Source organism: Rhinolophus ferrumequinum, chromosome 7, assembly GCF_004115265.2.
Source record: "Rhinolophus ferrumequinum isolate MPI-CBG mRhiFer1 chromosome 7, mRhiFer1_v1.p, whole genome shotgun sequence".
Taxonomy (NCBI): Eukaryota; Metazoa; Chordata; class Mammalia; order Chiroptera; family Rhinolophidae; genus Rhinolophus; species Rhinolophus ferrumequinum.
The window spans coordinates 63,680,473-63,824,651 of record NC_046290.1 but is presented as its reverse complement, the minus strand read 5'-3'; the positions used below and the strand labels follow the sequence as shown (position 1 = coordinate 63,824,651).

Here is a 144,179-nt window from a genome sequence, read left to right as displayed (position 1 = left end):
ACAGCAACAGACATACAGATCTTTTTCTGATGCTCCAAAACAAAGATTTATTGAGTCATGATAATGATACCAAATATTATATAAGTACCAACTGTTATTATTTTTAATATCGCCATGTCTTTGAGAACTATGAAAGAAATGTCACCATAGAATGTGAAAGTTAAATGTATTACAAACAAGCCTGCTAAGTCATAAGAAGGTCTGAGGAGGACCTCTTATTCTCTTAGCAAATGATTTATTTTGAGCCTAACTGACTTGAGATGAGAAAATGGTAAAGAGAGATCTTACTTAAGAAATAAAATACAAATGGTAAAGGAGAAAAACAAAAAAGTGTCTTTTGGGACCTATCACTTAATCCTTAGGATCTGCTCTTTGATAATAACATTTTGACCTTGGAATTAAGGTTTATATATAGCAAGGAACATGTTCCTCCCGTACTAACTGTACTCACTAGAGAATTGGAAGACTTTGAATTTTACTTGTCAGTATTTGTCAGAGGTCCAGCCCTGGATGAACTGTAACACAGATTAAAACAGCTAAACCAAATCACCACTCAACACTCTAAGAGAATAACACCTCTTTCTCCCATTAAGGTTTTACATTACCCAGGAAAATCCCTAATAATTAATAAGACAGAGTACAGCAACATTGCCTAAAGTTCTAAGCTCTTAAAAGCTTGTAAGTTAAGAATTAAAACAGAAAGATGAAAGAAAAGTTAGAAAAGGAAAAATAATTATGGCCCCCAAATTTAAGAGAGTATAAAAACAAGAAGGCAAATGACATACAGCTGTGTGCAGGTGTGGGAGAAATCATTTTGACCACATAGCTGTGGATCCTGTGTGCACGATGTACAGCATAGGAAAAAGCAGATAAGCAAAACCTGGTGTCTCTCTCCAAAATGCTTACCAAGTTGGAGGGTACAAAATATAAAAGCTAACAGTATAATATCTTTTGATAAGTGTAATGTGTGGTGCACATGCCCATGCAGGACAGAGATCTGGACATGGGTTCAAAGTCCTAATTTGCCATATATAGATGCTCCTCGACTTATGGTAGTGGTTATGCCTGATAAATCCATTATCAGTTGAAAATATTATAAGTGGAAAATGTGTTCAACACACCTAACCTACCAAACATCATAGCTTAGCCTCGACTACCTTAAATGTGCTCAGAATACTTACAGTAGCCTGTAGTTGGGCAAAATCATCTAACACAATGGATACACTATGAAGTATTGGTTGTTTACACACGTGGCCCTGTGGCTGACTGAGAGCTGCAGCTTGCTGCCTCTGTCCAGCCTCTCAAAGAATATCATACCACATACTGCTAGACCGAGATAACATCAAAATTCAAAGTATGGTTTCTACGGAATATGCTTTCACACCATCGTGAAGTTGAAAAATTGTAAGCCTAACTATTGTAAGTCAGGAACCATCTGTACCAAGAGAATGTAGCATCCTGGTTAGTGCTTGAGCTTTGGATTTGGACAAAGGTACAATCTGGGTACAACCAGAGAAACAGAACCAAGTAGGGGATTCATATTAAGAGATTTATTGCAGAGAATTGTCTTACATGATTATGGGGGCTGGCTAGGGCAGACCATCAGGAAGAGTAGGTTGGAGCTCTCAGGCAACTAAAGGTGCAGTCCGCAAGAATTTCTTCTTTAGGGAAGCTTCAGCTCTGTTCTTATGACCTTTCCACTGATTTAGGCCCATGCAGATTATCGAGGATAATCTCCCTTACTCAGAGTCATCTGATTATGGGCTTTAATCACATGTATAAAATACCTTCTCATCAACACCCAAACTAGTGTGTGACTGAATCTCACAGTGAGGCCGATAGCCTAGCCAAGTTGACACACTAGACTGACCATCATAACAAACCTGGATTAAGTACCCGACACTACCACTTCTTAGCTATGTGGCCTTGAAAACGTTGCTAAATATCTTTAAATCCTTATTTTATCATCTGTAAAATGAAGTTAGTAAGAGTAACTACTCATAGATGAGATAAGCCTCCCTTCAAAACCACATGGACTGAGGAGTGAGAATGGGAAAAAGTGATTTCCCACGGAAAACAAGGCATTGTAACCAGGTTGTAGGGGAATGGATGAGAGAGAAAGGAAAAAATGAGATATTTACACTACAGCACTCATCTGCGTTGCTGACAAAAAATGCTGGCATGGCCAAATGAAAGGATAAATAAGACTCTTAAGAACATAAAGGTACTGTCTCCAAAAATACTCCATTTTTCTATTTAGTTTTAGAGTATGGTAGCAGGAAAAATGAATGGGTGCTAGGTCTGAAGGAAGTAGAACATCACCTTCATATGCTCAATACTGCCCTGTTCTATTCATACTGAATCCAAAAAACTAGAGAGGATGGAGAAGGCCTGAGTCTTAGATAGCCAGGCTGCTATAGCAAAACACCATAGACCTATTTGTGGCTTAAACAACAGATGCTTATTTCTGCCAGTTCTGGAGGTAGGGAAGTCCACGATCAAGGTGACAGCAGATTGGGTTCTTGGTGAGGGCCTTCTCCGTGACTTGTAGACAGCTGCCTTCTCATTGTGTGCCCACATGGCTCTTCCTCAGTATGTTCTTGTGGGGAGGGAGAGCTCTCATGTCTTTTCTTCTTCTTATAAGGGCATGAATTCCATCATGGAGGCGCCACCCGTATGACCTCATCTAAACTAAATATCTCCCAAAGGCCGCACCTCCAAAAACTACCATACTGGGGGAAGGTCTTCACCATATGAATTTTGAAGGGATACAAACATTCAGTTTATAACAGCCTGCAAAAGAGCTGTAACCAAGTTAGTTCAAAAGTCAAGGGAATGCTTAAAAGAATGAAGTTTATTTAGCCATTATTCACACAATGAAAATCAACAGGCCCAAAGATGGTTAATTCAATCTCGCACCCAGAAACAACATTACTCTTAGGGAAGCTTAATCTGCATGAAAGGTGAGAAGAACATTCTCTGTACCACCTCCAAGATTCCTTGCTTGGACCCAGAACTAGTATTAACATGAACAAATCAGGAAAAAAAGCCTCAAAGGGTACTATCGAATTAGACTATGTCCCAGAGGCAGAAAGTCCAAGCATAAGAGATTACACTTAATAGAAGTACACTGGTCAATTAATTGAAAAACATGACATCAAAACCACTTTTAAAATCCAAATGAATATCTGATAATTATGTGACTGAAGGAAACTGGAAGTACAAGGTAAAAATGGGTGATGCCAAAAAAGAAAAGAAAATTATAGGTTATTATGCCAATTAGGGCTTTTAAAATATGTTTTTAAAGCTCAGATATTTAGCTCTTGCAGGGCTATCATTTTCTTTGCTGGATCTGCAGAGAGAAAACAAGGTATCAGAGGAGTTTCCTGCAATGTCTAGTGCTTAAAATAAGAAAATGGATTTTAAAATTATAGAAAGAAATAAGAAAATAAGTAAACGTGCCTTAAAATTTGATATAGAGCCCAATCCAAGCATTGCATACTCACCATAGTTTTGCTTCAGGGTCAATCTCACTGTCCTGGAGCTTATGCTTTCCAGTTTAGTGCTTATTATGAAGACAGCAACAGTAGACAACACATATCTTTGGTGATCTGGACAAAGTTACATTCCTACCCTTGGCATCAGAGGCCTTGATTTCTAAGCCCCATTCTACCACTAGATCAGCAGATAAGTTGCTTAGTTCCTATGAAACTGGAGTAGCATTTAGCCAAACTGAGTGAGAGAAACAAGGGAGCAATAATGCCCAACAATAGATCTCGCAACATTTTAAAGATGTGGCTTAACCAGACATGCTCATTGACAACCCCTAACTGTCCTGTACAACTTCTCATGTGGTCTGCTCTTAGTGATTTATGATGCTTAAATGGAGATCAAAAGGTGAACTTCAATAATCATAATCACAAACTACATTAATCCACTGATGGAAAAAATATGTCAACCACTTCATCTTAAACATGGGTAGTCATTCATTATTTTAAAAATCATATGTTTCCGTGAAGAAGAATAAATTGACTGGTAATATTGAATAATTCAAAATATAAGACATATGTATAGACAATATTTATTAACAATAGTGCAATAGTTTATTTGTTATAATTTATTTCGCTTTGAAAATCAATAATAAAATTGATTTTATTTTCTGTATATTTTGATATTCATTAATTTTATTCTACTATATTTAATATATGATACAGGATGCATTATACTGTACTCTAGTCTTCTCTTATTTCATCTTTCCTGTTGCTTCAATTCAATTTTTTAAGAGACTTTATTTTCCAGAACAGTTTTAGATTAATAGAAAAATTGTGCAGTGACCTAATGGATGGTTGGAAATAAGTACAGCGTTCACTCAGGTGTCTGCACATCCCTCAGTGAAAGCAGTCAGGTGCTGGGACAATGACAGTTTACATAGGCCTCACACAGGAATTTCTCATCATTATGACTTCAACCATCCCAAATTCAAACTCTTCAACCTTAGCAGTTTACTAGATGCACCTAAGAATAAGTGTAATCCTTTGAAGTTCAGCTTTAACTACGCAGACATTTCTCCTCCCAGAGCGGTCCTGTGCGGTCTACATGGCCTCATGGTCTCACTGTGTAACATTCTCCCTGCACAGTAAAGGTCAGGTCACGTCTGGCCAGTGTACCTGAGCTGAGCACCGCAGAGGTGGTAAATTAATAAGGTCACAACCATGTGGTCTTCAGTCCACTGTGCCCTGTGCTGTTTTTTCTTTATGTGTCAGTTCAGACTGGGAAAGAACATAAAGAGATCACTTCACTGTCTCCCAGCAAAAAACAACAACAACAAAAAAAAATTGTGAACAATAGTTCCTATACCCCCACACGCAGTTTCCCCTGTTATTAACATCTTTAAAAGACTTATTTTTGTTTGAATGGCTTTTATTGCCACTTGATTTTTATTTTAATCAATACGACTGGTATACCTAATAATATAATTAAAAAGTACTAAAAAGCTGATAAATTCATCAGTCCCTGTTGCATTCTTCCTCATGACTAATGACTTTCATTTGTATATCTATTTCTTCTAGTTATTTAATCTCTGTGCTTCTAAATAACATGTATGCATAAATCCTTAATTTATTGATATTAGAGATTTTGATCTTTTTTTTAAAATGTTCTATCAGATTTATCACAGACCTATCAATATGACGTTCTGAGCAGTCTAGTGTTATCAGACAATTCATCCATTTCATTTACTCCTCTTATTTCCATTATGGAACTCCCATTCTCCTGCTCCAGTCTGCAGCTGGTGGCTCTCTAGGCTTCATGCAAACCTGAGATTTCCTTCACCAATCTCCTGTGTTGGATAACTACTTTCTTGGGCCTCAGGATTTTGTCTTTCTTGGGTGGCACCCTCATTTTGTTAGAATCAAACAAATCTTCTAATCACTTCCTATGAAAAAACTCAAGGGAGATAATTTTTTAAACATCACCTATCTAAAACTGTCTATTCTACACTCACAATAGATTGTTTGGCTGAGTATAGAATTCTAGGTTGAAAACCATTTTTTCTCAGAATTCTAGTGGCATTACATCATTGTCTTCTATATTCCAAAATTTCTACTGAGGTACGCTATGCCGTTTTATTACCTACTATATATGAGCTGGTCTTGTAGAATTTTCTCTTTACTCCTAGGGTGCTGACATTTTATGAAGGATCTCTTCTCCTGCATTGTGCTAGGTACTCAGTGGGCCCTTTCAGATTGGACACTCATGTTTTAGCATCTTATTCTTTGCTTTCTAGCTTCTAAAATGGTGTTGAAATCTCTCATCTATTAATGACTTCATTCCTACATTTTACACAAGTCCTTTGGGGTCATATTTTAAGTGTATAGTCAACTCATTTATTAACTCTAATGGCATGTATATCGACTTTGGAACATGGTTTAAAACTTTGGAATGTATAGCATTTCAAGCCAAATAATAAAGCTACTTGAAGAAAACCCAATCACCTAAGTTAAAGTTGTCCAGTTTTCTCATCTGTCTCCACATACAATTACCCACATAGGACTGATTAAATAAATTATGAAATATTTATATAATAGAACACCATGTTATTCTCTAAACCATTTGAGAATAAGTTGGAGACATTATGCCCTTTACCACTAAATATTTCAGTGAGTATTTCCTGGGAACAAGTCATTCTCTCACATAATGCTTCTAACTTCATGATCATTAGATTGAAGGAACAAGATATGCTCTTGCTAAAATTAACTGTATACATAGTAATTCTTTATATATCTACACTGACATAGTCCAAAGAAATTTAATGATAACACTACAGCAAGGCCTTTTTGTAATAATTTCACCTTTTCTTTCATTCTATAATGGAGGCCCCATAAAGCTCTAGAGCACGGTAACATGGCATGACCAGCCACCATTTAGAATGTTTTCTAAAGCCAAAATCAACTTAAATTTTATTACTTGTCTTTGATATACAAAGAATTCTAGTGTGCTATATTTAAATGTTGGTTTATTCTGTATGCATGCCACCTCTTCTTCTTACTCTATTCTAAAAGCTGAAACTGCCCTAATTTATGAGTATGAAAAAAAAAGATTACTGAATTTGGACTTGCTACTTAAAGCACATGAATGTAATTCTCTTCTTCATATGTGTTTTGGAATTTTCCCCTATCAGAAAGCTTATTAGGGTCAAGATCTGAGAATTGAACATGTTTTATACAAGAGAAACGTGGTTTAACTGAAGCAAAAACTCTTTTATAGTCTATATTAAAGATTTGAGAAAAATCCCATTCAAAAAAATTTTAATTCTAGGTAATGAAACACCATCAACACATTTAAGTTATCAAAGAGGAACTACATTTTAAATGATTTCTCTAAACTAGTATACTTGTGATTTTTAGTGTGAGATAAACATAGTTCATGCAAGCAATCACAATGGGAATATTTACAAAAACTTGATAAAATTTGAAAATCAATATTAAGAATTGACACAATGTCAATTCAGTAAAAAAGTATTATATTACCATAAGTAAGATCAAGACACAACGAGTTAAATAGATCCCTAGAATATTTGACATGGCTTCAAAGATAAATGTTGCAATGTTATTAGCAGTTTTGCATTTTTGTGGCAAATGAGAGCCAGTGCTCCTTTCATTTAAAAGTGTTTAATAACACCTTATCAAATGTAGAGGACATCTGTTATGTGTGCTTGCCTGACCTCCACTAGGAACCTGCTTCTCTTCCACCCCACATGGATTTGGAGAATCTGTTAATCAGAGTGCCTTACTCTGCCCTGCTTCATGAGCTGGGACAGTTCCTTGGCTAGTCAATCTTTATGTCTTTTGCTGTTCACAAAGATTGGTGCAAGGGGTGAGCATATGACCTAAGCAGGACCAATCAGAGTACCCTGATGAGATCTAGTATATGAACTCCATAGAGTCTCTCTTCTTATAATCTTGACTGACAAAGACCAAATAAGTCTGCAGGTAGGTACAAGTTATCATCTTTGACTACCACATACACAGGGAATTTGCCTGAGAATGATGCCATTACCCACAGGAATGCTGAATTGAGTGACAGAAGGTGAGACAGCCAAGAATTCTGTTGAGTCCCTGGATTCAGTTGCGCTAAAGCCAGATCCACACTTGGACTTTTTAGTTAAAAAAGCCAAAAAATTTTCTTTTGGCTTCAGTTAATCTGAGTTGGATTTCTGTCACTGGCAACCATGTATCCTGACTAATACACCAAGGCAAGGCCTTTTCAAAACACAATGTATACTTAAGGCATATCTAAGTACACTTGAACACTGGTTGTTCCTAATGATACATCTGCCAACTAAAGATTATAAAGTTATATGACTGCAATGTAATGTTAGCTTAACTTTCTTATAACTTTGCAAACAGTTCCACTATTCACATATAAGCAGCCCCAGACTGTCTACTGTCCAGATGAGAAAATGTACATGTGTGTGGAGGTAAACAGAGGAGAATTGGAAAGGGAACTGAAGCCAAAGGAGCACAGACAACTCTGGTCTGCAAAGTTTTCAAAAGTGAGATGTTCAGTGTCTGTGCTTTACATGAAAGACTATTAGGTTCAAGTCTGAGATGCACTAGTTATAAAAGGAAGAAAATGTATTAGAGAGAATGTGACTCGAAATCTGAAAGACAAGCCTTGAAACAAAAAGAGAAGTCAGTTTATATCAGATTCATGTTCTTGCAATACATGAAAAACATACTTCTTAACAAAATGTCTTATACTGTAGGTTTGCTTTTTTGGGAAAACCAGACATAAAAGATAGATAGATAGATAGATAGATAGATAGATAGATAGATAGATGTTAACGTTCAATAAAATAAAGAGAACTGGATACCCAGTATCTGCCAAGGTTTTTATATAGTCCCAAGTGTTATATACCTTTCCCTGTTATGACTCTTAGGGAAATAAACATAATTTTTTGCCACAATGTGAGGAAATTTCATTGCCCAAAGGTTGGTTCCAGCTATACAGGCTGGAACTCCTCTGTCACATGTCTGACATGTGAATTCCCTCCTGCCTTTTCCTTCTTGATACATTCTCCCCAGTTAACTCCTCAGTCAGAAAAAAAAATATGCATTTCTAGACCAAGGGAATCCTAGAACTAGCATAAAACATGCAACATTATCTTTTAATAATTTGCTTTCACATCCCTTTCTATAAAATCATCTGGCATCTTCGTCTTACCTTGGCTTTATAGTGCCTCACAATGCATGGCACAAGATGAGTACTCAGTAAATGCTGACTGAATGAACACATAGAACATTCCGAGGAAAAGAGCTTGGAAATTAACTGCCACTTTATACTGGGAGAAAATTGAGGATCTCAGAAGTTGAGTGATAGTCCAAAAACACAACGCCATTCGTGCTAGTTCCACGACTAAGTCTCTTGATTCTTAATCTAATATTCATCCACTAAACCAGAGTTCTCATCCATTTTTTTAATAATGTTCACACTGTAGACATGTTCTCAGGACATAACCTGAGATGTGCTCAACTCTAAGATATCACTGTGGCCCCCACTCTAAGCATGTCAAGTGTTGTTTTTAATCATTAGCATACGTTTGTATTTAAACCCTTAATTATACATTTTTAAGATACTCCTTAAAACATATGGTGACAAACTAGTGTGTTAAGAAAGCAAAGAAGCTGAAAACATTATGCTAGACTAGACTAATATGTACAGGTCCCTGAGGACACCAAAGTCACCCCCTTGCTTTACCTTAGAGTCATTTCTCTTGAAGTCACCAGATCTTAGGTTGGTGTGTCCCTCTGTTGTACACTCATTGGTTCTCATTGGTTATGGACATATACCTCCCTTCCCTGTACTTAAAGTTGGAAATTATATAATTCATCTTTGTATCACCCGGGCCTACCTCAAAGCCAATCACTCAATAGATGCCAATTTATAAGACAAGTGAGGACAATTGGATATCCATATGCAAAATGAGGAACTTAGACCATCATTTCACACCATATACAAATATTAACTCAAATGGATCACAGACTTAAATGTAAAAGCTAAACAGAAAAAACATATAGGAGAAAATCTTTGAGACCTAAAGTAAGGCAAAGATTTTTTTAGATATGATATCAAAAACACATTCCATAAAAGGAAAAAATGGTAAATTGGACTTCATCGAACATTAAAGATTTTGCACTACATAAGACACCATTAAGAAAATAAAAAGACAAGCAATAGCCTGTGAGAAAATATTTGCAAAACACATATCTGATGAAGGATTTATATTCAGAATACACAAGGAACTCTACAACTCAATAACAAAAAGGCAAATGACCCAATAAAAGAATAGGCAAAATATATGAACTGATATTTCACTAAAGAAAATGTACAAATGGCTAAAGGCTAATAAAAACATGAAAAGATTTTCAACATTTTTAGTCATTAGGGAAATGTAAATAGAAACAAGAATGAGATACTATATCACACCAACTAGTAAATAAAGCAGACAATAACAAATATTGGTGAGCATGTGGAGAAATGGGACTTCCTCATAAGTTGCTAGTGGGACTACAGAGAAGGGCTGGCCACTTTGAAAAACAGTTTGGTATTTGTGAAAAAGCTAAACAGTAACTACCAAATGACCCAGCCATTACACTCCTAGACATCTACTACACACACACACACACACACACACACACACAAATCATGTGTACATCAAGACTAGCATAGAAATATTCATAGAAAAATTACTCATAATAGCCCCAAACTGGAAACAACCTGAATGTCAATCACCCAGTGAGTGGATATACTAAATGTGGTATATCCATGTAATGGAATACTATTTGCCAATAAAAAGGAAGGAACACTAACACACGCTACATTACAGATGAAACTCAAAAACATTATGCAAAGAAAAAGTAGCCAGACACAAGAGACCACATATTGTATGATGCTATTTATATGAAGTGTCCAGAAAAGGCAAATTTATAGACAGAAAGTAGATGAGTAGTTGCCGGGCCTGGGAGCCGGAACGGGGATAACTATCAGGTTGGTGTGAAAGTAATTTCAGTTTTTGCAATTGTTTTTAACCTTTTAAACTGCAATTACATTTGCACCAACCTAATATAAATGGGCATAAGGGATCTTGTTGAAAAGATGAAAATGTTCTAAAACTGATTTACGGTGATGGTTGCACCACTTGGTAAAGTTACTAATAACCACTGAATTGTACACTTAAAATGGATGAATTTTATGATATGTAAAATACTCCTCACTTAGTTGGTTTTTTTAAAAAGACAAGTGAATGAATCATTGTCCCATTTACACCACTTGGTAAAATCCTTCTCTTCGTTGTCTTTTAGTATTCCGTTATGTGGATATGCTGCCAATTTCCAGAAGCTCTCTACTCTCTTTAAGATGCTTACTCTCCCCGCTCCGGGCCCACACAAAAACTCTCTCAAAAGCCCTTCGTACATTTTAGCATATGTCCCAGTCCTTTCACTCACAGCAGGGAAACATGGGCTCTTTGACAGTAGGTCATTCACATTTTTATGGAATCGTTATCCAGTCCAGGTACTTTGCCCTCAAAATGCTCACCATTTGACAGAAGAGATAGAGGATTCACAGAAATAACTATGAAATAGAGGTTCTGAGGATGGCAAGATCCTACTGGGTTTGGATGGGGGAAAACCAAGAAAGTCATTCTGTAAGAGGGGCCATCGGAACAAGACACTACGTGAGAGTCAGAATTGCCACAGGTGGAAATGAGCCATACAAGAGCTCTTTGACTAGGGCCAGTGGGTGAATGCATCTATTCTGAGTGCTTTAAGCTACAATCCTTGTTCCTGACCTTCCTCTTCTCTTGCCAAACTACATTCACCTGCTGTTGGCTCTGTTTTCATGCCTAACTATTCAAGCTCAGGCAGATAAAGAGCAGAAATTGCAGGAATAATTGAGCTTTCATCTGAGCCCTGTGAATAAGTTATCTCCATCCACATCATCAATACATACTTGTACCTTAAAAGGTACCATTTCACAAATGCCATTTTTCTAAAATAAAAGCTCCGGACACCCAGAGATAGCGTCATAGAGGGGAGGGCTAGAAGAGAAGTAGGAAAGGAAGTCCCACCAGAAAACAAGCACTAAAGCTCTGGAAAAACACACCTCACTTAGTGATAAATGTCAGACATATGGGTATAATGTCCCCTGATAAAATGTGAGTCAAAAATGACTATGTAGTGTCTTATGTTTGACCATGCATAGAAAAAGAATGCTGGCTTCAGTGAGAAACCCACTGAACCAGAAGTTTGACCCTTAGAGAAACTGCTGAATCACTCTATGGAAAAATATTGCTCAATTTGGTTCTTTGGTTCCAAAGCATTCTTAGCTTTTGAGTGACATGTACAGTAAAGTGTCACTGCTTTCAATATTTTTGTCCTTTACTGTTTATCATGCAATGAACAAATTCAGCCATTATGTAAACACTTACAGAGTACCTATCACAGGCCACGCACTGGGCTAACACTGATGAATGAGGATAAATAAGTAAAGATGTATAAGAAGTTCAAATATAGTCCAATGTTTATAAAAGTATGGTTTCTGGACCACTTGCATCAGCATCACCTGAAAAGTTATTAAAATAACAGATCCTTGGGCTCCCCCTTAGCCCAATCGAATCAGAATCTCTGTGGGTAGCCCCTAGGCACATATATCGTAACAAGCTCTACAGCTGAAGTTTGAGAGTTCAGTGCTATGCTGAGTCCTAGAGAGACTCACACCACAAACAAGTGTCACACAGTAGAATGACAGACGTCTCCATGAGGTTCATTGGTAATCATGTGCCAGAGTGGCCTTGTATAATATTCTCGGTGCTGATACTTTTTACACAATAAGCTTCTAGAATAAAGAGTCTCCAAAGAAACTACTATAAAAGTATCAATATCATGAAAATAATTGTCATTGTTAAATAAGGGCACAAAAGAGGATGAGATTGACTCAGCATCAGAAAATATCATGGAGGAAATATTTGAGTTGGGTCTTACAGCTTGAGCTTTAAGCTGGGTCAGCCAGTTTTGAGGCTTTGTCTTCGTCAGGATGCTCTCAGTAATCACACTTAAGAATGGGATGAATCAAGTTGTTGCCACCTCTGATCCTAAGAAGGGCTGGCCTCTGCCATCCACTCCAGAAACGGATGAATGATGCCTGTGACCAGCCTGTTTCCTCCCGTACCTCACTTCCGAGTGAAGGTCTTCCTTGGTGCATCAAACTGCTGTCACCAGGTCACATATCTGGACACTAGCTACGGGGGAGACTAGGAAACGTAGCTTTTTCTTTTTGTTTTTATGCTACCTTGGAAAGGTGAAATTCACAATGCAGGGAACTATCAAAGCATGGAGTATATGGTCAAGAGCTTCTGAGCTGCTATGATGTTATATGTCTACCACACAGTCCATCTCCAGAACCTAGGCTGTCAGCCACTCCGCGTTAACGCTTCTTACTGAGCTCAGGGATAAGAAGTACCTCATTGCCCAGATCGGGGGCCTTTGTTGAATGTAGGAGGTTCTCTTAATCTGTTTGGGCTGCTATAACAAAACTACCACAGACTGGGTGGTTTATATAAAAACAGAAATTTTATTTCTGACAGTTGTGGAAGCTGAGAATTCCAAGGTCAAGATGCCAGCAGATTCAATGTCTGGGGGGACCTCTTTCCTGGTTCATAGACTCTTCTCACTGTGTCTTCACATAGCTAAAGGATCGCTCTGTGATCACTTCTATAATAGCACTCATCCCATTCAAGAGGGCTTGACCCTCATGACCTAGTCACCTCCCAAAGGCCCTACTTCCTCCCGCCTTAGGGAATGTGTCTCTCCAAAATTCAACATATGAATTTTGGGGACACATAAACATTTGGTTCATTTCAGAGATGTAAGAGAGAATGAGCACTTAACAGAACATATTCTCGCCCCCAAGCGGATTTAATATAGCTGTTTCCGAACTCCCTCTCCTTCAACCAGACTTAAACAGTCTGAGATGGATTCTGGCACAGTAGATGGGAATGCAAAAATCGTCCCCTCTGCTAATGGCCTGAGGCCACAGGAAATACCTGAGTCTGTTAATCAACTGCTTCAGAAATTAACAATCCAATATCAAATATGCCAATGCGCAAATATTCATTTTCCACATACAAATTTTAGCAGCACTAGGATAGAAAATAGTAAAAAATTCAATAGGTCAACTAACATAATTATCTGAGTTTATTTCTTGAAAATAACTTGGAAGGCTTATCAGGTTGTAAACCAACTCAAATCAAACCATTGTACGTGATTCATATTAAAGTTCTATAGAAGAAGCAGGTAACTATTAATTCCTATCAATGGAATTTGTCTTCTCTACTTGTAAGATGAAATTTAGGAATTCAACAGAATGCTTGTCTAAACATTAAGCAGATAAAACCCCATGGAGGTGGGGGTGGGCAATGAGTTTCACTAAGGTCAGGGTGTTTGCTTCTTATAAAAATGTCAACCCCGGGGGTTATCACTTTATGAGGGGTAAAATGTCTAAGTATTACATTGTTCTGCACACCTGAAACTAAGAACAAGAAGACAATAAAACAAAAAAAATAAAAATAAATTTTTTAAAAACAGCTATTACATAATAAAATTTTAAAAAATGTCAACACCTACAAACCTCATTTTTAGATCCACAGACTTCAACCATACCTCCTTTGTTCTTGAGCGCACATCAGTCATCTTGGTCAATTTACTGACATCCAAAATGCTGCCCAAGGGGTAGAACAATAGGAAGCTATGTACCTTACTTTTGCTCCTAGAAAAATAATTTATTCATGGTCAGTATAAGAGTCAACCATATGAAAAATATTTCCAACTTTTTAAAAATCCTTTAAATAATATTTCCCAGTGTGGTATTTAATGTTCTTATGTGAAGATGCTCTCAGAAAAGTATTCCCGTGTTTCCCCCGAAAATAAGACCTAACTAGACAATCAGCTCTAATGCATCTTTTGGAGAAAAAATTAATATAAGACCCGGTGTTATTTTACTATAAGACTCGCTCTTATTTTACTATAAATCCAGTCTTATTTTACTAGAATATAAGACCGGGTCTTCTTATATTACTTTTTGCTCCAAAATGTGCATTAGAGCTGATTGTCCAGCTAAGTCTTATTTTCAGAGAAACGTGGTTTTTCCTGACTGCAAAAAATGTGATCTTCTGACAGGCAAACCTTCTTCCATTTATGACATAATAAAAAGTATAAAGCACATGCAATTTTCATTTTTGTGTTATCTACCAGGAACCATGAAGCTAAATTTAGAATTCAATTGCAATAATTACCTTTAGCTGTTTTTTGGGGGGTGTAATTGACTTTTTTCCTTTATTATTTGTTTCATAGTCTTTTAATAGTGCATTATTAATTTTAAAGTCTCAAACTCTTTTTTTAATTTATATTTCTGTTGGTTATATTTAACATAAAATTCACTCATTTTAAATGTACAATTTGATAAGTTTTCACAATTGTATATAATCAATGTGAAGCATCACTACAATCAAGTTATAAATATTTTCATCACCCTAAAAATAATTTCCTTTTTGCATGATCCCTCCCTTGACAACCAGCCTCAGGCAACCACTGATCTACTTTCTGTCACCATAGTTTTATCTTTTCTAGAATTTTATATGAATGGAATCATACAGAATTTTCTAAAATTCATCCAGTTGTTGTGTATCAGTATTTCATTCCTTTTTTTATTACCTAATAGAGTATACCACAACTTGTTTACCCATTAACCAGTTAATGGATAATTGGATTGTTTCATTCGAGGCTATTATGAATAATGTGGCTATAAACATTCACATAGAAGAGTTTGTATGGACATATGTTTTCATGTCTCTTGGGTCAATGCCCAGGAAGTAGGAATGCTTGATTCTGTGATTAATATATGTTTACTATATAAGGCAGTGCCAAGTTGTTTTCCAGAGAAGCTGAACCATTTTGCAATCCCACCAGAAATGTATGAGAGTTCTAGTTGCTCCACATCTTTTGTCAACATCTGATATTGCCAGGCTTTTTAATTTCAGTTATTCTATTGAGTGTGTAGTGGTGTCTCATTATGATTTTAATTTACATTTCCCTGATGACTAGTGATGCTGAGCATTTTTTCATGTGCTTATTGGCTATACTTATATGTTCTTTTTTGAAGTGTCTGTTAAAATCCTTTGGCTACTTTTTATTAGGTTGCTTGTTTTCTTATTATTGGTTGTAAGAGGTTTTTTTATATATATATTCTGAATCCAAGCTTTTGTCAGATGTTTTGCAAATACTTTCTCCTCCTCTATGATCCCTTTCATCTTCTTAACTGTGTCTTTCACAGAGCAAACGTTTTAAATTTTCACGAAGTTCATTTTGTCAATTGCTTTCTTTTATGATTCATGATTTTTGTGATCTACTTAAGAAATCTTTGATTAACCCAGGCATTTTCAGCCTACTACTGAAGTTTTAGACCAGATAATTCTGTTTATCAGCATGTCTAGCCTCTATTCTTTAGATATGAATAGCATGCTCCCCACCCCAGTTGTGACAATCAAAACTGCCTCCAGACATTGCCAAATGTCCCTTGAAGGACAAAATTGCCCCTGGTTGAGAACCACTGGCCTAACCCAATGCCACCAAGATTTTCTCCTATTTTTAGAAGTTTTATAGCTTTAGCTCTTACATTTAGGTCTGTAATCCATGTCAAGTTAATTTCTGTATAAGGCTGAGTTAAGGATCAAAGTTCTTTTGGCGGGGCGGGGGAATATTGGGGAACAGTCACGAACACTGCGCTCTAACCAACTGAGCCAACCGGCCGCCCAAAATTTATTTTTTGTTGCATACAGATATCCAATTTTTCTAGCACCATTTGTTGAAAAGACTACCCTTTCACCCACTGGATTACCTTGGCACTTCACTCAAAAATCACTTGATCACATAAACAGGATTACTGAATTCTCTATTCTGTTCCATTGCTGTATGTCTATCTTTATGCCAATACCACACAGTCTTGATTATTATAGTTCTATAATAAGTTATGAAATCAGGTAATCTAAAGATCTCATTCTTTTTCAAAATTGGTTTGGTTATTCTAGGTTTTTTTGCCTTTCCATACATTTTAGAACAAGCTTGTGTCCATTTCTTTTCTTTAATAAACTTTTAATTTTGGAATAATTTTAGATTTGCAGAAAAGTGGCCGATAGTGTAAAGAGTTCCCATATACTCCTCACACAGTTTCTGTTTCTCCTCTTTACTACTATCTTACATTACTGTGATACATCTTTCAAAACTAAGAAACCAGCATTGTTATTAACTAAACTGAAGACTTCATTTGGGTTTCACCAGCTTTTCCATGAATGTCCTCTTTCTGTTCCAGGACCCACGCTAGAATACCACGCTGCATTTAGGTATCATGTCTTTGCCTCTCTCCTCTGGCCTTCGACAGTTCTCAGACTTTCCTTATTTTTCATGCGTGACCTTAAAGGTCTTAAGGAGTACTAGTCGGGTATTTTACAAATTGCCCCACAATTTGTTTTACCTGACGTTTTTCTCATGATTAGACTGGGGTCATGGGTTTTCAGAAAGAATTACGAAGAGGTTAGTGCACTTCTCATCCCATAATACCCAGATACCTGATATCCAACATGGTGTTATAGCCTAATGATGTTAACCTTAAAGTCAATTTCCTTTTTAAAAGCCTGCTAGAATTTTGATTGGGGTTACAGTGAATCTATATATCAATTTGAGGAGAACTGCCATCTTAATAACATGGAGTTTTCCAACCCATAAACATGGTTTATCTCTCTACTTTTTTCAGTCTTCTTTAATTTCCCTCACCTCCTAGAAGCATGGATTTCTCACCAGGATCTGTCTGCTTCTGTTCACTCTCCTGTACCTTCAAGTATGTGCTATTATTATTATTATTATTATTCACGTATTCCCGAGCCTATAGTTGTTATCTGGAGAAGGTAAGTTCAGTAAGATCTAAATGAACCATTGCTGGAAGAAGAACCCAACATTGCATCAAATACTTTTTAAAGGTAGATAGGGAAAAATAGAAGGACAAATTCATGTTATTATCTTTAAAATAGCTTTAGAGTCATAACCACAATCTATGCTAAGCCATCCTGCAATCTTAAAGTTCACCAACAATAAATAGACAGTATGTGATCATGAAACAGATCTTTTCTCTGTGTCAAATGAATTTGACTACAGGAAATTGGAGGCTTCATACTTGTTTAAAATTTCAATTTTCCTAAAATATCAAACATGGGAGAATCATATTAAAATATTGGTAAAATTATTCAGTGCTGTCCATGCTATGGTAAAATGGGCATAATTCTGTAGAGTAATAGTTTTTAAATGGTAATATAGTTTGGTTAACTCTTTTGGAAAACAAACGTACAAAAGCCTTAAAATTATTCTTATCTCTGACCTAGTAATTCCACTTCTGAGACTCTCACCAATGAAAATAATGCTAAGTAGAGTTAGGGGAAGAGTGACTCTTACACAAAAATATTTTCACTAAAGCATTATTTATAATATAAAAAAATTGATACTACTTAAATGTCCAATAGAAAAAGAAATGCTTATATTCACAAAGCCGTTTTTAAAAATGATGTTTATGAAAAGCTTTTAATGTGATAATTTAAGTATATGTATGTTCTGTATAAGTTCAACTCTAATATTCTTTTAATATAGAAAAGAGACTAGAAGTTAATATACCCAAATCTTAATCATGGCTAGTGAGACTGTAGATTTTTCTTTCTTCAAACTTCTTGCTATTTTTCAATAGTGAGCCAAGAAAACAGTAAGATTTTTTTAATCTTAAAAACTTTACCTTATTATTGAATTTCTGAGCTGGAAAACACTTTAGAAAGTTTACCCCCTGTACTTCATTGATAAGACAATTTTCTTATCAATAGGAGGCACAGAGAGTTTTAAATATTTGTATAAGTCCACAAAGTGCGTTGGCAGCACCCTAAAACTGGTACCTCCTGACTCTTTGGGCATCATACCACATTTTGGTTATGTTTGACGTGTTCCAGACTGTATCTCTATGGTTAAGGGATTGGACATATTCCACATGAACAATATTTAATTAAAACAATTTAAAACTTATTAAATAAAACACCCCAAAGAAACCTCACTTTAATATGGAAGCTCTAGAACCTGGAATATGGAAAGACTTTGAGAGCTATGTTCCCAATGAATATTTCAAATACTGAGGAAAAGTAGAATTTAATTCTAGAAAGCTTTCCAGTTTTGAGATTTAAGATGCCTAATAAAGAATCTAAATCAGCTCATCTTTCCTGTGTTAGAGTTACTACTGTTTGCAGTTGCCCAAACAAAAGTGACAGGGGACAATGCGATCTTCCACATAAATCAAGGCTGTCTGTTATGAACTGACCCACCTTCACTGCTCAGCTCGCATGAGCTAACAACATAGCAAAAGCATTGCTGATAATTAACTACTAAATCGCACAATGGGCATACTGACCTTTCACTTGGTTTCAAATAGCCCAAGCATAGTTTCCTGAAGTCTTTCAAAATAGAAAAAATTTTTTTAGTTTAACATTTCATACCACTGTCAAATAATCCAAAAGGAATGTTTATGGTTAGTAGAGTGTTTATCTTATCAAAAGTGGTTTGGTCTCTTTGGGTTACTGTTTAGATTCCGGTTAATCAGATCTATTTACTAGCTGAAGAACTTTCAGCAATTAACAGAGTTCCAGCAGCACCAATCTGCTATGTTATTTCAGCTGGGAAAGTGGCTATATGAACCAATACAGCTTCCTTACTGAAAATAAATAGTAGCACTTTCCACTCACTGGGGAGTTAGTTTTTAGGTTTGTCACACTGTCACACTGAATAACAAAACAAAAGAGTGTGAAACGTAGAAGGAATAAAAAACCCAAAAGACGTGCCATGTTTTGGGATTTAAAAAAATAATAAAGTAACTTTGCCAATAAAAACATCATTGCAGGGAGACTAAACACATATAAAGTGAATTTAAGAGGTAGATTTTGGTCCCTTTTCCATCAAGAACCTTCCTTGTTTTTAAGGCCACTTGGTTATATTGCAATTTTTAACACATGGTAAATAGCTCAAATCAACAATACATTTGCTCTTCAGACTTTGACACTTCCCCAGCTGCTAGGCTTGTGCTTAACTAAACAAGTACAGTAGTGCAAGTGGAACATTTATGTAACACGCAAACTATAAATCTTTTTTGAGAAACAAAGAGGCCTACACATTCTGGAAGATATGACAAAGGGATATAGGAGCATTACATTTTAAAACAGATTTAAAACTCCTGTGGCGAATATACGCATTTTGTAGTTAAAACTATCACATCATTTATTTACTGACAAAATATTCTTTCTTTTCTTTAAATAATTTTTTAAAGTTCATAAAGTCATCTACCGTGTGTTAGATGTTATACATCGGACTTTACATGTATTTTTTATTTAATCTTTGTAACAATCCAATGAGGGGTTGATACTAACATTTATCTTAATTCTGTAGATGGAGAAACTGAGATTTAGAAAAATTAAATAACCTGCTCAAAGTCACTCAGCTAGTAAATACTGAAATATGGTTTAAACTCAGGCAGTCTGAATTTCAGAGCCTGTGCTCTTACCAACATTAGGCCAATCAAAATGACACTAAAGAATATTTAGAATAGAAGGGCTATCCAAGTACCTGAAATAAATATTACTGATAATAAAATCATAAAACACATCTTATCTAGGACCTTGGTTTTCCCACTGACAGATATTTAGTGACTTCCCTTACCAATGCTAGCTCTTTCTTCCCCTTTCTGCCCCTTCCTCTTCCACTTTCCAGCACACACACACACACACACAAACACACACAGCAGTACCAGCAGCAGCTTCACTGATAGCGCCTGTGATACTAAAAAGTAAGGCAGGAAAAAGTTAATGTTCTACTTCAAAAAATGGACTAAATGACAAGTGTGGCCTCAGAACATGTAGGGTGGGAAGGGGAGGAGAGATCATTATTTGAACAATTGATTGGATGTTCCCACTTGTTTGTTTACTTCTAGGTAAAGTCATTTACAGGTATATAGAGACAAGAAGAGGGGGAAAAAAGAAAGAAAGAAAAACCCATAGAAGAGTTGGTTACTGGCTTTCCTTCACTTCTCTGCTCAAGCCAAAAGTCCTGCTGTTTACCTGACAGAAACAAATGTAGTAAGTTTTCCAGAACAGAGTTATGTTCCCTGAATAAACTTAGCTCTTAGTGAAGCAGATCCTATAGTCTAGCATTGTCCAGTCTATAGAACTTTCTGTGATGAAAGAAATGTGTAAACATCTCTGCTATTCAATATGGTAGCGACTAGCCACATGTGGCTACTAAGCATTTGAAATGTGGCTAATTGAACTTGGGAAGAAACTTTTTGACTTTATTTCATTTTAATTATATAGTCACATATGGCTAATGGCTATCATTTGAACAGAACAACTATAGACTCATTTGAATAACTACTATTCACTGAGTATCTACTATGTGCTACATAGCTACCTTTGAGGAAGCTACAATTTTGTTCCCATTTTACAGATAAGGAAACTGAGTGTCAGAGACATTAAGTGACTTGCTTGTGGATTTACAACTCATAAGCGGTAAATTCTGTTTTTATACCTACGCCTGTCTCTCTCAAGGCCTGATGTTTCCTTATCGTGTTTCCAGGGTACCAGTGGTTATCAACACTGGCTGCATTATTAGCTGGTGTGCTTTTTAAAACTACTTGTCCCCAGGTCCCAGTCCCCAGAAAGTTTTATTTAATTGGTCTGGGGCAGGGCCCGGCACATGCATATCTCTGAAACTTCCACTGTGCAACACCACGGGTGTGACGGGATCCCTAGCACTGGATAGCCATTTCCAGAAGGGAGCTGTGGTGAAGGTCTTCTACCTCTGCCTCTTCTCTTAAGCATAGTTCACAGTTGAATTCTAAAAAGAGTCCCACTTTTTCCTTTTGCAGATTAAATGACCAAAGAGCAGCTATTCTGAGCTAGAGTGAGATCACGTGGCTGGTGTCTAGACAGCGCTAAGACCAGGGCCCAGGTCTGGGTTATACGTAAACGCTCCGGTTTATGGAATTGTGGAGACAGCAAAAGAGCAAAGGTTAGGAAAGCTCAGGGACTTAAAGCCCATGCTTTAAAGCAACTCAGAAGCCCCAAGGTAGACAAAGGTTGGGAGTGTGTAGCATTTGACTATTTCTAGAGGTGGGAATGTGTGGCTCTCCTAGGCTAGTCAGCTTCATCCTCTCCATCCCTTCTTTCCGCCCCTCCAAAGGTCCTTAGGAGTCGTCCCAGGGCTTCTGTGCAGTATTTCTCACCCTGCCAAGGTTACTTCTTTTTTTTTAATTGAGCTAGAATTGACACACTATATTAGTTTCAGATGTACAACATAATGATTCCATATTTGTACATAATGCAAAATGATCACGACAATAAGTGTAGGTGACATCCATTACCACACATGGTTACAATTTTTTTTTTCTTGTGATGAGCTGCCAACGTTATTTCTAATGGATGTAAGCCTACCCTGGTAGATAGTAGTAGCTTCTTAATATTATGACTGTGAAATGAATGAAACAGATGTTGGAATTCAAGAGACTGAGATTATTCAGCTTCTAGATTGATTTCGATATCAGAATATGTATTTGGTAAATAACTTTTTTAAAAATCAAATTAAAAAGGCCCTTTAGAACCTTCACACTTGCTCACAAAAGTGGTTAGAGACGATGACAGCAGTGTCTAGGATAGGATTATTTTTTGTTTCAGGGGCTGAAAGCTTGAACATGAGGAAATAAGAAGAGAAAATGGGAATATTGACAAAAAGGAGAATTTATACCATCCCCATACGTCCTCCAAGTGTCCTGTTGAGCACAGGCAACCTGCATTTATCCTTGTCTTGGGTCAGGAGACCACTACATCAAGTTCTGGGGGCTGAGAAAGTCAACAATGCAAGGGCTTGAAGGAAACTGCCACAAAAATAGAAAATGCGGCTGTAAACATTACCCCTCAGACTAGCCAAGTATGTCTTTCCTACAATAAAGGAGTAAAAATAAAAAGAATTTGTGTTTTAGATTATCCTCATGAATGGTGTGGCTGTAAAATGCACTGTGGAAATCATCTCTCCATTCAAGAACTCAGCACAGCTGCTCCAATAAGGAGGTTGTGGTGTATTCTGAAGCCAAGCCAAATGTGTTCTAAGAATCTGCCTTTACAAGTAACAGCTCTGAAAGTCATGAGCAAAAAATCTCAAGGATGATTGGAGCACATAGCTTCGAATAGAAACATCTAGTCTGTTGGCAAGTGCCCTTTAGAAGGCAGGACTTGAATTCTCTTGAAACAAAATCACCAATCATTCTTATTGCCTGCTGCTCACAAAAGTGGGGAAAGCACACAGGTTTTCCCAGCCACAGCTGCAGAGTCAAAAATTAGTTTGTACCTGAAGATTTTGCTTTAGTAATATAAAAAGTGAAGCACCCCAAACAGAGCAGAAAGAATAAACTAAGGGTGTTTAGAGATGTGAAAGAAGATAATGATAGAAAAAGACATTTCAAGTATCTCTAGACTTGAAGTTCAAGCCATGGTTACTTCTGAATCTTATCTGTCTGCTTTGCATCCCACCCCACCCCAGACCTTTTTTGTCTTTCTTTCTTCATAGTAATACATGGCCAACGCTTAAAATTAATACAGAGGTGTGTAAAATAAAACATTAAAGTCTTCTAACCCCTAAAAACTCTCAATCCTATTCCAAATCCCTAGAATTATTATTATTGTTTTAATTGTTGACTAGCTCTTAAAAGGTGAAAGAAACACAGTGTCTGATGTGTAAGGTACTAAGGAAGTCTGTTTTTCATGGCCTCAAACTTTCCATTAGGGGCGAGTTGTGTAAGCCAGAAAACACCGTGTTTCCCAGAAAATAAGACCTAGCCAGACCATCAGCTCTAATGAGCCTTTTGGAGCAAAAATTAATATAAGACCCAGTATTATATTATATTACATTATATTATATTATATTATATTATATTATATTATATTATATTATATTATATTATATTATACCTGGTCTTACATTATATTAAAAGAAGACCAGGTCTTATACTAATTTTTGCTCCAAAAGACGCATTAGAGCTGATGGTCCGGCTAGGTCTTATTCTCGGGGAAACACGGTAGGAGATAAAGAAGCAAAAAATGTAAGCTGTATCCTCATTTCTTCCCACTGCGTTTGTGCAAATGTAACTTGTATTCATCTTTTCTTATCGGTATATATTGAGTATTACAATTTTAATACAGTTTTCCTTTCTTAAAATGTGTATACATTTTTTGGCAACTTCTGTACATAAAGTAAAAAGAGAAAGTTCTCTTCTCTCAGTGCATTGTCCCCAGGTGCACCCATCAGAGGTGACCACCGATATAGAATGAAAACTAATAAAGAGAAACCTCATTTAAAATGGAGTCAGGAGACTAGGAGAATTTTCACTGATGTGCCACTCAATGCAGACTACTGACCCCAGCAGGAAGAGAGGTACCTTGCATCTCAGAAAGGAAGTGATACCACTTTACTACCTCAGCAGGAGGAAGAAAAGAGTCCTCTTTGCCCAGTAACAGCTCAGCCAATAGGAGACTGCCATACCTCAGTCAATGAAAAGTCACTATACTTCGAACTTTCAGTTTCCTCCAAAGAACTCTTCGTTTACAACATCCCCTCCCAAGTCCATAAAAGAGCACACTACTCCTTTGTTTCTCTGAACTTGCAGGAGGTTCACCATTAGATTGCATTCCCTGCATTGAAATTTTGTTTCCGAATAAACCCATTTTGCTGGAGAAATACCTGGCTGTCTACTTGTCTAAAGTCAACAAAAGTTTTAGGCGTATCATCACTGAATTCTCCAAGCATATGAAAATATGTATCGACAATATACACATATGCATATACATATGTATTCATATGCAAATTTTGAGAAAGTATTTTTAAAATAGCACATGATTATGAGGAAAATTCAAATAAGAAAAAAGCATACAAAAATAGAATGATTATATTCACATGCAATATTTGAGGGAGTATCTGAAAATAAACTAACACATTATTATAGATAAAATACAAATTATGGTAAAATGCAAATTGTAAAATGAAAAATCAACCTTTCCCTACTCTACATTCCTACTACACAAAAGTAATAACAAATGCGCATAGGTCTTTCTTTATCTGTGTGTATCCTTTGTATAAAATTCTGTTAATACACAGGATTATATACATACATACACACATACATATATACGCTTAACGTAGTTATATAGTTTTTATTGTAAAATCTAATATACACATACATAAGTGTCCAAAACAACAAAGCGAACCCCCTTACAATCACCAGATTGAAAAATAAAACATTGCCAGCCCCTAGAAGCCCTTCTCATATTCCTCCTATTCACTAACCCCACCCACCTTCCCCCTCAAAGGTTTGCACTATCTGGATTTTTAATCAATTCCTTGTTTTTCTTTTTAATTTTACTGCCTAAGTACCCATCATTGAGCACCATAACTTTTTCTGTTTTTAGGTTTTAAATAAGTGGAGTCATACCACATGTATTCTTTTGTGTCTGGCTTCTTTGATTTGCAATATTTGTTTATTTTTAACTTAATACATATAGGGCATCTTAGTCTATATATACAAAATATACATATAGATTATATATATATTAATAGCTATATATAGATATAGATTATATAGATTATACGTGTTATATATAATCTATATATAGTATATTATATGTTATATATTATATATTACATATTATACATAGATACACACACATACATATATAAAATTACCTCATCTTTTTGAGTCCATGGTATAAAACTGAACGAAAGGCCTGATGAATAACCCAATTATTTTCACTTTTTTGGTCATTATGAATAATGTTGTAAAGAACTTCTTCAATATTCATCTTTAGAAATCAATATTTTTAACTTAGAAAGTAATCCTACTGCTAATGTAAAATGAGGTGGCATGTTAATTATTTTAGAATTCCAATACAATAAATTTCGGTTCCAATACAATAAAATTTTAACAAGGGATGTTCATATCTTCTAAATTCTAGACCCGTTTTCAAAACTTTTATTTTGCTTAGAGGCAAAGAGACAACTTCAGAGCTCATTGGTTGTGTTTCTAAAAATGTAGTTCCTAGATTGCTGGCATCACAGTTACTGGAGGATCTTATTAAAATGTACATTTCCTAGTATTCAATATCTTTGGAGATGGGCCTGATAAATTAGTTAGGATAGTCTAAATTGCTAAAACCAAGAGACTCCAAAATACCATGGCACCAAGATACAAGTTTACTTCCTTCTCATTTAACAGCCCAATACTACGCAGGCCGGCCAATCCGGAGAAGGCAGCTCTATTCCATAAAGTTGTCCAGGGAATCAAACTAATGCTGTCTATTTGCTCTGTCAATCCACAGATTGCGGCCTTGCTTGCATGGTACAAGTTGGTCCCCCACCAGTCTCAGCAGAGGGAAGGAGAAAGCAAGAAAGTAGAGCACAGGGGTGGGCGCTTAGCTCAGTTGGTTAGCACGTGGTGCTGATAACACCAAGGTTGTAGGTTCGATCCCTGCATGCACCCTCCTTAAAAAAATTTTTTAAAAAGTAGAGCACAAGCAATTTGTCAGAAAGCACAGAAGCTGTGCACATTCTATTGGCAAAAAACATGGCCCTTCCCAGTTACAAAGCAGGCAGGGAACGTGTGGTTTCTTGCTCTATGGGCCATGTGCTGTCCTAAAACTGGCAAGGCGCAGGGTTCAATTACTAAAAGGAAGAAGAGGACGGATATTGGGGATAATGAGAAGTCTGCAGCACCTGGGAATCTACATTGTTAGAAACTCCAACTCCTCTGTCCTCAAGGTGTGACCTCCACTGGGCTGGAAAGATACTCTTTCATAACCGGTTTAACGTCACTTCTCACACAAGCACCCCTGGAACTCTGTGGGCTATCTACACTTACTGGGGAAACCAGGAATCAATAAAAAATAACAGCGAATCTCAATAAAGTGCTAATTATGTGCCAAGCACGTTACGCGACTTATTTCATTTAATCCTTACAACAAGTTTATCAGGTAAGTACTGTTACTATCCCCCTGATTATGCATAAGGAAGCTACCACTTAGGGAAATTCTTTGCCCAAGTCCTATAATTAGCCTGTAATTAGTAAGGACTAGAACTAGAACCCAAAGCCTATGTACTTAACCTTAGTCTGTAAAAGACCCTTTATCCATAAAAATCTATACATGGTCAATATAAAAGTTGCTGTGATCAATAGTTTGAATATAAAGGGGTGGCCGGTTTGCTCAGTTGGTTAGAGCGTGGTGCTAATAAGACCAAGGTTGCCAGTTCGATACCCGCATGGGCCACTCTGAGTTCCGCCCTCCTTAAAAAAAAAATAGTTTGAATATAAAGAAGCAAAAGTTGGGGCAATTGTTAGTAGAAGGCACCCAAAGTCCACCCTGATATGAATGATACCATAGTAACTGACACTGAGCACTGCAAAGCACTGTTCTACAACCCTATGTGTTAGGTCCTATAACCATCCACAATTGACAGATAATAATAAAACTGGGGCATAGAGATGTTGTATCACTTAGCCAAAGTCACACAGATGATAAAAGTAATGTGCTTAATTACTAGGCGACAACCAAAATACAAGGAGAGGCAGCCATAGTCCCGAGAGGTTGATAACTATGAATCACTTACCAAAGTTCTGATATATATTGCCTTTTTACGGGGCACTTCTTAGGTAACAAGTCTTCCTCTATGTGTGAGAGTTAGTGGCTGTCTGACGCACAGCTAAAGCAATTAGAAAGCCCTCTGAACATTATGACGATAAAATCTTACTTCATCATTATCCATTAATATTCACCGATTTCCATAATGAGTCCTGGACATCTATTGAGTATACCTGATTCTTATTTTCATCATGGCTCTTTTAAGTAAAATGATTCCCAGAAATTTGCACTTGCCTTTGGTCTTGCAAGGCACACTCCAGAATGAATGGATAACACTAAAACAAAGAACGTTGTATTTCCTCCAATGACGCCTGTTGTTTTTGTTCCACAAGCTTCATCTCACCTCATTGCCTCAGTGCACTTAAAACTGCCAAACACATCATTTGTTAAATCTTAGAGACAGCAATTCTCACTATGCAAAAAGAATAGGTCTTATTATTGTATGAATTATTACAATTTATCAATGTATACATCCTGCGGGGAGGCATGAATTAAAGGGGTAGCATGGGGAAGTTCCTCTGTGGTGACAGAACAGTTCCGTATCTTACTTGTGCTGGTAGTTAACTCAGATCTATACCTGGGATGAAATAATATACAACTAAGCACACATACATACGTATGCAGGTAAAAATAATGCAAATGGTATCAGGTCTACAGTGTAGTTAACAGCATTGTACTGATGTCAGTATCCTGGTTGGGATAGTATATTACAGTCGCATTACATATTGTATTGTATTTCACGTCAGATGTCAGCATTGGGGGCTGAAGGGTACATGGGAGTCTATGTACTATTTTTGCGACTTCTTGTGAGTCTATAATTATTTCCAAATTAAATGGCTTTTTTCTTTTCGCTTGGTGGGGAACGGGGTGGAAGGGTCACTTCCAGACCAGCTTTGGCATCAGCTGGGAACATGACAGAAATGCAGAATCTCAGGGACCCCATCCTAGATCTACTAAATTAGAATCCGCATTTTAACAAGAAATTCAGAGATTCATATGGACATTAAAATTTAGAAGCATTGCTAGAAAAGGAGCAAAAGTGATATTCAAGTATTTCTCATTCTTTTAAACAACAGTTGCTTCATTTTCATGTCAGAAAGATTATTCCGGAGGCCCAGATCCTGATTCATTCGTATGCAACCAGTTCAGTCACACTGGGTACTGGCCCAAAAGACTCTCCTCCCTCCAGGAGGTTTAATACTATCTTGAAATTCTTAATAATTTTATATTTGCCTTTATGTTTTGTAAGTGAAGGTCTGTGAGATCACAGAGCATTCACTAGGAGCTTGGGGCCTCAGTTTACCCACCAACCCACGTCCCTGCCTCACTGGGATGGGTTGTCAGCTGTCCTGGCACTCTGGGACCCCTCAGCCTCCAATCTCCTGGTCCTCATCCAAATGACTGCTGACCTCCAGCCCCTCAGAAGTCAGAGCACAGGGTTGCTGATGCTCCAAGATGTCTCAAGGCAAGGCATCGCAGCAGCCATCCCCATCCAGGCCTGGCAGCACATGGAGTGTTCAGAGGTGACTGGTGCCTCTCGCCCACCTCCAGTCTGGGTACCTATCACTTTCCGGCAAGGAGGTTGCACTGCTTCAGAAGGACCCCATCCACTGTGTGTTCCCATGGGCAGTGGCCCAGGGAAAGGGGGAATGCCTGCCATGACTTCTCTGCCTCCTGCCAGGACACAGGTCTGTCTGGTGGCTGGTGGGTGGCGTGTATGCTTAGTCACAGGATGGGGCCCTGTGATAATCTGCATTTGCTGGGCAAGGTTCCCCATGACTGAGGACATTAAACAACAAATATAAACACCATTACTGACTGAATGACTGGGGAAGAAAGAAAAGAGCTTTATATTTTAATTTTCTTGCTCTTTTAACAAAGGGTTCCACATTTTCACTTTGCCCTTGGCCTGGCAATTCTGTAGCCAGTGCTACAGAGACTACTGGGATTCAAAAGATGAACTTCTAACACCTACATGGCAAGTACATGCGTTCAATGGTGAACTTTAATGAGTACCAAAAGCAGCCTTCATTACAAGAATGGCTTAGGAATCCTTCAGCAACATAAGAAATCCTTCTCTTTAAAGGCCAAGCAAAGACCTTCCACCATGGAAAATAAAAGCCTCCACCAATAATCTCCCAGTTCTTTGTGTTTATACCTACTAGTACCTAGTAGCACATCCATATTTTCTAAATTTTAAAAAAGAAGATATAATCAGCAGTAATTCTTTCTCCACTTTTAGAAATTAAAATTCCTGAGTGGCAGAATATAGAAGAAAAAAAAAAGTGTGACTTTGGAATAATAAGTCTGGGAAGAAAGACAAACAAAGGATTTAAGGTTTTAGAGAACATATTTATATTCCTATATTTAGTTCTTCCTTATTCAGTTCATGAAATAATTACTCGTTGAGCCACTCCCTAAAAGATCATTAGTGAACTTAACCAATTTTCTCTTAAGCATTTTTGAGATCCTGTACTTTTTCTGTAAATAACTTTAAATCCTTGCCTTTTTCAACTCTTCCCCATAAATAATTTATTGATGAATAAAAAAGTATTAAAAATAATACACATTATTTATTCTTCATTGTCTTGTTTCTCTACCCAGAGTAGTGCCAATCTCCCTTTTACTTGCATCCTTTATCTTGAACTTATTAATATTTAGCATATCTCATGTATAACTGAGGAGAAAGCAAAGGCTTAAAAGTTATTATGTCTTGCAAGGTGCTCTTGGTGAGTTTGTTTAATGGGATAAATGCAAAATTTAATCATATATATATATATATATATGATAAAATTTTGGCCAGGAGGAGCTCATTATATAAAGTTCTTAGTAATTTAGTAATGGTTGTTTCAGGGTATGGTATTATAGGTAATTTTAGTTCTATTTCTCTGTAGTTTCCCAGTTTGTCTGCAGTGAATATTATTGGACACATTAGAAACATTACACGATAGGGTCCTAATGCCTCTGATACTCATTATTCTTTAATATGAACTACTTGGATTTTTTTCAGAAATGTAATTTGATCTTTTGGATACTGCCACCAGTTCACTGACAGGAGTGATGAAGCTAAGTGTGAACTTTCCACATTTAAGGGGTGTTAATTCATTCACTAGGCCAATTAACTCACCACCTGATAACCCAATTCATTATAACCTATCAGACTCCAAATACCCAATTAATTTACTCTTCTGCTCTGCATGAGCACACATATCCTGTCTTTGTTAACTGAATCATGTAGATTGCTTTTTTTTAAACCAGTTATTTTCCATATTATATTGTAGGACAGTGAGTTGAATCAGCCTAAAAACTCCTTATTACACTTTTCAATTGAAAAATTGCTTGACTTAGAATCATGGAGAACCATAATAAAGTATATCCAGTATGTACACCCTAAATAACTGTTAATTTTCCATACTTTCAACAGCTTTCAATAACTTCTGTCTTCCCATAGTATTTTCTAGACAGAACTTAAATTGTAAAATGAAAGGACAGGAAGCATAAGCATGGAAGCCTGTACCACTGCTATTTAGGACTAGATTTTGAGAGTCATTTAGTCTAGTGGTTCTCAATCCTTACTGCGCAATAGTCTCCTAGAGAGTTTGTTAAAGATACAGAAGCCTGAGCCCCACCCCAGATCAATTTAATCAGAATCTCAGAGTGGGGCTTGGTATTTTTTTTCTGTACTAGTCACCATTCTGAGTGCTTTTACGTAAGTTAAATCACTTACTACTGACAGGTACTATTATTGTCTCCATTGTACACGTAAGGAATTGAGACTTACTGAGGTAAATTGAAGTAAGTGGCAGACCTAGGATCACACCAGGCTGCATCACAGCCTGTGTTATGCTATACCATCTCATAACCCTTCAAACCATCTTCCCGGAGCCTGGAGCACTGCCATACAATTCTTGGTACTGCAGAAGTCTACTGGGCAAGATACAGCCAAAAATGAATAAATGCAGGAAATGCAGGCTGATTTTAAAGAGAGCTAAAGCTGCCAGTGCAAACAGGAGAGATGACAAAAAATCTTGTAAAAGACACCCTGAAACGATTCAAGTTGAGATAGTATGGTCTGGCCGATGGTGGTCAGGATCATGCTATCATTTATTTGTTGAGTGCCATTCTAAAAGAAAGAAAACTAAGGCACGGAGAGGTTGTAACTTGCTCAACATCACACAAGTATTAAGTGACAGGGCAAGAATCTGAATTGAGGAAATGTGGCTGCCAAAACCATGCAACTGGAAAATAGGGAATGAGAAAGGATATCTGCCAATTTAACAATCAAATTCGCCAATCTTTATTTAGGTCATGTCAACTGTAGAGAATTTTTATAAGAGTTTATTTGAGCCCAACTGATGACACATGCTGGGGAGCAAGATTTCAAATGTTCTGGAGAATAACAGTTTTGCAGTTTTTCTATGCACTTGAAATTAAGGAGGGAACATAAGGAAGATTATATCAGGGTGGGAGAAAGCAAAGCAGGGATGGATTGCATGGTAAAGATTATGTGCTCTCTAGAAGGTTGTCAAGCTTTCGAAGGAGGGGTCCGAAAGGGAGTGTTCACCTAGATGCACACAAACAATGGACAGGGTTTGCTTGAAGTAAAAATAAGCCTTTTAACAAAGAAGTTATATGCCTGGGGTGTTAGGAATATGTGATTAGATAACTCTGGGAGATTACTATCCACAGACCCCCTTTTTTTATCCACAGTCAATAGTGCAAAACAAAGCCTTCTACTTCAAAAATGCTGAACTTGATTATTAAGATAATCTCATGGTGATTAAAAATGGAGATGAGCAAGAAACTTCTCCCTTAGGATGCTGACAATTAGGTGGGAGAAGTAAAAGAGAAGCAAGATGACATTAAAAAAAAAACAGGTAAGTGATGGGATTAGAGGTTCTTTAAAGTACCTTCTAACTCTGGAAGATTCTACAAATCTCTTTGCCTTGTCAAAGTTTGCTTTGAAAAGTTAGCAAAGTTTCTTAAGGTACATACATGAACCACAAGCACAGAGCTCTCAAGGAAGGAAGAATAACCTCTGTCCCGGGTGTTCTAATTCTGCAAGCTGCAGAACTTAGAATTTGAAAACTAGGTCAGTTAATCTTACTCTCTTTGTAACGTACAGGAAGAACCAATTTATATCCTAGCATATTCATTTGTGCTGTTGCTTTGAATCCAAAAACTAGAAATCCTCCATCTTACCTAAGTATCAACAAAAGGAAGGTTAAAAAACCTATTCAAAATATATGTAAACTATTGGTGTGGGCAGATGGAACTGATGTAATGCTAGGTCTACAGAATACCTGGTGGAGAATCTGGATTTGATTACTTGTACTTGATGGGATTTTCAAATTACTTTTAAAAGTAGCTCATAAATGCCTGCTTGAATTAGAGGAAGACTCTAGTAGGGACTCCTGTTGTGTTTTAAGAAAACTCCTTGGGAGCACAGGTAGGTGCCCTGTCCTCAGAAAGGAAAGTGCCCTTAAAGATTATAGGCAATAATTTCTACCTTGATTCCAACAGGACCAGAATGGGGTGGAGCCACAGGATTTGACACTCCCTTGGCTATTGTCAAGGGACCAATTACTATATTCACAGCTAATTTAATGGGATTCTGAGTAACATCATTAAGGGCACAGTAGGCTATAAATGATTACAGAGAACCTCGTGAAATTCCCCCAGGTATCTATGCCTGGTCTACCTACCTCCTTATCTAATACCATCTATGGATGCACAGATGACCTGGAAATGGAAATTGTGTAACTAATAACTTCTAATTGAAAGAAATCTAACCTAAGTCTCTGTGTACTGCTCATTGCATGTATATCTTACTTCACACATAGGGAATCTAAACTAGTTATTGCTAACCTCTTTGGAACGCTTCAGCATTCAATGATTAGATTTCATAACACCTACTTGCGCTACATGAAATAGTTATTTTAAAAATTCAGTTGAGAGACAATAGTGTTTGCTAGGAGAATTTTTCAACTTCTTAAGAGATGACTCAGGGTGCCAAATGGAGTGAGGCTGTTGTTAAAATGCAGATTCTTGGCCACTCACTAGACCTAATAAATACAGACTTTTGAAGGCTGAAGCCCAGGGACCTACAGTTTAACAAGATCCCCAGGGGGTTCTTATTAAAGTTTCAGAACTCCTGCCCTAGGGTATCACCAATCCAAAGCTAAAAATTACCTGTTACTACCAAATATTATAAAATGCTGAGCTTCTAACACAACTGTAATTGGCTATAGGAAACCAGCACTTCTTAGTGTTACAAGAATTCCAGCCACAGTTTGACTCTCTCACATTCAGGGGCATAACTCAACTGTGGCAAAGAGGCTATACAGGATCACTATAGAAATATGGCCCATCCTCTACAAGGCTGCTGGGAGCAGGCTCCCTTTCATCCCACCACGCACACAACAAGTACCATGATTGGTACGTTCCAAACTTAATCAAGGTCTTTCTCCTTCATCATCACAGTCTCTTGTCTTCTCTAAAGTAAAGATGATGTTAATTTGGGGTGACTCATAAAAACCAGTATACTTTCCCTTTACCAATATTTTAAAATTTTTCTTATATTGTTTTTTTTTTTCCAGTGTACTTATTGACTGATTGGCACAAAAACTAGTCATTTTGTTAGCTCAGATAGACCTATGAACAGTATTTCAAAACAGAATACTTGTCAGGAGGTCAAAGAAGTTCGCAAACATCGGGACAAATTATAGCCTATTTGAGTTTATAATCAATATATAGACTGAATGAAAATAGAAAACACTAAAATTGTTGAGAAATAATACATTTGTTTGGATAAGAAGATTGGAAAGGAAATTGATAAGAGTGCTATAGAGAACTTGTTTCTTTCTGCCAGAGATGTTTAAAGTTGATTCTACTATAAAGCTGCAATAATCATGATAATATGGTATGGTATTGGTGAAAGGATGGACACATGGATCAATAAAGAATAGAGAATCCAGAAATCGATCCACATAAATGCTGTGGTCAATTGATTTTTGACATAGGTGCAAAGGCAATTCAACGGCGAAAAGACCATCTTTTTAATAAATGGTGCAAATCCATACAAAAAAAAAGAAACTAAACACATCTCACACTTTACACAAAAATTAACTCAAAATGGTTCAGAGATCTAAATATAAATGTAAAACTACAAAACATTTAGACAAAGCACACAGGGACATTTTTTGTGACTTTGAGCTATTCAAAGAGTTCTTAAGATATAACACCAAAAGCACTATCCATTAAAAAAAATTGTTAAATTAGACTTCATCAAAATTAAGAACCTTTTTTGCTTTATAAAGCCAGGCACATTTTGCTCTGCAAAAGACACTTAAAAGAATTTTAAAAACAAGCCACAGACTGGAGGAAAATATTTGCAAATCACATTATCTGACAAATAACTTGTATCAGATTATATACAGAATTTTCAGATCTCAACAACACAAAAACAACCAAACTTTAAAAATGGACTAAAGATCTGAAGACACTGCAACAAAGAAGATGTAAGGAAGGCAAATAAACATATAAAAAGATACTCTACATCACTAGTAATTAGGGAAATTCAAATTAAAACCACAATGAGATACTAATATGCACCCTACAGAATGACTAAAATTAAAAACAGAAATTTGACAATATGAAGTGCTGGCAAAGAAACCCAAACTCTCCAATGCAAAAGGGTGCAGCCATTTTGGAAAACAGTGTGGCAGTTTATTATAATATTAAATATATACTTACTATATGCAGTTACTCCTGCACGTCGGTAATTGTCCAAGAGAAATAAGACTTATGTTCACCTACAAAATTATTTATGAATGTTTACAGCAGATTTACTCAGAATCACTGCAAAATGGATAAATGGCAATGTCCTTTAACTGGTGACTAAACAAAGTGTGGAACATCCATGTGATGAAATACTATTCAGCAATAGAAAACAAGCAAACTACAGAAACAGGCAACAACATGGATGAATCGCAGATGCATTACGCTTAGTGGAAGAAGCCAGACTGAGAAGGGTACCCACTGTATGATTCCATTTATGTGACATTCTGGAAAAGCAAAACTATAAGGATGGAAAACAGACCAGTGCTTGCCAGAGGTAAAGAATGGGGGGCGGGGGGGAAGGAGGGAAGGTCTGATAAAGGAACAGCATGAGGGAGTTTTTTAAGGGTAATAGAACTGTTTTGTTTGTCAAATATAAACAACAAAAAGTAAATTTTACTGTATGTAAATTAAAAATAAGTTTTAAAGAGTTTATTCTGAGCTCACACTGGAGTATTTTACAGTATACTTTCTGGGATAATTTTCATTGCAAACCAAAAAATGCCTTCAAATTTTCTATTTTTAAAGTAAATTTCCAATGCCATGTTTCTATTTTGGAAAATATTCCAAAACAACATTCAGTTGATCTATTCAAATCTATATGCTTAGAGTTAATGTGTAATAGGTTAATTTTAAAACTACAAGATAGAAACTTTTTAAAAGAAGATTCAGGAAACTGAAAAAAAGAAGCAAAAATACTAACCAAGTCAAAATCTACATAGGACAGACCTCGTTCTCCATGCAAAATACAAGGTTTGTCAACACTTGACAAAGCTAAATCATGCTGTTTGGCTTTCTATACTATTGAAGTTTAATCCAATCCTAACTCCAGTACCATTTTATGAGGGATCAGAGTCATAATAGATTATTAAGATTCCGGACTGCTGTTGTTTTTAAGAAATGTAAATGTCCCTGCTAGAGGCTAATACTGTGTTTTAAAACACGGAGCTATGATTGACATATAACATTGTATTATGTTTAAGGTGTACACCACATTGATTTGATACATTTATATTGCAATATGAGGTTAATACTCTTCTGCAGGTAAATCAAATCATGCGCTATACTTTTTATAATTTTTATGGTGGCGCAGTTGAGAAATACTGAAGAGAAACATCACAATTCAAATAACCAGAGTATTTAAATCACCTAAAATCATTGTACACTTTAGAGAAGTGATTTATCCACAGCAGGGGTTAGAGGGATGGAATCCTAAACAGCGAGCAGTTCTCCCCTTATGCTCAGTGAACGGCCCTGCTTCTGAGATCAGACTACAGATTATCAAACACCTTCTGTTGGTTGGTCATCGTTAAAATGAATTTCCTATAACAATTTGAAAGGGGCATTACCACTTGAAATACTACGCAATAATATCAGCCCTTGGAGATAAATGTATTCCTTTCCTTTTCCAGCTGTATAACATTCCCTAGGATTGAAATGAAATTTTAATCTATTTAGGATGGACGATAGTCAACATACACCCAGCAAACTTTACCCAGGAAGCGTGCGGCTACTATCAGTACCCATGATCCCTTACTCTTACATGCTTTTTTGCAAATACTCACTTAGGCTTCACACTGTTCGTTGTTTCCCCTGATAGTACCCTATTTCAACTCCCGAGTCTTCTCTGAACTTTGGTCTCCTGGCTAACTCTCTCCCCAATAAGCTCTTGTTACCACTACAATTCAAGTGCCTTCGGGCTCCCCCCCACCACTCCCGCAACTGCCTACAACATCTACTTTCTGTCATAAGATACCCAGGGAATGAGGTGAGCAAATCAACACATCTCCTAAGCAGCAGTTGTCAATTTACCCCCTTTTTCTCCCACTCCCAAACACATGGTTGAGGGCAAGTGAATGAGGATGATGTAACCATTGGGGAACATCTTGGAAATGTATACAGGAACACACACACACACCTCAGGCATAAGATACCCCTGTCAGTACCGTGGCCTCCCATAGCCACAATTCTACATGGGAAGGAGGTGTACAGTCTTCAGGATGGGCCTGGCTTGGAAATACTCTCCAGTTTTTTTCCCTTCTCCTCCTCTTTCCTTATAACCTCCCTCAGAAAACTGTCCAATTCCATGACTCCTAATAGTATCTCAATGGGACGTTAAGGCCTAAGAACCACATTTCCAAATGCCTGCCAAACATTTTCACTCAAAGGTTCTACCATGACGTCTAACCTGAACCAGCTCCGTCTCCTGATTTGCTTATTTCTTTTCATTTCAGTACTTATCTTCTAGTAAACCAAACTTGAAGCTAGTAATTTATGGTTCTTCATGCCCACTCACCTCTCATACCAAAGAAAGCTGCCAAATCAGTCACCTCTACCTTAGCAGAGCCTTTCAGATCCTCCTCCTCTTCGCCATTCCCATCATCAATAGCCCAGCACAGGCCTTACTACCTTTTGCCCGCTAACTCCACTTCCGCTTCTTTTCTCCCGCAGCTCCCCCACCCTCCAACCCATTCCCAGACTGCTATCACCTGGGCTGTCCTAACATATGGATTAGCTTATGCCACTTCATGGTCGGAAGCCTCCAAATGCTCCCCATGGCTCAAAGATAAAAGTCCATACCCCTCATCCCAATATTGAAAGCTCTCTTCACAATCTGTCCACACCCCATTTTTCTGTCTCCATCAGTCTCAACCACCTTCATATGCCCCCATATGCCAGTTAAACCAGATTACTGTCCTTCCGCCAAAACACCTTGTGATAGCAAACCACTGCTTATAAGATCCCTAAACTTAGAATGTTTCAGTAATTCCATTATCACAGCTACAAACCTTTGATGTTCCAATGCTACCTCTTCCATGAAACTTTTCCCAGTGCCCCGAGCTCAGTATGTTCTAGCAATTCAGAAATCCTACATCTCTGAATTAGGGCTCTATGGTACTTCCCATCTAATGTCCCTTAACCTCATGCCTTGTATCCACTATTAGACTATACTGTTTTGTTTCCAATTATGTAAATATTCTAAGCTGGAAGGGTCATGTTCGTTCTTCAATTTCCAAATCCAAAGCAACAGCATAAACTCCCAAATAGTAGGCTGTAACAGATGAAAAGATCAAAGATGTGATGATTGAATAATTGGATGATTGAAAACAAAACAGGACAGGGTGACTACAATTCTAATTCTCTAAGTAGAAACAGAGAAGTCTTCTGTGTCATATATTTATTCTCCATTTTTTGCCACAATGCGATGTTCTAGAAACCATGTTACAAAGTGAGTGGTATTTTCCCATGGGAATGATATGTTTGGGGACCAAAGATTCATAATCAAATAAATGATAGCTACGACATGAAATAAAAGCAAAGATATAACAACTGTAAACCCTTATAATTTAAAATTATAATATGAACATTTTAAAATGGAGACCTGTGACTGCGTACATTTGTTGTACCAAGGGTGCCAATATATCGTAAATTATGCCGCAGATAAAAATAGAATTAGCTTTCAAAAATCTAATTTGCTAATCTAATATGCTAACTATAACAAATCAATGTGGGATGGATCATTTTATTTGCCTTCTTACTATTTAATCAAATTGTTTGGTGTTTGTGAAGAGAAGGTAATTGAAAGAATGTAAGTGTTGCTTTCAAGACCAACAACAAAACTAACCCTCCACCTGTCTGAAAAAGTAGAACCAACCATTTTCTCTTTATTAATTTTACTGTAATATGTAACCTGACACATTCAGTATAATTCCTCAGAATTTAGAGCCGTGTTCAAAGATAGAATTGCTAAATTTGGGAAGGGAAATCTTAGGTTCTGACCAGGCTCTGTCACTTACCAACCAGGTGATACACATCCTCTCTGAGCTTCATTTACCTCAAAGGTAAAATGAGTATAAAACAATGGCTACCTCATAGAGTAGAAAGAAAATTCAGAAAGATAACATAACTTAATTGCTTTTAAACTGAAAAGCCCCATCAAGAATAAACTATTATTAATGATCAATATTGTTTGTGATGTTGACGGCATTTGGCCCACTATTAGCATGTTTAAAAGTGAAAAGCTAAACAGATATTTTGCCACCCGTCCCTGCCCCTGTATTCCTACCTCCTCAATTTATTCAGAAACACATGTGCTCCTTTTCAGTACAAAACAGCATGGAAACAGTAAGAGTGGTGAGGTCACTCTGTACTAACCTTCTCCTTCTCAGAGTTTATCTGCAACTTTTCAGGGCACTTTCCAGTATGCTGAGAAGCCATAAGAACAATTATCACGGAGAGAAAGAGACACTTTAGTCACTTTATTGTGCAATTCTGTGGATAGAACATTTTTCTCCATCAGTACAGAAGGAGGGAGTTTTTTTGGTGTGAAGGAGAACGGAGCCTGAGTCTTTTGCTTTCAAAGGTCATACAATTCCTAGAGACTGCTCCTCAAGTGGGGAAAGGCAGGAGACAAAGAGAGAAACAAGTCCAGAAAGGTACTAGTAAAGTCTGAGTTTAATCTCTCTCTTAGGAAGCCCGAGTTGTGTTTTCTGTTCATCTGAAAGAATGAGTCCTGCACACCTAGCCTCCTTACTCAGCCCCACCGAGAGTAAAGAGGGGATTTGATCTACGAATTTGTTTCTGTTTTGTTTGTTCATTTATTTTGTTGTTTAGGTTCCACATATAAGTGAGATCACATGGTATTTGTCTTTCTCTGTCTGACTTATTTCACTTAGCGTAATACCCTCTAGGTCCAACCATGTTGTTGCAACTGGTAAGATCTGTCTTTTCTTTATGGCAGAGTAGCATTCCATTGTGTATATGTACCACCTCTTCTTTATCCATTCATCTATCGATGGAACTTAGGTTGCTGCCTTATATTGGCTATCACAAATAATGCTGCAATATGGCTTTTTGAGATAGCGTTTTGGACTCATAGATAAAGAGAATAAATTGAGGGTCCCCAGACCGGAGGGGAGTTGGTGAAAAAGGTGAAAGGGATTGATAAGTTCAAGTTGCCAGTTATAAAAATAGTCACAGGGATGTAAAGTACAACATCAGGAATATAGTCAATGATATTGTAATAACTATGTATGGTGTCAGACGGGGACTAGACTTACTGAGGTGATCACTTCGTAAAGTATATAAAGGTCTGATCACTATGTTGGACACCTGAAACTAATATAATATTGTTTGTCAACTGTAATTGAAAAATAAACCGGAAAAAAAAAAGAAACCTAAAAAAAAAAAAAAAGAAGGGATTTGAACGGGAGGTAGGGGAATATCAGGGGGATAGGAGGTACTTTCCTTACTTCCAGATCACAATTTTGAAAAGAACCAGACTGTCCTAGGAGGAGGAAAGAAGTTTGGAGCTTAAGAGAGTGTAGAGGTGGAAGTCCAGGATGTCTTCCCCTAAGACTGGGAACGGGCAGAAGCTGCCAATCCCAGGGAGGGTCCAGCCTAAGCCCACTGTCCTTTCAGCTCCCCAGGAAAGTGCACATCTGGAGATGGAGGTTGGACCTGGTTCCCCAATGCTGTCAATCTCAGCAAAGTTCCCAGATGAGCTCTTCCTTTCAGGAAATCATGTAGACCATCATCATACATGTTTTGGTGCCCAGAAGTGGCTGGGGAGAGTTGCAGCCTTCCTTCTCATAATCCCCATCAGTGCCACCCTCAATCCCACCACCAAATAAATACACAGTCCGGGTAAAACCAGTATGTTTACTGTACAAACCCAGTTTCAATTCAGGTCGTTTGGTTCCTTCCTTCCCGATGGCACCCAATTCCAAACCCTTCCTAAAGGGAAATGCTTGCGCTTCTAATGGATATACCAGCAGTGATGGACACAAATCAGAGAGGCTTCCCCATCCATCCTAGGACTTTTGTAAGACCTGTGGATTTATTGTTCTACTATTCAACAAAATGGGGGGCTCAGCCAGCTTTATCGATGATGATGATGACGATGAATAATGCAATGCGACATTTCTTACACTTAGAGTGAAGTAAACCATCATACATGATACAATAATTGTTCAGCGTAAAATCTGTGTTTAGGCTGCAAATGTTTATGTCCCTCTGTAGGGACTTCACTTTTACTCCCTATAAACCTTTAGCGAAGTTCTTTTAAAACCTTCAAGCTCCTACTTCAGTTGTGTCCAAGGAAAGGAGGAGATTTTTGCACAGGACTGGGCCAAGTCTCAACAGGAGAACAGCGTGATGGTGGGGAGTCAAACACAATGGGGGCAGGAGGCATCAGACCTTCATCAGAACCTCAAGAGGAAAGAATTTCCACCTGAAAATTCTCCAGAGAGCCTCTCTGCTATAACTCTAAAGGGTTCTGTGTTCTCGTTTCATAACAGAAGCCATTGCCTTGTGTTAAGACATTAGTACAAACTTTTTTAATAAGTGGCTTTAAGAAATAACTGACAAAACTGTTAAGACAGGTATAAGAAAGAATGGCCTTTTGTACAGGAAATCACTAGAGGTTGAAAACTAGAAAGCTGTGGGCTAACTCAGGCCCAAAGACCTTCAATGTCCGCAAAAATGTTTATTGAAACTTTTAATTAGTCACCCAATAAAAATCAGAAAGCTCATGTGAAATTGTTATTTCCAGCTTTTCTCAAAAAATGAGAAGATTGCATCTTCACCTGGTAACAATCACCTGCACCAGAAAACCACCAAGCCCTTCAAACTCCCCCAGCTCACCTCAGTTCAGCACCTTTGGTCCCAATGGCACTGTGTCTGGCTTGCTTCACTGATTTGGGGTACCTAATGGTCCCTGAAGGCATCTGAATTCATGAGCTCAGCTGCAGAGAGAAGTAAGAAATGGTCACTAAGTATGACAACAGGACTGAGAGGTGGCTTAGCATTCGAACGCCCGCAAAGGCCTTGATGTCCACAGGTCCTCAACTGCACTGTGTGCTAAGACATCAGAGATGGAAGAGCCCCTGCATCGGGTGACTTCCTTTTTGCCTTCTCCTTGCACTGCATTACCATGTAAAACATATTTTTTCTCAGTTATTAAATCCAAATTATAGCTACTCAGTGTAAACAGTGATTAGAAGGACACTGAACCAGCTGATTCAGCCTCTGCCTCTCCTGGTTATAATAAGTTAGGCATTGTGAAAATGAATGAAGGAAACATTCAAATTGTTTGGAAGCTATGGAGGGAGAGCTCTCATGTACTACCTTGGCTATTTAATTTTTTAAGGTTGGTAGGCAATTGCTTTTCAATTAATGGTGTCTCAATTTTCTCATTCATAAAATGAATGGGTTCAGCTAGAATGATCATTAAGATAATTTTTAGCTGGCCTCTCCCCATGTATACCACCTGCACTTATCTAGAATCTACTCAGCCCTTGAGAGATGTTCAAGTTCTACCGCCTCCACAAAACCTTTCCAGAGTTCTTTCTTTAAATTTTTGAGCTTATCACCACTACCACCCAAATTAGCATTTATTAATTCTCTAATTGCTTTGCTTTCAGTATGTTAGTTCATATGCCATGTTTAAACAGAAAATTTCTTTAAATAAGAGACTATACTGTTTAATTTTTAAATCTCCACAGCATTTTATACTTAATTGTCATTCAATAATTATTTAAACTGAATAATGATACAGAAAACATCTATACAATGGCAAACTTCACAAAGAGCAACTTTCATCAGCCTCCTCAAAAGGAATTACTCTTACCAGTATCACAACTTGCCATCTGATTCAGGCAGGCATGTGTACTATGTAACACCACTATTAATAGATTACCATATTACTTTGTTTATGGTCATTGCTTCCTACTGTAGTCGCAAAGCTCAAAAGAGGAAAAAATACAGAAAAACCAGAACTCACTACAATAATTTATTCTCCACTGAAAGATTATATTACCTACTAAAATAAGGCATGAGAAAAATTTTTCTACAATTAAGAAAATCGATTACTAGAAAGTGGCTGCAGGTCACACATTTGAAAATTACAGTGAAAACCACTCTTGCTCCTCCCCCACCTCTGAGATGTCATCAGAGGTTCTGAGTAATAGGAGGTCAAGTTAAGATGCCATGTGGGCGGGGACTTACCCACCTTCACCAGAAAAGCTGTGGGATACAGGTTTTACTTGTTCTAGTCAGACTCCTCCCTCTCCCCATCCCCAACCTCTCCCCCTGCCCCCCCCCCGCAAAATAATTAAGGATTTAGTTACGTCAAAGTAAATACTTCCCTATCAAAATAAAGCAAACACACAAAAAATATAATTCAAGTATAAAATTAGATTTTTGGACTTTTTTGTGATTGCTTTAATTTCTCTATTCAATGAACTTAAGATAATTAATACTCTAGTAATTTAGTAAATTAAATTAACAAGTGTTAATCTTATCTTAACACTTAGCCACTTCTAGTGGATTGAAATTAAGTCAATTTAAATAATGCTCTTATGTGATGGAACTACACTTAATACAGGTGTTTCAACTTAATCCATTACTCTCTGGAAGGAGAATTAGTTCTGTAATTCATACTGTACACAGACGATGCTAGAGTCTGAGTCAAGAGGTAGTGTATCCATAGGCTGAGGTAGGAATTTATTTATCCAGTGCGCCTGGGGGCGAGGGGGATGGTAAATCATGAAAAACTCCCACTTGGACCTTTTTGGGAAATGTATCCAATTTAAAAAGATGGGAAATACTGATTAAATGCCTCTGGGTTTTTCTGGGGAATCCCTATAAAACGCAACAATGTTTTACAATCTGAGGGAAACAACAAGAGTCTCATTTTTTTAAAGTAACTTTTTAAAACTGCTTTGCAACAGTTGCAAGGCTTTCGATAGTTTGTTTCTATCTGGTGTTTCTGATCACCCAGTTAATTCAACCTCTGATGGGAATCCTGTCAGTCTATCCACACAGCCTCAAAAGGGCTCCAGATGAGGTTCCCTCCTTTAGCCACGCCCACACGCGGAGCACCGTGAGGAATGGAAACTATGCTGGGCCTCCCCACACCCTCACACCCCCGTCAATAGCTTAAACCCTAGCTAGGTTTTCCCACATCCCTATCGACTAAAATGGACAGAACTCAAACGGAACCAGAGAATGAGAGGTGTCGATGTTTCCCTTCATTTAGGCGGAGGCCAGTTTTACTCTCCCACGCTCCTTTAAAAGGAGATACCACTCCAACCAAGAGTGCCCCTCCAAGTCCCATAAAAAGGCACAACCCTGCCCCGTTGGCGAGCTGCAGAGAAATGGAATACGTTCCTATGGAATCACAAGCGGGCATGGCATGGGAAAGACTTTGAAGTTCAATTTCCCATAATTACTATACCCACTACACCGAAGGCATTTAAGCCTTAGGCATGGTGTTGTATTTAAAATGTTCCGCACAATCCAGCACAACTCCTAAAGCCTAGGGTCCTCACTAATTTCAAATTTAGTGTGAAAAGACGAAGAAGGGCATCTTCTCCAATTCCATCTGCTCAACAGCACTGAGTTTTGAGACACTCTCTAGTGACTCTACCAACCGCATCCTCCCTCACAGGCACACACCAATCTCCAGAAGTTTCCGCAGCCGTCGGGGGACCGAGTCCTTACTTGGCCACACATTTGGGGGGTCTCCCTCTCTCAGCTCAGGAAGAGGCTCTCCCCTGCTATCCCTCAAGGGGCAGGGCTGCGACTCCGGGTAACCAGACCAGGCAACTTGTACACCCAATTAGCAGGGGATCCCCCAAACCAGCCTGGCCAATCCCGGCTGGCGAGCCAAAACGACTAGACGTGACGTAAGATATGATTAACTTGGCGCGTCACCTAGACGTCAGCCTCTCACCTCTCGGACGTCCCGTCCGTCCTGAGAGCAAAACTCCGGCGACTTTGGGCTCCGCCCCCGTGAGAGTGGATGGCAGCCAATGAGGGAGGTTCTGAGGCGAATGGGGCCAATGAGACGAGCTCGGGGCGGGGCGCGGGGCAGGAGGGTGGGGCGGGTGGCGGCGGTGGCAGCCCGAGGTCTGCTGCGCGCAGTATATGACAGTACGTCAGCAGCGGGATGGCCGTAGCTGTGGCGGCGGCTGCAGAAGCCCGAGCAGCCGCGGCCGCAGAGGAGGCTAGTGCCCGAGCGGCGTCGGCGGCGGCACCCCGGGGAGTTTAAGATGGCGGCGGGGGGGGCGGCGGGCCTGCGGGAAGAGCAGCGCTACGGGCTGTCTTGCGGACGCCTGGGGCAGGACAACATCACCGTACTGCATGTTAAGCTCACCGAGACGGCGATCCGAGCGCTCGAGACCTACCAGAGCCACAAGGTGAGCGGCCCGGCCGGCCAACCCGCCGGGCTCGGGGAGGGAGAACGCGCCCCTTGCCGCCCGGCCGCACCTTCCCTGCCCCCGGCACCCAGCGCGGGGCTGGCGGCGTCGTGGCTCGCCGCCGCTGCCGTCAGCGCCCGGCGGCAGGGCCCGGAGGGTCGCGGACGCCGCCGTCCCGGGCCAGCTCGGCACTGAGGCGTGGGGAGGCGGGCGGGCGGGCGGCCCCTGGCGGCGGGGCCGAGGCAGCCGCAGCCCTATCTCGGCGGCGCCGCAGCTGCGGGACTTTCCGACGGCGCCCGCGGGTTTCCTGGCATTTTCTGTCCCAAAGAGGGAGAGGTACCACGGAGACGAGTGTGATGAGTTAACGACGCTGCTCCCCCCGCGGCGGGGGCGGGGGCGGGGGCTGTGCAGCTAACCGATAACGAACCCGAAGGACCCCTGGCACAAGTCGTCCGCGTTTTGGGAATCACACATAGGCACCGTGGACCCGCAGAGACGGAGACACAGGCGCTCCGCGTATGGAGGCGGAACACATCTTGTACTCGCAGGGACGTGGGGACATAGGCGCTCCGTGTATGGCGGGGCACACCGTGTACTAGCAAAGGCTGGGACACAGGCGCTCCGCGTACAAGGGGGGAGGAGCACACACCTTGCACTCCCAGGGACTCGGGGACACAGGCGCTTCGCGCTCCGAGACGCACCAACACCGCGTACCGGGGAGCCACACACCCAGAGCTCTCCCGGGGGGCAAGACATCGGTTACTGGGGAAAGAGATTCGTGGAGGAAAGACGCGCGGCGTCTCGGGTGGATCCACGGACGTAGAGACCTGGAGCGAGCGTGGGGGGAGGATACACTGCATCCCGGGCAGAGACTCCGGTCTCTCACCCGGCACCGCGTTCCGGAGAGAGACCCACGGACTCACAACTCGAGTACTGCGAAGGCTCCTGTGGGACGCACGTACGCCACAATTGGAGTACAAACTCGGGAACGCGTTCTCACGTTGAAAAAATGAGGGAAGGAGGGGGAGAGGAAAGGGGCGAGGGAGACCGAGAGAGGAGACACAGCAACCAGGGTGCATGGGGAAGCCGTTTATGGACATGTAGGACTGTGTGTGGATGAGGAAGACAGGAGTGGACACATTGTGGAAGGGGAGGGATATACCATATGAGGAGGGGTAACATTTACTCTAAGACAGTTGGAAAGAAACCCACAGGGCATCCTGACATAGCCCAGTCCATACCAAGGAAACACGCTCCAATTAACTGATCTCATAAAACAGGCACAGAGGGACACCCAGATGCAGACTCACTTATTCAGATAAAAATGGAGATTTAACATCTGTTGAGCTCCCACTAGCGCCAGGCGCTTTAAATGCATAGGAGGAAGACAGCGTTGGAGGCAGAGTCACTGGAGAGGTGTGAATCCTGGTTCTCCCGGAACGTGTGAACCTGGGCTAAGGGAGACTCGCCTGCAGAGAGGCCTCCTACACAAACATGCACACAGGGAGGCACACAATTGTGCACAGCATGGGCAGTACGTGAATTCACATGATAGTGTAACGTGTAAACATCAGGAGAGACTCCTAGAGGTGAGCCTGCTCTCAGGGGGGCACTCATAGAAGTGAGGAGACACCTGGATGTACATTTCAGGGCACAAGTATTACCCAGCAGAAAAGCCTATGATGAGAAACACTCAGACTTGGGGGGCAGGAGAGGGATAGGAGGGGTGTGCATGCACAGGGAGAAAGATTTTTCTATGTACCATGAAATCCCAAGGAAAAAGTCTCATGATGAAATGGCTCAGAGGTCTGCACACCCAGCAACAGGAATGCAGCGAGATACAAGAAATATAAAACTGCTCGTGTCAGTAGCTACTCCCAGACAGGTGCACCTGCAGGGAAGAGACGGGCACCGGCATGGAGTGGGTGTTCCAACTGGGGGAAGTCAGATAGGCAGGCAGAGGTACAGAGCCAGACGAGAGAGAAACTCAGCGCTGCATGATGTAGAGATTGGCTTGCCTTTTCCAAAAGGAGAAGGTGGGAAGGAATGGCAGTGGGAAGAAGGTAGGTCAGGACATGTAAAGAGAAAAACACAGGAGCTGGAGAGGAAGAAACCCAGCAGGAAGAAGCCAACCTCCAGTCAAAAACAGACCCAGGGAGCAGAGAGAGACCGACACAGGGTAGAGAGACATCTCTGGGGACAATAGGTCAACCAGCCACCTTGGGAGAACAACAGGCAAACTGTAAGGTTGATTACAGTGAGAGTGACAGACACTGTATACTTGGCAGGGTTTAGGTGTGTGAGGAGGCCCACGGGGAAGGGATGGTCCCCAGGGAGAGTGAGGTGACAGGCCCCCAGAGCTCCGCTGATGTGTAGGACCCACTGGGGCCAGGAAGGGAGTGCTGTTTGTTTTCTTACGTTCATTCCTACCTCCTACACATTAGTGTTTACACGATTGGCATTAAGATTGGAGTCTTTTGACTCCAAAAACCCCCACATTTATATACCACTGTCTTCTAGGAGCCAGGAGACCAAAAATTCTTTCCCGATCCACCACTTAGTTCTTGATTTTTATTTTTAATAGTCAAAGGTACTGAAGCCAGTGGCTTTGCTCCTGACTGCTACTATTTCCTGTTAATATCATTATCTCGTTCCATCTCTGCATGCAAATTAATGGCTGTAGTCAATCTGTACAGAGGCAAAGAAAGGAAAAGGAGACAACTTTTCCAGGCCCCTCCACCTTTTTGATTGTGGAGCCAGGTAGCTTGAGTTAGTCCTAGGATTCCTTTTCTCCTGAAAAGCTAGTGGTAGAAGCAGTGGTGTGCAGAGAGAGGGCGAAGAAACAAGCTGACTTGGTATTTGCAGTCGGACACTGCCTTGTTTCTGACTTAACCAGTTCCTGTCCCCAGGCCTGTCACTTCAGCCACTAAAACATTTTTTAAGGGACTTGGAAAAGCAGTAATTGGGTTGAGAATGTTAACCCCAAATGATTGAAAAGTTGGTACTTCAGAATCCTCTGGTGGGTTCAGGTAAGCCTCCTGCGAAAGTATCCTCAGTACCCCTCTTCTGGCTCTGGCCAGACCAGGGCTCCCCCGTCTGCACAGTAAGTTATCTGCGTTAGGCATTAGGCTGAGCTTTTATCCTTCACTAGAAGGGTACTTTGTTGGTCTTACCCCTTTCACCCTTATCAGAAGTAGAGCTTGGTAACTCCATTTTAGCCACTGTTTAGAACTATGTTGGCATGTGTTGGCTAATTGAGAAGAAGTTTCTGGTGGTCAAGCCTATTCTCTGGGGGACAAAAATGACTTTAAATTTCTCACATAAAACTGCCCCCACCATTCCTGTGCTCAGATAGGAAGGTGCTTAATGCTTGACAAGTGACCTCCAAATGGCTTTGACATGTGCAAGATTATGACTATTACTTGTCCTCTTCTAATGATTTTCTAAGAGCCAGAAATTTCAACAGGTTAATTTCTTAAATTAAACGTCAGTTATTTTTACCCAAATTATTTTGTCCATTGGATTTTTTCCTTCTAAATCCACTTGACCTAAGGCTTCAGGGAAGTAAATTTAGGAATTTTAGGAAACTGTGATTTTGGCAAAATACAGAAGTTCTTTAGATATAATTGAGCAAGTATATGAAATTATTAGGGTTCATGAAAACAGAATCTTTCATTGGAAACGACAAACAGAACTAATTGAATTTTATTCAAGTTTTCAATTTTTAGAGAAGAAATGAAGAATGCTAACTTGGGAACCTTTCTAAAAAGGGATGGGGGTACGGGAGAGACATTGTGAATTCAGGAATGGGAGTTGTAGTTGGAGTAAATATCTCCTAAAAGTTGTTTTTCCACTGAATTTGAATACAGACATAGTTCCAAATTGATTGTATATTAAAAAATGTTAAGTAGAACATTATTTTCATAGTTTGCAGAATAAATTTAGACATACTAATATAGACATCTAGGATATATTGCAAAGCTACTTTTTTTTTTTTACTGTAGGTTACTTTGAATGAGGGGACAAGTTAGTAAATAAAATCACAAATTACAACTTTATAGTCATTCTAAATTGATGTCTGTGATTGTGTGGTCCATATAAGCTCTACATATTTTAAGTGAGTATATTTTACTGTAATTACATATTTCTCCCAAATGTATCCTAAAACTATATTTAAAATTAAAACCCCAAATTCTAAAATATGTCTTCGCTAATTTTTTCAGTAATGTAGCTGGCTTTATTTTGACATTTGAGTAACTCATTTGTAGTAACAAAAACCTTGTTAAAGTACTGTTTTCAGATTCTGTCATTGCTGGTCCTATCAATTTATTTTTAAAAATGTTTATTCAGAGTTTCAAAGGTGGTGACTCAAATAATATCATATTTACCAAACTAGTACATAGAAAGTCTTGAATAGATGCACTTGGGGGCAGGAGCCTAGCCATTCATTCTCTATGTCTGAAGCTCAGAAAGCAGATGCATTTAAGAAGGATTCTGTTAACACATTCTCTTGATAACTGTAATTATTTGCTTAATTTTCCTGCCTTGATTTGTGTCTTCTAGAAAAATAATAGTGTTTCAAAAGTTTGTACAAATATACTTAAATTTAATTTTGCATGAGGAACTCAGTCTCTCTGTTTTACCAGATACTCTTCTTTCCCATCAAAACATAGTCTTATTTAAACTTCTAGTCACTGTTCTTCACAGTAGTTCCCTTTAATGTGTTACTTGATCCTCTAAAATCACTGATCCCACAGGTCATGGGGTAGGTGTGATTTCCTCTCCGGAGCCTGTCGTTCTGTTAGGAGAACTTTTAAGTTTAATTTCATTAATTGTGGTTTAAGGCACAGAAAAGACTGATACCTTACTTTTTCCTTATCTCTTCCTTTTTCTGCCTGCCCGCAAACAATTTTGAGTGTGTGTGTTTTCAGTAATCTACCTTATAAATGCTACAGAACACCCTGTTCTCCTGAAGGCACCACTGAAGCATCCAGACCTGCCAGGACAGAGCTGCCATTATCATGGGACATGTTTATGAAGTAAAACAGGGAGGTTTGCATTAGCACGTGCTTTTTGTTGAACTTTTTAAATGTAGCCAGGTTCAATTTAAATAAGTTAATCTTACTGACTTTTAATTTAGACCCATTGTCAGGCTGAACTGGACCTTAAAATGCCTTTTATCACGTAAAGTCAAGTTTGTTCTCCATATTGTAGTGTTTAAAAAGTTTATTCAAATGATCAGGTGCCCAGCACAAAGGAGCCTGCTCCTCCCAGTGAAAAGCTTAACCAGATTGCCTAAAATGATAGACAGGGAATCTTGGCACCAGAATCGGGAAGAGGAAAAAAGAACATATGTGAAGGATTGGAATATGTTCAAGAAAAGGATTTAAAAGGAAAGGGGCATAGAATTCTTGGAATGATTTACAGGAAAGCTTACCGGAGAACAATCACCAGATCCAAGCCTTTCCAAGCCTTTCCATTTGCTCCCTTTGCACTTGTAAGAAAACTATGGAAGCTGTGCTCATAGCACTTACTAGGAGATTTGTGATAAAGCCACCGAAGGGTAGAAACTGAGAATTTCATCTAAAGCAATGCTGGGACACGAACAATTCACGGTCACCACAGGTAGGCTCAGGAGCCTGGAACCAGCGTCCAGCACACTTATTTGACAGTTTGGGCCAAATGTATTTGGAGTATTTGAGAAGATGTCCTTAAAATGTGATATTATGGGCATTTCTGCATTTAAGATGAGCTAAACTAAATTTAGAATAAAGAAAACACCGATATAACCCCACATTTGACTTTCCTGTACACATCAGCTCCACACATTTCCCATGACTTAAGCAAAAATCTAGTAAAGAAGATCTGGAGCAGAACACAGTAGGTTAATGGCCATGGCTCCCCAGCCAAATTGAAGCTGAAAAACAGCATGACTCAGGTCTGATTTACCAGGAAGAATTGTTCTATCTTTCTTTTTTTCCTTCCCTCCCTCCCTCCCTTGCAATTTATTTATCTGTCTATAAATTCTGTTGTTAGCCATGTTAAATCTTTAGGAAGAACAGGTTTAAGGGTCGCCGTTAATATTTGCCAGCAAAGGCCAAACCTAGCATTTCTATGGCTAGCAGTATAATATAGGAGAGAAGAAGATAGGATCTGCTTAATTAGGGTATATGCTCCCTAAAGATTCATAAATCAAATTAGCACCTTGAATTGGACTCCACAGTTAGAGCATTTGGCTACTTGTTTCTTAGTAGCCAGATTGTTAGACAATGAATGCCAAAAGTTTCTTTTCTTATTGGGGATCCTATATGTTATTGGTCTAAAAAACATCCTGGGGTCTTAAAGGATTTTAGCAAGATTTTAGCAAGCAGAGACTGGATGGGGGACCACATTTCCAGCAGAGGGAATGGCACAGGCAAGGAAAGCACAGCAGCAGAACAGCTAGGGGCAGGCTTTGAGAATTGTAAGGAACTTAATCGAGTGCAGGAGAAAAATGTCGTTGCATCTAAGAGAGGAACGGCAGACTGGAGCAGGTTGGATTTTATTCCATCAACACTGGGGAGACTGAGTAGAAATTTAAGGTAATTTGAGCTATGTTTTCAGATTATTCTGACCATGGTGTACACGATGAATATAAGGTAAATCTGGAAGGAAGCAGACAAGTTACCAAAAAGTATGTGGTCCAGGCGGGAGATGATTTGGGTCTTAACTAGGATGCTTGTGGAGGGCATTAGAGTTCAATAGAATCTATAGAGTTTAACCAACATGTTTTAAAGGAATAGGGTTAAATTGAGATTTCTAGCCATCAGCACTAGGACGGGTATCCTTAGTAGAAAAAGGGAAATCAGAAGCAGTTGGGAGAGTTGCGGGTGCGGGGCGGTGATAAAGATGAGTTCCGTTTTAGTGAACATTCACTCTGTTTTGGTTGGTGACTAAGAGACTTAGGCTTGATTAGATGTTTTATATTTGAAAAGTATATTTGGGGGTCTGAGGCTAAACTAGAACAATGCTATATTGTTCACAGGTCTCAAATAAACTCTTTTACATTTGGATGGAAATTTGGGGGATTGGTGATACTTGTGGGGAAGCTGAAATTATTAGGTAGAAGAAATTTTGGTTTTAGCAGGGATTTTTAAATTTCTGTATTTTTATGGACTTCCTTTATTCAGTAATCTCTATATAAATTGCACTTAAGACCATCAGAGAAACACAGATGATATGAAAATTGAATTTGTTTTTAACTTGAAAATGAGACCTGTGGTTTCTGTCCCCAATGATTATTGAAACGGTAAGTAACTCTATAATGTGCCCGGATGCACCATTTAAGTATCATTTTGAAATGATTTCTAAAGGCCTTTAAGGCCCTTCCCAATGACCTCCATTTTGTTTCAGTGTGTTGATTCTCCTTTTTTTTGTTTGATGGCTTCATTGTGAAAAACAAAACAAAAAATCACGAGTACACAATGCTTTTGTCATCCATAGTCATGGACTAATTATGATGCTTGGTTCATGGTCCATGAGGTAATCTTGACTAGAAGACTTTCTCACTGAACAGTGAGCTTATTTGAGGGCGGAGTAAGTCTTGACCTTTCTAATAAGATTCACTGAGATACTTGAGAATCTAATATGCTTACCTAGAAACTTAAGTGATAGCATATTTTAAAATAACATGTACTTAGTATCATTGCTTTTGGTTTCCATTATTGGAAACCATGTTGCCTCCAAGAACCAGAACACATATCCATCTAATAAAAACTCAGTTGAGTAACTTAAGATGTATTTTTCTTTAATAAAAGATTAAGAGGAAGAAGTCAGAATTATAACTACCAAATATTCATTTAGCAAACATTTATTAATTTTCCAACATGTGCAAGGCATAGAACTAGCCACTGGAGATGTAAAGCCGAGTGAGTCATAGACGGGCCCTGCCATCAAGAAAGTACAGACATATGAAACAAAAACTGCAGGAAGGTCTTTATTCAGTGGGACACCTAAAAAAGAGAATGGTTATGTTTGAGGGTATGTCTGCTTCTTCACCTCCCATCCTCTGTTCAGGCCATCGAGTTGGGTCACCACCCTGTAAGATTGCACGTAACTAGGTCACTTTTTACCAGTCCAGTGGTCACCTTTTTGTCCCTGTCTTACCTGACTTCAGCAGCATTCCCTCCTGTTATAAACAACTTCCCTGGTCTTCCTCCTGCCCCCTTCCCCCCATTCTTTCTGTTTCTTCTGTTGACTGGCCTCTGAAGGCTAGAGATCCTAGTTCCCTTCTCTTTTTCCCTCCCCCTACATGTGTTCATCTAGTCCTATGGATTTAAATGCCATCTATAGGTTGCTGACTTCCAAATATTTATCTCCGGCTTTGACTGACCTTCGTCCAACTCCAGGCGTCTATTCCCAACACCTCATCTCATCAGTTTTATAGGTATCGCAAAAAAAAAAAAAAAAAAGCCACCATTATCTGTCTTGAGGACCACCGCCCGTGGACTTCTAGCTAGCCTCCAAGCTTTCCCTCTTCTCTGCATAATTCATTCTCCACACAGCAGCCAGAGTGAGCTTTTTAAAACATTAAGTATAATCATGTAGTTTTCTGGTTTCAAGCTTTCTAAAGGCTCCCTTAGTAAAAGTTTTTGATGTTTATTTTATCAATTTCTAGTATTTTAAAAATAATCTAGTATTTTTTAAAATAATTTCCATCTTTCATTCCAAGCTTATTTTACCTTACCATTTCTCCTTACATTTCTGCTCTAGAGATTATGATCCGAAGGAACCAGTCTTCATTTACATTTATAGTCAGATTTGACATGTAAGCTTACCCATTTATATAAAGCTCACATGAAGCTCTCTTGAAAAATATGATGGGATATTATGCTTCAAGTATTGTTGGTTTAACAGTATGTAACTTTTTAGCTTGTTCAGTTTAGATTTTTGCCTTCCATGTTCCTTTAAGAGCTATTTGAAATAGTAAGATTTAAAACAACAATAATATTTTTTAAAAGTTTGGCCTGCATCAGATAGCTACAGTTTGCCAGAAGCTATCTTTCAAAACAAGGACTGTGTTCAATAGATTAGGTTTTTGACCTCTTCCTACTGTTTTGGCCATCCCTTTTATATTTCACTCTTTTCTATGGTATAATGGCTGGAAAGAAATTATTCTTTATTCCATGTGCTCTTTCATCTGGTTTTTCCAAATCTGCAGAGAAGGAGTTTCTTCTACAGGTAAGGTTTGGACTCACAAAGCAAAATACTAGATTTTGTGAAGCTTAATGACTTTTTCCCCCATCTTATAAAAGATTGGAGGCAATGAAGGAGACACCCTTTATTAAGGCAGCTTTGGATTATCTCTAAACTTCATTCATGCTGTCATTCTAAACATATGACCAGTTTATGTATGATAAGAGCTGAGTATATTTGATATCTTCAGGGTTAACAGTCTGATTTCCTGTGCTGTTTCCTGCTTTAGCTCCAATTTTCTTTCTTCCTCTTATTTCCCTGCCTAGATTATTTTTATTACAGTGGTTAAAGTATAATTATTAGGTTGTCTTTGGTCTCTATCAGGAGATGTTTTAAAGAACAGAATAAAATGATTTTTTAAAAGTCATAACTAGAAGTTAATAAAATGGTATAATACCTCCTATAGTACCTTAGGAAAGAAAGATAATGTATCATATACAAATCATATACAAATTGTATACCAGGGGAAATCATAAACACTTTACTATTTACTTGCACAAGTGAAAACAAATTTAAGTGCCTGTTTTAAGCTGTTGTGCAAAACCAGAAAAAGTCATCCCCAAAAAAGCTCCCAATTCTTAATTCTCTAGCTTTCAAATGTTTCACATTTTATATAATTATTGTTAAGAAGGGGCAGATGAAGCTACCATGTTTCCCTGAAAATAAGACCTAACCGGACAATAAGCCCTAGCAGGATTTTTCAGGGGGACATCCCCTGAACATAAGTCCTAATGTGTCTTCTGGAACACAACTTAATATAAGACCAGGTCTTATATTAGCTGTATAAAATGTATACATTTACATTTAGCTGTATAAAATGGTGGGTAAGAACACAGTTCTTAAAGTGAGACAGGCCAGGGTTTGAGTCCGAGGTCACTTATTAGCTATGTAACATTAGGTAATTCATAGGATTTACCTTAGAATTAGAAATAATAGTATCTACTCCACAAGGGTGTTCTGAGAATTCCCAGAGGTGATAGTAAAAATCATTATAGTGCCTGACGCATTTTAAGCACTTAATAAATAGTAACCAGTTAGTTTTAATTATTTCTTAAAACAATTCCACTTAAAGCAGTCACCTGACCTACCACTATTTATAGAACGTTTTCTGGTTTTGACAAAGTTCCAAAATTATATTTGACTGGAATTTTTTTTTTGGGGGGGGGCGCTACTTTATCATAATTTATGACACAGCTTAGGTATTCAGATAAATATCAAGTATTTAATAAATGCCTTTTGGTTAATTTTAAGTAATTCAAGAATTCTTGAATTTAATTCAGTAATAATTCAAGAGTTAATTTTGAGTTAAATTTGAGTTAAGTCAAAGTTCCATGATGGGTTCAGAAGGGAAGCGTAAGGTATTTCAAGTATATCTGTAAGTTTAGGGAATAAAGTTAGAAGGATCTCTATAATATGTTTCTTAGAGAAATCACTCTTTTCTAGGCCCAGAATGCTATTTCTTATGTTTGTATATTCGCAAAAACCAATGGAGTAAAAGTAACCATACATTTGATTTATACACATGGATAAGCAATATGTAAATAATCAAGAGATGGTTATAACTTTTATAGGATAAGTAACTTTCTTTTATTCAACTTCAAATAAACCTGAGCTTTTCTTTCTCTCCAACTCTGAAAAAATCATGTCAGAAATTAATATTACTCAGTAAAATTAATATTACTTAGTAAATTATATGTTACTTTTATAGTAACATATATATTGTAACTGATATATTGTGAGGAATACACCCAGGAAATAATACGTGTTGATTTCTTCGGTCATAGAGCAATTTTGGCTTGTAACACCTGGCTTGTAACAGGTGTCTAATGACAGGTGTCAAGAATATAACCAAACTTTTGAGCATTTTGGTATTGCTTACACTTTATTCTGTGCTTAAGAATGCCTTCCATTTCCTATGAGATACAGAGGGTTAATTCTAGGGGCTCTGAAAACAGGGAAAGAACTAAGAGTTTAACAGAGACTTTTGACTGCAAAACATCACCTTTATCAGGTTGTTGAAACATTTGTCAAAGGGAGTTGCCCTCGTCAGTCCAATCTGTATTGTTTCCTGGCTGCATGAATATGCCAAACCAGACAATCTTCCTTAGATTATAGCTCAACTACTATTCAGTTAAACCCTAGAGTTACTTGATTTTTAAAAGAGCTACTTGGTGCAAATATTTAATTAAAGCTGAAAATCAAACGCCGAAGCCCTGTTGAAACTCATTTATAGTGGGAATATACTTAGTAAGTTAAACATTATTTTAAAACATGCCGGGTAGTAGTTGGCCACCTATAATTACATTATCTTTTAAAATTGAATTGCATTTTAAAAATATACAATGAGTTCAGGTCATGTTTGTGCAGTGAAACTTAGGCTTAAAAACATTTAGACAAAAAACTAACATGTGTGAGACGTTTGTTTAAAATAGTGTTGACTTTTAGAACCTATTATTCGTGGGAGCTATCCCATTAACACAGAGGAATAATAAGAGGTATAGAGTTCTAGCTGTCTCCTTTTGCATTTTTTAAAAAACATTCAAGAACTATAACCGAGTAAAATCTTATCTAAAATTGGGATTAAGTCAATAAAGCACTTAAGGTTCTCTTAGTATTGTTCTCGTTAAGATGTCAGGCTTCTTAAAGGAGTTTTGCAGTAACAGTGATCTTAGTTTGTCCCGTTTGGATAAGCACCCACAACTATTCCATAGATGGGGGTTTTACTATTTTTTAAAAGAAAAATGCTAACACCAATATTTACATACGTTCCTTTATTATGCATGGTTTTTATAGCAAAACCAAAATATTTTTAATCAGAAACTGAATTTTGGAAATTGTAATGATTGTATGAATTCACTTTCCTTGGAAACAAACTGCCGAAAGAATTGAATGAGCATTTAAGGATTTGAAATGTTCAGCCTTAGGAGGTAACCTGCTACAGAGGCAAGGGAAGGGAAGGGTTCTGTATTTGGGATTCAGAGGGCTGGATCTGAGGTCCAGTTCTGCCAATCAATAGCGTGGTAATCCTGACCAACACACTTTACCTGCTGAAGACTCGTTCCTGTCCCTCTGAAATGGGGGCAAATGACACCTTCCTACCACCCAGGACTGGTGTCAGGAGGCTCACTTGAGACAATGAGTATAAAAATGCTCTGTGCATTACAAAACTATGTAAACATTTTTGTTGAGAAATCAAGCAATACAGATAAAACTATAAGCATGTATGGTTAGGTTCTAAATTCAGGTGATGAGACAAAAACTGGATAAAGTAAAAATTACTCTTCAAAGTTCCTAAATTGATGTAAAACACAGTTGTACTGTTTTGTCTATACAACAGAGCAATCTGTAAATTATATAAGGTACATAGCGTGTACCAAATGTATAAAGAGAACATGGCCAAATCATTTTATAATACTTTTCTTTAGCTGAGCATAATGTAGATAAATACTTGTAAGTTAAATACGTGTTAGACTTTTCTGTATCGTAACAACTAAGAGTAAAACAACCTATGAAAAAATACACCCCAATGTGGTAGAATTATAGACACGGGCATCTGGAAAAACAGTAGCTAACAGGAGTTAACGCCAAGTGGGCATACTTCAGAATTAGCAAAATGGTGGCAGTTGTGTTTTGTTTGGACTGAAAAAGGTTTAACATTGTAAAATTTGAATCCTTTCTAGATTGGGCATTCCTTCTCCAGGCACTCGCCATCCTAGTTGCTTTACCCCGTCTCTCACGTTTACCTGCCTTGCGTCCTTAACCACACTGAGTCTTTGATTCCTGATTTATCCAAAGGAAGACCTAGCTGAGGAAATTAAACTTGAATGTCAAGTAAAAGATTCGCATGAGTAGGCAAAATGTGTTTGGGAAGGTATGCCAGGTTGAAGGAACAGGAAGGCAGTAGAAGAGCATGTTTCCAGAATAAACAAACAAACAAACAAAGGTTAACATGGCTGAGCCACAGTTGGGAGGAAGTGGAAGATAAATTGGTTGGTCCTGTAGATGGAGGGTCTGTTTTCTATGTGGAGGAGTTTGCTTTGCTTTGATGAAATCCCCTGCAGGCTGTGTAACTTGCCAAGAGTGGTGTCTGAGAGCTGCTGCTAGCTCTTTGAATGATGAGCAGCATTTGGAAGGAATTGAAAGAAGGAAGGAAGGCCTTTATCTAGGTGCTTATTGATAGGGGCTTTCAAAGTAGAGTCTAAGAGCTTAATTTGACGGACTCTGGGGCTGACTGGTCAAAAGTAACGATTGGGAGCCCCCGAGCCACCTTTGCTTCATTTTTCTTTGGTGCATGATAGTCAAGCTTTCAGCACATTTTATCACTCTTCCTTAGGAATGTCTGCTCACTAGCACCAACTCCTGTTGGCTGCAGATGAAGTCATACTAATTGAATTTAGGCCTTTATCACCAGAGTATTTCTAAATAAAACATCCCCTGGAGCTGATCTCTAAACCTTTTCCTAGCCCCAATCCATGCCTCTCCATCTTTCTTACACGTGACTGAAAGAGCTGCTTTCCCTGAAACACTTCTTTCAGCAACTCACTTTCTTATCCCCAAAAGTAAGCGAGCCTCCAATTGTTTATTATGTAAAAGTCAAAACTTAAAGGGCCTCCCTGAGCGGGGAATGGAGGGGATGAGGGTAGGGTTATTTCATGGGGTGATAAACCTTTTGAAATCCCCAAGGCCTGAGATTTAAATTACTGTCTTCTTTATTCTGTAGTGGATAGAAGCTAAAACTGAAGACAAATTTTGAGGTGAAGGAAAGACTAGGCAGGGATCTCCAGGTCTAATTCTGATCCTTTGTGTAGTATTTCAAGTGTGAAAGAACTCGACACACAAAAAGACCTGCCCTCTGCCCACATGGTACCCATTCCTGTCTCTCTTTTTTGTTTAGGGTACTCTCTCCCCCTGGAGTTTGTCTTTTCTAAATTGCTGCCCAAGATCCATCTTTTCCATAAAACCTTTTTGGCTTTTCTGGTATCTCTTCTAACCCATACTCTTCTTTCCTTTTTGAGAGTTCTTACTGCACCTCCCGGTAGTACGTAGCCTAGTATTTTATCATTCTCTAATGTTCCCCACTAAAATGTGAACTCTCTGGAATGAAGGATTAGGCTCCCACATTCTTGAATCTCTCATAGCAGCTGTGTGTGGAGCACACAGGTTGTAGAAGAAAAGCAGCATGACAAAATAGGATTGAGTTCTGGGTTCTGTTCTCTGCTTAGTTATTAATGGGACACATTGCCTATGGTGGGGGCGGGGGGGCATTAACTATATTATTGTTGGATTCAGAATAATGTGATTCTAGTGGCCTGTAATTGACTAACAGAATATGATAGGGATGGAAGGAGAAGAGACTGTAAATTAAATGTAAGGTTAGTAGCCCAGAGAACCAAAAAGAGAAGTACCCTTGCCAGAAAAGTAGGAAAGAAGTGCCAGTTTGGGGGGTGGGGTGGATTTAGTGTTTGTCCGTTTTGCTGTCATTCAGAAGTTCTAATGCACAGTGTTTTAGGCAGTGATAAGTGGCAAGTTGTGGAGAAGTGCAAGGTGAGAAAGGGAAGAGATGCAGCGTCATCACCACATAGGCAAGATGATCCTCTAGGAGGGAGTGGGTCTACAAAGGGGAAAGGGAACGGCACTAGCTTTGGAAATGGAAGGCACGGCAGGGCTGGTGTCTCTGTGTAAAGGGAAGTGGTGATATCCAGTGGACCAGTGAGCCATATGGAAATCGAGAAAAGTTAGCGTTTGTTTCACCAAGAAGAATTAATAAACTTGATAGAGAATTTCAAATGCCGTTGTGGAGCTGAAGACAGGTTTCCAGGAGTAAGAGAGGAAAGTGTAACTAGCCTCTGAGATGTACAGTGTTTGTGATTTGAAGGGAGAGCCAGGAGGTGTGAAATCCGGAGCCTGGACCTGTTACCCCAATGGTAGGGTCACCTTACTTACAGGAACAGGGGCTCCCCTGGGCTTCTGCAGGCACGTTGCCATTATTTCAGGAAGAAGTTTAGCTATGGCAGGTAGTTTGGGTGGGGTTTTCTTTCTCTAAGGAAATTCAAGTTAGGATTAATCTGTATTTTATATTTTCATAAAATACCACGAATTAGAATGAATCACTATTAAAAATTATTTTAAAATTTCCAGCATTACCTTTCTGTGTTCCCTTTCAGGATGTATTTCCTGTCTCCATGCATTTTAAATACAATTGCAGGTTCAATTTGTCTTTTTAATTTGTGTTTGTTCACATAATCACATTGTTTTTTACAGTTAATTAGATTCTTCAAATCCTATCGTAGGAGAGAAATCCAGGAATGTTACCGTGTACCCTTATCTAGATGCTAATGTCATGCGCTCTTTCTCAAAACTGATGTACGATTATGCATTTCTGTTTCTTATGCTGGATAACAATTAAAACCTTACTTAAGCTTTAGGGAAAAAAAAAACGTAACTGTTGTATTATATTGAAACTTAAAATTTTCCTGGTTTGCAAAGTTTTCTTAACATTATACTGTCTTCCGTTTTTTAAAAACCCACTTCAAGAAACGAGCTTGTTAGGAGTAGTACTTGGAGTCTGCCGATAAGTCTGAAGTTAAAAATGGTCATTTTAGGGTGTCGAAACAATGATAATAGTATCTGTTGTGTTTTCTCCAAAAGGATGTTTATCCATTTATATAAATAAATAATAGAATGATTTATGCTACCACTTGATTTTATATTCAGGTGATCTATCTTTTAGAGACATTCTCTTCCTTTCCTGATTTCTCTTTAGTTAATTGTAATCCTGATTAATACACCTTTAAGTCTGCAGAGAAGTTTTGGGAGGTAACTGGATGTAGTAGGTAATGTGCAGTGTCTGAAGGGACGGAGGGGGACAGGGGTGCCTACCTCTATTTTTATTGGAGGTAGAGATGAGACCAGAAACCACTGTTTCTGTTTTTGCGCCTTGGATTTGGATATAAAGGTGTGAAGGATAGTTTACAGGCTGATGCATTATTATTAATTGTTACCCAAATCTGATTTCTCCATGAATTTCTGTTAGCGATTTGGAAAAGCGTTTCCTTAGAAAACCATACCTAGTGACTTTGGATACAGGAAGCCATGCCCGAGACTATGGTAGATGTTTACAATTACAGCTTCTAAATATACAAATGTATGATAAAATATTAAAGCTATGAGAGCTCATAATAAAACAAAACACAGTTCTAAAAATTATATTCTCCTGGTGAGAATCTTGTGAGAAACTTTTTGACCCTCAACTGAAAATTAATCTCCAGTAAAATGTGAGAAAATGGAAAGCACAGCTTCACTCTCAAATACTTTAATTTTATATTTCTTTTAAGTTTTAAGTATTTCTTTAATTTTACATTTCTGGCATCTTGCTAAGTGTTTTGCAAGTTCTTCCAATTATCTCTTCCCTGTCCCTACCCCTTTTAAAAACATATGAAAAAACTAGACAAGAGTATGTTTTTTCAATGTAAAATTGAATTAGTACACTAATCATTTTTTGCCAAATCATGTCAGTCATTTTCAAAACCCTGATTAACTATGCTGCCAAAAGATACTTTTGATTGCGTGATGCAGAGAAATGCAACTCTGTTCCTCAAGGCCTCTTAATATAATAACATGTAAACCTAAGTGTGTAATGAAAAGATACTTTCACAAACTATAGCACTGACCACATGCACAGATTTAAAGTTTAAATATGTCATTCTGTCTCACAGTAACCAAGTTTGACCTGTTTGTTTCTTATGTGTCTTTTAACAGAATGTAATTCCTTTTCGACCTTCAATTCAGTTCCAAGGTCTCCAAGGGGTGAGTACTCTTACTGATTTAGCAAGAAAATTAATTTTTCTTACACACATATTTAACTCTTAAAATTTGTTTTCACTTGTGCCTCTTAATATACTGTCGCTCATTTTGGTGAAATTTGTGACTAAACATAAATTTCTGGAACTTTTAAGACGCTTGAATTCTCTTCTTGATTTATTTAAAAAATAATTCAGATATACTTGAGTCATTTTTTCCAAAACATAGGTAACTGCATTTTTTTAGTCTTTTTATTGAAGTATAACATAGTTCAACGTACTATGAGAATATGTTTTGTTTACCACAATTAAGTCACAAGGAATTACTAATTTCAGGAAAGTTGTGATTATGTGATTGTTGTTTCTATTAAACTTTTGCTACCTGTTGACTTAATTTCTTTGATTGTACATACTAGGCAATTAAACGTATAAATAGAAAATTGAGTTTCCAGTACACAGAATAAAGAAAATATTATGTCTATTTTATTGCTGCATTTAAAAACATAATAAATGATAATTTCTAATAAGACACACCTATGAATTTTGTGTTTATAATAGATGATAAGCTTTACAGTAATGTCAATATTACTTATTACTATTAATATTAATAAATAGACTCATTCCTTCACTGAAATTAGTATGCATTTCTAAATTTGTCTCTATGCTTGTTATAGTATGGAGAGTTGGAATATCTGTAAATGGATTTTAAAGCTATAAAGACAAGCTGAGGGTGAAGATTATACTTGTCCTTACTCTAAATCTACATACTTGTGACTTTGTATCATGTTACAAAATGCAAAAATTCAATGTAAATAAATACAGTGTTTCTAAACTTTATAACTTGAAAACATTTCAAGAGTCAAGAGATTAATTATTATTCAATATCAACTAGGAGTACTTTTAAATCTGTGTAATACTCACTTGAAGGAGATGTTTGTGTGTGGATGACAGAGCTTTTCTACATGATAGCTTTACAACGAAGGCCTTTTCTTCTATCCCAGTTACTGAGGGTTCCCGAGTGGGATCCTAATTGGAACAAGCATTCTCCTAAACTGTTTTTTAAACCTGTTTAGGTAGTCTGTAGCTCATGTTGATTCTGTTTGTATTAGTTTCAGTTGTTTACTTAAGGCTTCTTGAGTTTTCTGGAAAATTTTAATGGCATTAATAATATCTGAAGGGATGTTCCAGAGACAGGCCTAAGTCCCTGAGCCCTGAAGGGCTCCATGGATTCAGTAAAGGGTTGTCTGGGAGGAGAGGGCAAGACCTAGGAGAGGAGAGTCAGCTTGGAGCTACTTTTCCCTACCTGGCAGCTGTCACCTTGTTTGGACTCTGCTGCTTCCCTTAAATTCTCTTTTTCTCCCAGTTGGGACATGGAGAGCAGGGCAATGCAAGTTGAAGGACATTTTCTTAGGGGTTCTTAGGAAGCACCAGATTAGACTGAATAATGAGGAACCAACATGTGCAGCCTTTCAAACTCTTGATTCAGACACATGCAGCTTTTAGCAGTCTTAAAAGGAATATGATCAAATATATGGTGATGGAAACAGAACTGACTCTGGGTGGTGAACACACAATGTCATATATAGATGATGTATTACAGAATTGTACACCTGAAATCTTTATAACTTTACTAACAATTGTCACCCCAATAAACTTTAATTAAAAAAAAAAAAAGGAAATATGGTTTTCTCTGGCATACCAGTTTCCCCCAGGCCGTAGGCACCATTGCAAAGCAGGCAGTTTATATTTGAGACCTTGGACATCCTTTTCTGAATTTTCCTACCTACTTCCCCCAAGCTTTCCTGTCTCATGTGTCCAAGCTTCCCTAGTTTATCTTTGCAAGCTCTCTTCTCTTTTCCTACTCCATTCTTGCCTGAGTATAGTTCACTGTTAAAAGTAACTTAAATATAAATGACTGATAGCTTTAAAATCTTAATGCGTATTTGAATTTTAACAGATAAGCTTTTTAAGGCAAATGTATTGTCATTGGATTTAGTAGAGGAGAAAGTGGAGGGGTGGGTGGGAAGGAAGCCGCGGGCTGAGGGCTGTGGCATACTTGGCCCTACCTTGCTTGCTTTGGGTTCTGTGTCCTTGACCTCCACCCCCACCGCAGTCCCTTTTTTATTATTCTAACTGGGAACAAAATATATGGACTCAGCATTGTTTCAGAGCCTGCAGCTGCATTCCATTCACCCCTCCCCCTTTCTCTTTGCCGAGCTCTCTCTCACCAGCCCTTTGGGACTTAGTAAAAACAAAGAGTCATTACAAGGGAGACAGTGGGTTGGCACAGCCCACAGGGAATATGCAGAGCCCCACATGTGAGGGTCTCCTGTACAGTGCTCCTCTGTTTTCTCGAGAGCCATGAGAATTTAACAGTGCCTGTGCTGATAGCTTCAGAAACCCTGAAGAAGTGTGCTCACAGAGGTTTCCTATGTGGAAAATGTGTAGGACTTTAAAATGGAAGGTTTAAATTTAGATTTTCCACAAAAGATACTTTTTCTTACTGAGAACTTTAGTCGTCTTTTAATACAGTGTTTCAGAAACTTTGAAAGTTTTCCTAGAAAGGATTTGGTAAATCTAACAAAATTTACAGTTTTTACATCAAAAGTGATTGAAAATATATAATTACCATGCTAAGGTCATATGTAGACATATTTGAAGTATAACAGAAGTATTGTTAAATATCATTTTGAAAGTAAACATTTAGTATTAAAATTATATCCCATTTCCCTGAGGCTAAGCACTGCATGGTTACACTGTTCCTTGTTACTAATTATAGGATTTTCCCCCTCAGTAATGTCTTCAGAAGGTCAGAATTTGGGTCTTGGCAGGTTAGCTTTTAAGCATATTTACTTTTGTGCCTGAACATGTTCTCTTAGGTTGAAATTTTCTTCTAAATAAATGTAGGCTGGAACATTAAATAAAGTATAGCAGTATGCTGTTAAAGAGTAAAAAAAAAAAAATTCTGAGAATCATTGATTACCTGGATTTTTATTGTCATAATTGGGCAGCAGCTTTTATAGCATAAAAAAGTGTAACTTGTGTCTCTAACAATTCATCTCACCCCTTTGCCTTAGTGAAAGAAGGTGCTTAGGAAATTGAATGGTCATGGTGGCATTTGATAAAAGGATTCAGAAAAAGGAGGAAATATCAATAGGAACCCTTGGTTGTGATTTCTAAACTCATGAATATCCGGAGCTGCATAAATCAGCCAAAAATGCCGTGTTGGTTTTGAAGAGTAGGGCTCAACCAGTTATCCTTACAGGCTCTAATCCATACCTAGGCTCCTTGTGACCGAAGGTTTCCTGGGATCATACATTTCCATAGACCATTCTAATTGAACAAAAAAGGTAGCTGGTAAGAGTCACAGGGGCTACAGTACTGAGGTGTTCGAGGTCCAGCATTCAGAGGGATGCATTGGTATAATGGACCTGGTTTCCAACAGCCACATCTTTATTGTCAGGGAAGCTTTACACAAATCAGAATAGTTCTGTCTCTTATATTTTAACTGGATACTGAGTATGTGGCAGGTGAAAATTTTCCCAAAAAGTGTGTTCCGGTAAAGTTTTAAAAACTAAATCCTGTATTTTTATGTTTGAAAGTTTCTTGTCTAAAGACGCAGCGATTGGACTCAGAGCTGTAACTACAACTCTGGGTCTTCACACCAGGGGAAAGTCTCCCCACTATTACCGCACAGCATTAAAAGCAGAGGTGCTCTCAGCAGGCTAACTCAGTCTTTTCAAGTAATGGCAGTTGTTGCTGATGCAGTTCTCTACTAACATAATTGTTTTTCACAGTAAACTATAAACGGGTATCTAATCAATAGATGTGCTAGTAGGTTGATTCTGCTTGCTTCTTATTTATTGCACATTCTTTCAGCCCTTACTAGCACCAAATACTTTGCTAAGTGCTTAGTGTACAAAGATACAGGAATGGATAAGACATGGGATCCGCCGTGGGGCACTCAGAGTCTGCCAAACACAATCAGACTAATACTCAGAGAAGAATTAATAATGTAGGACTTACCTAGAACGCTCCACGGGGAACTTCCGCAGAAACAGGACTGTCAGGAACAAGGCTTATGTGTTTCTGATTGGTATGAATTAGTGCTTTAAACAAAGGTTTCAGAAGATGTTAAATATTTTATTCTGGTAATAGGTATGTAAAATTCCAGAAGGCCTGTTCAAATCCATGTACACACACATACACAAAAAGATAGATGTGTGGGATGTTTACAATTCAGATAAAATCTGAAATGGCAAGGATTCCCACAGGAAATAAAGGCCACATCTCTGGTTTGTGGTGGCTTTGCAGAGAGGAGTTGCCTGCAGCCCCAGGGACTCTTGGTCAGGGGCTGATTGTCCCAGGACACTGAGACGCAGTGTTAACCTTGTCACAGTAAATGGGACTCCAGACACCAGTATTAACTCAGGACTTGTTACAAGATTGTCATTCCAAAATTCTTTGTCATTTAATTGCTTACTTTAGACTCAGCAATCCCAGAGCCTTTAGAAAATAGAAGTTGGTTTTGCATATCTAATTTAGAAATTATTTTTAAAAAAAGCACTGAAAATAGAAAATACTTTCTTTAAGTACCACGTAGTGTCTCCTGTAAAATACTAAGTCACACACAGTTTTCCAAGAATAAACAAGGAACAGCCAGCCAAACAAGTTTTAAATGTATCTTTCTAAAAGGCACAGTGACTTGAAGACTTAATCAGCATTTAAACGCTGACTTTAAAGGCTTGAATAGTGCTATAAAATGCCTGCAGTGGAGTAACTAACTCTAAAGAACAGAGGTTGGATTTGCCTTCTCTCTCTCTCTCTCTCTCTCTCTCTCTCTCTCTCTCTCTCTAGCTTCCACATTTAGGAAAGCATTCAGAAACTTTAAAAAATTATTTATTTTCTTTTGGAGGGCTGGGGAGAAGTTGGACCTGAAAAACTAAATTATACGGTCTTTGAAATTAGTAGGCAATTTCAGCCCACCTGCAAATGCTTCCTGCAGACTACCCTGCTCTAACCTACTTGATACCTGGGAAGCAAAGATAACTATCAGTTTGAAACAGCAGCAGAGATAAAAATAAATCCCCAACACTGCCATTCCATCTCAGATGATATGCCTGCGCTCTGCCTGCTTTCCCTGCTGTTTCTGGCTCTGCTGGCCCATGGGTACTGCCAACAGTTGTGTTTAGTCAGTCTGCTCAAAGGTTCCTGACTAACAGCTACCTTTGCACACTCAGCTCCAACTGTAATTAATACTAGAAGGATGTAAAAATGATATCCTTTCATAATGGTAGTTCTGTTTTAATCTTTTAATATTGCAGTAGTTGACATGTATAGATAACATTTTAATATTTGCACAGAGTTACGACTCCTTAACTACATGTTGATTTACTAAGGGATTAATAAAAGAGTAAATTGCCTAATTTGAAAGAAATACTAAACTTTGATATGTATCAAAGATTACAAATTATAATTTTATGTATAGTGTATAACATGTAATTACACACATATATGTAAAATCTCACATTTGGCCAGAGGAATAGGTTGGCATTCTGGAAACTCATACTATCTCAAGCAATAATTGAATCATAGTTTGAAGCCATTGTGAATCGACCAACTTCTTTATTTTACGTTGCCCTCACCTCTGCCCTCCTTTTCTTTTTGCATAAGAACTAGCTGTGGGAGTTTCCAAATAAGGAGAGCAGTGAGCTAAAGTCACCATGCATGTCTTCACAATGTGGCCAGGTACCACTATAGGCACCAGTGACATAAAGGGGACCCAGCCCACCTCCTGCCCTGGAAGAGTGCAGGATGGTGGAGGACGGCAGAGTGACTTTCTGTGTTTGTGGTGCCTGAGAAAACTATCTCCAAGTACACGCTGCCCACAGCCTCGTACAGGCGCCAGCATGAGCTACAGGCAGGAGGCCTCCCGAAACATGATCAGGAACAGGAGTTGAAGGCAAAACCATCCTGCTCTGTCCTTCACCAAACTGTGGTCACTTTGGAAAGTAGCGATTTGAACTATGATTGAAATCTGAAGCGGCCACAAATACCATAAAGTACATTCTTAGCAGTGAGTTAAATGTACTGTCTTCATTCAGTAAGCATTTCTGAATACTCACTGTGTACCAGGCACCACAGCAGACAGTGTATATACAGAGGTAAATAGGACCTTGCAATACCAGCTGTTGTTCCTAACTGACATCATCTATTTGTCAATAAAATCTACCATGATGGCTTTGCTTTCTTGTTTCCCACCCAAAACAGACGTGTGAAATTGAGTAATTTATGTTACAGAAATTGTCACTTTAATAGCACTTATTATTTAAGTGATAAATAATCTTTTATCATTCTGTAACACCTATGGTTCTTATAGCTAAACCAACCCTAAATTTGAACCATGGCCATTATTTAAGTACCCTTTGACCTGTTACTATATGTAAGACCCTATCCTAGGCATACAAGATGAGCTTAAAAGAGCTTTCTTAAAAAGAAAAGTCAACATTTAAAGTAGGTAAAACAATTTAGCAGAATATGTCCAAGCCTTATATCTTATTTCAAACAGTATTTAATACACCCACACAAAAATGCTATTATGTCATTAATTTCAAGGTGTGTTTCCTTCTTAGCATTGTACGTCTTTGAAATTGGAATGCATCTCGTTGTCAGTGACATCTTAGTATTGTGTTCTAGCTTGTCAGCATTTTATATTAGGCAGTGGTACATAGAATCATGAATAGTCTCATCATTGCTGGCATCTTAGATTCCATAAACTACAGCAATGTAGGAGAAGTACATAGAGAGTTCCTGTGTTCTGCAGTAAAATCTTATTGAAATAGAATCTTTCCAAAAGTTTTATTTCCTGACCCTCCCCCTGACCAGCTTGCTTGTTAGCCCAATATGTTAGATAATCTGGAGAATTTACAGTGAAGGTATATTTTTATAACCATTCTTGAAATGTGACTTAAACTTTGTGAAGGAACAAGAGTATGGAATTAAAATGTTCTTAAATTTGTTTTTAGGCTAAAAAATCTTAACTTCTAAAAGTAACCTGTGTTGAAAACAAGTTCAGAAGAGAAGAGTTTTACTGACTTAAAGACTCGAAAAGCCCATCCACAGTCTTGCTTTGAAGCTAATAAATGTGCCCTTATCGGGCTAAGAACTCTCAAAACTAACTAGCCTTATAATTTGTACTATATGTAGCATAAAGGCACAATTACCTATTCTATTATTTTGTATATAGATTCTAATTATTTTTCAATAATTAGAGCTAAAATTTATTAAATCTTTTATGCTGAGAACCCTATATAAGCACTTTACATTTATTTTCCTCCTGTAACCCTCGCAGGAATGCTATAAAGCAGATACTCCCATTTTGCTGATGTGTAGACTATGGCTCTGAAGTTAAATTACGCGTCGCAGCTCACACAATTAGTGAGTGAAGGGGAGCCCTTAAATCTAGGCATCAGATTCCAGCGCCTGTTCTCTTTACTGCACGGATCCACCTGCCTATAATAGACGTTCAGGGAGCAGTTTATTCATTCTCACGTTCACATAAATATTTGTTGAGCACCTCCCCACCTAGCAAGGGGAAGAAGGATGGTCAGGGAGGAAGGTCTCAGAGAAGTAATGTTTGAGCTGAAGTTTCAAGAATTACCAGGAGCTGGAAGATCAAAGGAGGAAAATGCTTTTTCAGCCCTATAATTCAGCATGAGCAAAGTGGTAAACAGGTGTGGCGAGTGTTCCCACTTTCTTAAGGAATTTGAATTTCACCTTGGAGATCAGGGCTTCTTATTTATAAAATCTCCCTGGAGGTCTATGATGAGGTCTGGAAATCTGGGTTCACTATCATAAAGAATATGATAAAAATATCATATGTTTAGGTACTTGTACATTCTTTTCTCAGGAGAAGGTTCCTAACTACCATCATTTTCCGAAAGGGACCTCTGACCTCCCCAATAGGGAATAGATACAGTAGATGCTTTCAAACACATTTAGAAACAATTCACGGTAAGAAAAACATTTTATTTTGTGACACTTTACACATATCGGTGTATACATTCACATAGCTAAAATGAGTTTCAGGGCACAAAATTTATCCCCCCTCAATGTACTCTAATAGTTTCTATTCTACTTCATTTAAAAAGAATCCTGGTTACAATCCACTAAAATCATGCCATGAGCTTCCAAGGGTCAGAATCTATGATTTGAAAAACACTGGAGATTATCATCTACATATTTAAAAATTTTCAGCCAGGGAGTCATATAGTCAGGTTTGCATTTTAATGTGCTTATCCAGTAGCTACCTTGCCTTAGTTATTCCTTATTCATGGGAAAGAAGGAAAGGGCGGAGTCAAGGATGGCTCCATATTTATGATGAGCATTTGGTTGGATGCTGAGGCCATTATTCAAGATATGAAATAGATGACAGAACAGATTAAGGCAGCAGACAAGGGGGTGTGTTTGGTTTCGGACATGCTGTACATGAGGTGTCCAGATACTATGCTGCACCTCATTCTATCAGGATGGAGCTGTCTAGGAGACATTGCCTAGGGATTTGGAACAAAAGGATTTTCAAGAAGCAACTCCAAAGCACATTTTATAGGATTTAATTATACTTGGAAGTCCAGCAGTGAGAAGAAAAAAATGTGTATTTACAGATGGAATTCTGGTATAAGCTATATTTAAAGATTGTTTTTTTCAACTGTCAAGAATACTTAGTTGTGAACATTTTTGAGTGTTGGTACTTTTAGTTACTGACATTTAGGCAATTTGAAGCTCCTTTTGCCAAATTTTGTTCATACTAATTAAGAACAATGGCAGGCTAATAGAGATAAACTGTGGCATATTGATTCAGTGGAAAAGTACACGACAGTGAAAGGCAGCGGTTTAGAGCTCTGTACAACATGGCAGTGAAAACTCTAAGTGGGCAGATGAGTATATGTGGTATGACATTCATTTGTATAAAGTATAATAACAGGCAGAATGCAACAATATACACACATGTGATAAAAAGCATTAAAAATAAACACACAAAAAGAATAATAATCACAAGAGTTAGAATAGTTGTTCTAACCTCTGGTAGAGAAAGGCAGGCAGAAGGGATAAGAGAGAAACAGATGGGTAGATACATTATTGCTAATGTTCTATTTCTTAAGTTGGGCAATGAGTTCACAGGGCTTCATTATGTCATCAAGCTTCATAACTACCAAACTGTATTTTGTAGAAACGAATATTACATAAATTAAAGTTTGTTCTCATTATGATTAACTTTAAATATAATCTGTCATCTTCAGGGGTTTAAATGAGAAAAACCAGAACATATTTCAATAGATGCCACAAAGGCATATGATAAAAATTCAGTATTAAATCTGGATTAAAACTTCAGGTAAGTAGGGAGTAGGAAGAATTCTTTTTAAAATGATGAAAAACATCTTTGCCAAACTAATAGCCAGTTACCATACTTACTGATAAGACAATAGAAATATCCTTATTAATGTCAGCAGCAAAATCCACCTGCCCACTTATCATCTCCATAGTTTAACATTGTTCTGAGAATGCTCAGTAACGTCATAGAAAGGAAAGGAAATCAAAGCTATGGATAATAGATAAGTGGGGGCACAGTTGCCAGTATCTGCAGACAATCCAAGTATACCAGGTTAAAAACTATAAAAACTTATAAGATTTCTTCAGTAAAGTGGTCTGTTTAAAAACCACTGGCCCAATAGTGAGAAGATGGAGTGAAGTTTCTTTTTAAATGGGAGAATAGCAAAATGTTTGTACACTGATGGGAATGATGTATGTGTGTGTGTGTATATATATATATATATATATATATATATATATATATATATATATATAGATGACACACAAAAGAGAGATCATATGGTATTTGTCATTCTCTGTCTGACTTATTTCACTTAGCATAATGACCTCAAGAGCCATTAATGGTCTTTTATCTGTTCAGCCACTGAGGGACACTTACTTAGGTTGTTTCCATATATTGGCTATTGTAAAAAAATGCTGCTGTGAACATAGGAATACAGATTGTTTTCAAATTAGTGTTTTCATTTCCTTTGAATAATACCCAGAAGTGGAATTGATGGATTATATGATAGTTCTGTTTTTAATTTTTTGAGGAATCTCTATTCTGTTTTCTATTGTGGCTGCACCAATTTACATTCTCACCAACAGTGTACAAAAGTTCCCTTTTCGCCACATCCTTGCCAAAACTTGTTCTTTTCTTTCTTTTTTTTTTTTTTTTGACGATAGCCATTCTAACAGGTGTGAGGTAATATCTCATTGTGGTTTTGATTTTCATTTTCCTGATGATTAGTGATGTAGAACATGCTTTCATATACCAGTTGAACATCTGTATGTCTTTAGAAAATTTTCTATTCAGATCCTGTGGCCATTTTTAAATTGGATTGTTTGGTTTTGTTTTTTCTTCTATAGTATTGTATGAGTTCTGTATACATTTGGTATATTAGCCCCTTATTAGATACAAATGAAAATGTAAATATAACATACCAAAATTTATGGGATGCAGCAAAGGCAGGTCTAAGAGGGAAGTTAATAGTGATAAATGCCTACCACAAGGAACAAAAAAATGTCTGTAATAAACAACCTAACTTCATACATGAAGGAACTAAAACAGGAACAAATGAAGCCCAAAATTAGTAGAAAGAAAGAAACACAACAAAGATTAGAGAATGAATAAATGAAATAGAGACTGAAAAGACAGTAGAAGAGATCAATGAAACTAAGAGCTGGTTCTTTGAAAGGATAAACAAAATTGACAAACCATTAGCTAGATTCACCAAGAAAAAAAAGAGAGAGGACTCAGATAAAATCAGAAATTAAAGACATGTTCCAACTGATATCACAGAAATACAAAGGATCATAAGCAACTACTGTGAACAATTGTATAATAACAAATTGGATGAGCTAAAAGAAATGGATAAATTCCTAGAAACATACCACCTACCAAGATTGAATCAAAAACCTCCCAACAAATCAAAAACCTCCCAACAAACAAGTTCACAGCCAGATGATGTCATTGGTGAATTCTACCAAACATTCAAAGAAGAATTAATACCATTCCGCCTCAACCTCTTCCAAAAAATACAAGAGGCTTGAACTATTCCAAACTCATTTTACAAGGCCAGAATTACCCTGATACAAAAGCCAGATAAAGGTGCCACAAGGAAAAATTATAAACCAATGTCCCTGATGAACACAGATACAAAAACCTTCAACAAAATATTAGCAAACCAAATTCAACAATACAGTGAAAGGATCATACATCATGATGAAGTGAGATTTATTCCTGGGATACAAGATGGTTTTTAACATCTGCAAATTAGTCAGTGTGATATACTGCATTAACAAAATGAAGGATAAAAATCATATGATCATCTCAATAGATGCAGAAAAAGAATTTGACAAAATTCAGCATCCATTTATGATAAAAACTCTGAATAAGGTATAGAGGGAACATTCCCCAACATAATAAAGGCCATCTGTATATATGACAAGCCCATAGCTAACATCATACTCAACAGTGAAATGCTGAAAACCTTTCCTCTAAGATCAGGAACAAGACAAGGATGCCCACTGTCGCCACTTTTATTCAACATAGTTTTGGAATTCCTGGCCAGAGCAATCAGAGAAGAAAAAGAAATAAAAGGCATTCAAATTGGAAAGGAAGAAGTGAAACTGTCATTTGCAGATGACATGATATTATATATAGAAAACTCTAAAGACTCCATCAAAAGCTCTTAGAACTAATAAATGAATTCAGTCAAGTTACAGGATACAAAATTAATACACAAAAATCAGTTATGTTTCTATAGACTATAATGAACTATCAGAAAGAGAAATTAAGAAAACAGCCCTATTTCAGTTGTACCAAAAGAATAAAATATCTAGGAATAAATTTAATCAAGGAGGTGAAAGAACTGTATATTGAAAACCATTATACTAATTTAAAAATAAATACACAAACACAAATATAAATCCACAAAGAAAATATGAAATGCTGTATACCAAAATGTCATAAATGGTGATTTACTGATATATCATATATATGTATATTTCCTAATTGTTGTAATTACATAAAAGAAATTTTTTTTGAGATGCCAAGTTTTAAGTATGTCAAGAATCCAGGAGAAAGGCTGCATATTCAAGGCTTTAAAAAATACAGTCACGAGGGAGATGGAGAAAGCAGGTCTTAGAAGTTATCTATAGCTAGACACCAGCTAACTATCTTGCGAGTCAACTACTTGATAGAATTGCTTTGTCATCTATCAGTGAAGAAAGAAAGTGTTCCCCCCATCTGTGATCTTGCTCGCAAGCAGAAAGAACGTACAGGCAGAGTTGCTAGTGTTATCAATGGCATGGAAGGAGAGGCCACTTTCCTTTCTAACAGTTGACATTTTGGAGCAGCAGTATTGTGAAGCGTCCTGGGGATCGGTTGGGTCTAGAAAGGACACATTAGGAGAATGAAAAGTAGTAGTTGAATTTTTAAAAGATAAGGTTCTTTAGGGAGCTTCACGTAATAAAACTCAGAATGCCATAGAGAACTGATTAAGGAGAACTAAGTTGGCCCGTATTGGTACTTTAGCAGCCATAGGAAGAGGGCAGTCTTTTATGATACTTAAAAAGCTTAGAGTATTTAATAATCACTCAGTTATATTGGGAATATCTTATTTTAGAGCAAGACAGTAAAGCATAGCCATATTGATGAATGTGTTAATACTTTACTAATCAACACTAAGAAATTCTTTCTAAGGGCTCTGAATGCCTGTTAGTTTTCTCTTATTCTAATTGTGCTGGCGATTCATTAAAGTCAGTCTTCACAGATTAGGAAGGAGGGAAGGTAGTTGAGAGTGTTCTATTTCCACTAAACAGTAAGACGATGCTGATTTATATTCCCACAGTTGTTTGAGAGTTCCTGTTTGGCTTTAAAGAAAAACTTTGTACTAGGGATGTTTGGTGTTTGTTTTGTTTTTTAAGGAAGATAGTGTTCTGTTCCTTCCTCAGAGAACTTGAAGGATAAGATAATTATGAATTAGGATTAATTTTGGATAGTCTTATAGTTTTCACAATTTCTGATTCTATAAAAATATATATGTATAATTTTTTTCAAAAATATTTAAGGTGATTAAGTCATGAAGGGCAAATTTAAGATAACTTAGATTCTAATTATTTTTTTAAAGCAGATGCTATTGTTTTTCTGGTAGAAAAACAACTTTGTGCACATTTGAGAATTGTGAAAAGTACATAGAAGACTAAAGATTAATAAATGTCTCTAACAGTGAAAAACAGTGTTGGATTTCTTCTTGTCTATTTTTCATATTCACACATACCTTTTTAAAAATTGCAGTCATAGTGTATTTACTGCGTTTTTAATATCCTGCCTTTTCCATTTAACATATATCATGAGAATTTTCCTATGTGATTAAATAGAAAAGTTACTTTTAAATATCTACCTAACAATACATTTTACAGATACGCTAGCATTTCTTGAGCCATCTCCTATTACTTACATAGTTTCTATATAACAGTAATGGTATGAAGAATATCCTGGTGTGTAAAATAAATCTTTATTCCCATTTCTAATTATTTTTTCAGGCTAGCTTCCTACATATGGAATTACTAGGTCAGAAAGTAGGAATGCTTTTCAAGTTATTGATAACGGACTCCCAGGTGCCCACCGGACTGCCTCCCTTACCTTCAGCCCCACGCTCAGGAAGCTGCGGCTGCTATTCCCACAACTGTTTTCAAGTGCCTTTCATGACCCGTTTCCCCTGGCTAATATTGAATGCCTGGTTTCTTTTCATTTCAAAATTTATCATTTGATAATGTCAAAAAAACTGACAGTGTGATTTGCTTGATAATATCTGGCGTGGGTAAAATGCTACAATAGGAAGTATTGACAAATACCTTGCTGTCTCCATCTGATATTGCGAGGAGTGGATCTGGGTTTTTCATTTCTTTACTTGTTTCTCCCACTATAGTGAGGAGACATTTTTATTTTAGTAATTCATGGACTTTCTTTGAAATAATTACTCTATTTCTCTTTGTTTTTAAAAATAATTACTCTATTTCTCTAACTTTTCACATATTTTGCTCTTTTGCCACTTCTCTTTGCCACTGTTTATGGTCCTAATAATTCAGTGCTTTTGAGTTTCCACTCTCATCTTTAGATACCTGTCTTCCTTACGAGACATTACAAACCTCTCACGAAGCCTAGGGATACAGATAACTTTTTTATGGGGCAATGAAGTGGTATTGGCAAGGGGATGAAATATTTTGCTACCTCTATAGTTTCATTGTTCTACAGTCACGCTGGTGTGTGTGGTTCCACCGTGTAACAGAATGGAATAACTCTCTAAAAGAAATCAAGCAGATGTTTTGTGATGTAAATTATCCAAATACAGTATTTACCTTAGCTGTCTAAATGTGAATAATTGCCTTTTCTTTGCCAACATATCTTTTTCTCTATTTGAAGACATAGGTTTGACGGCTTTGCCAACAGCGCAAGCATACTATGCTAACAATGAATCTTTTTGAGTTCTGTATTTCTTACAATCATAAATTAATTGATCTGAGAGACTTGACAGGCCCTTTTATTTACATCAGGTCAGCCAAGTCTTTTAGAAATCAGACCTGCAGTTTCTAATTCAGTTCTTGGTGCACTGTGCATATCAAGAACCTTATACATGTAAAATCAGAAATAGTTTTACCTCCTTTATAGTCTTAAAGGAAATTAGCAAGTGAAAACTGAATAGAAACAAATTTTATGAAATGAACCTTACCTCAGGAATGTATTTCAGGGTAGATGTTTGGAAAGGGATCTATAAAAATTAAAATATTATAGGCTTTGACACAAGATTAAAAACACAAACTTTAAAATATTGCTTATACTTATGAAGATTGACTGCTTTAGAGTCGCAGAGTTGTGGTCCCATGAGAACCCTTAATTCTATTTCTTTGTTTCTTTGTTGTGTAGCAGCTAGTATCTGGGGCTCTCTGGGGCTCTGAAGGCAGCGTAGTGTTTTATGGACAGGGCACTTGGGAAGCCGTGTTTGCTTCCCTTCTAGAGTAGCAGTAGGCATCTGTAATTTTTCAGCCTTCCATGGGTGCTGTTGTGACTGACTCACTGATTCATTCTTGTATCTTATCTCTCTGTACTTTGACTTTGGAACAATTAGAAATATTATTGCTAGGCTTTTGGTTGTTGATCTTTCCCAGATAGCTTCTTTGGCTTCTATTGAAGCTAGCACTTAAGTTTTGACCTTGAAGGTTTCTAGCCCCTTACTTTGTTAAATACCAAGGATTCAGAATAAGTATTGTCAAGTTTTGATTATCCACAGGGCACTTCTTGCCAGTCCTTCATCATTTGAAAATTACTTTAACATGAGACGCATCATTATGTTGAAAAAAGCGTGTATGTGCTTGAATCCAAGAGGCTGAAATCAGAGTGGCATGGGAGCTCGCCGTACTGTCTTTACGTCATCAGAGCGAACATTCATGGCCACATACTGTGTGCCGGACTGTGTGCCAAGTACCTCAGATGGGCTATCTTTTTAAACTTCGCAACAACCGTATGAGGTAATAGCATTATCCACATTGCACTGATGAGGAAACTGAGGAATAAGGAGGCCAAGTTACTTGCCCCAGGTAACACAGTCAGTCAGCTCTGGAGCCAGAGCTGGAAAGTGGGCCATTTGCTGCAGAGCCCCTGGTCTAGCACACGAGATGTGGTCTGTCTGCGCTGCTCCCTTTGCACCTCTGGACAAGAGTTCTCACTTTTTTCTTCTCAAACCACTGGCAGAGACCCAACTTTGAACTGGAAATACAAAGGGATCCAAAAATAAAGAAAGTATTTTCAAAAGAAAAGAGAACAAGGCAGCAGGACACCGTTTCCTATCTTTGGTATCTTTCAAGTATCTGGCATTAATTAGCATTTTTTTGAAAGGCACATAAGAGTTTATATTTTGTGCACAATCTTTTGTATTTGTCGTTTAAGATGTGACCAAAATTGAATTAATCAAATTGTATCCCCCGGCTATTGTCCATCTTGTCGCTGTTTCTCTTTCCTTAGCGTAGAGCCTGGGGTTTGTGTCTGGTCCCCAGAGCCTGGGGACTCTGTGATGTCACCACAGTGGCCACCTCAGAGTCCCCGTCAGTCGCTCGTCATCCCTTTCCTACCAAGGCAGCTCTGACTCGATTTGGAAGACATGCTGGATTTCCCTGTAAGATTTATTTTGAAAACACTATTATATAGGCTTAAAAAGAGGATTAATATTATTGATGTTGAAAAACAGACAAGAGTTGACTATACTTCTAAATCTATATGGAAATAGTCTTCAGACTTAAATATTATTTATGTTGTTGAATTTACAAATTTTTATGGTAACATTGATTGGATTTGGATGAAACCATCTGTTTTGCAAAATCTAGGGCCTGGTTCACTTTTAGCAACTTAATTTTGAGGATTCACATTTGTCAAAATGCCAGTCTCTCTCCTAGACTTTACACAGCTCTTGACTGCCATGCATGAATTCTATTGCCACCCTTGTTTCACTAGCAGTGCTTCCTGGCATAACACAAAAAGCTTTTTTCAAGACTCCAAAAGAGTAAGAAAAAGAAAAGATTAGCAATGAATTTGGAAATTGACATGCACTTTTAAGGTTGTGTTTTTTTCCTTGTAGAATTCAGGTTTGGTCTTTATTTCTAAGACACAGATAATTTTTAAAACAAAATTCTGCTTCCTGCTTGACCAGGAGAATTTCTAAATTTAGAATTATTTAGTATGGTCTCCCTAAGTCCTTTAAAATACAAAGTGGTTTTAAAGATGCTGGCTCATATTTTCAAATGGAATTTTTAAAAAGAAAAACTTATAAATTAAAGTTCTAGAAACCCAAGAAGCCACTTGGCCTAAGTTTTGGGGCTAAACATAGCACAAGAGAGATTAGAAACTATCTCATCCTGATGTTTGTACCACACGGGCAAGCAGCTGTGTAGGATTATTTTTTCTCCTTTCACTTCGTTATCTATTTTTGCCTGCTCTGGGGAGACCTGGTTTTCCACAGACTCTTAAGTGATCAATTCAGATACATCTCTAATTATTTAGCATCCTTAGCATAAGACTTCTTCTGAGTGAACCTAATGTAGTCCCAAATGTCTTCAGATGAATGCAATAGATATTTACTGTGTTCCAGATAAGACCATGGTCCTTGCCTCCAAAGAACTCAAAGTCTGGCGGGGAGGAAGACACATAAACAGGTACTTAGTGTACAGTATAGTGGATGCAGCAGCAGAAGTGGGCCCCAGGGGCAGTGGGAACCCCAGGAGGGATTTCTAAACCCACCTCCCTGAGGAAGGAAAGGCTCCCTGAGGGAAGGGCTCCTGAGAGGTCTTAAATAAAGGGCTAAGTTTGCACAAGCCAAAACAGAAGTGGGAACAGCAAATACAAGTGGAGAGTGAGGCCCAGGTCTATTGCGAAGGAACCTCATCTGTCCTGTTAGGGAGCTTGGACTGTGTGGTGGATCCTTAGTAGAGAGCCATGAAGAAATAAATAACTCTTAGGACTGACATGGTCAGACTAGCATTTTATGAGACTCCTTTTGGCAGCTGAATGCTTAGAGGATGGGATTGAGAACAGGCAAAAGTGGAGGCCAAAAAAAACAAGTTGTCCAAGCAACAGGTGTTATTGAGCCAAAGCAAATGAGGGAGATGAGGACAAACATTTGAGAGATAATGTAGGAAGTAAAACCTGTCATTACCTGGATGGTGAGGGGTGTTCAGTGGTGTGAGAGAATGTCAAGGTTGACTCCTCAGTAAGGTCAGAACTAAATGAATGGTGGTGTATTGACTGGGTGGGACAGGGTAGGATGCCGGGCAGATTTAGGGAGAAGATGTGAATTATTTTCCATATAAACATTGATTCTATGGAATATACTTACATTTGAGAAGGGACTGGCTAATAAAATGAAACTGAAAAGCAGTGTTATGATGAGAGTTACAGAACTCAGTGGGAGGTTTTAGTTTTAGCTGTCAGAGAAAGACTTATGGACTAGCTCAGCCATGAAGTTTGAACAAACTTCTCAGATTCTCTCGTGACTCTCTTACTTCTCTTCTAAAAGCTGCTTTGCCATTTAGATCAATTTTGCAGTAATTTTTAAATACAAGTTTTCTATTACTTTCATGTTCCATCATTTGTACCTTTTCCCTGGTACAGTATCTCTAGTATCTGCTATTTGCATCTTTACCCTGCAAATAACTGTCATCTCCCCCTTTTTCCTGGAAATACTCAGTTACCAACCAACTATACCCAGTCACCTGGTCTTTTCTAAATAATTTTTAGCCATGATGCTACAGAATGAGTCATAACAAACCTGACTTTGAAGCCCCTTGTTAGCTGGTGAAACCAGCATCGGTCATTTATATTTCCGTGCACTTAGCTAGTATGGATCCAGTTACATTAAAGTTCTCATCATCATATTCAAGATCACACACACACACCTCCAGTCTTTTAGGGGGAAACACAATTGGCGTCATCCTTGATTTCTCTCTTTCATTACTCACATTCACTGTGTCTAGGAATCCTGCTGCCTCTACTTGCAGAATGTAACCCGAATCCCTCCACGTGGTCCCCATTTCACTGCTGGATTTCTATACAGATGTGCCACAATGGCAGGAATCTTTGTCAGTTTTATTTATTAAGGTGTCACAGAAACTAGAACACTGACGGACACAGTAGGCACTCAGTTAATATTTATGTAATAAATGAATTAAGTGAACAAATCCATCAATTAATGTCATCTTACTGGACACACCAAGAATACATTAGGGGCAAGAATGCAATTTTCAGGAATGATTTTTCTAATAAGACCATGGTCCGTGGAAGTAACAGAACCAAGAAAGCTCAGTATTGGCTTACTCTACTGTTTCACTGAGAACTTTTTAAGAAGTGGATCTAAAGAAATTATGTGAAGAATAATAAGGAAAGGTATTCTCCTTTACTTTTTTCCCCTTACTATACATCTTGCTAAAGAGGAAAAATGCTAGGAAATAAATGGACTTACTTTCTCCTGAATTATTCATATCAGTTGATACACAGCCTGAATTTTTTGGATAACTGCCAGTATTTCTTTTTGTGCTAGGTAAATTTAGTATTTTGCACTACTCTCCTCAGTAAAGTATCGTGTGGCAATTTCAGATGTTTCCAGTACGTGTGGGATCTTCTACAGTCCCTACCATTCCCTGTCAGTAGGAATATTTAGCTCTCCTTGATTTCTCTAACACTATAATACTTAGCATTTTCTATTGCCAGTGAAAGACACCCTGCCCTCCCTACTCCCCCACACCGACCCAGCAGTGGTTTCCACATCTGGGCTGATCTGAGAGGCTTTTTTTCCCCTTCCTTAAACCCATAATGTTAGGCCTAAAGTCATAACTGCATCTCTAGTTTGAAAAAATAGGACTTGTGTCTTTCAGGTTGAGGTTTCTATTTTCTGTTCTGATTCTAGATTATTTTTTCTGCCCCTAAACTCTGGAACCTGAAAAGTACATGCAAATGCATTTCTCTAGCTAAACTGAATTTTCTAGACTATTGGGGAATCACAGAATCATTAAGGGCCTGGAAAGGTTTAAGGATAACAGAGAGTTCTAATGTTTAAGTGTTTGTAGCAAGCTTTATCTGTGTCTAAGCTAAGACACATAGTTTACATATAGTAAAATAATAAATATATTAGTCAAAGAATATGAAGAGGCAGACTGGTCTCCTGAGCTATCAGAGGAATGGAGGAAGTGTACTCTGAGGTCATACAAATTGGCAAACTACAGTTCAGTATAAAACGACCTATAACAAAGAAAGTCATTTTGTTTAAGCTGGTATTTCTCAAATTTGAGGATAGAACCCCTTTTTCATATAAGGAAACTTTCAATGTAGTCTGGAAACATTGGTGGAAACAAAGCAGACACTTCAGTTTTAGTCCTGGCTCAGGCTTTAACCAACATTTTTTCATTCATTCAACAAACATGTAAGGAGTAATTTTTGTGCCACATGCTATTCAAGATGCAGGTGATATATACATGGAAGAAACCAGACAAAAGCCTCCATCCTTCCAAAGATTACATTCTAGTCGGGGAGAGAAAGACAATAAACGTAATCTGTGAGCAGTACAGGTACTAGGTGTTTTAGACAAACATAGAGCAGGGTCGGGATCAGGAGTACTGGGTTGCAATTTTAAATACAGTTATCACCTTGAAAAAGTCACTGAGCCTCTCTATGTTCCTATTTATAAAACGAAGCAATTCAACTAGATGATCTCAAAAGACCTGTCAGCACTACGGGTCTGCATTAATGATCAAGAGTTATCCTATCAAACTGTGGTACTGCTGGGTCATGAGCATCTCAGTAAGCATTTAAGGTGACCTTAGCAGAAAAGGTGGGATATTAAAACTCATAGAATTACAGTCAAAGAAAGGCTTCTGTAAGTTTTAAATCATTTGTAATACCCACAAAAGAACAAAGCATTTATTTTAAATAAATGCAGAAAAAAGACCTCGATGGTCCTATTTTTAATCTAGTTTGTACTTCAGTGCACTATTGAGCAGCAAGTATTTGACTTAAGGGTGAGAAAACTCTGCAGTGAAGGTGCCAGTGGCTTTTCAGCCATGTCAGCACACCCATGTGAGAAACTGGCAGCAGTGTACACACGGCATTTCTGCCCTGCATCCTTATGTAAATAGGAGGTCCGGGACTTGATGTTGAAATGACCTTTCAGACAGTACTCCATTGCCACATGCCTGAGCTTGTATCTCAGAATAATTAGAAGCTTTGCCTTATACAGCTTGGTATACAGTGTTTATGTTAATTATAAATGTCTGAAAGTTTCCTGAAACTTTTTTTTCATAGCTTTTTATCGAAGACAGACTGGAGTTTGGGAGGAGGGTTGTGGATTGTGGTCCTAAATCTTTGATTTTCAGTCTCTCATTTTTGGAACAAAAATTAAGATCTGCTTTTCCAGTGGCCCAGCACATAGTGGCATATTTTTATATTCTTCTTCTGGACTAAGAAGTGGTTTGGAATCACAGTCTTTGATACTTTTTTAAACGATATTTCACTCTTAGGCATTTAGCTAAAAATTTATGTAGACGATGGATCCCTAAATGTAAAGAAATCCCCTCAGACCTACAGGAAAAGCTTGGAGTGCAGTGATTAAAGTTGAGACGTTCCTATCGCACAAAGGGACGCTCTTCCAAGTTTGCTTCTAAATCAGGATTTCCTTTCCCATGGCGCTTGGCCCAATCCCCAGAGCCTGCCGATGACAGTGATTTCATCTCCCCTCTTCATATTCTGTACATTCACAGGCCAGTTTACAAGAAAATGCTTTGTAACCATTCTGAAAGAAAGGACTGGCTCCTATTTCACTATCTAGACAAGCTCTAGAATAGGCTCCTGTATAAGAGAGATAAGTGATGAGTATTCACAGGTTCCTGAAGGCTAGTCTCTGAAATGGCACATTTATCACCCTTGATTAGACAAGGTCTAATCTGTGGCCGTCAGCAGTCCTACAGGCTCCGTTCCACTCGAGGTCCCCTTGGTTTAGTTCTGAAGCCTCCATTCCCCCACCCCAAACCCCACCCCGCCTGCCCTAATTGTCATACACAACCTGCTGTTTCCACTAAGTCTCCTGCTTTATTGCCCAAGGGGCCAAACTGTTATGCAGACTTACCAGCTATAAACGTAAGTGCTCCTTTGTACATCCATTTCATTCTTAAGAGTATATTTAGATATGGATACAAATAAAATTTGTATCTAATTTGTACCATCTTCTTCAGGAAATTAGATACACTAAATCTATAGACTATGTAATTTAAGCTTTTGAAATTTTAAAGATATAAAGATTGTTTGGCGACATCTTCCTTTCAGATCTTTTACAGGAAAAGCCTGAGGTTAGGTCAGTCTGTACCATCTGATTACTGTTGTTCTGAAAACAACTGAGGAAAAGTGATGTAGAAACTTAGAACACCATATTCCCTCAGCATTCCTTCACCTCTACCCCCCACCCCAGCTCCATAGCTGGAAAAAACACCACGAAATGCATCACGAGTCACCTTTGCGTTCCCAAATGCGTATGGTTTGCCCTGAGGCCTGTCCCTGCCACCATCCACTCACTGCTCACACACCCACCCCACCCACAGAGTGGGACCGTGGGTGGAAGGGACTGTTGAGAAGTCCTGCTGTCATTCTCCATCGCACTAGCTTTCTTTCAGAGAACTGAGGACAACGTTGCTTGTCCCTGATAGTCAGCAGCCTGACAGCCTAATCGACGTGTGTGGTATGTGTAAGAATAAGGAGGAATGGCAGAGATTACAAGCACTCTCTACAGAAGTGTTACTCTGGGTTTTTTTAAGTTGAAAACTCTACTAGTCTTTTCTAATTGTTATTGCCAATGAAGTTTTTGGAACTTACTAGGGGCACAGTTCTCAGAGAGTCACTACAAACATTCACTTTCTTTATCCTTAAGTGATTTTTTTCTCATTTTGAGAGTTCATTCATAGTAATTTTTACTCTTCAAGACCTCCTTTTTTCAAATTGATATCTAAAGTGGGCATTCTAAAAGACGTACTTTTTAATAACTGCTGTTAATCCATTTGTTTATCTGTTGGCTTTGTAATGCTTAGGAGAGGTGGCAGAAATTAATTTGCAGCAGGCTCTTACTCTTTACATTCTCTCAATGGTTAAATATACTGTAAACATGGCTCATGGTGCACTTATTTACTTTTTAATGTCTTACGATTGGAAAATATAAAACTGGGATGTTTTAAATAAGTTAAAATGACTCCTTTTTGTTTGAAATAAAAATGGGTACTTTTATTTCTTTAAAGATACAATTTTTCTCTCCACTTCTTTATTAATTTTCAGAAGTCAATGAGATCAGAATTCTCTGACTTCTCTTCTGAGGGACTGACCTATTTCTGTTTCTAACCCACAGTTTCTCAACCTGGGCCCTCTGACGTTTTAGATTAGGTGATTCTTGTGGGGGGCGGGGCTCAAAGGGGGAGGCTGTACCGATGTATGCTTGCAGACAGAATAAATTAAGACTTCTTCACAAAATTCCAGCACTTTAGAATTAGGGGAAGTTTGGGAAAACAAAATAACTTTAGGACCCAAAAAATATAATTTATAGAGTAAATAATAAATATTGAAGTTTGTTGCCCTAGGACTTGGAACTAATTTAAAATAGAGAGCTAAAGCTAGTTTGAATTCATGGATAATACAGGCTTTATGGAATATTATCTAATATTCAACATCTTGGTGGAAATTTGGCCTTTCACTCTACATGAGTCTTTTGAATCTCCTTTCCAAAGGAGTCTTTGACATCTTATTTCTTCTCCTTGTTCATTCTTCCAGCAAACATTGCATGTCTTCTATGTGCCAGACCCTGCAAATGGTTTCCCTTCTTACCTTTCTTTACTTTTTTAGGGGTAGGGTATGGGTTGCAATTGGTGGCTCCAAATTATTTTCTGTAGGTCAAAGGTTAGGAGTCTTTTAAAATAAGAAGGTCAAGGTTGCAGGGTGCCCTACAAGGCCAAGCAGAGGTCATACATGATTATACCGACTAGCCCATTCATGAGTGTAACACACACAGCAGCCAGTTAGCTGTGAGTCTTATTAGTCTTCCTATCATGAAAAGGAGAGATTTGTGGGAGAAGAATGAGAATTACAAAATGCTTTCCCCTTCCTATTTGTAAACTAAATTACTAAGACCCTGTGTATTTGGGGGCTGGAGAGCAGGATGTCATATTTTACACTCGTGGCAATGTATCTTTTTTTCAAAAAATTATTGAGAGATAAAACAGTCATTCAAATCATGGAACACAATTATCAACACACAAAATAAAGTTGGGAAATTAAGTTGAATTGTTACATTTCATTTACATTAATAAATATCTTAAAAGAAGCAAATGTAGATTTTAAGATTCATTAAGACACTAATGACACAAGTAACTAAGAGTTTCTATCTAGGTTAATTGTTGTAGTGCTTGATTTTTAGGTTCAAGAGTATAATAACCTATATATTTTAGTTATGTGGCACCAACTTATCCTTTTTGTAATTATCACCCTGGTATCCCTTGCATACCCAAGGGAAGAAAGGTCTCGGCAGCTGAAAAGGGTGGAGCAGTTGAAAGACAATGAGAAGGTTCTAGTTTATTTGTTCACAGATATTTACGAGCCTCTACCGTGTGCCAGGAAAAGGTGCCCAGTGCAGGGGCTCATTCTCTAGCGCAGCCCTGTCCCTTCACTCATGAGGCTTCCCATGTAGTAGAGCAACCAGACTTTGAGCAAGAGCATAGAGAACGTCAGCCTGTTTCAGTGTTGCCTGGGGCTCAGCCTTGCAGTGCCCTGTACAATCATCTCTGCAGGCTGCTGACCCTGTGCTGTACACAGAGGGTGAATCAGGGAATCACCCTGTATTTTGTTGTGAGCATAATTATGGTATTCACCTTATGCTGCCAGTTATTCTTTTTAAAAATACATTACTCAAAGAAGGAAGAATTAAAATGAAATGTGTCCATAACAAGGAGCAAAAGATTGGGATGTGGACTCTATCTCAGAGACCATTGAAATATCTAGAAGCTTTTCAGCAAGGGGTCACGTCAGCCAGACAGAATCTGTGTATCTCAAAATAGGAAGAGCTTTTTGGCCAATTCACTAATAACTCTTCCATGGGAACTGTAATCATTTGCTCATTTGAAATGAAGAGGCTTCCTCTTATAAATTAATTACTGAGTAGAAGTGATGATGACACTTCAGGGTAGAAAACAGACACGAGAATGTGCTGAGTTACAGGCATGCCTGTTAGATTGCTCAGATGATTTGGTCATTTAAATGCTATAAACTCAAATGCTGAAGAGAGCTTGGGGATAAACTGAAGTTTACTTGAAAAACAGTCAGTCAGTCATCAGACCAGTGTATGGAAAATTTATAATTTGAGGTGCTTCTCTCTTTTTCCCTCCTTTTAGCTTGTCAAAATTCCCAAAAATGATCCCCTCAACGAAGTGCATACGTTTAACTTCTATTTGTCAAATGTGGGTAAAGACAACCCTCAGGGCAGCTTTGACTGCATCCAGCAAAGATTCTCCAGGTAAGTACGTTTCAAGGTATACTAAAGGAAAAATAACCGTTCTTGGAGCATTTTTTAAATTAAACAATAAAATGCATAGTAGTCGTTCATAAATATTTATTGAACTGAATGGGAAAGTTCATTTATTTATTTGAGAAATACTGAGCACTTACTATGTGCTAGAAATTATATTTGTCACTGTGGGATACAATCACAAAATTTTAACATTCTTGCCCTCAAGGGTTTTTTAAAGTACAGATTTTTTGTTTAACCTATCAAAGGTGGTTTGTTTATTTTAATTGAAGACAAGTTTGGGGATTTAAAATTTTTTATTCACTGCAATTAAATAAGAGTACTTTTATAGCATCCTCCGGGCTTGCCTTCAAGAGTAAAGGAGAAAAAAATATATATATATGTGTGTGTGTGTGTGTGTGTATCTTATGGATCCCCTTCTTCCCTGTGCAAGCCTTGTTTTTAGATTTTTTTAAAAAATTGTTATTCTGCAGCAGAATGGAAATGAGAAATTAATCCCAGCATAGCAGTCATTTCTGATTTTAAAAAAAAAAAGAGGGAGGAAGACAAGAATCCACACCCTCCTCCCAGGGTACCATGGAACCCTTATCTACTGAGAGCCTCTGAAAACAATAAGCCACTTGTTTTACTCTTCTTTGCGGTGGTTGTTTCTGATTAAAGAATGGGCCCCTTGAGTAGGGGGAGTTTGTTCTGCCTGTGGATAAGACAAGGCCTTAGAGCCCCCACCCTCCCAGGAGGCGATGGTACTGGCCAAAGTGGCCGGGCCCTCCATCCCTGTCCCTTAGCTGAGCTGTAGTTGAAACTGTGGGGGCTCCCCTGCGTGGGAGGTGGGAGAAAGCCGCAAGGAACGGCGTGTTTCCAGTGAGCGCAGGAGGCAGAGAGATATCAAATAAGACACATTACAGAAAGAGTTCTAAATTTCTCCTCCCATTCAAGGTGACTAAATAACGATTTGTTTTATCTTCATCTGCCATTTTCCCAAGTATATGTTAATTTTGCCCACCCCCAAACATATTTTTTGGTATAAATGGCCTGTGCTCTAGATTATGTAGACCTTTCTGCACTACTCACTGTGATAGCCACTGGCCACACGTGGCTATTTACATTTCAGTTTATAAAAATGAAATAAAATGAAAAATTCAGTTCTGCACTCGCACTAACCACACATTAGGGGCTCAGTAGCCACATGGCTAATGGCGATCAGAGTGGACAGCACAGATACAGATCGTTTCACCACTGCAGAAAGTTCTGTGGGACAGTATTGTAATACGTTATAGAATCACCAAGTATAAGGGTCCTTGATAAGTGTGTGGTTCAACCCCTTCTTTTCACAGGTGACTTTCCCCGTTACATAGCTGGCTAGTTAGTGACTAGGTTGAAAATGAGAACTGAGTTCTCCTAACTCCCAGTCCAGTGTTCATTCCACACCACAGAGCACACCCATTTCAAATTGTGGTGCCATCATCTGACATGCTTGTTTTCAGAGAATTGCTTTATTATAGTGAGAACATTTTGATATCAAACTGACCTATATCCCATTAGGAATTTTATTAAGGAACTTAATCTCCTCTTCAAAACCAGTCATATCATCATAGGTGATATGGTTTCTCTCTTACATCGTCAATACCCTGTGTGTTTATTTCTACCTTGCTTGTTTGGAGCAGGATTTAAAGTCACTTGTAAAGTAAACTATAATGATGCAGCAAGAAAAACAGAAATTATTATTGTAAGAAAATTGGGGCAAATGCAGTAGTATAATCCAAGTATAAAAGAATGATCCAGGATGCTTTATAAATGGAGTGGTTGGGTATAAATTGAAATTTGCCACTCAAATAACAAAAGCACTCAAACTTACTGTTCTCCACCTGGCAAGCAAACCTTTTCATAATCTACACCCACCTTTTCTATTTAATTTTTATTTTTCCCCATGGATCCAGTCTTTCCTGAAATTGTACAAGCTCCTCAAAGGCAGGGGCTTTCTTATGCCCCTTTTCTAGTCTTACAGTGCCAGTGAAGCTCAAACTAAAGACTCAACAGATGTCCAAAAATGACATGTTAACTCGTCTTCCTTATCCTTCTTTTTAAATCTCCTTAAGCCATACTTTTCTCATATGTAAAATGAAAAAAATCCCAAAGTAAAAATTACCTTTCAAAAATTCCTTAAATTGCCCATTCACAGGCCTGGTAAGAAACACATAGCAATGCACACTCAGGTGTGGAAAACAGTGGGCTACGCTAGAGAAAGACTGAGACCATTTATACACATTAAGTCAAAGTATTTACATTTTTAAGGTAACTCAGTTGAAAAGCAATGAGTGGAGAATTCTAGGGAGTGTTTTCTTGCCTGCAAGGTTTAACTCTTACTTAGTTTTCGTGTAAAGATCTGTTTCATGATACTGAATTGTGTAAACTAAAACTTCATCCTGATTGGCAACAGGTTCAGCTTATTCTTACCAGGTAAACTTGGTAAATAATAGGGGGAGATATTGAAATTCAGACTTCCTGCCACCAGACCTTCATACTGCGGTCTTTTCTGTACTCCACTGCAATCTTGTCTTTCCACTCCCTCCCTTTTTCCTTCCCCTCCTTTATTGGTTTTTCAGCATTCATACATACTCAGGTGAATCTCATTTAAAAAGAAAACGACAATTTCACTTCTGGAGCCAAAGTCTGGCTTCAATTCTCATCATTCCGCCGACACTGTTCCCCCAAGGGGGCCCTGACCTCCTTACCCCTGAATCCAGTGAATGCTTATTAGATTCTCATTATTCTGGAATTGGTGCCAGCGTTTCACTCTGTTGACCACTCTGATTCTTGAAGCATTCTATTCCAGTGGCTTGCATGACACTGCTTTTCTGATTTCCCTCTACCTCTTTGGCTGTGACTTTTCAGCCTTCTGTGGTCTTTCCATCTTCCTATTGCTTATTTTAAATATTACTGTGTTTCCCCGAAAGTAAGACCTAGCCGGACCATCAGCTCTAATGCATCTTTTGGAGCAAAAATTAATATAAGACCCGGTCTTATTTTACTATAAGACCCAGTATAATATAATGTAATACAATACAATATAATATAATATAACATAATACTGTTCTAATATAATACTGGTCTAATAAATATAATACCGGGTCTTATATTAATTTTTGCTCCAAAAGATGCATTAGAGCTGATGGTCCGGCTAGGTCTTATTTTCGGGGAAACACGGTAGTGTTCTTCATACTTGGTTCCCTCCTGAGACGTCTCATTTCTTCAGAGTCACCATGTCCAACGCTGAACTCATTTTCTCTCTTCCAACCCTACCCCAATGTCTCAATAAATGGCAGCTCTATACACCTGGTAGGTAACATGGGCACAATCCTTAACTTCCCCCGCCACCCTCTCCCTGTGTGGCTAATCACAGGACTGACCACATCCTGTCAGTCCTGCCTCTTCACTGTCTCTGGAACCTTTACTATTCTGCATTCACACTGCCCTATGCTGATTCGAGCCATCACTTCTTGCCTGTGATCCTTCAGTAGCCGCCTAACTGCTCTCCTGCTTTCACTCCTGTGACCACTTCCTTCCAATCTGTTTTTCATCCAGATTGATCTTTCTACAGTACAAATGAGATATTTTCTATTCCCTATTTTCAGCCTCTGTTGTTTTTGGCATAAAGTCCAAAATCCATACCATGACCTCCAAATCTCTGTAATGTACTTCTCGTGCCCTCTTCAGCCTCGTCTCTAAATTTACGGCTCTCTTTGGTTTAACTGAAAAGCTCTTCCTTGCTCCCCCGGGCCGGTACAAGTTACCAGTATAACTGTTACTATGATCCCCTAATATTAGTGTAATATTTCTGGGCCAACGTTAATATTCAAGTTTTAAAACATATTTCTGCCAAAATCTCTTGTCCAGTATTTTCTTCAATGTTTGCTATATAAATAGGTCATCTTATATAGAGATTTAACAAAGTGGTAAATATAAATTCTGCAAATGGTTAGGCTCTTGGAGCTAATAATCAAAAAGTAAGCTTTAATGTTTGGCAATATTTAGCTTTATAAGTATCTTATTAAAAATAAAAAGAAGTATGCTGGGTCGGTTTCATCTAGTCAGTTCTAAAACATGCATATTATGGTTCCACTAAAAGTAAACTTTTAACATTTTTCCTATCAGTGGTAGGTAATTCTTTAAAATAGTTGACTATTAAATGAAAGTATAACTATATTGCCCATCAGGACTCTGGTCTTCACTCCAAATACTGATTTTTTTTTTTTTCCTCAAAATTTCATGGATTTGGTCTCTAAGAGCTCACTTCACCCATTCTCTTCACAATATAGAAACAAATGTGACATGAAATGAAGAAGAGAAACTCATATTTTAAATAATCTTTACATTTAAAAATTACTAATATTAGGTATTTCAGGATTGCAAAGTTATTTGGGCTGCTGATTTTAGAATTAGACAATTCTTGCCTGCCTTTATTGTACAAAATGAGGGGCATCTCTCATAAAGCCACCATCTTATTTGACAGCTCTGGAGCCTCCCAGCTCAATTGCCTGGGATTTATACAAGATAAAATTACAGTGTGTGCAACAAACGACTCGTATCAGATGACACGAGAAAGAATGACCCAGGCAGAGGAAGAATCTCGCAACCGAAGCACAAAAGTTATCAAACCCGGTGGACCATATGTAGGTTTGTATAGATATCTTTCTTCTTCTCATTCATTGATTGGAATAATTCAGGATCACTGTAGGTAACTACTGGTAATATTAATTTCATGAAAACACAGAAAATAGTTTTCAGAACATTTTGGATAACATTGTCAAAGTCATTTGTTTTTTTCAGACTGCTGGTTAATTGAAGAACAGATTTAAAACTTACTTCTTTCATAAATCTTGAATCCTCTGTTTCTATGTGTTATTAGGGTACGAATCTGGGTTCTGGTCAAGTTATTTTACTATGTGAAGTTGTAATAACAGTACCACTGTGTTTTCTTTGTCATTGGATGTAATTTCAACAGTGGACGGTATGGTTTTTATTTTGCTCTTTTTGTAGGGTTACTTTTTTAAAAAAATCTATTAGTAGGATTTGAGTTGATAACCTCATTGTTGCAGCTTTTGCTTAAGTTTTCAGAGGATCTTTGCAAAACAGGGAATTTTTATTACAAAGTCTAAGATGTGCTTATAGCAAAGCATCAAGGTGATGCCTCCTTGGTACCTCAATTGTGATGCCATTTCTGGATCCTCTTCCTCAGCTGTCCATTAACTGAGAGCCTTCCCCCACCCCATCATGTTTATCCGTTCACTCGAATATCCATTAGACTGAAGGGAAGAACAGCAAGATGAGTCTCTCCCTTATGGGCAGTGACCCTAACAATTTTAAGGAGTCGATTCACAGTGCTTATTATCGGTAATAAAGATAATTATTATCAAGATGAGAATGAACTCTTTGAGGCCTTGCTCAGTTTAATAACATAAGTCACTGGATAATAAATGATGAAAGGACATCAATTTGGCAATATAAATGCTCACAAAAGCAGTCTCTTGAAGAACCAAACCCCTTACTATCTTTCCATGGTTTGGTAGAATTCTACTTCTGCATTTTCCCATTGCTGACCCAGCTAAAATGTATTCAACCTCGAGAAGCTCCACTAGTGTCTTTAATAAGTGTTTCCTTGGAACAAAGCCAGTGCTCCTGGGACTTGGTGCTTAGCTTAGATACATTTAGTTTGGTTTAACAACAATTCATGGCATCCCCAGATATCTGTACCCCCGGGGCCCAGTTCCAAGCCCAGTAAGTTACCAGCAATGAGATTTTTCACCTACCCCTTTCCTGCTGAGTAAGGTAGTAACTTCCAGCTTCCTTCTTTCTCCTTTATCCTCACAAGTAACCGCATTAACTTTCTGTGCTAGCAGGCTAAATCTCAAATTTTTAAAATGTACAAGATCTGCTATATTTAAATTTAAGTACAAACTATGAATTTGCTGTCCCTATTGCTTTAAAAGTCTCTCTCTCTCTCTCTTTTTTTTTTTACTGTCTAATATCACTGTTATATAAACAGCGAGATGAATTGGTGTGGTTTACAAAGGAAGAGAAGACTCAAGCCATCAAAATGATTTTTTTTGCTCCTAGTGTAACTAGCTGAAAAACCTTACCTTGATTTAATATTCCAAAGCTTGAAAATCAACAATGATTACTGTACTTTTCCATTGAATGATCCTTGGGTGTCCCCTGTGTTCATGTTTTTGTTTGTTTTGATAAGGTCGGGAATAGTTCATTTGCAGCTTACACAACAGACTTTTCAACACCCAGAATCCCCTAGACCACATACTCCCTAATGGTACGGTAATTTTAGAATTTGCAGGGTTTCTTATTGGCCACTACACATAATTTTATATACATTTTTGAGAGTGACCACATAAAATTTGGGGTTATCTAAATTTCAATCTGAGCCAAATTACATGTATTCCATTCTCAGAAGAGCTGGCCACCCTCTTGCACGTGTATTCCCACCTCAGAGCCCTACAGTGATGGGTGCCAGCCCACGTCTGGCCTGCTCCTCTGTGCTGTGTCCCCCGTGCCCCAGCCACTCACCCTCACAGCACCAAGGTTTGCTCTGCTCTGAAATTCTGTCATTAACCTCCTCAGCCTTTTAGTCTCAGGGTGAAATAATCCTGGCTCCTTTTAACTTTTCTTAATATGGCCTGTATCCCAACCCTTTAGTTATTTTTACTGCTCTCTTCTGGACTGCCTCTAATTCTCCACCTCAAAATTCCTAACTGGACACGCTCCTCTTAAGAAAAGTCGGATCAATTCTGAAAAGAGGAGAGCAAAAGACTAGTATCCCGATTGACTTTTCAATTGACTGTTTTTTTATTTTTTACTGTTCTTTGTTATGGCATGTTTTGATCTTTTTCTTTTACCTTCATCCGTTGTCAGTCCTTTACCATGTGTCTTTCCTTCTAGGTAGCTCAGTAGGTATCTTCTGGCTTTTTTCAGTATCTCAAAACTATCTGGCTCATTGTTCTTTAAAATGCAGTCAGTCGCCCTTCAGCACTGATGTTACCCAGCGCTCAGGCCCGTGACTCACAAGGCACCGGTCAGCACTCAGCAGGCAGCTACGCACCTCCAGCTCATAGTCCCCCCCTGACGCAGGTCCTGGTTACCTCTCCATTTACACATCAGCACAGGGCAAATGAGTGGGGTTTGGCCTCACTAACAAGCTGTGTTATTTTCTTAAGACAAGAAGAGATACCTTGGAGTTCATAATTGAATATATCAGATAAAATGATTCCAAAAGCTCACCTGTGCCACCTTAGAGGTACCTGCAGAACCAGTGTCAGCCTCAGTAGAGGACAGATGGGAACAATGCTGGTCCCACTGTGGGTAGTGCTGGCGTAACGCTAGGCCAGGCCTCTGACAGTTGAATTAGGGCACAGGCTCAATTCAAGAGGATGAAGATTGTGCTCCTGGAGTCCCCTAGTCTCGTCACCCAGGAATATGAGCTTCTGCAACCCTCTTGTGGGCTGAAAAAAAACCAAAACCTATTTTGCCTGGAGACGAGTAGGAGAGGCTGAAACCTAGAAAACATTATTATTTCTTCAGTAATATTTCCATTTCTAATCGTGGCATTTATATCAGAGGTGAGCACTGTCTTGTTATAATCCTTCCCTTTGTTTAAAAATAATCACTAATCACTACTGCTCCAAGTTTACCAGTATCTTACATCTGCCCACTGACTTCTACCTAAATTCTGGAATTTTATTGAACTGTAAATTTTTATACGTGCTAATGTTTATTTAGGTATATAAAGCAACCCAACCAATCTAATTCCTCAGATTCTGTTCCCGATTTTCCCAACCTCTGCCCCCATCCTCCTTATTTCTGATGAGTCAATACATGTCAGAGCAACCTTAGACAAATCATTTAACATCTGTGGACCTTAATTTTCTCAAATATTAAGTAAGGGGTATTTGAACTAGGTAACATCTAACGTTCTTTATAGTTCTAACATTTTGTGACTGTTGTGTGTATATATTTTGATAGTAAACCTTTTGAAAAGGGATCATAAATGCCAAATGATGGAGATAGATTGCACGGCAGTGGATTATGTGTTTAAGCACGACAGACTCACCCCACCGTCAAGGTCCTGCCAGTGTTTTTAAAGCCTTGGGTCAGTGTTGCCAGGGCTTCTGGTCAGGTTCCACAGAACAGAAAAACAACTGCAGGAAGTGGCTGCAATCCCTGCTCTCTTTCTGATGTACTGTTTTACACCTTCCTTTCAGATTGTTTACTCAGAGCCATTAGATGGAAGATAAATACTTTTACCGTCTCATACTAAATGGAGAAGCTAGAAGTGGACTCCTTATTATGAAACAACGGTTTAGATATAGTCCCAGATTACCCAAACTAAATGGAGAAGCTACTTAGAAGTGGACTCCTTGTTATGAAACAACCGTTTAGATATAGTCCCTGATTACCCCACCCTTTCAGACTCACTGCTGCTGTTTATATATGGAGCCCAGGGAATTGATTAGCAGTTGGGTCTGGGAAGAGAATTAGGTTCTCCCACAGGCTTTATTAAAAGGGCTTTGTGAGGCAAATGTAAGAAATAAAAATAAGGCCTTTTTTCTGCCCACTTTGAACCTGACATTTTCCTGCTTTACTTTTTTCTCTTTAGCATCTCAATTCTTTAACTACTTATAGCACCGATGTTTTCTTCATCTATAGGCTCTATCACCTTAACCAAAGGACTCCTTCCTGGTTGAATAGGCACAAATGGATAGGGAGTCAGTGAGCAAATGATCCTCGTGTAAAACTCAGCGGCCCAGTGTGGCTGGATTGTTCTTTCAGTATTTAAAAGACATGGGTTACTCCCCACGACTGACGGTTGAAAAGAAAAATGAGGTACAGGTGCAGTGAGTGTATTGGGAGTAGGAGACTCATGGACTGATGGGTGACAGCCTCGCATTAGGTCCCCGACACGCCACCAACACTGACATATCCCTGACCAGATTCTAATTTCCTGTCAATGCTTACACCCCTCTTAAGGGCAAAGTGAGCCTCCCTTATTGGCCTGCCCTATACCTACTTCAGGGAGCGGTGGGGGTGAACTCAGGAGACCTTGGGGCTCTCCTGAGACTGAGGATAGGCAGTGGGTCAGACGTACAGACGAGGTGGGGCCGCCCGGAACACAGTGGTAGTACTGTCAGGTGCTGTTTTTATTTTTATTTGCACTCTTTGCTGGCTTGAATTCATTTTAAATGACCAGTCCTGGTGTGTGAGAGCTTAGCTAAACATTCTCTGCCCCTCCTCCTCCCCAGAGAGTTGGGGTGGGGGTGCTCCACAGTCAGCTTGCTGTGGGGAAGTTAAACAGGTTTCAAGGGGGAGGGGAGTGTGAAATTTATAGCATTTCATACACTTTTGTGACCCTGATCCTATTATTTCCTTATTTTTTTCACAAAGCCCTATTACAAGTTCAAGGAATAGTATTGTTGGTTAAATTACTGCAATGGAGAAATGGTGCATTGGAAGGTTTTGCATTTGCCACGTTAGGAATTTCAATGTGTCTCCAGCTTCTGGAAGTCCGGTGATGTGGGAAAGGTCACGCCATTTTGATTCCAGCTCCTCTGCTGCCTACTCCCTCTCTTCTGTCATTCAGACACTTTGTAGTCATTTCTCTTTCCTACCCGTCAAATTCTGATTCACGGTCTGCTGATGGATAAAGCAGCCACAGCCCTGCCTAAACAGAGCTTGAAGCCTAACATGAAACAAGAACGGATATTAAGCATAAAACCTTTTCCACAAAGAAGTACAAGTAGGAAAACTTGGCTATTGATCACAGAACCTTCCAAATGCTAAGTGAGTACTGTACCCTTTGAGCTTAGCCCATCGAAGGCTTCAGTTTTCTAATCTGTGAAATGGGAGCCACACCTACCTCATCAGGTTACTCAGACCTAATGTGTGTAAAGCTCTTAGCAAAGTGTCCCCCAACACATAATGGGTGCATGATAACTAATTAGGTCCCTGTCCATCTGACACCGATCTAGCTATCTGTAAATTAAGAAAAAGACAGACATCAAATCTAAATCAATCTCCAAAACTCTAATTGTACCTTAATTTTTTTAAGGTTTTAAGGTTTTCTTATCATTGGGCAAATGTCCTTTTAATATTGAGTTCTTTGTTGTACAATATTTTGATCTGACATTTACAATTACCCTGTTTCCCCAAAAATAAGCCCTAGCCGGACAACCAGCTCTACTGCGTCTTCTGGAGCAAAACTTAATAGAAGACTCAGTATTGTATTATTATATTATATATTATATTACTATATAAGAGCGGGTCTTATGTTAATTTTTGCTCCAAAAGATGCAGCAGATTTAAGCTCTGTAAATAGCACGGGTAAGCATCAAATACCTGCAACCTTAAAACTTCCAGTCTGTTGCTATGGTGAGTGTCACTAATTATTATCTGTGTAGCTAAGTGGCCAAAATACTTCCATAATATATATTTATTCCAATAAATGATTCCATCAAACAATTCCTAATTCATATTTTAGACCATTTATTCAGAATGCTTTCTGTTTGCACGTGTCTTTAAAGTAAAAACTGAAATAAAATAGTGGTCTTTTTTCTCTCCAGAAATGAACCAGGTACCTAACTCAGAGTTGTGGAAACTGAGATGCTCGTTATATTATTACCCTCAAATGTGTAACAATGTCATTTCCACTGGACTTTAGGGAAAAGAGTACAAATTCGGAAAGCACCTCAAGCTATTTCAGATGCAGTGCCTGAGAGGAAAAGGTCAACCCCCATGAACCCTGCAAATACGATTCGAAAGACATATGGCAGCAGCAGTGTTTCTCAGCGGCCATATAGGGACAGGGTGATCCACTTACTGGCACTGAAGGCCTACAAGAAACCGGAGCTGCTGGCTCGACTGCAGAAAGATGGTGTCAATCAAAAAGACAAGAACTCCCTCGGAGCAATTCTGCAACAGGTGAGTAGAGCTGGAGAGAGTACCTGCCACCCACCTTCTTGTTGAGAAGTTCATTTAAGAAGGCTTATTGTTATTACCATTGTTATTGAGATAGAGAAATTTCAGGATCATTTTGATAATGCTGTGTGAAATATAACTCCTGAATATTCAGTAAAATCATCTTGTTTTAAACATTTAATTAAAAACTAATTGAAATGTGGGCATTTATACTAGGTTTTATAAGTTAGAGGCTTCTGAATTGTTAATAAAAAAATTAAAGTTTTGAGTCACTATCTTCATTTGGGTTCAATAAATTTTGCCCTGAAATTCTATTAAAAAAAAAAAAAGTAAGCAAGAACTTTTCATTGTCTGTTTTTAGTCTTAAACCACAAAAACTATTGCTGTAATTTTTGTTGGTTTATATAAGTGAACTTGTGCAATGCAGTATCAGGCTTTGGTTGGCGTAAACTAAAATATTTTTACCTACTAAATAGTTTATAATGTGTCTTGCCCTTTTTACTCTCTGTTGCCCGTATTTTGCATTTTTCTACTATTGGGTATGTTGAGATCAGTCACTTGCCTTATATATAAAGTATTAGCTCTGATCAGTTACCTTATAATCACAAACTTAAGTATAAAAGTAGGTCATTAATTTTGTTAAAGCCAACAATTTGTCAGACTGTAACTTCTTATATTTTTCATACTGACTTTGGGTCATAAATGTTGCTTAGCATTCAAATCCACCATAAATGAAAGTAGTCCATCTATTTGCTTTTTTTCTAAAGCAGTAACATTTCCAAAGTTGTTCTTCTATTCTCTCTTAACATTCAAACATGACACTAAATTATATGAAAGAGTAAAACCATAATCTCTAGTTCTGGGGTGTTAGTATGTATAGTGCTCAGGATAATAGAAAATCTAAAGATTGTTTTTATTTATTCCATTTTGAGAAATCTGGTTGTATCATATTAATTTATTTGCAAATTTGAATTTTAAGATAAGCCTACCATTTTCTACTTTATAACAACATTAACATTAGATTAGTATTCAGCTGAGCTTTGAGAACAGCATATATATTTGATAGTTAAAAAACACAGAAAGAGGTCAAGTTATTAAAAAGACCTTTCCAGTAGGAAATGACAGGAGGAATACCTTTCTACCAGCCTTAAAAATAACTCTTGGTTTGGCACTTCAATTTGTACATTTGTGCTGTTAATGGAATCTAGACATGGGTGCTCTAGGAATTGTAGTTAAGGGATAAGAAAAGATTACACTGGGAATAAATTGCCCTGGCTAATAACAGTAATTTGAGGGTTGTTTTGGTTTATATTTCCATTTATCGGTTTTCAGGAATTTCAAGGACTTTGAATAAGTGGTTCTTCAGGAGAACCAGCAGCTACAAGGAGCAAGCTTAGCTATCCAAGAAAGTGGCAAACATAGTTATCAGAATCCATACTATTTATGGAGATAATTTGTGTTGATACTGAAGGGAAAATTTATAACCTAACATTTGGGCACTGTTGGGTTTTTACTTCATACAAGTGACCAAAGATTTTTACTGATGCAAAAGTAGATAATAATGAATAATAATGATGATGATGAAATTGATAACATAACTATTTTGGGATTCCTTTGACTAGAAAAAAATGATTTAAAAAAAAATCTTCCTCTACTTTTTGCCTTCGTGCTTACTATTTGATTAGAAATATGACAAATGCAGTGGGCCATTCAGGGAAAAAATTTAACTATGTATATAAAGTTTTAATTCCCCAAATGAAGTTGAGCAGCATTTATTAAGATCTGGCATATGCAAAACTAGCAGTCCCTTTGTGGCCAGTTGATATAATTGTTTTCAGTATAAATCCAAAAGGTTGCTTGTTCTAGGTTAGGAAATAGCCAACGGATCTAATGCTGTCTTTTCACACCATGTACCAGGTCGCCAATCTGAATCCTAAGGACCTCTCATATACCTTAAAGGATTATGTTTTTAAAGAGCTTCAAAGAGACTGGCCTGGATACAATGAAATAGACAGACGGTCATTAGAGTCAGTGCTCTCAAGGTAAATTCTTTATTTTTTTCTTTAATAAATGATGCAAATAAGTAGTTATTTTAGTCCTTGTTATTTTAGTAGGGAGACAGGAAAAGAGAAGCAAGGGTAAGCTTTCTATTGTGATTCTGTAAAAATTGTCTCCATAACTGAACATGTGTGTTCTTCACAGAAAACTAAATCCATGTCAGAATGCTGCCAGCACCAGCCACTCAGAATCTCCTGTGTGTACTAGCAGAGACACTGCATCTTCTCCTCAGGTATTTTATGAAATTATATAATCATAGTCCTGAAATGGGCGTAGGGGCAGTCTAGTTCATGCCCTCTGATTTCTATGTGAGAGAAGCCAGGCTCACCGAAGCTGCACAGCTCGCCAACCCGAAGTCACATAGCCAGTTCATGGCAGAGCTTAGTCTGGGATTCGGGTCCCAGGTGTCAGCCCAGAACTCCTCTCCACTGCACAGCACTGCTTGTCAAAGCACTTGATGTCTACCTGCTTTTCCATTCTCATAGGTTACATTGTGTTTTATGAGTATCTACTTGCTCACTTACTCTACGTATCCAGTCCCATACCCAGTCTCAGATTACATAGGAAATTGAAGATATTTAATTTTATCTGATATATATAATTTTATTATATTCCAGGAAAATATTCTTGGGGGAGAATGTTTTTTAAATAAGCTAATAAAGAAAAAAATCTGCCATTTTCATACATGTTTTCATAAAGCACTTTTTGATTAGATCCCAATCAGCATACTCCAATTCGACTTTAATCCAGTTTAGTGTCCCCCAAGAGATTCAGTTTATCCTGGAAAAAGGTGGGGAGATCCTGCATAGTGTTCAAGTTTAAGCCTGTGTGGTTCTCAGAGGACCTGGCCAGCCTTGAACTCTCTCGGTTTCCCGGGTCTTTGGGTTTGACGGTGGGACGGATCTCTCTGTTGCTCTCTCTCTGGACCCTCCTCCCAAGAATTGGGGAGACAGGACAGCTGTGTGGACAGCAGTGAGCTTGCCCTGGGCCAACGCTATTCACACGTCAGAAAATGTTAGCGACCTCTTGTGAGGCACAAGGAGCAACAACATGAAAGCCATCCAGCCCCTGCATGTCCACTGTCTACAGAAGCCTCGAGGACAGTGCCAACTACTACGAGCCGCTTAGAGTTCTGATCTTAGTATACACTGGGTGCCAAAGCAAAGGTGCCGCACTGAAAACACAATAAATGAATGGCATGATTCGCTTATTTTCTCTCAAGCTGAAGTTGAAGCCACAGTATTTCGTTGGATGTATGCTTCATACTTTTCAACTGTCTGAATTTCCTTTTTAATTTAAATACTATTATTGTTGTTGCTGGATTAGGCTAATATTAGCATGATTTAAATTTTTTTTTTTGAAACAGTAATTCCATATCATTATGTGGCTTTATTAAGGCTTATTTCCCAAACCAGTGAAGAGATATTTAAGGGAGAGAAAAATCAATAGTCTTTCAACAAAGATAAAGATACTTAGAGAAATTACTCTGAAAATGCTGGCTGGCTGTTCCCATCTTCAGGCACGTGAAATAATAAATGGCAGCCGAAATACAAATAACGGGAACATCTCAGCACATCAGAGGAGATTAAATAGGCGTAGGCTTATTGCTTTTTACCTACCCATTACTTCTGACAGTGAAATGGTACAAACTGCTTCCTCCTCTCACTTAACATAACTAGGTCAGCCATGGCCATCAGAGGAAGGAAGCCACCTCTATTTAATACACTCCGGAGTGGGATAATTCACATAAATTGGCACAGTCTCTCAAGGAGCTTAGCGTGGGGCTGTATGATCGGAAAATAAAAGCACTCCAAGAAATACGTATTTGTCAGATTCTGCTTTTTTGCATTAGACATGACAATTTGTTTCACTTTTGTTTTTGTGGCTTGTTTGTTTTTGCTTAAGCTTGGAGAAATGTTTAATACAACACCAGTGATAAACTCAAGTGTAAATAAAATTATGCAGTTGTTCTTATGGTAACCAGTGATGCATATATTGAGTTTTAGTGCAGATTGGCTCATATATTTTCCTGTTTTTTCCCCCCAGAAACGGCTTTTAGATTCAGATTTCATTGATCCTTTAATGAATAAAAAAGCTCGAATATCTCACCTAACAAATAGAGTGCCGCCAACGTTAAATGGTCATTTGAATTCCACCAGTGAAAAATCTGCTGCAGGCCTCCTGCCGCCCCCTGCAGCAGCTGCCATCCCCACTGCCCCACCACTGCCTTCAACCCACCTGCCCGTCTCCAATCCTCCTCAGACTGTAAATTCTAACTCCAATTCCCCTAGCACTCCAGAAGGCCGGGGGACTCAAGACCTACCTGTCGACAGTTTTAGTCAAAACGGGAGTATCTATGAGGACCAGCAAGACAAATATACCTCTAGGACTTCTCTGGAAACCGTACCCCCTGGTTCACTTCTATTAAAGTGTCCAACACCTATGGAAGAAAACCATTCAATGTCTCACAAAAAGTCCAAAAAGAAGTCTAAAAAACACAAGGAAAAGGACCAAATAAGGAAGCACGACACTGAGATGATTGAGGAAAAGGGCGAGGACCTTAAAAGAGAGGAGGAAATTGCCAAGCTAAACAACTCCAGTCCGGATTCCAGTGCAGGTATGTGACAACGTGTATAAACCGGCTTCACACGTGCATAAATGGGAAGAGGGGCCTGTCATGAGTGTGCGGTCACACTGTTTATAATTAGTAATGCTTTGTCATCAAATAAGCTACCGTGCAGTCATTAATCTTAGTGGTGTGCTTTTGAGCAGATTTTTTTCTTGCATTTTATAGCAGTCATTTTGGGTCTCTTTTCAGCCAACTGTTAGGCATTTGTTACTTTAATGTTAATAAAACATTCAATATTTGTTAGTAAGACGGTGACATTTGAAAATGACTCTTGTCATCCTCCAGAGACCCCTTCTGGAAGGTGGGCTTTTGTTGCTCTTTTCCATAACTGTCATGGTGCAGCCTCAGCATGACCTATTAATGCCAGTCTTGAACTGACTTAACCAGACACACAATTGGCAATAAAAATACTCATTTCCTTCTTTGCCAAAGAAACAGGGTCACCCTTGCTTTAATTAATATCAGCACAGGGGAAATGTCAAATTCTTTATAAAACAGGCAAGGTAAAATTACATTTGCAGGTCCGTGATGTCATCTGCACTCAGAGTAAAAGCAATTTGTCTTATGCAAGGCTGTTGGCGATGAGCTGGAGAGATTTTAAGGATTTTTTTTTTCAACTTTGAGAACACTGTTTTTGTAAAGTAACATCAGTTGTTATTACTAAAATTAATCATTTCAAGCTTTTGGAAGCTTTAAAAGCCAAATAGCTAGAGACTCAAAGAAGCTTAAAATAATGTTTTACCTCTGAAGAGAAGTTAACCAGCAGAAAGACGGCTTACCTGAGGTATAATGATTTTTAAAGTCTAATGACAGAATTAGATTTTTCTTATTTAAAAATAAAAAAGAGTTGTCCTCCAAAACTTAATGTCTTGCATGCCAGCACATACAATACCCAAGCCCTTTACTTCGCATTGCTGTCAGTTTTAAACCCAGCATAAGTAAGCAAAAATCCCCCGGGAAAATACTTTAATGAATAGAGTTTAAGGAGTAAGGTCTTTCTATAATTTGCCCGGAATACTGAAAGTCTATAATCCTTAGATTTTACTGACCATTTTCACCATATGAGAGAAGGTTCGATTGTAGAATAGTGTGATACAGTGCGCCTTTTTGACCTCGATTAAGTATATTGCATGTCAAAGAATATCTGTTGACATATTTAGATCAGTATCATACTACATTGTGGCCCAAGAGATAGGTGTAAGCTTTTGCCCTCAAACTTGATCCTACTTGAATTTGCCAGGTTAGGAAAAGGCAAGAGGTAATAAAACCTCGTGTTCAGAGTTAGTAAACCAGATTGCTGCGTACACCCCACTGTCCACACTTCCCCCCTCAGGTGGTGGTCCTGAGTCAGAGGCGAGTGATGGCAGGACCGGATCCCAGTATGGGGAGGCCTTCTCAGAGCCCGAGGTCTGGAGAAGCAGACCTAGTCTCTCAGTCCTTCACTGAAGATACAGAACCTTTCAAAGACGATTGAGGTCATCACAAACTGAGGACGGATCCAGACCCACGTTCCCTGTATCTGTGGGAACTTATCTGGTGTCTGTGGCAACAGAGAAGCCAGAGACTGCACTTGATGCCTTTTCCTTTAAGACTCAGGCTGTTGTAGAAACAAGCTCTTTGATCCAACGCTAAATCAAATATACTGTAGTCCCCCCCTTATCCATGGTTTTGTCTTCCGTGGTTTCAGTTACCTGCAGTCAACCACATACCAAAAATATTGAATGCAAAATTACGGAAATAATTCATGAGTTTTAAATTGTGCACCTTTCTGAGTAATGTGATGGGACCTCAGTGTCCTGCTTCGCCCCACCCAGCATGTGAATCAACCCTTTGTCTGCATCTCCACCCTGTATATGCTACCTGCAGTCAGTCACTTAGTATCGGCTCAGTTAGACTGTCTGGGTATCCCAGGGCTTGTGTTCAAGTCGCCCTCATTTGACTTAACAATGGCCGCCTAGCACCAGAGTAGTGATGCAGGCAATTCAGACGGTCCAAAAAGAAGCCAGGAAGTGTATGTGTATGTCTAGGGGAAAACATAGTACGTATAGGGTTTGGGCCTGTCGGCAGTTTTAGGCATCCACTGGGGGTCTTGGAACATATTGCCTGTGGATAAGGGGGGGCTGCTGTGTGTGTGTGTGTGTGTGTGTGTGTGTGTGTGTGAGAGAGAGAGAGAGAGAGAGAGAGAGAGAAAGAGAGTGAGAATATGAACAATAAGTCCACAATCTGCATAACTTGTTTAGTGTGTTTTATCGTTTAAAATATTAAACCAAAAAATTGTCAGATATTTACTTTTGTTTTATATTAAACTTGTATGTTTTGCCAGCAGGCAGGGTTAGGGTTTGAGTTATTACTTTAATTCTATTTTGAGTGACAAAAAAAAAAATTACCCTAGTAAAAAGTCTAATAAACATACCTTCTTTAGAAATGGTGCAGTCAAATAGAATATTGAGGGATTTTACCCACTTTCACAGCATAGTCCTGAATGACTAGCAGTTTGTTTATCTATTTATTTGTCCTTTTAAAAACAAATCTGTGATATTATGAGGGTCAGAGATTAGAGGAGTGTGAATCAGCATTCAGTAATAACTTGTTTTAATTTACTTTTAAGCCGATGGGAAAGCCTCCTACCCAGGTCCCCTGTCTGCATACCAAAAGGGGAGCAGTAAAAATACAGTGACCGAAACAGTCTGCTACCTGACTTCGTCGTCTCATCTGCCTTGTTTGAATCCTGTGAACAGTAGATGTTGATGTAAAGTTTGTATCTCCCATTGTCTGGCTGCATCTGCCACCACAGTCTTTGAATTGCTGGGCAGATGCTACCACTGTTGTTGAGAGAATAGAAGACTGACCTTGGGCTGAGATGGAATTCCTTCATTGTGCAGACACTGCAGACGCCGGGTGCTTTCAATGCCTGGCGTCAGTTCTGCTGGCCCTGCTCATAGGGCCTCCATTGTTCCCGGTCAATTGTATTCCTTGCTCACTGCTGCTTATTGAGATGGAAGAATAGAATTTGAGGAAAAGTATTCCAGATGTTTCTGATCTATTTTAGAATTATAGGCATTTTATAACCATACTGTTTGGTGAACACTTGAATTCTTTTTTCTCCGTAGGAGTTAAAGAGGGTTGCACTGCCCCTACGGAGCCTTCTTCAACAATTGAACTGCCCGATTATTTGATGTAAGTTCAGATGTCTGCCAGTGGGAGAGGACTGTTTAATTTTAGAAAGTTTGCCAATTCTGTTCCCCTAATTTGCAAATCAGAAAAGTAAGAAGTTCCAGAAATAGAGTCCTGGAGCCACCCCTGCAATTGAAAGGCTGCCATTAAGCCTGCCTGTCCCCCTCCACCCTTGTCAGCTTGAGCAGGTTGTGCCTCCCCTTCTCTGAGCTCTGCTTGGTGGCCTTGTAAGTATAGAGAAGCCTGTCCTTTGTTCCGGGGCCAGGCCAAGCATTTGATTATGGAAGATTTCAGGGATCTGACTCTTCAAAGCTGACAGTCTATCAATGCACAGTCATTCCCTGTGCATATTACTGATAAAGTGCTTAAACCCCAACAGTTAATACAAAGTAAAGACAGATTGGTTTTTATTTAAATAAAGTTCTGCCATCAAATTAATTTTAAGAGGAGAGAATGGTAAAATTTGGTCACCTCACTTTAGTACAGGTTATAATGTTTTTCTTGTTATGACAACAAGTTTTTAAACGCTGAGCTGGGGACATTTTTGTAACTGGTTATCACAGAAATTATAACTTGGACACATAATTCTAGCTTTTTTACAGACTCAAAGTCTTCTATAGGAAGAAAATCATTAAGTTGCAAGAGCTGGAAAAATGGAGAGTGAAAGATCTGACAAACAGATCTGACTGTCGATAGCTTTAAAAATGAAAAAATGTGCGGAATAGTTTGAATGTAGAATGGAAAATGGAATCTGGGCTTGTACGAACATTTTTATCTCCATTTAATAGCATCTCACGGTGGACAAAGTTAAACTATGCTATTTAGCCCACCATGTCCTGTGAAATGTTCATTTCCGGAGTAGAGAACATTTTACATTTAAAATGCGTTACTTTTGCTTAACAGTAGTGTGAAGCTGTATTTATTGGGGAATGATGCAGCATGAAACCATAATGCTGATTTTTCACCTCTTAACTAAAAGGAACCCAAGAAACCATGCTGAGTACTCTCTCCTTTGAGGTACTGTATGATTTGAGAGTTCTGTGGGGCAGCAGCCACCACCGAGTTGGCTCAGGAAGGGTCGGGTGGGGGACAGTACCTTTCCCCACTCACGAGGAGGTTCACCTCTCCAGCTGCAAACCCACTTCACCTTAACAGTCCTGTGAAGGCAGGCACCCCCCTCAAATGACAACTGTAGGACTGTGTTCTTGTTTTCTTGTGATGGATTTTGAATTCCTCTTTTTTGTCATAGTGATATATATTGTTATGTATGACAGATCATGTGGGGAGACTGAAAAATAATTCTAACCTTTTCTCCATGGATTCAGGCTGTTTTGTCAGCCTAATCAGTTAATTCTGTATCTTAAATAAAATTTTTAACTAAACAGTCTAAGGATGGTTGCTACATCTGCTTCAGTGCATTTCTATACGTTTGTCCTGTTCCTAGCTCTTTTAAAATCACGAAAGTACATAGCCTATGTGATCGTTTGTTTAATTTATTTAAATAAAAGCAATTTGTTTTAACCAAAAACTAGGTTTTATATGGAGAATTTTTTCTAAAAATGGTGAGAAAGCATGAATTTTCAGAAAAATCACCAAAAATATAAAACTTAAACCTAAGTTGCTTCATAAGAAACCAAAAGACCATACTATAAAACCTTACTCATCAGCCTCTGAATAATTCATATTTAACCACAGTATTCCTAATTTTTACATAAGAATATTTTTGCTACTTGTGATTGTGAATTATCCAAACTATTTAAAATTTTATTCCATCACTGCATTAAGAACCAATTGTAGGACTCACAATTTTTGTTACAACTAGTAAAATGCTTTTCATGAAAATGCCAGTATAATCAAATTATCTTCTATATTAGCAACACACCCGTTGGCCAGTTTGTTATTTTTCCCAAGGAATTTATTAAATGAAATGCTAAGAGTGTGGTTTGGGAAAACAGGATAAACATTTTGTATAACAAATTGAACCTGAGTTGTATGATCAGTTTAGCCATTTTGCTTACATATGCTTCTCCCCAGGGACCACTTTCTCCCCACGGGGCTCCCTGTGATGTAGTCAGGACAGCCCATGCCTGGAGAGGACCGCTTCACTGTTGGCTGGCTGTGTTTCTTTCACAGCAAAGACACAAGCAGGGCAGCTTTCAATCCGCATACTACTACTCGGTTACACTTAGAAAATGCATCCAACACAGCATCTACCTCAGCGTGACTAGAAATATTGATGAGAACATTAAGCTTGCTCATCGCAGCACTTTTCTCCCACTTCCACCCAGGCATCTCTGCTATCGCATTTTAAATAGAGCTAGTCGGATTATCTAAAACCAGTTTGGAGAGGACTAAACCCCAAGGTTGTCCCGCCGTGAAGAATGTTATGTACCCCCTGGGGGCATTCTGAAGCTCCTGCCACCTGCCTGAAATTGCTTTGAAATCTCTATTTTTATCTCCAGAAAGTCAAGGGAATTTTGCCTTCCATGACAGAAGCAAGCACAGAGTGCAAGACCAGACCCGGATGTAACCCCCATTCCCGATCCACAAACAAATAATACTAATTCTGTTTTAATATGAAAGTGCTGTTTTAATTTACTTACACTGAATAAACTGACACTCTAGGGAAATGGCCTTCACTCACCTGGTCCCTAGAAGTATTCACACTCCGAAGTAAAATGGATTTGTGACATTTTTATTAAGTATATTAGACTAATAGTATAACACTGACTTTCGTTCTACAGAGTATGACATCTAAATGTTTTAAAATAACTAAAGAAATATACCTTTTCTTCTTTCTTCTTTTTTTTTCTTTTTTTGGTGGTTTCTGATTTTAAAAACTGAGGAACGATTTCCCTTTTGTATTTTATGTATTTGCCTTGTCAGAAACAGGAGGAAAGGGGTAGAGGAAACACACCCTAGGTAGCTAGATGACAGCAGACGTGAAAGGCCAGAAAATAGACTCCTTCTCAGAAAGCAGCAGGTCTAAAGAGAGCTTGACTTCAGCACTTAGTCACTATGTGACATTTTCCTGGTTTCACGTCATCCATCAAGTTCTCCTGCCTCCATGAGTCTCAGAAGAGATGGTTGGCCTCTGCTGCTAGTGTGATAATGAATTATTTTGGGTAGAGAAAGGTTTAGGAAGCTAGATCTATGTGAGTGTTGTTTTCTTTTCACATAGTTGTACTTAAATTCCACTGCCACCGTGTCTTTTTTACATTTACTCTCCTTCATTGAAACTCTTAAGCTCTTCTGTGGGATCATTTCACCTGGAAGGTCTCCGAAGGAGCGATGGGGCAGCAAACAGTGGCCAAAGCACCATTCGATCTAGGGAAACGTGCGTGGATATGGTTTCTAGAGATTTGGTTTTAATCTGCAGTTCGTGCATTATGTTTACTCTGTAACTACTCTCCATTGATCTTTTCTCTTTTTTTCCTTATTAGAAAATATATTGCTATCGTCTCCTACGAGCAACGCCAAAACTACAAGGATGATTTCAACGCGGAGTATGATGAGTACAGGGCCCTGCACGCCAGGATGGAGACTGTAGCTAGAAGATTTATCAACCTGGATGCCCAACGAAAGCGACTTTCTCCGGGCTCCAAAGAGTATCAGGTAAGCATGTTTCTTCCTAGATGAACTGACCGTCATGTGTTCCTTTCTATATCTGCCCCGCCCGTCCCCACACATCCTATGAGCCTTCAGAGCAAGTCTCACTGACCAACCTCTCTGCCGCTTTTGGCTTTCATTGAAAATTAGCTAGGACTAATACTGGAAATAGTTATCGAAAATAAGTCAACACAATGAATGTGTTTTTCTGCCAGTGGAAAAAAAATAACTATTTTTTTATATAACATAATATGTATAAAATATGTGACATATACATTTACTATAATGTGTATCGAGAAAAATACCAAACACAACTAAATAGGAAAAAAATGTTGGATTTGGGATTCATCAAAATACTTGATTGCATTGCCAACTCAGCTCAGACTACAATTACCCAGAATTGCTATTTCAAGAAAATATTGTAATTAATTTTTTTAAAAAACCTCAATCCGGCACAGAATAGGGAAAATGCAGACATCGAATATAAAGGGGGCTTAATACCACAGAGGTTTGGGGTTTAAGTGAAGAAGAGCTTGGCGCTTCCAGCTATTCCAGAGACTGACATGTGTTAACAGGTATTAATCTGTTTTCACCACCTTTGAGTGGTAACATTACTCCAGCTTACAAAGAGCAGTAGAAGCCTGACCTGAGTATTCTCATAGTTCTTAGCAAAATGACTAATATAAACGAATGTTTCCCTCCTTGTGTAGGCCAGATAACTCGGTCACACCTCACAGGCATGGATGGCGCCTCCATCCGGCCCACTACCACTGTTCTGACAGGAACCTCAGTGAGAATGATGGATTTTCCCACAATGGGGAAATCAGCCTGAGGGCACCTGTGCCCTATGCCCTAGAGATTCCTTACGTCCTCCAGCAGTGGGCCTGATCTCTTAAACAAGCTGCCTACAATTGGAGGAGATTTTGCCAGAGGAGTTGATGTTTAGGGTTGCGAGAGGTCGGTGATATGTTGGTTTGGGGATTTTTTTCTATATAGTTATTTACCGGTGTACTATAATTATATTTAAAATGTAATTCCAAGATTGCTTAGTGGTTAGGAGCAGGTTCCAGAGCCAGAATGCCTAGATTTGATTCCCAGCTCTGCCATTTAATACTTGTGTGACCTGGGGCAAGTTACTTAATTCCTCAAAACCCCCATCCATAAAATGAGGTGATTACAGAGTTGTGCAAAATAAATGTAAGCATTTGGAAACTGCTTAGATCCATCATACCTCAGGTTATATGGTACATAAGGCTTAGCCGTTTTCCCCAGCCACCTAATTTCCCTCCCTACAGGCAATCGGTAGTACTGGTTTCCAGTGTATTCTTTCATGGGTATGGGTGTGTGTGTATGTGTATAAGATGTATATACACAAGCAAATTCACATATATACCATATGTAATTGATTCTAAGATGTCATCAGTTATAAGATATATCATTGTCTTATGTCCCAGTAAGTTAAACTATGATACATTATTATTTATCAGATTTCATTCAAATGAGAAGAAATGTATATCTTAGAAGTAATGAAATTCTCAGAATATAATAATATTCTATTTCCCTCCTTCAAACAAACAATATCAAACTATATAAATGATTCTGCACTTTGCTTTTTTCACTAAACAATATAATGCAGCTTAGAGAATTTTTTATATAAGTATATAAACACTTTCCCCCTTTTAATGTCCTTTTAGTAATGCTTTGTATGCATTAGTGAACACTTAGATTTCTGTTTACTGTCTTTTGCTTTGTAAACAGTCCTGCAATCAGTAACTACACCGTCGTTTCACTCAAGTACAAGTAAATCTGAAAGAAAAGTGTAAGTGCTGAGTCAGTTTTGCATTTGCTATTTTCATAGCAGTTGCCAAATAGCCTTCCTTAAAGATTATAGCAATTTACATTCCTGTCATCAGTATTTCCCACACACATGCCAAATGTGTGTTGGCTGTTTATATTGAAGAAAAAAAAATTCACTTCTGATTTCTAATTTTAATTTTGTAGAATGTTCATGAAGAAGTCTTACAAGAATATCAGAAGATCAAGCAGGTAGGTATCAGCACTGTTGGGCGTTTTTGACCTATAGCTGGAAAGTGTTACAAATTCCGCAACCTAATGCCTCACTGTTTTTGTCATTCGCAGTCTAGTCCCAATTACCATGAAGAAAAATACAGATGCGAATATCTTCATAACAAGCTGGCTCACATCAAAAGACTAATAGGTGAATTTGACCAACAGCAAGCGCAGTCATGGCACTAGGACTCTGCTTGACCAGAAGATGTGAATAAACTGAAGCTTATTTATTTAAAATTCCAAATGAGTTACTCTAAGATTCTAAAAAAAATGAAACTTTGCCTGTTAAAAGTTTCTGTGTTTGTAAACTTGAGTTACCTTTTTTTTTTTTTTTTTTCATTTTACTTTGCTTCCCTGCATTTTTGAAGCGGCTTTTTCTGGTCCTTTTTCCCCCTCAAGACTTGTGTTTGTCAATAGAAGTAAATATTTTTAGATATTGGGGATCCAGTATCTACACTTCAAATTAGTTTTTACTCCCTTAAAAAACTTGTCATTAGACATGATTTTTTTAGATATTGGGGATCCAATGTCCATACTTCAAAGTTATGTGTGTTTAAAAAAAAAAAAAAAAAAAAAGTAATGTGCAAGGTGAAATGCTTTTGGATAAACATAAGCCTATTTTCTGACCTTTCTTAATGCAAACTCTTTGCCTTAAATGGTAGAATATTTAGAAATTTGCACAAAAATACGAAAAAATGAAAACATTGTTTTGGAGGGTTAAGAAATAGGAAGGTATATAAGTAAGTATAAGTATGTACATGTGTATGTACAGGCTGACCTGATCCAGAACTGTAAACCCGCCTTGCAGGTTAACCCCCCATTGCAATGGTTGCCTTAAGGTGTTTGCTAGTTGTGTACAGAGTGTGGAGAATCGTTAGCTACACTGCTTCCCACCTGACTGGAGCAGTGGGAAGCACACTGTGGCCTACCAGCGTCTGAAAGCGTGTGCGCGACCTGTGTGTGCAGAGGTGGCGTGGATGTGAGCGTGCGTGAAGGAAAAAAAGCTGCTACTTTCAGTAGGCCAAACGCTCAGGTTAAACAACTGACGAGTGTTACTGTAGGGTTTTTTGTTGTTTTTTTTTTCTGTCAAATTGCTACTTCTATTGTGGAAGACAAAAGCATTTCCATTTCAACAGTTTGTCAGCTTTATTATTGGGCAAAATTGATATGTTATGAAAATGAAACAGATCTATAGTTTTGGGGCAAAATTATAAAATTAAATGTGTAGGTAACCTATTTATATACTGCTATAAAGTATTTTTTGAAGAGAGATATGCAAAGAAGCTATTACTTACATGAAATGTATATTTAAAGTTTTTTTTTCATCCTGGGTGCCAGGAATATAAAAAAGAGTGGATATATTTACCATAACATACTGTGATTCATCAAACAGCACAAACTTTCATTTCATGGAGTTTATCTGTTGACGTTGATTTAAACTATCACTTGTTTTATCATGTGGGAACATAAGTTATGTCAAAAATATAAGGATTTTGAACTAATGTTGATTCAAGTTGTGTTGTCTTATCGTATTGTTTTTTTCAAAGTGCTGCCAGTTAAAAAGGGAAGCATTATGTTTACAAATCTGTTTTGAAATGTTTGCCAAAATTTTGGTAGTATCTTTAATAAAGATGTTTGTCTCCAGCATCCAAAAAATACATAAATAACTTTGTGTGTATCCCCGTAAACCAGAAAATGTTAGTATCTTAGAAAACCCGAGAGAGCATGTAGATGGACTTTTCTCTTTGGAGTTCTTCTAAAACATGAACTGGAAAGAGTAGATAATACAGTAAAAGTATACAAAGCCTGAAACAAGACCCCGTGCACTATAACTTTACTGCGGAAATGAGATTTCTATATAGCATGGACTTCTAGGAAACTCGATTTCTTTTAGCATTGAGATCCCGTGGTGCTCTTCCTTTTACCTCAGAATTGGCACAATCATTATTAAATGTTCATTGATTTCAAACTTTCAGTTGAAAAAAAAATAGGAAAGGAAGCTTAACTGGGGGTAAGTTTGGTCCTCATATTGTTGTGGAGTCTGCTGAGGGGTTGTCAGTAGGTAATGACCTCACTGGTGTCCTTTCTTGGACATCTTGGCCTTTTAATCAAAGACTGTGTACTGCTGTGTGCTATGTATGAATGGTGTTTCTCAAAAGCATGGTGCTTGGACCACTGACGTGACCCAAATTAGAATCTCTGGGTGTGGGGCCCAGGTATGCACATCCTCATACCTTTCCTCCAGGTGAATTTTGCAAGCTCAAGAATGAGAACCACTGGCTTGGATGTAGTGCTAAACCGTAGGTCTCTACATCTCAAAGTCCGGAACTGAAGTTGGACTATTGGCGCTTTTTTTTTTTTTTTTTAAAAGCCCGCCCCTGTCAGCAGGTACAAATCACTTTTCCCCTCTACGTAATGTGAGGCCCTCTCTCAGTTGTTTCCCTGCCACCTCTTATTTCGGAACTTTTTGCAAACAAGCCTCCCAATTGTTCGCCCTTGGAGCTCCTACCCACCTACATCAGCACATCTTCTGGTTGACACATTGGGTAATAATAGAGGCTGGAGATGCTTTACAAAAATCCAGCCTTGCACACCGGTAGATTTGACCACCAACCTAGAAAAGCCTTAATTTAGATGTTTGTTGTGTACATCGGGCAGCTCTTTACAAAATGTGTATCTATCAGTTGCAAATCTGAGAGCTGTAAATCTCTGACTCTGCTATTACCTGAGGCTGCATCTCTTTTGAAGATGGGCATAAGCCTATTAAATTATTTATAATTGTCCTTCATCTCCTACTGCTGTATTTGTAGCTACTCTCAAATAATTGCTGCAGGAATGGGGAGCCCCTTAGTATCAGCTCCTCTGTTCGAAGAATTTAGTTTTTTGAGAGAGGAAGTGTAAAATAGCCTTGTCAAGATGAGAGAATGAGTTATGTTGTTATATTTTCCATCACATTTCATCTAAAATAATTTAAGGCATTCTTGAAGATTTTTACCACCATCCATAAATTAACTCTAGATTGAATGAGCAGTCGAATTAATACAAAACAAAAAGAACACTAACTAGATGTGGTTTTGTTTTTAATGTGAGGGTTTGGTTTCCTGCCTGGTTGGGTTTTACTTCTCTTGGAATACTTTACAGGGTTAACTGTTGACTCCAAGTAGTGATAGATGTCCAGTGTTGACTCTCTCAAAAGTAATTGGTATGATCAGTTTGTATCATTGCTCCGTGCATTGACTAAAAAATTTCAGTATTTTCTTTCATCTCTGATTGATCTTCTAACTGTTCGAGTTTTCATTTCCCTTAAAGTATTTCATCTTATTATGTAAAACAAATGCCTACTTGCACGTTGAAAGCAACATGTTGAAATGAGGCTTAGACACAAATGGTCCCTTAGCTCCAGCCCTCTGCTTGGTTGCCCTGTACCTTCCATTACTTCTTTGCTTCTGGCATGTGGCCAAAACTCTCCAGCCTGCTCATTGTCTTTCCGACAGTGAGAGTGTTGAGTCATGTATGCTTGGTATATGCCTTTCCTACTTTTGAGGTTCTTACAGTTTATCACTTGCTGGGGTGTTTCTAAATCCTGTTCTTACACGTACTGGATGGGGGAAATTGTAGCCAGCACTTTGAGAGGAACGTTTAGGGGAAGGATTATAACTGACACTACTAAATGAAGGCAAAAGAAGGTATTACCAATGTTCTTTGTAACCTGAAAACCGAACAAGGCTGTGAGGTTCATTTCAGAATATTTTGAAGTGTTAAAAAAGATAGATCGATGCTGTTTCTCAGTTGTTCCAGCCAAACCCTGTTAGGACTCTCGAAGGAAAAATGTCACAGGGGCTTTCCAGCCGTTACTGAGCTCAGCAGCTATGGTGGCCCTTGTTATACACCAATTTCAGTTCAATAAAAATGTTAACTTTGCAATTCTGGTACTTGTTTTTCCTTTGTCTCATTTCAAAGCCCTTAAGTGTGTCTTTAAAAACAACAACTCCACAACGAAGTGCTCTGTGATGCCCTAATGTAAGTGATCTTTCTGGGACAGAGAGATTACTTATTGGTGACTCTAGAAAGTGGGAGCAGGGTATCTGCTCTAGGACCTTCCTTGCCTGTTTCATAAGTGTCGGACATACCCTCCCGAGGCAACATCTCCTAGGGGAACGAACATAACCGTATAGTTAGCATTTATTGAGGGTTTCCTGTGGGTTACACACTTTTGACATGCATTGTCCCATTTTTCCTCTCCACAACCCTGTTATACCCATTTTCAGCTGAGTAAACTGAGGCTTAAAACGTGAAGAAACTTGCCCATCACATAGTACTTAAACCATGGAGGCTGGGAAACCTGATTCCTGTGTCTGTTCTTAACCACTTTTCCAAAGTGCCCCTCATATGTTGGTACCTGGTTAGAATAATCTTCACAAAGTGACAATTCTAATAACACCACACAGGATAGACAAACTGTTTTGATTCAAAGGAGATGAGAAAGTGAGGTTTGGGGGTGATGTCTAGTGGATTATTCTCTGAATTGATTTCATCAGAATTGATAGATAAATTTGAAGGAAGACCAAAATACGTTGGGAAAAGGTATGTTTTTCTTTTTTGTATTAACAGTGGGCTATTTGAAGGATATTGGGGCAGTGCAGGTAGAGTCTTGGAATCACATCATTTTCTCGTCAAATAAAAAGGCTGTCTCACTGCAGACTCTAGCACTAGGAGGTATCCCATCTGAATTAGACATAAGGACGTTCTCCTAGCTGAATCCTTAATCTCTAGTTTCTACAAGTTTTATGCAGGAATAATGGAGGAGGGAAGGACGCAAACCTCGGTTAAACATTGGCATTACAACCTAGAATGTTTAGTGCCAGCAGTGACTCGTTAGGTTTAGGAGGTCTCTCAAGGGTGACTGAGGTTCCTAATGTTAGAATTGTGGCAGCACCCTTCCCAGCCCCCCTGCAGACATTTAACACTGTATTTCTCTTTCAACACCTTTCCTTAGCTGCAAAGTGAAAATAGGCCTTCTTACTGGCATGGAAGCGGCTTAATTATTGTTTGTAAAACACTTGGCAGTTCCATGAAAAACAGCTATCTAAATCATTCATTATCTGCTGAATGCAATAGGGAGAGTGTCGCAGCATTATTTTTCAGGTGAGAATGGGTCTATTTTGACTGATTGCAAAGGGGACAAAGGCAGAGAGCGGCTTGAGGTTTCCAGGTGGAGCTTTGGGGTTTGTTTTATTGAATGCTAGGCCTTCCTGTACCTGCTCCACGGGTTTTACCTTTCTGAGATGGGGCCGGGAGACTAGCAGTGGCAGTAGGTGGCTCTGACACTTTATGGTTGCTTCATTCTCAAGTTGGGGTCAGAATTCTGCTGCTTGTGACAGTGGAGATGTGTCACTTACAACTCCTGCTTGCTTAATTCAACTGGCCGGCCAGGCTGGTTTGTCTTCCTGTAATTAGATACTTGGTACAATGTGGGCATTTGTTAGATGGATGATAAAAATTCCTATCTGAGTCTACGAAATGTAGGAGAGTGCTTCCTAAAGATGAGCCCCCATAATTGGCCACCATGTTGGAGTTCTAAAGCTGGGGCTTCTAGAAGAACGACCAACTGCCTTTCTACACTTCATGGGTTCTAATGGGCGTACAGAATTCCACTGTGGTCTAGATCGCAGCGTGAGCTACCCGGCCAGCCCCGTCTGCCACTCCCACTGTCCACACAGCAGGCACACAGGCCTGCCTTCAGCTTCTCCAGTAACCCCTGCGCCTCCTTTCCCAAGTCCTCAATCATGGCTGTCCCTTCTGCGCCACCAGCTCCGTCCTTCATGCCTTCCTCACTTCGCTGAGACCTCCTTACCCTTAAGATCTCTCCTTGAACATCACTTCCTCCAGGAAGACTCCTCTAACCCCTCAGACTAACTCAGGTCACCCTGGTATCTGCTTTCCTGTTATACGTGTCCTCTGTGGCATTTGTTACAATTATAACTAAACACTAGTTGTATTATTACTAATTAAATAAGTTCCATGAACGTAGAGACCGTCTTGTTCACTAAGGCGTCCCCAGCTCCTAGCCTCGTGCCTGGCATATAGAAGGTACCCAATAATGATTTATTGAAAGGATGAATGAAGCAGGCTACTCCTGTGTGTCATTTTTAAAGTTCATGTGGCCAGAGGCTTTGGATTAGTGCAAGAGTCCGCTGGATCATTCACTGTGCCTTGCCACTTTATCTTGCCAAAGTCTTGATTTAGGTATTTGTCACTGATGGCAGACTGACCTTACTTGGGGAATCCCTTTGCCATGATTAACTTACTGGCCACCTTCAAAGGGGACATCTCTTTCCAACATTGGCATTTACCCCTCTAGTCACCTCTGGAATATGAGCACCTATTGGTCTATACTGGTTTGGAATATAGAATGAAACGGTTTAAAAAGTTCCTTTTATTACTTGTCATAACTGACAGATTCTGATTTTATTTCCTAATTGTTTTTGCAATAGCTCTTTTACTTCTCAACGATGTGGTGAGGACGGCAACCTAAAGACCGTGTTGTATATCATTTCTCCATCTTCATTAAAGCATCTCTAGCCTGACATTTCTTTAAATTCAGTTTGTGCTTTTATTGACATTTATTTTATGCCTAGCACTTCTGTAACTTCCCAAGTGGTAGATATTTTGAGGATAATTGAAGGACTTTGGCATTCCTGTAATGACAGAGCTAATGGAGTCCATCAACAGTATCCAGAACAACTGCCTTCATCTCATAGATGATGAAGATGTTTGAGTGACCCACGGCAGAGAGCCACGGTTTGAGAGCCCACGGCAGAGCAGGATGAGACCCCAGGAGCTTACATACTCTTCCTGGGGAGGGGCTGAGAACAGCCCAGAAGCCGCTACTGGGAAATGATAGAGACAGGGATTAGTGGTGAAGTGCCCAGCGAGACGTGCCATTCACAAGCAGTGCAGGACACAGAGTCCAGCCTGACAGTGTGGCGTGGAGTCCTGGTTCTGCCACGCAAAAGCGACAGACCGTGGGCAAGTTTATAAAGCGCTCCAGCATCAGTGTCCCATTCATGAATGGGACAGTACCCCCCTCAGACGGTTGTACTCTAGAGTGCATGTAGAGTGGTGCATGGCACCTTGTAAGTTTTTTACGTGTATTTTTATCATTTGTTTTCTGATTTTTTTTTCTATCTTTTATTTTGATTGGAGAGTTTTACAGCAATATGCCTAACAAGCAGCCAGCCAGAACTGACAATTTAGTCAGTTACTGGGTTAATTTAGACTTTTGCTTAACAGTGATTAAGCCCCTATGGTAGATTAACACAACCGAAAACATTTAGAAGTCTCTGCTCTCGATTTTCCATGAAATAAGTTTTCTCTGTGAATCTGTTCAAGTACCACATTAGCATCCCTAAAAGTCATGGCTACCAGCAACTTAGAGTGCTGACTTATTTGTTCCACACTTGACCATTAATATTCTCTCTATCAATTCTCTTTTCCAGTTGTCTCCATGGGGAGAGTTTTTAAAAGAGCTTTGTTTTCTGTAAGCTTAAGTGCTTCTTGCCATCTAGTTACTAGAAGGAGGTTGACACGGTTCATTTCAGGTAAGATGCTTTGGGGAAAAGTCTGCTGTGCAAATGACTCTCTTACACTTGTAAGCTTTTCCTTCTCCTCTCAAGGACAGTGTTCATTTAAGGCAGCCTTGCCAAAGGGGTAACAGGAGGGTCTCCGGGGATCTCCTGGCCACCTGAGCTGCAGAACTCTGCAGCTGAAAACAGCTGTAAGGGGACACTTGGGACTGTTGGCAAAGCCACCTCCTATCCACGCGCATCCTTCCTTCCTCTCTCTCTGCCTCTGTTGACAAGTCTTTATTGCTGTGGTAACCAGTTATCACCACCCCACCTGCTCCGCATCTCAACTCACTATTCTCGCCTAAATGAACGACTATAGTTCCTCCCTTCTGTAAATGAGCATATCTTATCATTTTTCCTTTGTCTTTGGTTAAAGATGACTTGGCTGAGAGATAGTGAGAAGGCCAGTTGAGAACCAGGGACCTGCAAGCAAGACATGAAAAGTTTGGGAAGTAAAGCTGAAAAACGCTTTGTGGTGTAGAGAGAAAAGAATGGACTGTGGAGTCAGTCCTACAGCCTGGGTCTGAGTCCTAGTTCTGAGACTTAACCAACGTGTGACTCAGGGCGATTTGCCTACAACCCTGGACCTTCCTTCCATCATCTCTGACAAATTAGGATAATACCTACCTGCCACGGTTCCCTGAAAATAGCGATTGTTACCCTCAACTGGAGGGACTGAGTGGAGCACTCGTGAAGTGACACTGTTGATTCTCACACGTGCCCCTACAAACCCACTTTGGTGGCTCTTTCTCCGTGATGAAATCTCTGTCAGGTCTCATAATTCCTCCCAGACAGCGACTCCAAGATGGTACGTCCTACGGTCAGTTTTAGCATAGGTCTCACTTCCGTAACTAATAAGGCTAGTCTTATATAGTAGCCAAGACTCTGAAATGCATTTGAAGTTAAACTTGGCCCCCATCTTTCAGCTTAGGCGTGCTTTAGGCTGGAAGCCAAGTGCTTCTTGCCTTCCTTCCACCACTCAGTGTCCCCTGGGTTGAAGGAACCAAAGGTAGGGAGGAGAGATAAGGGACAGGAGAGGTCTTATTTGACAGCATCTCTGAAATCTGGCCTTGGCTTTCTCTGGGCATTGTCGGAGCCCTTCCTGGGTGCCTCAAACGGTGCCCTGCTCAACTGCTCGAGCCTCTCAGGATGCTGCAGGGCCTTCTCTCCTTTGGCCAGCCCTCCAATAGCACCCCACACACACACTTCTTCAGGCAGGAAGCTAGTCCCTGAGGGCCCCTTGCTAAAGGACTATGGCCAACATGACATCTAGACGTGCCCTGTCTGGTCTTCCATCCATCCTCCCACCCCAACCATAAACAAAAATAAGCACTTTGAGCCTGCCACCCATGAGAGTGTAGTGACTTCCTAAGTGCACCCTTGACTATCCTGTAGGGTTGTTTTGTTTGTTCTAAGGCAGATACCAGCCCCCTGGGTACCCCAAGCTTCAGAAGTCACAAGTCAGGTTTCTTTTTTTTTTTTTTTAACACTTCATTGAGGTATGATTGACATGTAAAAAGCTGCACATATTTAATATATATGAAACCATCACCAACATCAAGGCCAGAAACATATCCATCACCCCCCAGTTTCCTCTCCTTTAATTACTGGGGGGGTGTGTGTGCTATAAGAATATTTAACATTAGATCTATCCTCTTAACAAATTTTAGTATACCACACAGTACTGTTAGCTACAGGCATCTTCCTGCAGAGCGGATCTCCGGAAGTTACCCTGCGTAACTGAAACTGGTGCCACCTGACCATCACTGCCCCATTTCCCCCAGGTCTCAGCCCCTGCTGTTCTCCATTCTACTCTTCTTTGAGGGGGACTATTTTATATTGCACATATAAGTGAGAAAATACATTATTTGTCTTTTCCTGGCTTATTCTATTTAGCATAACATCCTCCAAGCGTATTCACGTTGTTGCAAATGGCAGGATTTCTTTTTTAGGCTGAATATTAATCCATTGTGTATATACAGAGGGTGCCAAAAAAATGTGTACACAATTTAGGAAAGGAAACACGTCATGTGCCTGCATATTTTTTGCCCTCCCCACCCCCACCCCCGTATATACATAGGCCACATTTTCTTCATCCACTTATCCATCAGTGGACATTAAGGTTGTTTCTATATTTTGACTTTGTCAATAGTGTTACAATGAACATTGGGGTGCAGGTATCTCTTTGAGAACATCATTTCAATTCCTTTGGATAAATATTCAGAAGTGGAATTGTTGGGTCATATAGGAATCCTATTTTTAACTTTTTGAGGAATTTCACACTCTTTTCCATAGTGCCTGCACCAATTTACATTCCCACCGATAGTGCGCCACGTTCCCTTTTCTCCACACCCTCGCCAACATCTAAGAGAGCTACATAAAGCTGCTCTCAGGAGCCGTGGTAAGGGGAAGCACGCTCTCAACTCTGCAGAAGCCTGTGAGTTCCCACATCGGCTGACTGCTCAGCGTCGACCCCTTATGCCAGTGAGGAGCCAGACGCTAAGGGGAGCAAAATCGGGGATTTTTGACAACCTCCAATGCAAGCCCTGCATATGTGGTCTGGCATCTTGCTGTATATTGTGAGGGTAGGTGGCATTCATTGTCTTGTGACTTCAATCGAAGCTGTCAGAAAGAGTCCTGTGTTAATCCCTGTTACATACATTGTGAATTTTCAGTCATCCAACAAATATGTATGTGTTTCTAGGCTGAGTAGTGGGGATATATCATTGAATAAGACAAATGCGATTTGTTCGATTCCAATTGTGGTAACTGCTGCAAAATAGAAGGTTCTCCATGAGAACGAATGATAAGGGGACATATGACTGGGCGAGTGGGGCAAAGACTCCCTGGGTAAATGGCATGGAAGCTAATACTTGAGGGATGAAGAGGAGTGGCTGAGAGGAAAGTGTATCAGAAAGAGAGAACATGCTGGAAAAGCCTTGAGAAGAAGGCACTTAGCACTCACTGAATACATGTTTATCCAAATCGTTGTTCATTAACTAAAGCCACTTGGGGTCTTACTGTTTTGTTCTTGAGCTTGTTCCCTCCATTGCTGCTTTACCCTTACTAAGCATTTCTGGGGAGAGGAAGCCCAGACAAGCTTTCCTCCTGGGGTCCAGGAACGTCGGGTTATTGCCTTATTAGAGGCATTTTGGTACTTGGGGTTCTTATGTGGTGGCCTTCTCATGAGGCTAATAAGTGCTGAGGAAAGTTTCCAAAATAGAGAGATATCCGCTTATCAGCCAGTCCATCTCAAACTGGTCCGTGAGCTTTCACATGGGAAAGTTTGAGCAGGGGCGGAACAGTGACTCCTCTTCCCAGAAACTGGCAAGCCCACCGCCTCCCCTGAGTTGGAGGCTGGTGCAGAAGGCATGCACAGAGAGCCAAGACTGGCATGTGCCCTCCGCTGGTGGAGGTTTCTGGGATTATAGGAGAAAGTCTTAGCCGCACAGCTAGAGCTCTACTGCCAGAGGCAGTTTCTCTGAGAAAACAATAAAATAACATCTGTACTATTGAAATGACCAACTAGCTCTCGCTGTTGTCAGCCACCAGGCAAGCCCTCTGTGTGCTGTGGCTCTAACTAGGTCGTTGGTGGGCAAGCAGGAAACCGAGACAAGAGTGGCGAGAGAAAGATACCAGAAGTCAGAGAAGCCGAAAAAGAGTACTCCTGGGAATGAAATGAGCAAAAATGGGGAAGAGAGGTGGCTATTTTCTTGGAGACCGCTTTAGAACGTGCAACGCTTTGTGCCTTTTCCAAGCGTGTTCGCACATGTTCCCAACTGGCCCTCCCTTTATTCCCTTTACAGCATGAGGTGGGGAAGCCCACGGAGAGGAAACAGGCCCAGAGGGGTCCCCGTTCTCAGCACTGGAACAAGAATATAAATCTTGTCACTCTACTGTACCCTACTTCCTAAGGAGCTCGCCCTCTGGCCCTGCTGCCAATCCCCAAGATTTACCTGTTCCCTGCGGAGACCCACTCACATTCTGCCTCCTTGAAATTTAGATTTTCGTCTAAGAACAGTGAAGTTAACCCCTATTTACAGGCAGTAAAATCTCCCTCCCCCCCCCCGCCCCACCCTCCCCACCTCTCCTCCGAGCCAGGTATTCCTCATTGCCCTGACTTCTGCAACAGATAAACACTTCCGTCTGCTATGAAAATGCCTCTTTTGCTGCTGACACCACCCTTGAGTTCAGGCCGTTCCACACACCACTGATGGCCTTCCCAGCTCCCAGCCACTGTGGCAACCATCCTCCCCTCCTGTATTCTGCCCGCAGGTGGGATGCGCTTCATCATGGTCAGACTGTTTCCACCTGGTAGTGGGAACAGACTCTTACAGCACAGTCCTAGGCAAGTCAGTGCCACCGGATTATTTTTCTAACCCACTGACCATGACTGTTATGGTCATCCAATAAAAACTTAAAGTTTGTCTTTGTCTTTATCTTAACCTGTTATATTATTTTACAAAACAAACAAAAAAAAGTCTGTCATGCAGGGACTCAGCTCCCGCTGCCCGCACAAGAACGCAGGACATGGTGAGGCCAAAAAGGAACACCCACGGAGCCACAGATAGGGGAGTCATACCACTGTATTCTTGCTGGCGGCTGGGTTGGAGACACAGGAAGCAGGAGCCACACAATCCACAATCCGCCATCCACTTCTCTGCCAACCAACCAACCCCCAAGCTTAGCCACAGCAGTTGTATCAGTGGCTAATGGCTAACCAGTAACAGCTGATGGCCATCTGATAACCAAGCCAGCGTCTTTCCATGTGAGGCCGAGAGCCTGGAAACTGCTCTCTGGGACTCTGTCCCCACACAGTCATTCTGCTCTTTGCAAAAATTTTAAATAGTACATAGTAAATAAAAAAATAAAAAGGAGGAGTCCCCTATTCCCACATACCTTAGGCTCCAGAGGTAGCCACTAAGAGTACACATCCATGTACAGTTTTCTCTTTTGCTCAAATAGAATATCAAACTATAGAGCCACAGCTTAATTTTTCACTTAGCATGCTGCTTGAACATCATTCCATGTTACTTCTTGTTGACTTAGTTCATTTTTTTATTAGCTGCATGATATTTCATTGTTTATATTATAATTTCATAATTTAATCACTCCTGAGAGATTCAGAGTATTCCTAATAGTGAAAAACTGAAATCATCACCAACAATGGCCAGATAAATTCTCTTTTTAACTGAATAGCTTAACATATTGGTCACTGTCCCTGCTGACAGTCTCTACCTTACTTGCCTTACTCACCAAATCCTCTTAAAGCATAAGAAAACCATAAAGTAAAGACTGTTTAGAGGATGTTCAGATATCATTTACAAATGCAAAAATTTTAAATATTGTACATCAATTTCTAAAAGTGATCAAGTACATTTGGTTTCTTGAATACAGCAACCTTTGATGGTAGCTATGGCTCCATGCTATCGACAAGGAGAGAAAAAGCTAATTTCCCTACTGACAATGTTGGACATGTTTATATCATTCTTTATGTTTAGGATTTACAATAGGTACCTTCTGTTCTTTAACCCTAATTTTGCATGCATCTGGTTTACTTCTGTAATTAAATAGATTCAAGGATCTACTTCGGTTCTTTGACAGCCTTCTCCTTTCCTGAGACGTTTTTATTCATCTCGTAGTCAACCAGATTTTGTTGTCTACTTTTTTCTCTATTTGAATATCTCTGTTGAAAAATATAAGGTTAGCCTGCTCTTTCCCCCTTTATAAGAAACGTGCTTTTTCTTCCTAGATACTCATGGAATTCTACGTTGTCCTTAAAGTTTAGTAAGTTGACTTATTATGTGTCTTTGTGTTGATTATTCTGTTATCAGGTTGTTTTCCCCTTGAAATGTCTTTCAATCTTCAGATCATACTTTATTTCAGAGGAGTTTTCTTTGATTTTATTTTTGGCATTTTTATTTTCTGCTCTATCTGTTCTGTTTCCTGCTTCGGGGACACCATTATTCCATACACTGACTGGCTGTTGGGTGTCTTTAATAGCTGTCATCTTCTTCCTAATTTTTATTTATTTGGTGTTTTTTTTTTCCTGTAAACACTATTTTATTCTCTTTAGACTGACATCTGCATCGCTGAATATGTTTTCAACAATATCTGTTCTAATGTGATTTTCATTTCTAGGATGGTTTCGTCTTCAATTTATTTCATCACTCTTAACTTAGTTTATCTTCTTTTGCCTATTCTTGTTTGATCTCATATTTCATTTATCAATTATTTCACAAAGACATGTATTTTTTTAAATTTCTTTGGGAGTGAAGATAAATCTGCATCTGAAATTCTTTGGTTTGCTGGAATAATTCTTCTTAAGAGTATTATTCTTCATCTGCCTTTTGATTGAATTTCTTTCTTCCTTTGTCTTTGTGGGGTTTTATTGTTTGATTTACTTTTGGTGTTATTAATATGCCTAAGGCCTAAGTCTACATGAAAATAAGGGCTCTGCTCTGAAGGGAATGTGATTCTCTCCGAGAGCAGAGTAATTCTGGAGAGTGGTCAGGGTTTAAGCTGGGGCCGCTGCAGGCTTCAAACAGGTCTGATTGCTCACAAGTTTTAGCCTACTTGCCATAGTCTCTGACCTCTCGAGTGAGTGGGTCACCCAAACAAGATGTCAGTAAGGATCACGGTAGAGACTCCCAGCTCTCAAATCTTTTGTTTGGTTATTTCTGTGTATTTGTAGTTGCTTGTTTGAACCGGATCAACCACTGCAAATCTGGCTGCCCATTCCTATTTCATTCTCCCTACCTCGCCTCCTAAACAGGAATTCTGTTTTGGGGTAAAATAAACCTCTTACCCAATAACTTCCTTCCATTTATTTGTCTGACCATCCTCTCTCCTCTGCAATGTAGAACAAACCCCCAGAGGGATGTTCTGCTTTTCTCCTGTGTCCCATATGCACCCTCAGTCCTTGCTGTAAGTGAAAGCTCATCACGCGAGCCCCTTGTAACACTTGCTTTTAGAGAAATCTTAATGGTGATCGGAACCCAGAAGATGAGTTTCAGTTCTCTATGGCTTCCCTTGACTCAGTCCAGATTCACTGTATTTGGTAGATAATGTGATTTGAGATTTTAGCTATTTCCTAGTTTCACTGCAGATGGACTTTTTCTATCAAAATGTCATCCTTTTTAATTTCACCCATTTTGTAGGTTTCATGGAAGGGGGTAAAGAAAACATGACTTTACACCACCATCTTTTAGGTAGAACAGTTTTTTTTTTCAAACTCTCTAGTTAATAGGCTCCGTTGATTACAAACATTTGGCTTCTCTTAGTTTCATTCAAAAAGTGTATTGAGTAGGTGTTAGATGTAGAACAGTAGGTAAGATGCTGCTTAAGACATAAAAACGAGTAAGACTCGAGACCTGCTTTCAAGGAACACATGGCATAACATGGATAAAGCAAGAAATCTAATAACAATAGTAAGACACATTAAATGGTGTCGATGAATTGTCACCATTATTATGATGGTGACAATGATGATGAAAGGAGCTATGGAGAGTTTGATCACATCCAGCTGAAGGGATGATGAAACTCAAAAGGAAAAAAATGGGCAACATTCGTATCTTCAGGAATTTGAGGTATGGTGGTGTGATGGCAAGACAGTGGGCTTTGGAGTTAAGCCGACATGGGCTCACCTCTTAGATCGTACAATTACTATGTGACCTCAGTGAAACCACTCCCCTCTGATCGCCAGCTTTGTGTTTGGTAAAATATATGTAGCACGACCAACCTATTGCAAGGATCAAGTGGAATGATGCATGTCAAGGTCCCTACGCGGTGCCTCATTGATAGTAGGTATTTCAGAACTGTTTAGTTTCTTTCTGAATTAACTCTATTTGTTTGTCATACTTTACCCCTTAATTGCCATATCTGTTGTATTAACTATTCAGCACATAGGAAGATTTTGTTTTCTAAAGATGACTGTTCTTACCCTCTTGTTAATTTTATCTGTTACATAATTATATAACTCAATCATATCATGCTTTATTAACCTTATCTCTAAAAAAATCCAATGAGACAATTATGAAGGTGGTCCTTAAACTGTCAAGTAATAGCCAGTATAAGGAAATGGTATTATCACGATGTATGCCTTACCTTATGTTCTGTCCTTTGAAAAGAAACCTCAACCCTTCCTGTGAATGGGAGACACCTTTAGCAGATTTGAACTGGGTTTTACTGTGGTGTGTATTTAGACAATTTCTCTACTGATTGAAGGCCATTTATCTGAGAATATTTGAAGTCTGCTTAAGGCTGGCTTTAAGTGACCTTTCCAGTGTTTTCCATAGAGATGCAATATTATACACACAAAATAAAATAGGTCAGACTCTCTTGTGGTTATGCTGCCTGGTTCCTCAGCTAAAGGTCATTCTTAATCCTCCTACAGCTTCCAGAACGCTGCACATTTTAAATGTTCCAGGAAGGAAATGGCTCATATAAAGGAAAGCAGGGAACAAATTTTTCTTGGGAGCAAGGGACCCAAATGTTTCACAATCCTATGTAAAACACTGCAAAGGTGAATTCTAAGGAAACTTAATGGTGGTATTTTTCTTATAGTTAAAATTTGGAACTGCATCCCTGGATAGAATCATGGCTGGGACTGTCACCATTAACCTTCTGTGAAAGGAGATGGAAAGTGAGGGATTTCCTGGGCCAGTGTCACCACCACACTAGTGCAGAGGACAGTATAAGCACAGCTGGAGAGTTTCCACTAAATCCAGGGACCACCACACTAGGACCAAAGGGAGACTACACTGATTCTCAGAAACATCCAAAGTAACTCTGAGAATGCCCTGGGGCACCCTCAGCCTGGTAGCAAATGTGTGGTGTTGAACAAAGTACACAGATAACAGCCAGGAAATAACCTGGAAAGCTGCCTCCTTGCACCCTCAGCATTCCCACCGCAGGAGGACCGACCGCTGGCTCCTCCCAGACCTCTGCCTTCAGCCAACCAGGTCCATCTCCCAGAGACACTGGCAGTTCCTCTGTCACCCTGAGCGTTGCCCACCAGCGAGATGGCACGTTCTTTACCATTTCAGAAAAGTGGTTATTTTCAAAAATAAATTTGTTGTTCTCTGTATACGGTCTCATTCCCTAATATTACCACACAACTTGAATTCCCTTTTTTCTATTCATAGCAGTTTCCTCATCCAGTTTCGACTCAACCTTTATCAAAGCATGTGTCATTCCCTCATACATTTGTCTGGAAAAGCTGTGAATGTGACTCAGGAGCAAACAAGTAAGCACCCATGCATCATCCCGTTGGTTTATTACCCTTTATTATCTAAAAGTGATGCTTCTTTACCCAGGTATTAGCTAATAACACATACAAAAACAAAATTATACTTGTATACAGACAGATACACATATATACATACATATATAATGCACAGTTTATAAATATGTATGTATGTAAAATTTGGCTGATGCCAACGTAATTTACAACAGAAGTACACATTAAAAGAAAAACACTAGCTACATCTAAAAAATGGATGCTTAAATTGAAAACTATGTCACTGAAAAGTTAAAGTAGATTAGTTCTAAAAATCTATTAAATCCTTTGCTTTCTTAAGCACACATCCTATACAGATATTGTCTAATTGTGGACATCAGTACCTTCTTTGCCTCCTCTTAGCCCCTAAAATAAAACCAGTTCCCCAAACCAATGAGTAGTTTTTGTTTTTATTTCTACGCATGTGGTATCTCAGTTCATGGGGGGAAAGGGACTACAAATGTGTTCACTGGGAAACTGGTAAAAACACCTTATGTGGCCCATGCTCTATGGCTGCCCCAAGGGGATGATGAAGTTGTGCGAATCTCTGCCCGCCTGGGCTCTTGTCAGTGCCTGAGCCCAAACATTTCTTGCTTCCTGCTCCCATTCTCATGTCACATCTTAATGTGAGCTTTCGCTTACCTTTATGTTGCTCTTAGCCCACTTTTGTACAGGCCCCCTCAGCTTCCTGAAAGCCCTCAAAATCAAGATTACTTTCAATATTCATTGAGACACATACTCTGAAACCTTGACTGGTCATCTAAGCAAAAGCACAAACAATTATGCATTGACTCTAGTTCTCAAAGGAATTTTACCTTCATTTCTTGCTGTTAAACGAAAGCACGCCATTTAGAGATGAGCTGGGAAAGTTGGGTTTGATAGATAGAAACACCAGGAAGATATAAGTAATATTTTTCCTTAGTCTATGTGGCTGTCTATGTGGCTGTTGCTTTGGGCAAATAGCAAAGAAGCCACTCTGGGAGGAGAGCTTGCCCTGGGCTCCATAGACACCCCAGGGGCTCTTGGATAGAATTCCAGGATTCTGTAAATTTGGATATGGAAAAGACTCGTTTATTTTCCCCTGTAACTGATATTTGGCGTGTTTTTCAATTATGAAAATAGGTAGCAAACCACACTAATTACCTGTGACTTTGTCATCAATAGTTGTTGTCCATTCCTTGAAATATCATTAACATTCACCACTGCTTTGGAGGTATAATACTTACTAAACCCACCAGTGGATCTTATTTAATGTATTAATAAAGAAGCATCTAAGTTACTATAGCACTTGCTTTTAAAATGTGTTTGATAACTATTCTTCAATACAAGTGATTTCCTTAGTATCCTATATAGTTTTACACTTTTAAGAAAACCATTCTAAGCAGCAGTCTCTCCCAGACTTCCAAAGCAAAGTATGGCTTAAAATCAAAGATTGAGACTCTGCACTAGGGTTTCACAGATGAAGTTGAATTGCTGGTGTATAAATACATCAATCACAATAGAAACATGGCAGATAATAATGACCAACACTTACGTAATTTAGGCACAAGCTTCTAACAGGTGTTCAACCCTTCTGGGTCAAGAAATTTCAATGAAAGGGTGGAGAGAAAGAGAAACTATTGTCAGCAAGCTTTCAGAACTGCAAGGCAAGCCATTGCATAACTATAGGCTTGATTCACTGGTTGGCCTCCTTTTTTCAGCTTGCTGAGATTATGATATTCTTGTCTTCAAGGATGATGATAGGTTACTGGGCCTGCAGGTTTAAAATCGCCCTCTGCAGCTATTTGTAAATTCCTCTGACTCTGTTCATTGCCTATTGAGTTCCTTGGTTCTTTGCCCTAAAAGTGCTAGCTTATGACTTTGGCTGAGGGTTTACAACTTTACAATGAAAGAAGGTTCTTTGTCTTCAACAGAAGTTGACTCCATAGAGTCAGGTCCTACTGGTCTCGAGATGATTCTTCCCTTAATTTCAGCTGATTCATATTCTCAATGGCTGAGTCAGAGTCATGACTCAGTAATGACGGCATTATTTTAAACTTATAAGATGTGAAGAGAACTATGGACAGAAATAGAAGGGGAAACATGTAAAATGAATGGTAGGAATAAAAGGAATACCAAATGAATGACTACCAGAGTTCCTTTGTCTTGGAATAAATTAGAAACTTTACTAATAATAACACATACTTTAAATTTGAGTAATGCTTTCAGCATCATCGTTCTGTTTGATGTCCATAACAACTCCATAAACAGTTACAAAAGCTGACAGAGAACTGAAAGGACCAGCCACAGGCCCTAGACTAGAAAGTGGGGCACTAGCCAAGGCAGGAAGTTGGGCGCCCCTCAGTATATAAGCTTCTCCTCGCAACACAAAATCTGAAGAGCCCAGGGCCCTTGAGAGCACTCTGCTAGGAAAACTAATAAACAAAACAAACAAGCAAACAAACAAGAACTGTGTGGCTCATTGAAAATGAAATAAGACTCAGCAAAACAGTAAACATAGGCACAATTTCCAGGTTTTCTGAGAGAGATCATTCCGAATGAAGACAGAAAAGGACAGAGAAGCATTATTAGCCATTCTAAGCAAAAGAATGATAATATAGACAACAGAATCCAACAGAACAAACTGGAGGTTAAAAACAATTGAGAATCTATCTTAAATTGTATTTCAATATTTAACGAGTTTATTGCTGATTTACTCATAGACTCGGTAGATATAGACATAGGAATATAGATATATATAGCATTACCCACTAGGTTGTATGATCTATGACACAATTATTGTCTTGAATGGTTTTTAAATATATTTCCTATGTAGTTTTCTGAATAATGTCTAACGAAAAAAATTATGTAATATTCTTTGATTTTATTCAAAACTAAGTTAATAACTTCAGCTTTTGGTTATTTCGTTTTTTAATGATCTCTTTCCCAACTACAGGGAAACCTTAGTGTTCATAAACAAAGTGGAAAAAAAAACAAACAAAAAGAGGATGGAGGTCACTGGCTGGTCTCTAAGCATTGTGCGTGCAAGCAGTTGCTACACAAGTTTCCAGAAATTGAATTGAATCCAGAGTCCAGATATGTGTGTGTTTCACAAAAGGCCCTTTGAAACTCCTTTCCCTTCCTGGGCTGACAAAGCCTTAGATGCCTGACCGTGAAGGACAGACGCCATTAGTTTAGACTGGCCTCTGATCTCCCATGAAGGACTATGAGCCACGCTCACCTGTCTGGGATCTGCTGCCTACTTCCTCCATTATATTTAGCCCTTTGGTTATTTTCCTAATGAGCTGTTTGCCTCCAGCCTTCCAGCCAGAAAATGAATGTGTGCAAATCATAAACTAAGTGCTCAGAGCTTGAGACCTACAAGGAGTTGTTCTATACATTTTGAAATCCACCCACTCTAGAGCTCTTGCTCGGTCTGTCTCTTTCCTCTTTGCCCTGTGGCTGGACAGGTGTGCTACCCTCTAACTAGAGCTGTCTAAGGCCTTGAACCTACATTCTCTCAAATGATCACCTCCATAGTTGCCCTTCCCCACCTCTGCCCACTTTCCTAGGTTCACTAAGGGAGCTAACAGGCAGACGGGGCATGTACTTAGGGCAGCAGCAATTCAGAGAGAAACTGAAAATTAACAATACTTTAATCAAGCGGGTAGTATCATAGGAGAATTTTTTACATTGAGAGTGTGGCTTTGAGTAGTCTTTACTTTTAATTATCTGTAGTACTGTGGGGGAGAATGAATCTTAGTATTTTTGATTCGTGGGGACTCGAAATGTCACCATCAGGCTCTGTTTTCTAGTGTCCTACAGACGGGTTTTTGCCATTCCCAGCTCCCCAGTGAAACTTCCACCCAAAGTTGATGTAACTCAGAAAGTTCAATCCTGCTGGAATCTGGGACTTGTTGAGCCTCAATCTGGTTTCACATAACTATTTAACTCCTATCATTCAACCCTCACGGCCCCAATTACCTAAGGAACTTGTAGAAACCCAGTACTTTCAGTCGTTAAAGCCTGATGATAAAACCAAATGATATTTGGGTGTTGGTTTGGAATCTTTCTTTCTTTGGAGTTGAGGATCACCAAAACGTATATGGTGATTTCTTCACAATATTGCATGAGTCCCCTCTCAGATCTCCTAAAAGACTTCTGTGCATATTTTAATTAGGTCCCACAAGACCCACTAGATAAAAGGACACTGATATGTAGGAAGTGCTATATAACCAAGCTCTCCCTAAACTGTGAAAAGCCCACCATCACTCTGTCCGGGGGCATCGGCGTGGATGGCACACACCTGCTGGGGGAAGGCAGGTACCAAAGGGGGAAACACCCTTGAGAAGATTTGGGATTGACCTGGTGGCTGGTAGATATCATCAAATACTCTATGAGTGCTTGACGCTTAAAATCTTTGCTATATTAAAAAGTATATAAATTTGCACAAAATATAAACCGGGTGGAAAGCGCACATCTTTTAGAGGGTCTACAACAGCACTTCTTTAAAAAAGAAAAATGAACAAACAAAACACTACTACATTGCTTACAGCACTTGAAATATAGTTTAAGCTTTAACATTTAATTTATATACAGCTTTTATGAATAGTTTTGGAAAAAATAAACCTACGTGCAGCTCTAATGATTTGATTTGTAGTTGAGAATTTTAAACTTTACTTTCAGTGCTCAAACAACCTGCACACCCTCTCCCCCCAGCACCCGACCTAACCTAGTCTTTCCCTGGTAAATTCATGTCGGAACAAACGACAGAAGTTGCCAGGTCTACTGGACATGATGAGCCTACTTCTCCTCCTGCCCTGACAGGAAGAAATCATGGGGCCTGGAATTTTGTAAACATGAGGTTCTTGCTCAATGCTCCAGGGAAGGTAAACCCCAAGCCCTGGCAGAGGGGAAAACTCCTCCCAGTTTCCAAAACTGGACAGTCAGGCCTCGTCTGAACCACAGGCTCCAGCTGCACCCGAGTACCCTGGGTGGCCACACTCAGGCCACATCAAAGCAAAACACACAAGCAATTTGGGGACATTTCTCCTGCAAGTTTTGGATGGAAATGTGAGTGGGAGGAAAGGCTGTGACGGCCCCAGCCTCTTAGCCTCCAGGTCCCTGGTCACCTTAGGCCCTCCAGGATACACTGTTCCCTTGTGGTGTGGGAATCGCTTCTGGAGTCAAAGCATTTGTTCAGCCTTACACGTGAAGGAAGAGCAGATGGAGAAGCAATCCTCACTGACCACTGTGAGCCTTCCTTCCCCAAGTGATTTCTCCCCCACGCCCTTCATGGAAAGCCCTCCACAGAGAAATCAATCTTCTGGGCTTTAAAATCTGCCTTCTGTCCTCATCAGAGGTTGCCAAGCGTGAAGCGGCATGACGGGGGCTCCTATCAGCAAACAGGGCCTGAGCAGCCGGAAGGAGAGAGCTGTTCTTTAAAAGCTTTTAAATGCTGTTATATTTTTAAAAGCTCTTACTAAAGAGGTGAGTTATTTCCTACTCCTCCTTCCCCAGAAACACTGCCATTAAGGTTACCTGGACACCTGCTCAGGAAATGTGTGGCAAACAGCAAGCATGTAATAGAAACACGCAGATCTGTCATCTAATAGGAGACAGTGTTGACAAGGTCGTACTTGGCTAGAGGTGGGGTAGGAAAGTTCATTAGCTTGCATGTCCCGGCTTTGGGCAGAGGAGGGACAGGGGGGAGCTGCGTTTGGCAAGGGGGCGTTGCTCCTAGCTCGGTGGAGACGGCACGTGGTTGGTCTAAGTTGGAAATGAGCTCCTCACGCTGCAAGCTACCCCATGGGAGGAAAGAGCACAGGGAGAGGAAAAAGCCTGAGAATTCTGGCACTGCCAATCCGGCGCAGGACATGGGATGTACAGAGAACCATCTGTTTTTTAAGTTTCAGAAGCAAAATGATATACTCTGAAGGACTGTCTACTGAGGGGACAAGAAGCTTTCATAGTGAAGGTGATTCTGAAAACGGCCTTGAGAGACTGAGAACAAAGAGGACGTGAAACAAAGAAGATGTGTTGCTGGAATGAGAAATTTATAGTGTTGTTTATTTTGATATTTTAATTTTCACAATTGTACAGGTGGGAAGGAGAGATGACTCCTCTGTCTCTATATAACCTTAGCTCCAGACTTTTGGGGGGAAAAAAAAAACCTTTTATGTTATGAAAGCATTTTTTTGCTGTTTCTGCCCTTTTTTTTCTGTTTCTAAAGAGCTTATTTCTAATGTGTTATTTCATTTCCAACCAACACCCTTTCTATGTCAGATGAGGTGATAAACTTTATAATTATAAAGAAGCAAAGCTGTGACTCAGCTGTTTCACCAGGAAGCCTTGCCCACAGACATGGGGCTTTAGGAACTCCAGCTGGCATGAAAAAAGCAGCAGGGAGAGGGGCCTCCAAAAAAAAAAAAAAAAAAAAAAAAAAAAAAAAAAAAAAAAGATGGGTGAATATTTGCTGCACCCATTCCCTTTTGCTTTACCCCAAAATATATCTTTTTTCCAATTCAGCATGAAGGGTAATTAATGAAAAACCTGTAATTCTGGAAAATAAAACTTGTGAAAGATAAAATTGTCTACAAAACTTGTGAAAAATCAGCTGAAATCAATAAAGCCAGGTATGGGCCAATTGCTGGGCTTTCCACGCTGCGTGCTTTCCATTTAACAGTTATCAGTTCTATCGGGGGCAACAGGGCATCTGCGTGAGTCAGTAAAACAGATACTTGAGCAACCATAGAGAATTAGACCCTAAAAATACAGACAGGAAATCTCCATAATGCAAACAATCCTCAGGAAGGGAAGAGGGGTGTGTGATAAAAGCCTGGCTGACATGCCACACGCGTCTCAAATGACATAAACCCAATGCTGTCAACCTGAGACTATTGAGTAATATTCTAGCCAGTCTCCCTGCCCGTGTAATTCACGGATGCTGGATGCATCAGGCACTAGCACCCAGGGAAGGGAAGGACACTCACCTGAGCGTCGGAGGACCCGGCTCTGGTCTTGGCAAGCCTTCTCGAACTGTAGGAAGCACTTGTCCTCAACATCTGAAAATGGACTGAGGCACTTATCAGACCGGAGCCTGGTCTTTCCCAGTCATCTCGCACAGGATAAAAGGCAGGAGTTGAAAGGCATGAATTGGAAGTCGAAAGACTTAGTTGCACCTGTGACCTACCACAGTCTCAGGAAATTCACTTAGGTCCTCTGTGAGTCTGTTTCTCCATCTCCAAAATAATATAAATCTGCCCTACCCATTCTACAAAGTCTGATATGAAAAATGCCACACCAAAGAGGGTTCTTCACACAGGAGTGGATGTGAGTGTGTGAGAGTGTGGGTGTGTGGACAACAGTTTGGGGATTATTTTGTTCTTTTTGGATTTTTTGTTTTTTTGCTTTACTGTTCTACACTACCCCGATGCATCGGGATCATCCATAATCTATCACTCGGCAAATTTCAGTTTGCGTTTGTTTCCTGTCTCACAACACACACACACACACACACACACACACACACACACACTCATAAAGAATCAGAATTATTTTTCTTTAATCCCAATGTTTCTCTGCGTGAGGAAGAAAGGACAGAATTGCCACGACAAGCCAAGAAATACTCCTAACATTTCATACATTCAGGAGAATATATGACACATACGAGCATCACTCTTCCTGTGTGCCCTGAGGGGTGGGCATGGGGGTGGGGGGGAGGTTAGTTGGACAAAGCTAAACTGCAGGACTCGGTTTTCAAAGTGTTTTGGATTTTTGTTTGTTTGCTCGCTCACTCACCTGAAAGCTATAGCCTGTGTCTGAAAGGTGCTCAGTGTGTACTGACACCCCTCCTGCTGGGCTCCCACCCAGTTCTAATGAAGCAACAAGAGGTCAGCCTGGCAGCTGAAGACGCCCCACCCCCGCCCTGCCCTGCAAGGCCCAGAAAGAAAAGGGAGGTTAAAAGAGTCCATATATAGTTTCCTACCTTCCCTTCTTCAGGGAGGGAAGGAAGGGAGGTAGGAAGGAAAATAAAAGCACAAAAAAAATTCAACCAGACGTAGATATTTCTGTAGGAGAACTTTTAGGGAACAATGAGATTTGAGAACATTTGAGATTTCACAAGGTGAGACAGGGGATTGGCTATCAATAGAAACCAAGTCCTGAGGGAGTGGGGATGCAGGGGACTTCTCAGGGACGCATTTCCTTCTAAATGTGGCAAAGAGTCAGGAGCAGTACAGGAGAGAGTCAGGTAAGAGACGCTACCTGATGTACCTTCAAGTTCAGGCCAGTGGCTGTTCTCCTCCCTCTCTGCAGAGGAAAAGCTTTCCATGCCCCTGCCTCCTCCCAAGTTAATTCTCTTCAGGTGCCTCACCTGATGTAAATCCAGGGTTTATTCAGGCTCCTTCTTGCTCGCTTGCTCAAACCCTTTCAAACCCTGTCAGGTGTGTTGTTTCTCTCCAATTCCAACTCCATCTCATCTCTTTCTCCCAATATCCAAGTTCTGCCATAATTCTCAAAACAAATCAACTCCAGTCGTCTACATTATTTTCTAGGCGCAAAAATAAAAAAAATAAAAAGGTTTGGGCCGGTTTCCTCAGTTCACTTCCTCTTCACCTGCATTTCTTGCCCCCATGCCTGGTCTGGTCCTCACTGTCTCCCTAAACAATCCCCTCTTGGGCTTCTTGCCAGAAAAATACTTTGCAAGCTTCACTAGCAGAAAAATATTTCTACACAGCATACTTATAGTGTAATTAACATGTAAATAATATTTAAGGCCAACCAATTTTTGGACTCAAGAGTGACAAAAATCTCAAACTACTAATGTGTCCCAAGTTGGTTTTTCCTCTAAAAAAAAAGTGCTTTGAAATACTAGAATCTCTTCAGCTCTGACAAATATAGTTGGCAACCTAAAAGTTCAAGTAATGGCCCAAAGTGAGGGGAAGTGTGACGTTGACTCTGGTTTACAGAAACTGCATCTGAGTCATGGCAAAGTCCTGAAATTTCACATGAACTCATTCTGCCTGTAAATGCCCCAGAATCAATGATGAGCAAATGTGAACTCCGGCTAGACAGGCAGAAGCACTTTGTTTTCCATTGTGTGGGTGACGCCAGATCCCCATTGCTCCTGACAAAGACCCTCGTCAAGCCGGTGTGTCATCTTCTGCGTTTGCTAGGCCACAGCTCCGCGGGTGTATGCGCGCAGACCCACTTGCCGAGTTCCCAGTAACCCTTTGGCCTCCACGGGAACAAAGGCAGACGGGCCCGGTCCACGCAGGACGTAGCGCCACCTGCCGGACGCTGAGTGATCAAGCAGCAGACTGGTATTGACCGCGGAGACCAAAAAGTCTTGTCAGAGCCCTTGTTTGCTTGGATTGAACAGCCAGGCCTGACTGGAAGGAGAACCAACACGCTAGCTGGAATACGCACCTTTTATCCAAACCAGTCTTCAGGGCCACATGTGATCCTTTCCACACTATACAATGCGGTGTGATGGGTGTGCACACGCATGTGTATGGAGGTGTGGTTGCACATTTGAGTGTGTCTGTATTTTTTTTTTTTTTTTTGGTAATCTCTCAAAGATTGGAAGAGTGAAATCATTGTCATCCTCCTTGTTGGATCTGTAAGGAATTCTACAGTTGACAGACTTTTACATAAATTATCCCATTTAATTAAACTGCCACTACTCTGTACAAATAGATAAAACAGTCTGAACCAAAAGAACTTCTAGCACTCTGTCTCCGCTAGCGAATTACTCAGACCCTAACCACGTTTGAGGATGACAGCTAATTAATGAACTTTCACCCCTTTCAAAAGACTTCCCTAACACGGAAACCAAGGCTGTCACAATCCCCGACAGGCAGGACAGGCCATCAAGGCTGATTCTGAGAGGAAGTAAACGTAGCCAACTGCAGGAAGGAGAAATCTGAAATCAAACCACAACGGCTCCAAGTGGCTGGGAGTGGGGATGTCAGAAAACAGACAAGTGGGCATGTGTAGGTGTTTGTTTGGACTTCTAAGAACACCACTGTCCAACAGATTGATTTTTCTGGATTATCCTGAGGACTGAATAATAAAAAAAAAGTACAGTAACTTGAGGGCTCCCTTTGCCAGGCAGTAGGCTAACTTCTTTGCCTTTTTTTTTTAAGTAATCCTCACAGCTGCTCTATAAGATATGCAGTATCATCAACCCTCTTTACAAATGAGATTGAAGCCCAGAGAGGTTAAGTCACCTGCCTAAGGATACACAGCTCAGAGAAATAAAGGTAGGACTCGAGCCCAGGTCTCTTTGGCCCAAAGACTACGCTTCTAATGTTTACTGCTTCCCACCTGTTTGTCCCTTGCGAAGTCATGAACTATAGTATATTTGACTGTTTATTTCAGGGCCAAAATGACTCATCAGCCACATGACCACACCACTCATTTTCAATGACCCCCTGAGTATGAAAGCAGAGCTTGAGGAAAGAGTTTCTGTTCACTTTGTTTTGAATCAGAACGACAGGCTGGGGAATGGTTGGAACAAATAGTCCTGGGTCAGAGGTCAGGGGACAAACTGCACAATGACAGCAAAGCCAAACAAGGCTTCCCACAGCAGCTCTCAATACCGCGTGGGGACCCACAGGCTAAGGCCTGCACACACATCTCTGAAGGGGATGCAGTGGGTCTGAAGGGTGGCCTGGACCCTTCTTAGGCAACTGGGGTGGATGAGGAAAAAACTGTCCTGGATTCAGCTTCCAGTTCTGCCACATACCAGCTGTGGAGCTGTGGGACAGACTTGAAGAGCAGCATACAGCCGTGTCATCTCTGAGAACTTCAGAGATTCCAAGGCTTCTCACTGTAAAGGGCAAAATGACAACCTCTGTGCTACATTGTTGTGGGGTAACGTGAGCTAATGTACGAGAAAGTACTATTATGCTCCAGGGCTCGGTAGATATTGAGCTTTATGACTATCAGTTCCAGAACAACAATAAAAAAAAATACTATTATTCTCATTAATTCTGGGGTCCATTTACATGAGAAATGGCAACGGGATATTATCCTTGCAGTCTTTTGCCTTCTGGTGAAAACTTTCTGGACAAAATTACACAGTTTGAAGTTTCCATGAGGCAGTTTGACTTGACTGGATACTCAGAGTGATGTGTTCATCCAATCTGTCCTACACAGCCAGAGTTCATTTCCACCAGCACCAGTGCTATTGTCTCCATTAGGTCAACCAGTCCTAAGGGCAAAAGAAACTACAGTTGTGCCCCATTATCTGTGCGGGATGCATTACCAGACTCGCAATGGATGCCTGAAACCATGGATAATACTGAACCCAGTACATACTATACATACATACCTACGATAAAGTTTAATTTATAAATTAGGCACAATAATAGATTAACAATAACTAATAATAAAATAGAATAATTATAACAACACACTGTACTAAAAGTCATGTGAATATGGCCTCTCTCCCAAAATGTCTTATTGTACTGGACTCACCCTTCTTGTGATGATGTGAGAATTAAAATGCCTACATGATGAATGAAGTGAGGTGAGTGACGTAGGCATGATGACATAGCACTGGGTGACTTGAATACAAGTACTACCATACGGTGACAGTCTATCTGATAACCGAGATGGCACCTAAGTGACCAACGGGCAGGGAGCGCGTACAGTGTGAATACGCTGGATGAAGGGATTATTCCCATTCCGGGTGGGACACAGCAAATGACGTGAGATTTCATCATGCTACTCAGACCAGCTCACAATTTAAAACTTATGGATTGTGTCTTTCTGGAGTTTTTCCATTTAATATTTTCAGACTGCTGTTGACCAAGGGTAACTGAGAACTCAGAGAGCGAAACCGCGGATAAGGGGGAACTACTGTAGTGCCAGGTTTACAGCTAAAGACTGAGGGGCACTGGATGGATGAGAGTGAGAGGGGCAGGAATCCTGAAGACCTGCCCCTGTGGGAGCAGAGGAGAAAGACCCAGCCGGCCTGTCCCCTCCCTCGCCTCCAGGAAAGGCCCACCCCCCATGTGGGTGTGGGAAAGCCACACGGAAACTGGCACTCGCGAGGTGGCACAGGCCTTAAGCCTTCAGACAAAAGCCTTTTGTCGGGAGGTGCTGGGGGACACCACACAGTGTTTCTTCCTACATTGATTTTTTTTTCCCCTGAATATTATTTAGATCCTGGAAAGCTATTTCCATGAATTGATTTTAAAATATCCTGTAAGTGAAAACTCATCAGCAGAATGAATGCTCACCATTCGGGGAATGGTTAAGCATAGGCTCGTGTGTCCTCTGATGCTTCTGACGCTGATCAACACGTACAGGAAGAGTGCAGTCGGATCAAATATATGGTGATGGAAGGAGAACTGACTCTGGGTGGTGAGCACACAATGGCATTTATAGATGATGTAATACAGAATTGTGCACCTGAAATCTATGTAATTTCACTAATAATTGTCACCCCAATAAATTTAAAAAACAAAACAAACAAACAAAAAGAGCGGAGTAACGTAAAGAAGGGCTTGTGTTAGGCTCCAACATGGAAAATAGAGGAACAAAGCTGCATGCCAAAGTGTATTATGGTAGGATCTGACAATATAAAAGATAAATGGTAAGCCTAATTGGTACGATACTGTAATGGTGGGTGCATGACCTTATGCATTTGTTAAAACTGTGCAACACAAAGAGTGAATCTTAATGTAAATGAGGGATTTTAGTTAATAATAATGTTTCGATATTTGTTCATCAGTTCTAACAACTGCACCAACGAATGCAGGGTCTCAATAATAGGGGAAGCTGTGCTCAGAGAAGGAAGAAATATGATTAACATTTGTACTATCTGCTCAATTTTTCTATAAACCTGTCGTCTTTGCCACGCAGTCCCCACTGGTCTTTCATCTGACCTGCAGAAGCAGGTCCTGACCATGAGGCTGTGGCACCTCGAGTCCTGAGCTCACTGACCCCATCCATTTCTGTGTTTCAAGTTTCTGCAGCAGCACTTCATGGCTCATTCCAAATTGTCCAAGACCTTTCTTCATTGGACAGTCCCAACATGTTTGTCCAGGCAAGCAGGATGAGAGGGCGGTGGGAGCCATGAGCTGAACTTTACCCAGGAAAGCCAGGTGCGCAGGGACAGGACCCAGAGCTTCAGGTTACACAGAACAGCAGGTCTAGGAAACAAACAGGCCTTGTTCTGTATCACTTACTGAGAAGTGTCCTCAATATCTCTTTGCTCTGAGAAACACAGGCATTTCCTTGGTAACCAGGGCCCACCCTTGGGTACTGTGATGGGCGTTTACAGTGCAAGACCAAGGCTGTGCACATGCTGAGCTTTTGAAACAGACCTTGCAGACACTCATGTCCTAACAAACTACTTTTTAACCCTGTTTCCTTAAAGAGATATAATTTTCAAAAGTCCATAAATTAGAGAGAATCAGAATGAACAGTCTTTCAAACTTCAAAGTGTCCAACTCTGACCTTTGATCTGAATATATCAGCCTGTTTTCCGCTGCAGAGGCTCAAAATCTTCCCAGCCATTTGGCATTTCCCTAGCTGCCAAATGACGTGTTCCTAAACACCACACCTTTACTTACAAACTTGGGTTAGAAATACTCTAGCATCTGAAGTCTATGTATTATCATTCATGTATACTTTTATAGAGATATAATTAAAATATTTCAGGGATATGTTGTTTTTATAATATACACAAGATACCAGTGAGTAAAATAATGGCTATCACATAACAGTGCTTTACATATATTCATTTATTTGTGCCTGTCAACATATAAAATAAAGAGCACCAGCGCTAATAAATAAGTGAAGAGATAGATGATGATGGATAGATGGCTGGGTATATAGATGGATGAATGGATGCAGAGCTAGATAGATAGATAGATAGATAGATAGATAGATAGATAGATAGACAGACAAAAATAAAAAGCTAAGTCTATTGACTTGCCAGATAAAGGAACATCAGCTAGTGAAGAAATTCATTAGCGAGGAGTTCACTGAAAGGGAAAAGTCAGAGTTTTAAAAGTGCTAGCTTGGTGCGTGTGTATGTGTGTGTGTGGGGGGGGTACTTTCTACATTAGCATTTCCAGGAGAGAAAAATGACAATATTATGACTGACGACTGCTACTACCAATAATAATAACAGTGGCAGCAATTCATTGATAAATACTATGGAGGACTTTATCTAACACATTACTTGCCAGAATCCAAAGGATATAAAAGCAACACAGGAGCAACAAAATTACATATTGCACATATGTCCATGATAGTTTTCTTTCCATTCCTTACCCTAGACCTTTGGTTCTCCCCAAAGGCCACCACAATTATTAGTTTATTAGGGATCCTTCCAAGGTAACAAAACAAGCACGTAGTGATATACTGTAAAACATATACGTATCTTCTAATGTGTTTCTCACATAAAGTGTAGCGTTCTATTGACACTGTTCTACATCTTAACTTCTTTCTTTTAGTCAATTCTACATATAAGAATCTTTCTTTTTAATGGTTACATGGTATGTTATTTCGGGAATGTACCAAATTTTTAAAAATAGAAACTAAAAAGGGATGGAAAGTTTCTTATAGATTTTTTCCAATGTCCTACGTTTATATAGCACTCTACGATAACTAGTGTTCATAATGATGACACTGACGTGTTTGGAATCATTAAGAAAAGGCCAAAAATCATGTTCAGTAATTTTGCTTTAAAGCCTATTTTCAACGGAATTGTTTTTTGGAGCTGAAAGTCCCTAAGGGCTAGATACCTCACTCTCCACCCCTTGGAAAGATTCCTGTCATTCATGACACGCACTGTTCTTTGCTACCACTAGGTGGTGCTCCAACCACAATGCTTCTACCTGAGCCTCAGGAATCCGTTGCACACCGTCCTAGGTTAGGCCCCAGGGAACAAAGCCACTCTTGAATAAAATCGCACTATGTGAAATATGTTTCTAAAACCACCCAAGTTTATACAAGACCCTAGAGTAAGGATAACAGTGGTAACGCACTCTATTCAGGAAAGTAGAACTCCACCCACAGTAGTAAGGAAATGACTAAGGCAGGTGGGGTACTAGTGACAGGCCGTTTTGTCCTCCTGGTGGTGCCTTCAATAGAGTTAATCTCCCACTCCAGGGGCTGGCCCAGTAATACTGA

General features: G+C 39.1%; 1 protein-coding gene across 1 annotated transcript; it reads left to right on the top strand.

The window, feature by feature from the left end:
• The first annotated feature begins 44,901 nt into the window (after positions 1–44,901).
• On the top strand, positions 44,902–113,787 carry ELL2 (elongation factor for RNA polymerase II 2). The gene is made up of 12 exons (XM_033110197.1): positions 44,902–45,402; positions 62,395–62,442; positions 87,486–87,607; positions 92,130–92,293; positions 98,340–98,599; positions 100,514–100,638; positions 100,799–100,886; positions 102,701–103,271; positions 106,394–106,460; positions 109,901–110,072; positions 112,068–112,112; positions 112,206–113,787. Exons 1-12 carry the CDS (start codon positions 45,256–45,258, stop codon positions 112,320–112,322), a joined length of 1,926 nt encoding a protein of 641 aa, XP_032966088.1. The 5' UTR covers positions 44,902–45,255; the 3' UTR covers positions 112,323–113,787.
• Positions 113,788–144,179: the final 30,392 nt, after the last annotated feature.

What these genes read in the sequence shown, in the direction of transcription:
- ELL2 (XM_033110197.1), top strand. Translation starts at nt 45,256, where the DNA reads ATGGCGGCGGGGGGGGCGGCGGGCCTGCGGGAAGAGCAGCGCTACGGG. An exon ending in ATCCAGCAAAGATTCTCCAG is followed by an intron (nt 87,608 to 92,129) that starts GTAAGTACGTTT and finishes CTTATTTGACAG; the next exon opens with CTCTGGAGCCTCCCAGCTCA. An exon ending in ACCCGGTGGACCATATGTAG is followed by an intron (nt 92,294 to 98,339) that starts GTTTGTATAGAT and finishes ACTGGACTTTAG; the next exon opens with GGAAAAGAGTACAAATTCGG.